The 144,179-nt window shown below is 41.7% G+C and overlaps 1 protein-coding gene across 2 annotated transcripts; it reads right to left on the bottom strand.

Annotated features, from left to right (window-relative positions):
- Positions 1-78,524: 78,524 nt before the first annotated feature.
- MKX (mohawk homeobox) lies at positions 78,525-142,215 on the bottom strand. Of its 2 annotated transcripts, none has more exons than XM_045812858.2 (7): positions 141,850-142,215; positions 139,405-139,668; positions 137,470-137,629; positions 129,052-129,205; positions 128,289-128,627; positions 81,156-81,189; positions 78,525-81,050 (listed from the first exon to the last, which is right to left on the bottom strand). In XM_045812858.2, the coding sequence occupies exons 2-7, from the start codon at positions 139,590-139,592 to the stop codon at positions 80,864-80,866; spliced, it is 1,062 nt and encodes a 353-aa protein (XP_045668814.1). In that variant the 5' UTR covers positions 139,593-139,668; positions 141,850-142,215; the 3' UTR covers positions 78,525-80,863. The 2 variants fall into 2 exon arrangements, with proteins under 2 accessions (XP_045668814.1, XP_045668815.1); XM_045812859.2 differs by lacking the exon at positions 141,850-142,215 and adding an exon at positions 140,635-140,753.
- Positions 142,216-144,179: the final 1,964 nt, after the last annotated feature.

Genomic DNA, 144,179 nt, shown 5'->3' with positions numbered 1-144,179 from the left:
CAGTCTTATAGCTCTACCCCTGGTGTATGTTTCCCATTTTTTGCACTTTCTTTTTAACCTATCAAGTGCTCTTATTTCTTATCCTGTCTTCTTTTTCCCTCTCCCCATCCCTTCATCCCTCTTATCCTTCCTTTTAAAATATTTCTGTGATTTGAAAGTTATATATCTTCTTTTCAAATTGGTAACCTTATATTTTTGTATCAACATTGTTGATCCATCTTTTTTACCTGAGTCTTTTATAGCCTGAATAGGCAGCGATCTTAGCATAGTTCAATACCCTTCTTTGCCTACCCACTGAATTTACTTTCCATGAAATTGAAGTTGAGAGTTTTATTATTTCAAACCATGATTCCTCTACTTTTAGGGAAATGGTTTCTTAAGCATATATAGTATGGGGTGCCTGGATGGCTTAGTTGGTTAAGCTTCTGCCTTCGGCTTAGATCATGATCCCGGGGTTCTGAGATTGAGCCCCATGTCGGGCTCCCTGCTCGGCGGGGAGTCTGCTTCTCCCTCTCCTCCCCGCTTGTGCTCTCTCTCATTATCTCTCTCTCTCTCTAATAAATAAATAAATAAAATCTTTGGGGGGGAAAGCGTATATAGTATAGAATAAAATGTCATGATTTTACCAGTTTCTTACTTTCCATTATTTCTTGAATTCCATGATGGCTTTTTTTCCAACTTTTTTTTTGTTGTTAATTTTTAGTGAAGTATAGCATCTAGTAATTCCTTAGAAATGTGTTCCATGAGAAGTAAACTTTCAGAATCTTTGCAATTTGAAAATGTCTTTTTCTTTTGCCTTTAAAATTCTATGATGGTTTGGTTTTGTATTTGAATTCTAAATTTAAAATTATTTTACTACACAGATAATATTGCTCTACTGATTTCTTGTAGATGTATGGTCATAGGCAGGCCTACTTATATATTTTAATAGGTAACCTGCTTTGTACTTTGTTTGCCCTTCTTCCCTCCCTCCTTCCCTGCTGCCCTCTCCTCCCCTCCCCTTCCCTCTCCCCTTCCCTTCTCTTCCTCCCTCCCTTCTTCCTTCCTTCTTTTTTCTTCCTTCACACCTAAATAACCTTATCCTCATCAAAATTTTCAATTAATTAGCTGTATCTGGTATGCTCTCCACCCCAACGCTCCTCCTAGACTTTCCTTGTTTATTTTCTTTGCTTCTTAACATTTTTCCCATAATTCATTACTTTTTATTTTGCACTCTATTCCAGAAGAATACCCCAGCTTGCATTTCCAGCCTACCAATTTAATTACTTATTTCCATTATTGGGGCACCTGGGTGGCTCAGTCGGTTGAGCGTCTGCCTTCAGCTCAGGCAATGATCCCAGGGTTCTGGGATCGAGCCCAGCATTGGCCTCCTGGCTCAGCGGGGAGCCTGCTTCTCCCTCAGCCTATCCCCACCCGCACTTGTGCTCTCTCTCGCTCACTCTCTCTCAATAAAATCTAAAAAAAATTACTTATTTCCACTATTTCCAACTCACATACTGAAACTTAGTTGTGGAGTTGGGGGATGACTGTTGTTTCAACCACTCTGATCACTTTTTTATACAAACTTGGCTTGTGATAGCCTCTCATCTCTATGAGGATACTAGTGATTATTTTGTAGTTTCCTCTGGTCGTCTTTGCAAATTCTGCTTCCTCATGTTAGTTCTCTTCATGTTGTTGATTTTCCTCAGGTATCTGGTTGTTCTTGGAAATGTGTTTAAATTTATGGAGAAAGATTTTTTTTCAGTGCTTTTAAATGAAAGGTGTTCCTTCAGCAAGTTGAGCATTCTTATTTTCCTGGAAGTGAATACAGATTCCCAAGGCTGTGTGGGAAAGACAAGGAGGATGCACATGCAGGAGGGTTTTTCTTACCGTAAGTGGTTACCTTGTCTTGTGGGTGTAGGGCTACCATCCTTCTTATCAGCTGACGTGTGTGGGATACTATTCCATTTCTGTGGTGCTCTGAGAGTCTTTCATATCAGAATGCATAATTTGTTTGGGGCAATGTACTCTCAGCATATTAAAAAACACACAAACTTTCCTCATAGTCACCTATGAAACCCGAGCCTTCCACACTAGAAGGGCTATCAAGATTGGAACGAACAGAGTTATCCATCAGTAAGTTTTCACTAGGGTACTGAGATGTACTGATTTTTTATTATTGCCATAATAAATTACCATGCATTTAGTGGCTTAAAACAATATATATTTGTTATTTTTACAGTTTTAGAGGCCAGAAGTCCTAAAATCAAGTTGTCAACAGGGCTGTGTTCCTTCTGGAGACTATAAGGGGAATCCATTTCCTCACTTTTTTCTGTCTTCTGGAGGCTGCCTGTATCCCTTGGCTCATGGCCCCTCTTCCATCTGTAGAGCCAACAATCCCATGTGTTCAAACCTCTCTCTGTCTGACCCTGCTTCTGTCATCACATCTCTTTCTGCGAGTCTGACCTTCCTGCCTCTCTCTTATGAAGATCCTTGTGATTACACTGGGCCCACTCAGATCATCTAAGATTATCTTTCTATCTCAAGATCCTTAAATGAATCAATATTGCAAAGTCCTCTTTGCCATGTAAGATGCCTGGAAATTAGGATGTGCACATCTTTGGGGGACCCTTATTCTGCCTCCCTTAGGAGGCTAAGAGGTTTGTGCCTCTCTTTAGGGAGGCATAGCTGCGGGTGGTCTCGGAGAAGATAAGGAGAAGGACTCTTTGGTTTGGGGTAGATTCCCAAACGGTCCTTCTGCCCTTTCCCTGTTAGTCCCCCACTCCCTACTGAGCCCACCTACTCTCTTTCCTACTCCTTCCCACTCCTCAACACGGATAGAAGTCATCCTACAGGGATGTGGAAGCCATGCCACCCAATTAACACAATTCAAAGGATAAATGTCAACATTTATACAAAATATTGTCGGAGAGGGCATAAAGTAAGGAAGGATTCTTTATGGATTCTGTAAGGGCCTGTAAAAATCCAATTTATGTTCCAGAAATGACTACATATGTTATATAGTCGAAATACCTCTACCGAATCCTGAAATGTATATGTGTTGGGCCTGCATTTAATATCAGGTCGTCTCTTTAGATTATGATATGAAATGCACTTTTGAGGTCTTTGATGAGAACCACATGGCGGAGTTTTCCCGCCGAGCTGTAGAATGGGGTAGGCCCTCTGCCTGCACAATGCATCCTGTGTAGCTTTCCCGTTTGATGGATGGTCCTCTCTTCTGTGCATGTAATGGACGCATCTCTCTCAAACAGTGAAATCTGGTAAGAGAGCCCATATTTAACGTACTGGACCTGGGCTGTTGATAGAATTAAGCACTTTTCAGCTGGAGATGCCGTTCTTTCTCTTCGTGTGAAAGAGGGTATTTGTTATTGTTGAACCCTGTGCTCCCAAGAAAGGGCGGACAAGCAAAAGAACAGCTAAAGCGCAGCGCAGTAGGCAGTGGTGTCAAGTCCGAGCAAACTCATTCATCACAACTACGGAGGACCCGGAGGCCATCTAAAGTTTAATTTGGTGATACTTAAGAACACAGTGTGTAATGAACAATTTAATAGAATAAACATTATTTCACATAAGCTCCTGGTTGAAACACAATTTTTTCTCTTAACAAATATTTTTTAAATTATGAAATACTTCAGACACACAGAAAACAGAGAACAAAACATCTATGCATTTAAGATCCAGATTTAACAAAGGTTAACATTTACTTCATTTACTTTAGATATTGAAACAAATAGAGGGACGCCTGGGTGGCTCAGTCGGGTAAGCATCTGCCTTCAGCTCAGGTCATGATCCTGGAGCCCCACATCAGCCTCCCTGCTCAGCGGGGAGTCTGCTTCTCCTCCCACCCCCTGCCCATGCTCTCTCTCTGTCTTGCTCTCTCTCTCAAATAAATAAATAAAATCTTAATGAATAAATATAAAAAATATATAGAACAGATATAGTCAAAACCCCATTGCAAGTCTTTCCCTGACCTCATCCTCCCTCTTTCCCTCCCGCCTCCATGGGGCTACCCACTCTCTTCAAGTTGGTAAATATCTTTCTCATCCAGCCTTTTGGTTCTTTTTTTTTTTTTTTAATTTTTTTTTTAAAGATTTTATTTATTTATTTGACAGAGATAGAGACAGCCAGCGAGAGAGGGAACACAAGCAGGGGGAGTGGGAGAGGAAGAAGCAGGCTCCCAGTGGAGGAGCCTGATGTGGGGCTCGATCCCAGAACGCCGGGATCACGCCCTGAGCCGAAGGCAGACGCTTAACGACTGCGCCACCCAGGCGCCCCCAGCCTTTTCTTACAAGGTTCTTACAAGGTTTCTGTGTAGTCATACAATCCACATTTTTGTTTGATGTGTTTGAAACTTCGCGTAAGTGGTATTAAAGCACACCTATCATTTTGCAACTTGATTTTGTCCTTCAAAAACATCGCTTTTGAGATTTATTCCTGAAGATACATGTGGCTCCAGTACCTGCATTTAAATGGCGTTGTTCTGTCCCACTGCATTACATGCCACATTTTATCTGCCTCTTCTCTTATCAACAGATACTGAAATTGTTTCCACTGTTTTGTTATTTCAAAAAAAGGGGGGGGGCTGCAACAACCATAGGTATTGCTTTTCTTATTTTTGTGTTTGTACGTTTGCTTTCTAGATTATTAATTTCTGCCATTTTTGCCTATTTTTAAAGTTTACTCTATTGATCTTGTCCTTGCCCTTCAAGTGGGGAAAACTCCCCTGTGTCTTCTCTAAAGTCTACTCTCGCTGAACACTTCCATGAGTAGATAGATACCAGCGTGATTTCCCTGCATCAAGCCCCTCTGTGATTCCAGTGGGGCGTCCTATCATCGAGTTCTGGCATTACCTACCTGGAGTTAGCAACAGAGCCCGCAGGTCTAAAATCTCTATTAAAATGATAAAGCGCCAGCCTGGCTCCCTGATTCCGGCTGCTATGCCATAGTAGGTGGGCTCTGCCTCCGGTCTCTCAAAAAGCAGAAAAGTGAGAAAAACCAGCATTCTGGGTCGAGAGGGAGAAAACACCCTGTGAGTATTTACTTGTCTTGTCTTTTGAAACTTTCCCCCAAGTTCCACTGAGCTTCTTGCACTTTTGGGAACTTCTCCTTCTGCACGATTTAGTGAGATTGGACTTTTTTGGAAAGACCTATTCCTAAGAGAGAACTACTGCTGGAGTGCAAAATTCAGAAGAGCAAGAAGTAAGAAGACGAGCTTTTCAGGGCAACTGCCACCATGTTTTTCAGCTCTGCAAACCCAGAAACACAAAATCGTCGTATGAGAAACACAAGTAAGGGATTTTCTCTGGAAACCAGTAACAATAACAACAAAAATCCCTTAAGCTGCAAAAAATTAAATAGATTATAATTAAGGAAATATTTTAAACAAAATCCAGCTGTTAATCTAAATGCTTTTATTGTTTTTATTCTGTTTCTAATAGCTTTGGATTGAGAAGACATGAAGAGAATGCCTTAGAGTAGAATTAAACTTAATGGTACGGTTTTCACCTAGATTCTCCCAAGCAGAGGTCCTGCTTGGCTCATATAATTGTCATCCTCATTGCAAAATGAGTGGAAGAGGCTCTATTTATTTTTATTTTTTATTTTTTTTTAAAGATTTTATTTATTTATTTGACAGAGAGACAGCCAGCAAGAGAGGGGGGAACACAAACAGGGGGAGTGGGAGAGGAAGAAGCAGGCTCCCAGCGGAGGAACCTGATGTGGGTCTTGATCCCAGAACCTGGGATCACGCCCTGAGCCGAAGGCAGACGCCTAACGACTGAGCCACCCAGGCACCTAGAAGAGGTTCTATTTAAACAGACAATTACAACTTAGCTCATCTTATCCTAGAACATTATATAAACTCAAGTGTTTGCTGCAAGAATTGATTGGCTGGAATATACTAGGATGAAATTTAGTGACATTTAAAATAGGTGAAATGTGTTTTTGAATTAACACAAAAAACATGAGGTCATTTTAGGAACATTAGAAAATTTCAATACGAAGGAAGGGGCGCCTGGGTGGCATAGCAGTTAAGTGTCTGCCTTCGGCTCAGGCCGTGATCCCGGCGTTATGGGATCAAGCCCCACATCAGGCTCCTCTGCTATGAGCCTGCTTCTTCCTCTCCCACTCCCCCTGCTTGTGTTCCCTCTCTCACTGGCTGTCTCTATCTCTGTCAAATAAATAAATAAAAATCTTTATAAAAAAAAATTTCAATACCAAGGAAGAACAAGCTTACATATTACTGATTCCCGTTCTTGACCCCAAAACCGCTCTCAAAAGAAAGTCTAAAGAAATAAAAGAAAAAATAGAGCAAGTCTTGAATTTAGGACAATGCCCACTACCTGTACACATGTCATGGAATTCCTGCCGCATACGTCACAGGTCAGACCCAGTGAAGGAAGACACGGAGTTATGGGTCTCTTCTTTTTCTGAGAGAGCCATGCAGCATTTTGGGAGGCAAGAAAAGGACATTCTGGTGGGGTGGGGACAACACTGGAAGGGCCAGGTCTGAAGGCACTGGGGGGTCAGGAGTGCCTGGCACGCCGTGGCCCCATCTCCCTGCTGCAGATTGTGGAGAAGTTAAGCGTCTATAAATGATGCTGATGGCAGGGAAGCAAGAGGCTGTCCCCTACTATTTCCTGTGACCTGGTGGCTTCTTCAAAGGATGCAGGCTCCTTACAACTTGGGGATGTCCCTAATCTTTAGGGGTCGAGTAGTTAAGATTAAAAAAAAAAAAATAGACCAGAGAAGAAACAGTCAAATTCACTTGAGGTTATTTCCGTAGCTTTAGAGCAACAGCAGTGAAGGGAAGAGAAGGAGGAAAGTTATGAATACCCTAAGGGTTTTTGTTTGTTTGTTTTTAATCTTAAAGTTCTTGGCAATATGGCTGGTTAGCACCCTTGCAGAGAGACAAGTTGGAGTCACAGCCCTCGGTAAGGCCACGGTACACCTCGGGGCGCTCTTCTGCCACCAGGAACGTGGTTACAGGACACCGAACAAATGAGAACAAACAATAACATCAACACCTGAAACTATCGTATGTCAACTATACTGAAGGAACAGGGGCACCTGGGTGGCTCAGTGGGTGAAGCGTCTGCCTTCGGCTCAGGTCAAGATCTCAGGGTCCTGGGATCGAGTCCTGCGTAGGGCTCTCTGCTCATCAGGGAGCCTGCTTCTCCCTCTCCCTTTGCCTGCCACTCCTTGCTTGTGCTGGCTCGCTCTCTCTCTCTCTCAAATAAATAAATACAATCTTAAGAAAAAAAAACTATACTGAAGTAACAAATAATAATGTCAAAAGCAGAAATAAAATTGCCAAAGCTCCTGGGCTGGTTTTGCCCACGACGCCCACGACAGCCACACTCCTTCCGAACACGGCAGAGGGCTGAGCCGTCTGTGGGTAACAACATAAATCCGTCAGAACAATCCATACTAACCAAAAGAAAGGCGGTGTTGCTGGGTTCATACCGGATACAAAACAATTGAAGGCAAGATGCATTACTAGTGATAAGGAGGGTTCTGCAGAATGCTACCAGAACAGTTAACTGGGAAAATAGATCACTCTGTATGCTCTTACGCACTTAGTACCATCGCCTCAGACATGTGAAGCACACACTGAGAAGTACAGTCGAATTAGCCCAACATGGTAGTGGAGGTTCGGGCACTCATTCCTCAATAATCGATTCATTCCTTCCACAAACATTTATCAAACACCCACTATGTACTCCATGTCATATGAGACTCCAACAGTGAATAAAAGAGGCAAAAAAAAAAAAAAAGATTTGAGCAGCACAATAAACAATATTCATCTAATGGACACGTACAGAACATTGTTTTCAATCACATGCAAAACATTTATAAAAAAAACTGACGATAGGGGGCGCCTGGGTGGCACAGCGGTTAAGCGTCTGCCTTCGGCTCAGGGCGTGATCCTGGTGTTATGGGATCGAGGCCCACATCAGGCTCCTCCACTATGAGCCTGCTTCTTCCTCTCCCACTCCCCCTGCTTGTGTTCCCCCTCTCGCTGGCTGTCTCTAACTCTGTCAAATAAATAAAATCTTAAAAAAAAAAAAAAAATTGACGATAGCCTGGGCTCTAAACACACACACACCTGAAATCTGAGGATTAATATCACATAAACCAATGTTTTCTGACCACAACGCTATGAAGTTAGAAATCAAAACTAAAACTGTAGGAAACATTTTTTCAGCCTTCAGTAAAGCTAAAGATGTGGCTCTCCCATAACTTTGTAATCACACTCTTGCATTTCTACCCTTGAAAAAAATCTGGCACGTGTGAACTAGCAGAATATGTACAAAAAGGTCATAGAAATTATGTCTGTTAAAAAAAAATGGTTGGGAACAGTTTGTCTAGAAACAGAAGTTCCCGCCTACAAAAATTAGGTTAAAAATGATCGTGACCTAGTCTTATAACCAGCAATAAATATTTATAATCTACATGTGTATGCACCAATATAGATGTAAATCTCAAAAGGTTAATTTTCATGTTTTTTCATTTCGACTAGCTTGAAATTATGCACTACAGAATAATACACTGCTTCCCATTACATGACAATGTGGGAAGGGGCCAAGAAAAGCAAGGGGGGCTAGACCCAGAATTTGGGATTGTAGGAAGGGGATGAAATCAGACGATTAATCATGTTTTCATCTTTTTTTGTTTTTTAAAGATTTTATTTATTTTTATTTGACAGAGCGAGAGAGCACAAGCCGGGGGAGCAGCAGGGGAAGAGGGAGAAGCAGGCTTCCCTCCGAGCAGGGAGCCTGATAGGGGCTCAATCAAAGGGAGATTGTCTGGGTGGGTCTAACCTGATCAGAGAAACTCTTTAAAAGCAGTCTGCCCCCCCCCCCCCCCAGCTAGTTGCAGAATAGGAAGCCAGAGATTCAAAGCGTGAGAAGGATGTGACCGGCATGCCATTGCTGGCTTGAAGATAGAGGGGCCATATGTCAAAAACTCAGGACTTAAATTCTTCAACTGGAAGGAGCTGAAATTTGCCAGCAAGACTAGCTTGGATGCTGATTCCTCCCTAGAACTTCCAATGAGAATTCAGGCAGGCCATCACCTTGTTTGTTTGTTTTTAAGATTTTATTAATTTTTTGAGAGAGAGAAAGAGAGAGAGAGAGCATGAGCAGGGGGTAAGGGCAGAGGGGGAGGGAGAAGCCGAATCCCTGCTGAGAAGGGAGCCTGATGCGGGACTCGATCCCAGGACTCTGGGAGCATGACCTGAGCTGAAGGCAGACGCTTAACCAACTGAGCCACCCAGGCGCCCCAAGCTGGGCATCATCTTGACCACGTTGTGATACAACCTCAGCAGAAAACCCTGTCCCACCACGCCGGACTGCTGTAAGCTAATGAGGGGGTGTTGTCTTAAGTAGCTAGGTTCGTGGTAATGTGTTACAGAGCGATAGGAAACTGATACATGTGGGTATTTATGTTGTTGTAGTTGTACCTTTTACATATGCTGTGAATATTCTTTAGTGGGATTTCATTACTTAATAAACTTTTCGGTTGTTTGCAGAATATTTTTTGAAATTTATTTTTAATGACATGCGATTGACGAATAACATCGTGTAACTTGAAGGTGTACAATGTGTTGACTTGATACATGTGTATATTAAGGAGAAAGCAGTGAATTCTCTCGACTTCAGTGCGCCTTCTCAACAGTGCAGATGTGACGAGGCGGGGGTGGGGGTTTGTGAAAAGAATGTAAAAATCTGACCCATGCGATAATGACGATATGGCGTTCGGATAAATCATGGGTCATGGGCCCTTTTTTATGATAAGTCTTTTAGTAGACCGCATAAAGTTACCAAGCAAAGATTACAACGCTGGGCCAAGAATGCAGACTACTATTTATGGAGGCCCAGAATTTGGGAAATGATTCAGGCCTGTTTATTCTATGTAATGATGTTATTGTTGCACTAAACATAGGGGTTGTAAAGTGATTCTGTATGTTGGTCTAAATGTGTAAATATTTCTGTTATGGCATCCGTATGTACACTGACCATGAATATTTTATTTTATGGTGTGCTTGAATTAAATCCATTACAATCAAAGAAGGCATTTGAACTTGGAGTGAAGCTGGCATGGCCGCCGGGATCCCGAACCCAGCAGGCATGAAATTGCTACTAATAATACAAGGAAATAGGGGCATAAAACCCTGGAGCCTTAAGAAGGCAACACTATTGACTCTAAAAAATGTTTTAACAGATTTTAACAGATGTGAAATGAATGGCACCAGATAAATGAAACCTAATGTAAATAATCAGCCACAAGATGGCATTTGAATACTGATGTATTTAAAGTTTGGGACCGTATTGTGACTTAAGCACATGCTTGTCTCAACCTCTTCCCTCCCCTGGTCACTTTTTCTCATATTACCATGTCATAAGACCATCAGGCTTATTTTCTCTATACCCTAATAGTCCTAAAATATGTATATTTCAGCTTGTTTTTTTCAATTTCTTGTGATGGTTAGTTTTATGTGTCAATCTGACTGAGCCAGGACGTGCCCAGATATTCAGTCAAACATGACTGTGGGTGTCTCTGTGAGATGAGATTAACTTTAAAATTGGTAGACTGAGTAAAAAAAGATTGCTCTCTAGAGTGTGGGTGGGCCCCATCTAATCAGCTGAAGGCCTGAAAAAGGCTGAACCTTCCCCAACCTTCTCCTGCCTGATAGCCTTCAAGCTGTAACACTGGCTCTCCCTGGTTCTGTGGCAGCCTACTGGTCTTCACATTCAACGTGGGACATGAGCTCTGCAGATTTTAGACTTCATTATGTAAATCAGTTCCTTATAACAAATCTATCATTTCTCTCTCTCTCTCATCAACTCTATCAATCTGTCATCTATCTATCCATTCTACTGGTTCCATTTCTCTGGAGAATGCTGACTACTATATTTCTCAATTTATTGTTGACAAATGCCCCACTATTACGAAAGTTCCATAAGGCAAGGGCTTTGTTTCATTTGCTGTTATATCCCCGGTAGCCAGACTGGCCCTTAAAACTCATACAAATGATATTTACTGAGGGAAAGTATCTCGCTGGGGGAGCTGTGATGCATTTAGATGTTCTGGGGTGGCACCGAAGGGGATAAATATGTCAGCTCAAGAAAACAGCGTCTACCTGGGTGAGTGGTGAAACCTGGCATGTTGTTGTGAAAAGTAAAATAAAAGAGAATTTTTAAGAGTCAAAGCATATTATTACTCAAAGGGGAAGTTTATATAAATTCTGCTAAAGGGCAGGGATAACCTATTCATGAGTTTTAAATCTTGTTTGTAGATACTTGGAAATTATATATGTTGATAAAGAAAAATGAGACTCTTATCCCAAAGTTTTGGCCAGGGCTGGAATCTCTAATCATATGGTTCTGTCGCCCCGGAGATGCTCAGTCTTGACCATGTCATTCAGTGGAAAGCCAACGGCAAAGAGATCAGTGTCAGTCATGATTACAAATCTCAGTTGCCTCTGTTAGGAAGCGATGGAAGCTATGGCAACCATTGCTGACGGCTGTGGGGACCAGGGTGGGAGCCCAGGGGCTCACGCCTCGTGTCTGGGACCAGCAGATTCTATGTCAAATCACCGTGTCTCACCGCATCCCATTGCTGTGATAAAGCAGGTGGTTCGCCCCTGTGAGCAGTCTTACAAAGTGTAAAAAAAAAACAAAAACAAACAAAAAAAAAACCAAAAACAGGTGAGAAATATATCCCGCGTGCCGAACAGAGTCAGGGTACCGTCGGGAAAGGCACTCTTTTTCTCTCGGCTGCCTTTAGGCAAGCTCGCTCTGGTGTCCCTTTCCCTGGTGCCCGCGGGCAGCTGGCGTCTCCGCTTTCAGCGGTGAGAGCCGCCGGGGTTTCAGATGTTCGAAGTCCAGTCCAGTGTAACCCAAAACTGCACCTCGGCTCCGATACCAGCCCTCCTCTCCTTCCCCTTCTGCCTGGAAGGTGTGCTTCAGGACTCTGCGGGGGTCGGGTTAGTGTGCCGTCTCGCTGCCACCTTCCCCAGCGTAACCTGAAACTGGCCCCGGACAGGGGAGGCCGGGAAGGCAGAGAAACGGAAGAAAGAGGGAAGCCACTCCATAGTGGTAAGCAAGGCAACTTACTTCGAAGGCTTGTCTTGGGGGCGGCAAGGGGAGTAGATCCCCGCACCTGCCCACCAGAATCTTGTTTATATGGCGCCGTCACTGAGATTTCTGTCTCAACATCACATTTTCACAGCGGTATCCTTGCAACAGCTCTGGGAACGGTCCAAGCGGACAGGGGAGGGGCTGGGGAGCCTCCGATTGCCTGGGTCCAGCTCCAGGGTCAACTGGCGTCACATCTTTTTGGGGGGGGGCATATTGCAGAATGTTTTATTCTTTTTTTAACGTCTTGAGATATAATTGATATATAACATTATATTAGTTTCAGGTGTACAACGTCGTGATTTGACATTTGCATACATTGCAAAATGGTCACCACAGTGTCTGTCACCTTACGAAGTTGACACGGTGTTATCGGCTCTGTTCCCCAGGACGTACACAGTCACGTCTTCCTGATGGCCTCCTCCAACAGCTCTGTGCTTTCACTAATGCTCCACCTTGACCTCACACTTCTCCATTCACCCCTGTCTTCCCAGGTGGACGTGGGACAAGGACTGGGAAGAAGGGGAGAGAGGGAAGGGGCAAAGTTCTCTTCACAGGGATGGCTGTTTATAGATCTGTCTGCAAAATCCAATCACCCTCTGTCATGCGGGCCTCCAACTGCTGGCTCTTTGGGGGCATATTGGCGGATCCTTCAGAGAAGTGCAATGGGGAGCTCCGCCCCCCACTCTCCCGACCCCTCCCACCTTCACCCGCCTTCCCTGCTTGCCTGTCCTAACACTCCCCACCTCTTTCTTCAAGGTCTCTTCGTCCTGACTGGGAGCCCCCTTGGTGGCGGGGGTGGTGGGGGGGTCCTTTGAACTCGCGCCTGCTCAGTCACCTGCCACAGAACCCTTAGCCCATGGAACCCACGCTTACGTGCCCCCTCCTCGAACGGTGCAAGTGCGGACGGCTGGACTACTGCCCCCAGCAGCCTCTGCCCTCTAGTGCCGTGTGTGCGGCCCCAGAGCACCTCCTGCCTCCAGAATCTTCCAGCTGGGAAGCCGGCGCCCCCATCTCTTTGAGTGTTGCTCCATGGAGCTGCCCTCACCTGGTTTGGTGACATCACCGCCTGTGCTGCTGGGCTGCAGAGCTGCCCTGGGAGGGTGCACCCCGAGACAGGCCTCCACCCCGTCCACCTTTCCCCTTCGCCGAAGCACCAGCCACACCCTGCTGAGCTCAGGGCCTCTCATGGCCTGGTTGTCCGTCCAGGCCCAGGGAGGAGCCCTAGCAGTCGGTTTGCCTGGTCATCTGATTTTCAACATTTGCACAGGTAATAGATTTTAATTTTTTTTTAATTAAAGGGAGCCTTCTAATTGTATATACTTAAGTCCCACAAAACCTGGTTATCCCATCTCCTGAGGGAAACTCTCAGACTGAGTGAATTGTCCTTTCTGACAATTCAAGGAACACCAAATTAGAATAAAATGTGATGGATAGCCCCTGACCCCACCCCCCGGAAGTTTGTCTTATTTTATTAAGAAATTGGCTTCTAGAGCTCCAATTGATTGGGACATATATTAAGTTAACATCTGGGAAAGTGTGTTTTGCCCTCATTATGCTAGGTAACTCCACGGCCAATGGGACGCATATCTCTGTCAATCTACCTAGCTTATCAACAGAGATACTTTAAAAAATGAAGTGGGAACATACATGTTAATTCTTCAATTTTTTTCTTATTTAACAAATTACAAGTATTTCCTGTCTTTCTGTATAAATCTATCTCATTCTGCTTACCATCAGAGTGTATGATAATTTTTGTGCCTGTTAATTGACATTTAGATTATTCTAATTTTTCTTTATTATAAACATACTTCTTTTATGTAATTTTACTGTCCAACAAGGTCATACAAATTTACACTCACTGAGACTGTATGACAATACCCATCCGCCCTTGATAAGAGCAAGTGTTATAAATCTTTTTAATTTTTGCCAAATACATAGGCTGCAAACTGTATCTCCTTCCTTTAGCTTGAAAAAATATGTTATAAATGAAATTGAACATTTTCACCTATGTGTATTCACTTTTTAACTCATTTAACGTTTATTTCTTCTATGGCGAATTGATACTTTATATTCTCCTATCTTTTAGTTTTGACTCTGGACGCCCATTCGATCAATGTTAGTACAGACTGCACAGGATGTTTAAAACTCAAGTTTTTCAAGAGCCTGTCGTGGCATTACCCCGTGGCAGGTCACTGTACTTAGCCTGGAGTTACCCACGGACAAGGGACACTTTTCTCTATGGATGAGCAATTGCACAATGTCTGTCGGGGCTGAGATTACTTAGTGCAGTTGGTGTGTGGCCAGGGGGCCTGACCCACAGGGCAGGTGGGTCCTCAGGAAAGATGGGGGTGGGATTAGACCTCTTCGGCCATTGGTGGTTGCAAGAGTATTTCCGGCTCTTGAACTCAAGGAAGCTGAGTTCTGCCTGCTCAGCAGAGCCCCGATAAGGCTCCAGGTTAATGTGGCTGCCGGGCCTAGATAGGCAGCACCAGATAGGTTGGCTCCTAATGTCATTTTCCGTTCAGGGCGAGGAAGGAAGTGTGCAGGGGTCAGTCTTGAATTTAAGCGGTTGCCCTCAGGCTGAAGAGTCACCCCCCTTCACGTGGCGTCCAGTTAGCTGCAGAGAAGGGTTGCCAGACTGAGCGGAAAAATATATAGGATGCCCAATTAAAATTGAATTTCAGATAAGCCAAACAAAATTAAAAAAAAAAGATTTTATGTATTTATTTGAAAGAGAGAGTGAGAGAGAGAGAGCGAGCATGAGCAAGCGGAGGGGCAGAGGGAGAGGGAGACTGACCGCTGAGCAGGGAGTCCAATGATGTGGGGCTCCGACTGGGGACCCCGGGATCATGACCTGAGCCGAAGGCAGATGCTCAACCGACTGAGCCACCCAGGCACCCCCACAAAACAAATTTTAGTACTGCAGTATGTTCTGTGCGATATCTGGGATACCAGATATAGAGTATTTGTTGTTTATCTGCGAATCGTATGTCACTGAGTGCGGAGCTGTGCCTGGCTACCGCTTGATGAATTACCTGAACACAGCTTCCGGTGCCGGATCCAAACTGCACGGCGCGCTGTGTTATGGAGCAGCCCCCTGGGAGAAGAGAGGTTTTCGCTAGGGCTCTCGCAGCCCAGACCCCACGATTAGCAAGAGCCGCTTCGATCTTGCCGCGGAAACAGACTAGGGGAGTGGACGAGAATGCGTCCCGGCAGGTGAGTTTCACAGGCTCCCGCAGAGAAGCTGCAGAACACAGCGCGGGAAAACGCCGGTTCCGCAAGAGAGCTGCGTGTTTCCCAGGGCAGAGCCACACTCGGCGCAGCATCTCGAGTTGCCCGAAACACGAGACCCAAAGGAAAACTTAGTAATTCAGCTGACTGAATATGGCGAATGGGAAATGAAGGCTTCTCAAATGAGACTTAGTGCCTGGAACTGTTATTACTGCGGAAATATTAGCAAGAACATAGCATCTTTAAGAATGCCGCTTTCTGAAGGGGGAGACGGTACGTATGGGTAGCTTTCTCCCCTGTGTATTAATGCGTGGCGCCAAATTGAACCTCTTGGTGGAAGATTTCTTCAGTAGAGTTTAAATTCCCAGGTTGTGGACTCCGGGCAGCTGACGTAAGCTAACCAGTATCTTGGTGAATTGAATCAAGATTTTCTCCACGCTCTCCTTCAGACTCCAGCGACCTTTTGCCTTGCACTTGGCAACTGTTTAAGCGCCGGGTTCTGAGAACATAATTTTATCTGGGATAACTGCACCTAGGGTCTGCAAATTGGCTTGCTTCCTAAATTTGGTAGCTGTAAAGCCAATATTATGATATTCTTACCTTTCTTTGAACACATTGGACTTGTTAAAGGGAGGGTGTATGAGAGGCTGGAAATTCAACTTCTCTGGTCCAGAATGATTTCCACCTTTCCAGAGATCAGCCCAGTCTACTGACTCCGCCCACGCCTGGAGGGATGTCTAGAGATGCTGAGCAAAATCAGACATGATGGAGGAGGAGGAATATTAAACCTCAATTTCTTTGAGTTTTTAGCTCACCAGGGTGGAAGCTTTTGGATATTGTATCTTTTGGACTGTAGCTTAAGAATTTTGGATTGTGATTGAGTGATTGATTGGTTTGTTGCATTGTTGGAATAGTTCTGTATCTTTTTGAAGTTTTAAATATTTATTTTTTTTAATTTAAATTTTAGTTAGTTAACATATTGGTGCAATACTGCTTTCTTGAGTAGAATTCAGTGATCACCACTTACACACAACACCCAGTGCTTATCACACAAGTGCCCTCTTTAATGCCCACCACCCATCTAGTGCATCCCCTACCCTCTTCCCTCCATCAAGCCCAGTGTATTCTCTATAATTAAGAGTCTCTTATGGGTTGTTCCCCTCTCTCTTTTCCCCCCCACTTCCCATATGTTCATCTGTTTTCTTTCTTAAATTCCACTTATGAGTGAGGTCATATGGTATTTGTCTTTCTCTGACTCACTTATTTCACTTAGCATAATACACGCTAGCTTTATCCACATCATTGCAAATGGCAAGATTTCATTCTTTTTGATGGCTAAGTAATATTCTATATATATATATATATATATATATATATATATATATATATATGCCACATCTTTATCCATTCATCAGTCAATGGACATTTGGGCTCTCTCCATAGTTTGGCTATCGTTGATAAGGCTGTTGATAAACATCAGGGCATATGTGCTCCTTTGAATCAGTATTTTTGTATCCTTTAGATAAATATCTATTAGTGCAATTGCTGGATTGTAGAATAGTTCTATTTTTAACTTTTTGAGGAATCAGATTTTGATCTAAGATTTAATCTTCAAATTTTAATTTCATAGGAGGAAATTCGTAATGGGAAGGGGTTTTCATTCAAATGTGAAGTAACTTTATATTATTGGAATTTTATTATTACTTTAAATAAAAAGGATTTGATATGAACAGTGATTGGATTAGCTCAATATCATGGAGAACTGCTGATAATACGGCTGGATATAATTAGGTTGGAAAATAGAATAAGGAGTGTTTAGACTTGATTACAGATTGGCCCAAAGAAAGAAATTAATGTATTTGCACTATTCCAGACCATATTAAAGGATGCATAGCTTGCTAATTTTATGAAGCTAGCATAATCTTAATATCAAAATCTGATATAAAGATAACAGATAAAAATATACAGTGGTCCTCCTTTATCCAGGGGGTTACGTTCTGAGACCCCCAGTGGATGCCTGAAACTGTGGATAGTACTTACCCCTATATATACTGTTTTTTTCCTATACATACATACCTATGATAAAGTTTAATTCATAAATTAGGCACAGTCAGAGATTAACAGCAATAATAATAAAATAGAGTAATTATAACAATGTACTGTAATAAAAGTTATGTGAATGTGGTCTTTCTCAAGATACCTTAATTCTACTGTATTTACCCCCCTTCTCCTTGTGATGATGTGAGATGATGAAATGTCTAGGTGATGAGAGGATGTGAGGTGAGTGACGTAGGCATGTGACGTAGTGTTAGGCAGCTGCCAATCTTCTGACGATACATCAGAATGAGGATCATCTGCTTCTGGCAACTGGAACTGTGGACAGTGAAACCATGAGTAAGGGGGGCTATTATACAGTTGGTTCATGTTATTCACGGGAATTACATTCCATACAATTGCCACAGACCCTGAATTAGTGAATACTGACCCATCGCTCCTAGGGGAGATATACAGTTAGATTCCTGCAAGCCTCTGGTCATAATATTTGCATCAATCTATTAATGCATAACCCTGTTTTACATGTGTTTTGTTTAGAGGCACCTTGTTTATTATATATTGTTCTTGATTAACATTGAACACATGGCCAACTCAAGCCCGTAAGTCATGCCTGAATGAAGCTTTCCTAAGACACTTATTTTCTCCCAAAGGCACATCACAGTCTTTTTACATATCAGCATGCTGGACAGTACTTCAGCACTATGGCTATGGGCCATTTTAAACATTGAAATCACCAACAAAAAGCACAAAAATGCAAAAAACATAGCCCTACGTATACCACAAACAGGACACTTGTTGAAGTATGAACACTGAAACGAAAAGGCAGAGAATTGCCTTGCTCCGCTTCAGCTGGGACCTGCACATCAGGTGACTCGGACGTGTTTGCCTCTCTGCCCAGGTGTGCTGCCGGCAGTGAAAGCACAGCGCGTATTGACGTGGGGCTACAAATGTGTTTCAGCCAGTAGGTGAATTTGCAAATACAGAATCTGCGAAGAGTGAGCATTGCCTGCATGGCAAAATTGCATTCATAGTAGCAACACAGTTCTAACTGTGGTCGAAGAACCCAAATGAAGACGATTATAAAATAGTATTAAAGGACATTAGAGAAGACCTGAATAGATGGATAGACCTACTATGTTTCTGGATGGGAAAACTTAATCATATAAAATGTAGTCAAAATTACATTGCATAGTTTTACTTATTTATTATTATTATTTAATTTTTTTTTGAAAGAGAGAGGGCACTTGAGTTGGGGGGTGAAGGGGCAGAGGGAGAGGGGAGAAGAGAATCTTAAGCAGACTCCATCTGCAGTGCGGAGCCTGACGCAGGGCTTGATCTCATGACCCTGAGATCATGACCTGAGCCAATACAGAGAGTTGGGTGCTTAACTCAATGAGCCACCCAGGCACCCATTTGTGTGTTTTTTTTTTAAACAAAGCATTTTAAAGTTTTCGTGTAAAAATAGATATGTAAGGGTTGCCCAAAAATTTTTAGAAAAAATAGAGAGGGGCGCCTGGGTGGCACAGCGGTTAAGCGTCTGCCTTCAGCTCAGGGCGTGATCCCGGTGCTGTGGGATCGAGCCCCACATCAGGCTCTTCCGCTATGAGCCTGCTTCTCCCACTCCCCCTGCTTGTGTTCCCTCTCTCGCTGGCTGTCTCTATCTCTGTCGAATAAATAATAAAAAAAAAATAGAGAATATAAAATTTACTATGAAAGTATTGTTAACAAAAGAGTGTAGCACAGGCATAGCGGTAAAAAAATAAAGAAAGAAAGAACTTAGAAATAGATCCAGGCGCTGTCCTATCTGACCACATGCCATCTCAGTTCATCAGAGGATAGGGTGATATTTTACAGATGGCATTGTCATGACCGTCTTTACATATCGAAGAAAAATCTGAGACCCGAAACTCGCATGATATACACAAAAACGCCTTTCAAATGGGTGAGCTGAAGTGCTTGATCTTTTTAACTGTAGAAAGTTTAAAGAAAATTTAAGACGCAGGTTTTATCACCTTGGGTGGCATCAGCCTTCAGGAAACCCAGAATCCATAAAGAACTGACTATGTAAAAATTAAAAATCTCCGTGTGTCGAAGGACAAGATTAAGAACAAAGTTAAAAGACAACCAAGTCTGGGAACAAGCATTATTAACACATGCGAAAGACCAAGTGTTAATGTAATTCAGCTTCCACAAATTCCTAAGAACGTCCTCTGACAAAGGGTGTGAACAGGCATTCTCAGGAGAGAAAGGCCCCTGAAATGACCAATAAACATACATACGTATGCTCAACGCGAAACACAGAAGTGCAAACAGAAATAGCAGTAAGATTATCTTATGCCCATAGAGTTTGGGGGGAAGGAGGGGAAGCAACAAAAGTGTGGGGAGACAGGCATTTGTATCTACTTCTATGGAAATAAGACTTGTTAGCATGATTTTTGAAAATAATAGGCCACTATTTATTCAATGTCCAATGTCTGTGTCTGTAGACACTCAATCCATCAACAGTATGTGTAGGAATCCATCCTCCAGAAATCAAAGCATCATTTTAATGTATATTCACATATATTCATCTACCGCAGGATTGTTTATAACAGAAAAAAACCGGCAACATTCTGAGTGTCTACCAGTAACGAGTGTAGCCGGATCGTGGAATAGTCTGCCTCTGTGAAAAAGAATGTCATAGAATTTTCTTTGCACATGGTGGCTTTTTCCCGAGATGATGTCTTTAAGACCCTGTGAGATCTTGCTCTAAGTTTCTCTAGAAATTCTCTAGGCTTTGCAGCGCTGGCTGAGCTTCAGGTAAGATAGTGTTACGGAAAAATTGTGTTTGTGATCTTGCATTTAGTAGCAAAACAGGTGTCCCTCTCTGGGGCCACCCACACGATCCTGCTTATGTGCTTAACAGGTTCACAGCTTTCTCCCCTCTCCCCCTGAGAGGCAGAGGAAATCGCATCATCCTTCTACCAAACCGTTTCGGGTTTCACTGGCCTGGTGTGCATTGCCCCAGACCCTTAGAAATATGACCCCTTGGGTGGAACCACAGTAAAAAGTTTTTTTAAAAATGATTTCAGAAAACCCAGGGGAAGGGAGTAGGTGGGGATAAAAAACACAATGTGGGTTTTTCAGTAACATCTTGAACTTATAACTCTGTGAAATATTGTCTTTGAGCCATTAATGAAACCCACATTGGGCCAGGGGCCTTGATGTTGCACACGGCGGGGGCAGGCCACTGCATTCACTGTCCTTCGGCTCTGCGCTCTTTACATTCTTGTTCCTTTTGTTCTCGAAGATAACTTCTGGGGTGCCCATGGCGTGACAGTTCTCCTGGTTTAGAACTTTAAGCCGTGCTTGACATTGCCACCTGCGTAGGCTGAATAAGTTTGGGGGCGCGGGGCTCTGGCCGGCTCTCCTCAGTTTGGGTTGATGAGAATTCCCCCCAGAGCCTAAATCTTTAAAATCTGCCCAGGAGAACAGCAGCCCTACAAATTAGTAGAGGTGCACAGGGCCCAAAGGCAATTGGAAATCTTAGAAATTACATTATTTCTAGGCTGGTAGAAACTTTAGAGGTAGGTGTGTGTGTGTGTGTGTGTGTGTGTGTGTGTGTGTGTGTTGAAATCTGCCCCCATTCACAGACTGAAAGGAAATATGATTTCAAGAAAGGCAGACTTTCAGCTTCAGATTAGCTCCTCTGGACCTGGCCGTCCCACAGCCAGTTCTTCTCGGAGTGTGGTCTGTGGACACGTTGCTCCAAATCACCCGGGAGCTTGTTAAAGATGCAGATTGTGCAGAGATTCGAAATCAGTGGGTCTGGCAGGGGACCCGGAAATCTGGATTTTCAAGTTTTCCCGGCGATTTGGACATTGTCTACGACAGAAGGACAAGAGAACTAGGCTCAGTCTACCTACGGGGGTGGGGGGGTGACTCCCTCTCTGCTGAGAAGGCAGGCTGGCAGGTGCACCCGAAATGGTGAGACAGCTATGATTTAGAAAGTGAGCCTGTAAGCCTCCCAAGACATTCTCACTGAGAGACACAGTTGTCCTTCCTGATCATTGAAAGGACGATGACTTCTAATACTACCAATACAGTAGGTTATAATTTTGTAACTTCCAATACTGCTAAGTAAAGCGACACTTTGTCTCGTTTCTGGGCTGACAAAAGCAAATCAGTATTTCTGGCCATCTGGAGCGTTAGTGGTGCTCCTTGGGCTGAGGTGATTTGATCCTTCATACGTATGTGCTTCCTTCGGCTTGTGGAAGGTGCCAGATGCTGGACTATGGCAGAGCTGGGAAAGAACAGGCAAGAATGGCCGATGTTCTTCAGGACAGGCTGTAGAGTTTCTCTGCTGAATCTAGTGGAAACTGTGCACCTCGTCGACAGAAACTCTTACCCGTGCAAACTTGTGTAGACATTTCTGAAAATACATGGACTCTGTGAACCCAAAAACCCCCGCTAGAGACAGAGAAAATCTTTTCTACTTTAATTGACTCCAAGAATTCCCCATAGGTAGATCCTGGGGGATCTGGATTTTAAAGTATCTGATTTTTCAAGAAAATAGTGGAGAACGGCAAATTTTGCAATATGCTGGTAATAGTTAAAGTTGGGTGATGGTTGTAAGAGGTGCATTAATACGCTTTCTTTCGGGTATGAAAATTCCTGTAGCAGAAAATGGAAACAAATTTAAATATCAAATGTTCTTCTCTTCATTGACATTTGGTGTCTCCATTATCGAGGGAATCTGGGACGCCACTGAATATCGATGAGGACCAATGAAGTCACATGATAAAAAAACAGCCCCCAAAATTTGCAGCTGTAAAAACATCCTGTATTATACACCAATTGTCAGGCTTCCTCTTGTAATTTATAATCTGTTCTACTTTGCATGGGGCATCATATCAGTCAGCTCTTGCCACAAGCTGCTGTATAACACACCATCCCAAAACATGGTAGCACAAAAAATAATAATAATAAACTTTTATTTGGGCTCACATGTCTGCTGGTCAGCTGGGGCAGGCTGGCTTCGAACTGCAGGCTGACCGGGGGAGCTCCAAAGATTCCAGCATGTTCAAGCATGTGCTAAGCGCTTCTCATTCTCCTGGGCTTGTTGAGCTCCCCAGGGCATGTTCTCACGAGAGGGGCTCAAACGGGCAAGACCCCGCTTGCATCATGTTGCAAATATCCTGTTGGACAGAGCAAGTCACCAGCGAAGCCCAAAGTCAAGGGGAGGAGAAGAACATTGCACCAGAGGGAGGAATTACGAAGTCCCACGGCATTGGGACTGGATAGGGAGTGGTCAATAATCTCTTTACCGGAAGGCTAGTCCATTGGTTTTTCTACCTCCAATAAAGAGAAAGGTTACTTCTCCTGGGTATGTGAAGCAGACCAGGCCTCTGTTACAAGCTCGTCTCCCCGCAGAGGGGCCCATGGGAAGCGTCTGCCCGATCCAGATTTCCCTTGGCTTTGGCGGGACTATTTCCAACCCTGGCTCTCCAGTCTTCTAAAATTATGATGTCAGGGACTAGATGGTTATACTATATACAATCCCAAAGGCTGTCAAATTGAATCCAGACATCTAAGGGATAAATAAGCAATATTAATAGGATGGATTTATATTTATATTTATATTTATATTTATATATGTGAAAGCCCACCAGGTCTGTCAGGAAGCTGTATGAAGTTGGAACAGACCAGCTTACATGTACCAAGAAGCTTGAAAGCTTACCTTCTGTTAGCGGACATTGTGAGCAGTCCACTCTCCTTCTGTAGGGCCAGATAGGAAAAGACCCCAAACTTTATCATTATTATTTTTTATTTTTTTAAAGATTTTATTTTTTTATTTGACAGAGAAAGAGAGACAGCCAGCAAGAGAGGGAACACAAGCAGGGGGAGTGGGAGAGGAAGAAGCGGGCTCCCAGCGGAGGAGCCTGACGTGGGGCTCGATCCCAGAACACCGGGATCACACCCTGAGCTGAAGGCAGATGCTTAATGACTGCGCCACCCAGGTGCCCCAAGACCCCAAACTTTAAACCTGAAATTAAGGTGAAAGATATCTATATCTATATCCTCTATCTCTATATCTATGTATTTCTGCTTCTACAATCTTTCCCAGTTAACGAAAAGATTCTTAGTCACCAGGAAGCTTACCCCCCCTCAGAAAACCCTCCTCCTCCTCCTCAAAAAAAAAAAAAAAAAAGAAAAAAGATAGTGATTTTCCTTAGGGGCCTTGCTGTTCGAGGATTCCTTACCTGATAAATTCTTACCTTTGAGTAAGGACAGGACAAGCCTCTGGGCTTAAAGTGTAGAAACAGCATTCTCTTCTAACGCGAAGCATAAGGCTTGTTTGTCCTGTCCATTTAGGGAAAAACTGTGAAAGGCTGATGGTAAAAATGGCCCCGATCCTCTACCTCCCGCTGGCTCCACACCCTTTGTCGTGCGACTTAGAATTCCCTCCCACCAAGAGGTGGAGCCTGTTTCTCCACCTTTGAAATCTGGGCCAACCATGTGATTTCTTTTGGCCAACGGAATGCTCTAGAAGAATGCTGTACCATTTCTGAATCGAAGCCTAAGGAGGCTTCGCCTGCTTCTGCTCTCGCTGGTTCGGAACCCTGCCCCGCAGCCACGTGAGTGAGCCAGGCCCTCCTGTTGGGGGGAGAGACCATGGGGGACAAAGGTGGCTCCTCTTTGCTGGCCCCCAGCTGCCCCACCAGCCGAGCCTGCCCAGGGGAACCCATAGAACTCAGGAGCAAAATTCTATGCCATTGTGGTTTCGTGTAATGATGAAGGGATATGGGGGAGGTGGGGGGGGGGCTCAATTAGAAATCAGCCTGCCGAACCCAGGGAATCATCTTCGCTTCCTGGTGGGACTGGGTGACAGTGGGGACGAGCCTACAAAGGAGGACAGCAGTGGAAAGGAAGTGAATTTGTCGACTGGATCCTGCCCCCGATCTGGCTAATAATGAGACAGGGCTGAAGTAACAGATTGGTTTCCCACGGTGTCTTACAAATACTGCAGCGTTGGGATTCTCAGATGAAAGAGAACTCAAGCAGATGGGAGCCAGTCTGCCGGTTTCCTGGCAGGCTGCGTGTGGGGAAGGCTGGTGACGCAGGGGGAGGACTGGTTAAACATAAGCCTGGGTGCAGATTCCCTGTTCTGTCTCCAGCAGGCGTGTCACGAGAGGCCAGGAGGGTTCTTCCACCCGACTCTCAGCACGTGGGAGACTCTTCGTGGGAGCCACCCCTGAGCACGTTGAGGAAGGCCGCAAGTGCCTCCTTTGTGGGCACCGGTCTCCGATAGGGTGGTGGGATCTGCTTCTGAAATGATGGAAAGTGGCCGAAAGATCAGGCATTTTCTTCCCCAAAGAATGATTCCGAAGGCAGGTCACCTTCTCTAGCTGTTCTTGACAATGGAAGATACGTGGGTCTGAAAACTGCGGTTGCCGTTCTAGCAAGTCAGGCTCTTCCCGAGCGTCCTCCGCGGAGAGGCAGGCTGCTCTGGGGCAGGCCCCGCGGCGCCCCCAGCTCCAGGCCGGCCGGAGCGGCTAGCTGCCTGCAAATGCAGAACAGGGTCGTGAGCCCCTTTCTTCACGAGCCCCCTCCCTCCCATCATGGCCTTCAAGAGAAACGGGAGAAGCCTACCATCCTGTCCGTCGGCCTCTGCCCTCCGCTTGGGCTGCCTGACATAGTTAGGGAGCTATTTCTTACATGCTTAAGACACTCCATGCCCCAAATGTGCTTTAATAGCTTAACTCGTTTTATCTTAACGTTCAAAAGGATTCACCAGGAAAAGAAAGTTCTTTTCATACTTTATAGACTCGGGAAACCGAGACGCAGAAGCTCAGGGGTGACCCCAGGGGTCTGGTGACTAACACTCAGCTGGATTCCTGTATGACCGACCGACAGATAGACAGCTTGTTGTGCGACGTTGACTCAGATCATAAACTTCTTCACTTGGCTCTACCGTCCGGAGATGGCAGCGGATGACTTCTTCCCAGAGCTCCAGAATCTTCCTGGAGCGGCTCTTTCACTTTGCTAATTGGAAGCTTTCTGTTCGGATGCCTTAAAGTGACTGACAGCAGAAAGAGAGGGGAAAAGTTTATTTTCATGCTGCCGAGTCTAATGACAAGTAATCATTTCCACAGGTACCTTTTTCATTGACCTTTTTCCACATGGTGCTCTCAGGAAATTCCATTAGTATCAATCCCCTCCAATTTTAATGCTATAACGGTGCTGTTTCCATTCACGAGGGAAATGATTATGAGTTGTGTGAATACATATGTACATATTTATAAACATCTCTCTGTTGCCCTAGCAAAGTTCTCAACGCAGTTACAATGGTTTGTGAACCTCTTTCCTAAACCCCCTCCAGATGGGTCGAGCAGCAGACCGTCAAGTCAGACTTTTCTTTTGTTTGTTTGCTGGCATTTGGTTGAACGTGCCAAGCAGTCTGTGTGATACAAGAGATGACTCTAGAAAAAGGTTTGGTCTCCTTTTCTCCCCCCACCTCCCCCTGCCGCCGCCGAGAACTCCTTTTCAATGTAAGAAGTCAAAAGCTTCCTGTGTTATTCTTTGGATTTCTCCCTACAACATTCAAACCTTTGTCTGGGTCAGAAGAAGAGTCGAGGAGGCTCCCTCCGGACTGGCAGCCAGCTTGCAGAGTCTCCCCTTTCCAAGCCGAGAAATAAATCCAAGCTGACACTTGGAGCGTGTGGACGCCCGCAGCCTTCAGATCTGTCCTCGCGAGAGCCTATTTATTTTTGCTCTGTTGCAAAAAAGATTTATGAGCCCTAATTATGAATTCTGACACTCTTGCGTTACATGGACGCACTCAGGGTGCTTTTCACTCTCTGATGCCTTTCGAAAGCCTTCCTTTTCAACTCTCAACCCTCAAGGGCAACAAGGGTCCCTTTTGAAAGAGAGGGTCTGGCCGGTGCTCGGCCTCCGAAGGCTCTGTTTGCATGGCTGGGGTTTCGTCGGGGCTCCGGGATTGATGGATGGGCCGTAACCTCGGGCCGCTGCTTTATTTACTCTTTCTTGGCCCTTGTCTCTTCTAGAGAATCGCAGTGAATGTATAAAAAATGTGTTTCCAAATAAAAACCGGCAAGCAGAGTGTCGGCCTGGAAATAACCTTTGCAAGGCATTTCAGAAAGCAAGAGTACTTCATTATTTGAAGTTTATTCTAAAAAGATAACAGCGGATGGCCGATTTGGCTGGGACTGTCGTGTTGGCCCAGCAAGTGAAAAACTGCATTGATGATGATGCAAAACAGAAAAACGGACATGAACTTTATGGACAATTCATCCAAATTGCCGTAGGATGATGTGGGAGGAGCCTTTGGTTTCTCGGGCTAATGCGCAGCTCACGGCCTTTCTTCAGAAGCGGGCAAGAGAAGAGGTTGATCTGGTGGCTGGAGCCGTAGTTATAAGACCTGGAATCAGCCCAGGCCCCGGGTGGTCTGCGGGAAGTGCAGGGATTCACCCGGAGAGAGGGGTGTAACGAAGGGCTTGAACAGCATCTGAAAAAGTGGCGTGTTCTGAAACCTGGGCGGGACTCTTAGCTCTTCCTTTCCTGGCTCCCTGCCTGCAGCCCAGGCTCTCCTTTTCTGGTGTGTGGACCTGATTCCTGGGGTGTGGGGTGGTAGTCGCGGTGGTGATGGACGGGAACCTCACCTCTCGTGCTGGAGAGCAGTCTCCCCAGGGGAGATGACAGCAATGTGTCAGGTCACCTGAGACCTCCCGAGGTCTTCTTTATTTTCCAGAAAATGGCGAGGGAGAAGCCCAAGAACTTAATTGATCCACTATTTTAAAACATTATCATCTCTAAATTTTAGAACAAACCCAGCTATATCATGGAACGGGAAGTTAAATTGACATAACCCTTGACATAGTCTTAGCCTCTGGCGAAGAAGCTGCTTTCCCCAGGGGTCTCCACTCACCCCTGAGTTAGAGGACTTTGGGGGTAACGTTGAGGAGCAATGGTCTATAACGCTTCCTATGGCTGTTCTCCAACCCTAAATTTGGTGGTAAATTCAGCCTTGCAGGAAGGGAGTATATTAAACAACCCCCTCTAAAGAAACCACCTTCTTCTCCCTCCCCCTCTCCTCACATTCTCTGTCCTAAGTTACTGTAAAGCCACAGTGGGGGTTCTCTCAACTGCCTGGGCCACTGTCATTCAGTCTGGGCTCCAATCCTTCCAGTAGGATTTCTGCCCAAGTGGCTCCAAAGATCCCCCCAAACGAAGCAGTCGTCATGAAGAGCTGTTGTGAAGACCCTCTGCTAACCACAGCAGGGAGCTTGCTCCTGCGATTTTTCAACCCACAAACTAGAATGTTCCTCATTTTTGTCACACAGGTCCCATAAAGCCTGATAGGCAGGAATCAGTCATTTTTTAAAAAGTGCCACTGAAATCATTGTGTGAAGTGTTCTAGCCCTGAGATCTTCACATAGCTTGTCACTTTCTGTCCCTTCTGTCTCTGCTCAGACATCGCCCCTCTGAAGCTTCTCCAACAACTCCATCAGATGACCTCCCTCCTTCCCCAACCAGGACTGCGTCCAGAAACATACCACCCTCTTTACTTTCTTCACGGAATTGAACAGTATCTGAAGCCATCTTGCTTGTTTAATTGTTTCCCTCTATATTGGCCTCCCTCGTCAGCCCCCCCAGCCCCCCAACCCTGAATTTAAACTCCATAAGAGCAAAGAAGCCTTCTTCTGCCCCATGCTACGTGGTATCCCCAGCGCCTGGTAGGGATCCTGTTGCATTGAAGGAGCGTGGTGAACGTTTGTTGAGTGAATGAATGAATGTGTCGGACACTGTGCTGGTGGCGGAGGGTCAACAGTGAGTGAGAATTGACCACGCCAACCTCCATGTGGCTTGCAGGCCAGTGGAGGAGACTAGAAATGGAATGATCATTCCACACCCTGCTCCATGGTAAGTACCCTAAAGGAAAGTCTCAGGGCCAAGGACAGACTTGAACAGACCGGTCTAATGGAGGGAGAGATCCAGGGGCTTCCCTGGGGAGGTGATAGAATCTGAAGTATGAGAAGAGTTTTCCACTTGATAATTTGGTGTTAATTTGGTAACTAGCCTGGCTCTCAGAAGATAACAGAGTGAGAGACGGGTGGTCACATGGAAGTGAGCGGCCACCCAGAAGAGCCTTTCCAAAGCCAGTGGACTTCAGTTCACAAGTCTTTTTACACCTGAATCCATGGACCTTCCCCCTTTTCTTCTTTCTCTCTCTCTCCTTTTTGTTTTTTGAAAAGTATTAAACTCTCTTCATGAAATACACTGATTTTTTTTCAACCTACATTTGCTTCCTTTCAACCCCCGCCTCCCAGTTGTTTATGTTTCCAACCCAGGTGCTTTAAAGATATCTTTTCTTACACATTTTGGTCTTTTCTGTTTGTCAGGCAGTGATGATTTCCTGCGTGTGTGATTGACATGGAGCTGTTCTTCCTTCATCCAAAGTTGGCTCAGGACCGCGTGTCCCAGCTGTCCCTTGTCCCACGCGAGCAGCCTGGCCACAGGCTTTTCAAAACGCTAACAAATCAGAACCCAGCCAGGCTCTGCCGGGCACCTTTTTGTTTCTCCTGAAATTCTGTGTGCTTGGAGCTCCAAAGGAAGTTTCTTCTGCAGCTTTCCCCTTTATTTAAATCAGCTCCTGAAAATGGTGGTGCTTAGAGCCATTGGAAGCTCCGTGAGTTTCTCTGCCCCTTTTACCTTCCCCAGAGGAGCCTAGAGACTTCAGAGCCGCACAAGGCTTCAAAAACAAACATGAACAAACAAACAGAAGAGCTGCGTGAGGGTTCAGATGCTCTCGCCCGGGAGAACGAGCTGTTCCTGACTTCCTTCTCAGGGAGCTGCTACGGGGGGTGAGTCTTCTTTTCAGGGGTCTCCACCTCAAAGTAAAGGAAGCAGGGAGGCGACCCAGGTCTGCCCTCCGTGCCCTGCTGGTCTGCACAAGTCAAGGAAGGGACTTCCCGGCCGCGATCAGAGACAGTTCCATTCTGGCCAGTTAGAAAATGCTGCTTCCCCAGACCAGTTCCAGCTGCCACCCTGCAGTTGGCTGGAGGACAGAGCACTGGAGCTCTGTCTGTGTCTGAGGAGGTGCCGTGAGCCACGTACCAGATGGTCCCAGGCTCTCAGGACACCGAGTTCCCCATGTGCCTCTTAATTACACAGAGCAAATGTCCCTTCTAGGGGCGCACGGGGAGGCACGCTGAGTGCTAACTCCTCCAGAGCCCGATGGATGGATGACGACTGTTTAAAAGCCTGGGAACTTTGAACGATGAATTGAATATAAAGTTGATGTTAATCTGAGAAACACACTTTTTCGTAAAAGGGTCAGATCTTTGCACGCAGTGATTATGACAAACAAAAAGATCCCGCTTTGTGGGTGATTGTGTTTGGAAATCAAGAAGAGAAAACATTCTGGGCTGAAAAATTTTCCTGAGATCTTCTTGTGAGTCAAGATTGGTCTTTGCTTTAGGTAAAAGTTGAGATGGAAGGAAAAACCTATCCAGGGAAACAAAGAGCGATTCCAAACGGGATTTTGGAAGTGAGGTCTTTTTAGACAGATGGATGTAGTTTTGGAATTGTGTTTTGGATGTTGTTTTCGAACTCTGTGCTCTGAAGTTGTGCTTGAATGCTGCGGGGTGCTTGGGGCGCCTGGGTGGCACAGCGGTTGGGTGTCTGCCTTCAGCTCACGGCGTGATCCCGGCGTTGTGGGATCGAGCCCCACGTCAGGCTCCTCCGCTGTGAGCCTGCTTCTTCCTCTCCCACTCCCCCTGCCTGTGTTCCCTCTCTCGCTGGCTGTCTCTCTCTCTGTCAAATAAATAAATAAAATCTTAAAAAAAAAAAAAAAAAGAAGTGCTGCGGGGTGCTGAATCCTTTGGGTGTTGGTTTTATCACGTCCTGTGAAGAATTTAGTCTTTATTTTATCAAGAAATCTATTTGATCTAAGAAGATAAGAATATCTTCTTTCTCTTCCAGTTTCTTTACACTGAGAGAACCTGAATTCAGGTGAAATGAAAGAAAGCTATGGCGTTCATCCTTTAGGGGAGAGCTGGCTTATTTAGCAATGCTAGTGGTTTCTCCCAATTCTGGGAAGTGCGCGGTGGGCCGCTTTGCTGTTAGGGAGGACCTACATTAGTATCTGTTTCTGCTCAACGACAGAAATCTGGAGAGGATTTTTGCCTTTAGGAAAAAAGAGGAAAAGTGAAAACAGCAGCAGCGCGGTCCCACCGATCTCCTTCCCCGGGAACTCCACTCCTCATCTCAGCGCCAAGCCACCACCGCTTTGACCTGTGTGTCTGTGCTTTACTTGATTTATTCTGTGCCTCCCTTAGCAAGACGTGTCCTAAGCTATCAGTAAAGCCCACAAGAGGTTATGTTTGAGGTCTGGCAATGCTCAAAAACTTTTCCCTGTAAATGAATGGTAGTTGCTTCTTCACTTTACGCCATTTCAACTTCTGAAGGGTTTCCTAGGAACACGCTCTATCTTCACATGGTGCGGAAAACCTGTATCCCAGATCAAGAACAGAGTACAGGTAAATAGGAAGAAGTGGATGACAGACGTTCTTTAAATGCTTGGTTCAAGACAAAGTTGTATTTCTGGCCTTAGGAATCAGTCCTCCATTCTTTGCTTCAGAAGTTTATCACCCTGAAAATCAGGTATCTCTGAGCAGTTCAGTTGCCATTTTTAATGGATTTAAAAAATTCTGCTGAAGTTCTCCCACACGCTAGATTCTTCACTATATGTTTCTTGTTAGATGGACTCAGTATGTTTTAGCTTTTGCTTGTTAAAGTTATTTACGTGGCCTAAGGTCAAATAGTGTTGTTCCACATTTTGCTTGACTGAAACGTCGCTGGACTCCATTGTTTTTATAGGAAAAGATCAGTTTCAATGAGGTGGTAGAGAACTTCACTTCTAATGTGTCTGTTTAGCAATACATTCACCAGGCGTTCAAATCTTCTGGAGAAGATATGAAACAATGAGGTCTGTGTCTGGAGTTTCAGTGTGGTGGTTCCTGATGTGAGCGGGGCTGGTTCGCACGTTGTCATGCTCACACACCAGCAAGGGAGAAGGTCAAGCGTAACATTCTTTCCAACAGAGGCAATGGAGCGGTGGCTTTGCTCGCTCGAGAATTATGTAAGAAATTGAGATGTCTGGAGGTCATCGATGGTAACCGGAGGAGAAAATTGAACTGAACAGGCTGCTTCCACTTAGCGAGGCTCCTCTAGGAGATTATTTACAAGTCTCGGAGTCCAGCTCTGGTAGAGCTCAGTTTCACAGAGTTAGAGAAAAGCTGTAAAATAAGCTTAAATCAGCCCATCCAACATTTGAAAGGGCAAGGGACGGGGGAAGGGGGAAGGAACAAAAGGGGGAGGGAAGAAAGAGGACTCATTCCAAAATCCGCTTAATTTATTCCTTCCCTCCTCATCTTTGTCTCCTTGGCTCTCATCTCTTTCACCATGAAGTCTGCAAGTAGAGCAAAGGGGGGTGAATAGCCAAAATGGTAGCCATCTCTGCTGTTCTGGTAGCAAAGCCTCTGGACTTAGGCGGCCATTTTCCCTTGGATCATGGATGTCCGAAGTCACATTCTATTAGCTCAGCGGCACATGCAAAATAATAACCATAAACCCAGAAATGTGCTGTGGAATTTTCTCCAGCTCTCTTAACGAGCTTTGCAAAGCTCCTCTGTCAAGGAGAGCGGGGAATGTGTAATTTCAAACACATTTTTAATAGTTTCTCTTGGCTCTCCCCGAAGAAGAGGGAGGCATGCTGACGCGGCTGTAGGAGAGGCAGCAACTTTACAAGAGTAATGTTAAACAAATCACCCAGGTGCTAGTAGCACTTGGAAAGCATGGGGAGCTGCCTGGGAAGCTGGGGCTCATCATGCAGAGAACAGCGCTGCAGTCTGATGGGAGGCTCTGGAAGTCAAGCCAGTGTGGCATACGGCAGGTTCAAATGCAGATAGGTGCCTTCTGAGCTCTCTGTCCAAATCATTCTCAGGTGCTTCTACTTCCCGAAGTCCATTTTCCTCTTACACCCAAGCGAGATTTTGTAAAAGAGACGAAAGTGGTAGAAAGAGTGGAAAATGGAAGCAGGTGCCAGACCACCAAGGAACATCAGTTAGGATGCCCGGAGCTCTACAGCCAAGGACGTAGCAGCAGATAGATTCATGGTGTAACTCAGTGTCTTAGACACATTGCTGAGGACTCGGAACTCCTGGAGATGGGGTGAAGGAGGTGTATGACTCTTGGGTTTCTCTTGCTCAAGAACCCCAAAAGGACTTATCAGAAAGACGTGAAGAACTGACAAAAAAAAAAAAAATCTTATGCTCAGGATAAAAACAGTCATAGGGAGAATTCTGTGCCCTCCAGCCTCTCTCCATTTTTGCACTGGTATTGTAAGTACCTGACCATAGTTTCCTAACTGAAAATCAGAACTCATGCTAAAATAGTAGGTCGGAATATTTGATATCAAGACAATTTTGAAAAAAATCTGTGACTACGGTTATTGTAATACAGATTTCATTCAATGAATCTATTGAAGTCATTATGTCTATCAAATTAGGAAATGCTAACTTGAAAAACTTTCCTATTTTTTATCCAATGATCGGTAATGGCAAAGTGATTTCCTCATGATCAGCGTCAATGTTTTTAAGGGAGAGAGGAAATGGAGATTCACTGAATCAGGGGGCTAAAAAAGATGCCGGGGATCATCCATTTCAAGCCCCTTGTTTTACAGATGGCGAGACTGGAGATGACAAAATCAGGGGCTGAGAAACTCAGGGCCCCCCATTTCCAAGCTCTGTGTAATTTCTACCACCTTCTGCAGCCCGCTGTGTATCTGCTTTATGGGGGCCAGTTCTGCTTGGAGGGGTTCCGCTGCCGGCCATCATCCTCTCCCATTTCTGTCTGCCATGGCAAGACAGTGAGCTTCTTCCTCGACTCCCAGACTTTTAGCGGCATTGCCGCTCAAGTGGGATCCCGAGGAAGGAAAATGCTGAGTGGGGTCTGGCCTTGGTACAAGTAGGCTAATCACAGTGAGTGGCTGGTAGGAGCTGTGAGAAAGACACGAGCTCCCTGCAGTACCATTTTCCTCCCAGCCCTGAGCTTACCCTCCCAGTCTCCTTTAGGTCATCTATTTCTTCCCTGACAAAAACATCTGGTTGTTTCCAAACTGAAATTTTTATGCATTTCAACTCATGTAGGAATGTCGAAAAGCTGCTCTGAAAAACACAGCTCCTCCCTGTGCCAAACCAGTTGGGCTGGAATGAACAACTGTTGTTATAAATCTCCACTCTGCCTCTTCAACAGCCCCAGAAGGTACAAAATAGAATGTTTCATGAGACTGGCCAGACGGATTGAATAAGACCTGCCCAGAGGAGCCGTGTGCGTGAGGAGTACGGAAACACCCCTTTCTCTCCCCTCTCCTCTGTCCTCTGACTCTCTCTCTCAGACAATTTCTGGAACCGTTGGCAAGAGGACAGCATGTCGGGGTTCTCTGTGTTCACAACAAATTCTTTTGTGTCCTTAAGTGGAAAAATATTTTATGACATGGCAGAGAAACTGCTCGTTCTATGAGTGATTCACAAAGAAAACTCAGCGACCTAATGATGTGTGTCCTCGCCAAGACCCAGACAGGGAAAGGGAAAAAAAAAAAATTAAAAAAAAAAAAAGTGGCTCAGAATCAAAAGGCCGAGAGGTACTTTAGAAGTCATTGAGGATGCGAGGCCACCTTTCCACTGAGAACTTCCCACCATGGGCTGTGGAGTCGCCTCATTGGCTGCCTGTTATTTCAAACCCGTTCCATAGGGATCCTTGTCCACGGGGTCACACACCTGCCCCCGAATTCCATGCACAAGACCTCCCGTCCCCTTGGGCCTTGTTTGTGTGATCTGCTCGCTGTTTCCTAGCGGGGTGTGCTCTCATCAAGACGGTCCGTAGCAGCTCTTGGCGCTCCATATAGTTAAGGGCTAGCAATAAAGGGTCCTCACGTTCCTAGAGTCGGAGGGCATGGATCGGATGGAGGACATCCGAGGAAACACCTAGCTCCATTCACCTCGCACCGCAGGATTTCTTTCTGCAAAGTATCTGTCCGCAGATGACTTTGACCGGGCCTTGCCCCCCTAGGGAGCTCACTACCTCACAAGACAGTCCGTGTCCTCAAAGGGCTGCAATTGCTAGGAAGTGCTTCGTTCTCTTGTTGAGCAAGTCTGTCTCCGTCACTCGGACTTCTTCTGCAACACGTCTTCCTTCTTTTTGACAAAGGGTCCTTTCAGTATTTGAAGAGAGCACTCACATTTCTCCAGCTCTTTTTCCTAAGCAACACATCCTATTTTTGCAGCCATTTCTCATACTCTTCAGAACACTGCTCTGTTTTCCACCTCTGCTTACCTTCTAGTTATTCTTAATTCTCGGATCTTTTTGATTTTCTGAAATCACGCCAACCCGGGTCTCCTCCATTCTATTCTTCTGTGATTTATTTTCGGAGACTAAATCTAAGACTACCTTTTTTTTTTTTTTCTTGTGTTAAGGTTCATGCCACCAAGTTCAGCCAATATTCGAGATGGTTGATGGTGTGTTGAATCCTGAATCTGTTGTCTATGGCACTGGCTATCTCTCTTGATTTGTTTTCCCTTGCAAACAGTGAAATTGTCTTTCTTCATAAAAGTCACTGATGAAAACAGTTAAAGCTCAGAAACAAGTCTCTAGACATTATCAGGCCATTACTCGCTCTTCAGATTCAATTGTTTGCCAGTTTCAGGTCCCACCAGACTTGCTCTCATTCAGCCTGCATTTCACTGTCTTTTCTTTTTTCTTTTTCTTTTTTTAAAGATTTTATTTATTTATTTGAAAGAGAGAGACCACAAACGGGAGAGGCAAAAGGAGAGGGAGAGAGAGAAACTCAAGCCGACTCTGCGCTGATCTCACAAGCCTGAGATCCTGACCTGAGCTGAAACCAAAGTCGGACGTTTAACGACTGTGCCACACAGGCGCCCCTTCACCATATTTTCTATACAAATCCTGCTGGGTGTTTTGTCACATGTTTTGCTGAAACCGTGTATCATGTCCACTGCAGTTTCCTCCTCTATCAACACAGAGACGCTGTCAAAAATGGAACTAAATCTAGCGCAGGAGTCGAACGCCGTAGAAGCTTTCCTTCCTATATGCTCTTCTTGTGAACCTGCTCGGTTAGCTACCTTTGCTGCTGCCCTCCTCCTTGAATTCCCTTTGGGGACCCCTTTCTTCTGCATTCAGAGCTCCAAGATGCCTTGGTGGACCATCAAAGAATTCATCTGACCCACCTCCTAAATCGCGGGAGCTTGCCTTCTAGGATCTGCATTTCAAGGGCAGCCCTCCGTGCCTCAACCCAAGAGTGCAAAAGGAAACTTTGTGGCAACACCAGGGACTGGTGTGATCACATCCGGTGTCTGCTGACTCTGGAAAGCTGGCATTCTCATCACCCTCTCCTTGTGCCTCTGGCAGCTCTCCCCATGCAACCGAACCTCGAGCCCCAACATGGCCTACAGGCATGCCTGTCACACAACGGGAATCTAGGAGGAGGCTCAGGACAGGCTTCGTTTAGCCAGGACTGAAAATGGCCTCAAGGGATTTTTCTTTTCCCTTCTCAGTTCTTTTCTAAACAATGCTAAGTTAGGCCAGTTGGGGTTTTAAAAACTTCCCCCTCTTGTTTTCCTTCTTTTCTTTCTTTCTTTCTTTCTTTCTTTCTTTCTTTCTTTCTTTCTTTCTTTCTTTCTTTCTTCTTTCTTTCTTTCTTTCTTCCTTTCTTTCTTTCTTTTTCTCTTTTTTAAAGATTTTATTTATTTATTTATTTGACAGAGAGAGAGACAGCCAGCGAGAGAGGGAACACAAGCAGGGGGAGTGGGAGACAAAGAAGCAGGCTCCTAGCAGAGGAGCCCAATGTGGGGCTCGATTCCAGGATCCCGGGGATCGCGCCCTGAGCCGAAGGCAGACGCTTAACCAAGCCACCCAGGCGCCCCTCCTTGTCTCTTTTTTCAACACTCTTCTTCACTCGCAGCAAGCAGAGGGCTCGTTTATTCATTCATTCAAAGAGTCATTAAGCACCTACTATGTGCCAGTCTGAGGTAGGCACTGGGGATTCAGAGGGGAGCCATGCGCAGCGAACCCTGCCCGCGGGAAGTCACCAGTCCAAGCAAGCATGTGAGATGGGGTCATGGGAAGGCTCGGGCCACACCTCAGTCTAGCGGTCAGGGTAATGATGTGGGTCGTAACAGGACGGTGACAGCTTGAGTGCACCTCAGAGCCTAAGAGAAGACAGCTGTCCCTGGGAACCATGCCCAGAGTTATGTCCCTCCAAACACCTCCGAGTCTCCCCAAAGGGTCCTGTGTGTATTTTGGGAAAGAGATCTAATCGGATCTCATTCCATAGCCCATCTCAGTTTAAACCCTGGGGCTGTCACAGCCTCTGTTTATCTACAGAATATTTACCTACCTGTGGGATGATTTATTTTTGTAGGGGAACTGTCTGGAAAGCGTCTTTCTCATTGCTGGAATTGCCAGGTTCCCCCCCTTCCCGCCCCCGCGTCTCCCCTTCCTCTTCAAAACACCAGCTATGCCTCCTAGGGCCCCAAAAGTTGCCTGTTGGAATTAGAATTTCTGGTTGTTCTATCCCAAGGGCTTTGGATTTGAGAAACTGGGGCCGGGAAACGTGTTTTTGACGACCGTAAGCAAGGCTCCCTTTCCGCGGCCCAGCGGGATCGCTGGGGGCCCGCCTTCCAGCCCCGTGTTCTGCCCTGGCTCGCCCCCCGGCACGTGGAGCCCTGGGACCTGCGGAGCCCGCGCAGCCAGAAGAAAGGAAGGGGAAAAGCAGTATTATGAGCAGCGCTTTCTCAGCCTTGTCTGTCTCGGGCAGGGGTGACTGCACCCCCCCAGGACCAGCCTCGGGCCTGTCCTGCCCCCGCCTCCCCCGGGACATGGGGCGTCCTGCTGGCTGTGGCGGCACAGCCCCTTCGTCCTCCTGCCAGGTGTCCCCTCGTTCCCCGTCCCAGGCCACGCCAGGGCTCCTTCCGTCCAGAAGCCCCTGGAACGCGAGTCCGAGGCTTTGCACGGCCGCTCGGAGCGCGAGCGCCGCCCGCATCTGCGAACGTGGAAAACTGCCCGTTGCGCTCTCCCCAAACGTTTGACGAGAACTCAAGCTTCCCCCTCCGGGGGGACCCAATTTCGCCTGTTGAAACCAAGCTTTTTTCCTTCTTCGAGTCTCTCTCTCAGCCCCGGATTCACAAGGGCTGATGTCGCCGCTGCTCGCGGGCCGTGGTCACCAGCGCCCGCCCGCGAGGCCGGGCTGACGTTAGGGCGCCGGGCCCGCGTTCCCGCTCGCCGTTCTGAACGTGTTTCAGGCCTGTCACAACCCATATCCTCCCGGCGCAAAACCTGTTTTCCCTGGAAAACTCATAAAATGCGGAGCCGGTTTCTTTCAAAATGGCTTCTGTTTCACAATTCAAGTGGAGTTTTCTGTCAGGAAGTGATTAGCCATTAGGCCTTTAAGGTGGAGGGAGGGGGAGGGGAGGCGGAGGGGGGAGGGGGAGAAGGCAGAATTGGGGGGGTCTGCGCTGTCCCGGGGTCCGCAGGCCCTCGACCCGTTCCTCTGAGTCTGACAGCCTGGAATAATCGAGGCAGAACCTCCGCTCTCCACCAGGCAGTCGCTCTTCTGTTACTCTTCTGTCTGTGGTAGGGTCCTTTCTGCAGCTCTGGGCAGGGCTCCTTCCAGAAGGGACAGGGGCCAGCCTAACTAGACGGGATATACATCTGTAATGAGGCCAAGCAGCCACTGGATGTCAGCAGCCGGTGTCATTTTAGGACCACGGGGATGGGCCCGGGAACATCCCAGGCCGCCCTAGACCAGTTGGCTGCCAGGAAACCAGAAATGGAAATAGGGGGCATGGGGCTGCGGAGAGGGGGGCCCGGGTAGCCTGGAGAGGGGGCACTGCCATAAATATGCATGTCTGGGCAGTGGGGAGCGCAGATCGAACAGTAACCTCCCTACACAGGGCGCACTGGAGCATGTTTGCGAACACCCCCAAAAGGGCGGGGAGCTCCAATACACATTTGGAATTTTCATTGGAAACACATGCACAATTAACAAAAACGAAAGCCTATCTTAGAAAAAGGGAACTTGCACCTAGGCAATTAGCAAGTTGGTTCGTTTGGATTCGCTCCGTTGTGGGGCTCAAATCACCAACTCCTAATGCTGTGGCAGGGGTGCAAGTCTAGAAAGGATTTCAGATGCGTTTAGGCCCATGGAAGGCCTTCCAGATTCAGGCTGCGGGGGAGGGAGGGCAGGATGGAGGCTGGGCTTCTTAGATGTAACACCTTGTGAGTCCCAAGTTATTCCGTTTGGAAAGGGATATAGAAAGGACTCATCGTATTTTTAAACTTCTTATGATGCATATACAGAGAAGCGTGTCTCCCAGCTCAGTGAGTTTTCTCAAACTGAACACATCTGTGTAGCCAGCACCTAGCTTGCAGGAAAGCCCCCCAGCAGCCCCCCAGGAGCCCCACTCAGCTCCCTTCCAGGCCCTGCCATCTCCCTCTTAGTCGTTATAGTTTAAATTACACGTTTCTTGGCAGCCCCTAAGACGATGATCACTTATCTTGTGCCCAAACTTCAGGTCAGAGCACACGTAGGCCGGGATCCGGCTGTGTACCCTGGAGCCCTCCTCAGGCTCCCCAGGCTGTGCCTCCACTTCACTCCAACTCCCCAGAGTCTGGCTCAAATATCGTCTCCCTCAACTCTCTCCAGATTTCTCTCCCCTCAATTCCAGTGGCCCTGGGAGTTTGTAAACTCACTCAGCTTAGATGTTGTCGAAGTCCATTGGGGCTTCAGTATGGATGCCACAGACTGGGTGGCTTGTAAGCAACAGAAGCTTATTTCTCACAGTGCTGGAGGCTGGGAAGTCCGGGATCAAAGTGCCAGCAATCTGGTGTCCGGTGAGGACCTGAGTCCTGGTTCATACATGGTTGTCTTCGCCCTGTTTCCTCAAGTGGAGGAAGGAATGAAAGAGGTCTCTATGACAAGGGCATGGATCCCATTCACCAGGGTCCCACTCTCCGGATCTAATCACTTCCCGAAAGCCCCATCTCCTAACACCACCACCTTGGGGGTTAGGATTTTAACATACAAGCTCTGGGAGGATACAAACATTCAGTCCCATCCAAATATATTGAGAGCCAACCAGTACCAGGATCTCTGCTCTTGGAGAACTTAGGAACCTGTGGGGGAAAGAAAGACCAGTAAACAATAGGGTGTGGTCACTGCACAGGCCATAGTCAGCACAGGGGGGAAGAGGACCCGAAGGGGAGCATTTAGCTTGGTCTTAAGAGGTCAAGGAAGGCTTCCTAGAAGAAGAGGAGCCTAAGCAGGGACCTGGTGGACCAGCTCAGAGCCATCCACGAGAAGGAGCAGGTGGTAAGGAGACTGGGACTCAAAGCAGTGAGAACAGCACGTGCAAAAATGGGAGAAAGGTGAGAGGTGAGGTGGGAGGGATGAGCTGGGATTGGTGACTTTGTGTCCCAGTTTGCCCTGGGATAATTTCTACCTACACGTGTTGCCCCAGTTCAAAGACCACCCCCACCCCTCCTTACTTCTCAGTAGTGATTGGCTTGGACAAAAAAATGATATGGTCACTCATTCAGGCCACATCAAAGAATCCAAATTCCATCCTGAAGACCCAAGGAGCCAGCAAAGGCCTTTGAGGAGGGCAGAAACATGATCACATCTGCAGTTTAGAAATATTACTTTGGTGGCAGTAGAAAAATGTTTTGAGGAAAAGAGTACCGGAAGCAAGAGATGTTTTAGACTACTGCTTTCATCCAAGGTAGAGATGATGGTGGCCAGGGTTAAAAGATTGATGGTGATGGTGGATGATTCCGTGATATATGAGAAGTACAGAGAGGGAGGAATCACAAGGGCTTGGTAGTTTTATTTACTCCATGTTCATTAGTCATTTATATGCTGCCTTCTGAGATTTAAAACTGGATTCTGCTGGGGCCTGGCGCTTGGGTTCCAGGAACACAGAACCCTTTGGAAGAGCTGGAAGAAGAGAATGACCAGCCCAGCCTGGTGTTTTCCCTCTCTGGAATGCAGAGCTTTCTTTTGCTGAGCCGGGTCCCAGCAGTGGCCTGGGGTGAAGCCAAGGTCAGGGCTGGGGCAGGGCGGTGCTGGTTCGGGGTGGTACAGACAGCTTGGTAGCAGTGGGTTCTCTGCAAAGGCTTCGCCCTTTGACTGGGAGGCGGGTTCACATCCTGTAGTGTTGAGGAATGTTACAGGCTTGTGAATTACATTTTAAAAAATATTTTATCAACACTTCTAGCATAGAACAAACCCCAGTCAGTGCCACATGTGTTTTCCATGTGTGTTGCGACTGTAGGAAGTAACCAAACAACTCTGTATTGAACTTGTCAGAATATAATCAAAAATTCCGCTAATTACTTCAGCATGAAGCCTACCGAACGCTCTCCCTTAATCATCAGAAGCAGGTCCTATTAGCGAGCACCGCGGCTCAATAACACCACTTTATTGTGTTTCTTGGACAACTGCAAAAGCTTATCTTTCATTGCAAGGTTTTCTCATTTTTGGAACCTCCGTCCCCATAACAGTCATCATTACTAACTACATCAATAGTGTAGTTCTGGGAAAAGTACTGTGCAAAGAAATTCCTGAAATGGGAATGGACATTCATGTTGAAGTGGTGGTTTTGCCAGAAAGTTAAACTCTAGCAAATGAATTGATTTTTCTAGGCGGCTGGCTTCATTGCCCGAGAGAGCAGCAAACAAAACTCTGCCGTGAGTACACGCTAGTAAGCACGTTTGTTTTATCTCTGAGAAGCCAATAATAACCACAGAACAAAGTTAAAGGAGCTCTGAGCCCAGGCAGAAGAATTAATAGGTTTGTAACATTTACAAAGAAAAACATTACTTCCTTTTTAATCTTTCTTGTCGTTCATTTCAGATCCCTTTAAGCATCCGCGCGGTCTGAGGCTAGAAAGAAAAAGAAGCAAGTGAAAGCAGGCAAAAAGAAAGAGTAAGTTCTCAAATAGGGAGAATGCACAATTATGTCTACGGATAGGAGAGCCTTAGTGCCGAGTCTGTAAATGTTTATATTTGGTTTTTAAATGAAATATGGTAAGCCCCATTTACTATTCAGAAATCCAAATTTCTAAAACAGATTTTTTTGTTATTGTTGTTAGCGGGAAGAGGAGGTGGAAATGGGCTGGGAGAAGAGTTGGTTCACATTGCATAAAAATTCTTTACTTTGCAAAATGATTCACTGAAAGCTTCCTTTAAATAACAACTCTGCTGGTGCATTTAATTTACCAAAAAAAATCAATTTTAAACAGAACTTTAGGAATAAAGTCTGTGTTATGCGGTGGAAATGTAGTAGGCATTTAAAAATAAAAACAGACTGGGGTGAATATTAAAATAAATTTGCATTCTTTGAATAAACTCTTACTAGGCAAGTATCAGGATGTGGTTTAAGAGCATGATGGGAGGGTCAAGGGGAGGCGCAGAAGGTTGAGGGAGTAAATTGGGTAGGATTAGGAGAGGGAAGATGGATTTATATTTTAAAAGGGACATGAAATCATATAAGGAATGGGTTTTAATAGGAAACCTTGCTCCAGTAAATGTAAACAAGTGGATTTCTAGTTCAAGATGCAGATAAGTTCCCCTGCATTTAAGCAAGCAGGTGATTTCCCCTCCTCCACCAAATTTCCATCGAAATAAGCAAATAAATACACAATGAAGAAATTTGCATCAGTGTTTACCTGGTTTCTACAAAAGCAGGAATGACAGAAAAGAGCAGTGATGGGAGGGTCAGTGGACCTTAATATTTCCAGGCTGCTACTCCTGGGAAGATTGATAGAAGTGACTTGAAAGGTCATATACATAACGTAAAAAAAAAAACAAAACACCTAATTAATATTAGTAATTTCGGGGCACCTGGGTGGCTCAGTCAGTTAAGCCTCTGACTTCCGCTCAGGTCATGATCTCAGGGTCCTGGGATTGAGTCCCGCATTGGGCTCCATGCTCAGCAGGGAGTCTGCTTCTCCCTCTCCTTCTGCCACTTCCCCCACTCATGCTTTCTCTCTCGTTTTCTCGAATAAATAAATAAAGTCTTTTAAAAAATTAGTAATTTGAGTCTAAAAGTTTGCATTATTTCAACAGTAATGTGGAGCTGGGGAATATGAAATAATAGGCTGTTTCAAGTCTTGTTTTACATGAAGGACAGCAAAGACTTCTTGCCTGTTTGTGATCAAGAATTTAGGTTCAAAATCACATGCAAATACTTTGATGCTCGTAAGCATAGGATCCAGAAAACATATGTCACTTTTCTAGCATGCTCTGTTAATGGGTTTTGGGGACCTACAAAGGCAGGCAGACTTGGAATAGGGGTGAGTAGCTAACATGATACCTGGGCAGAAGTAAAGGTCCAGTGAGAGAGAGAAGTGAACTTTACATGTTGGGAGCATAGTCACCTGTGGAGTCGTAAGTGGTGTTGACTGTCATGGTGATCAAAGAACTTTTACGAAGGGGTTTGCCGCATCTGATATTATGTTTCTTAGGCTGCTGTAATTCACTAGCCCTTCACCACCTCGAGTGTTCAGTAACCTTTGCAGAAGGATTGGAAGCAATTAAAAGCTTGTGTAAGGTCTGGAGGAATGAGGATGTTGAGGGGATTAAAGGCAGAGCGACTTGAGAATGCATCTGGGTCAGAATGAAGCCTTGCGTGTCACTCGGCTCTGGGAAGTGTTGCAAAAGGTATTGAGGGTGGAAGACAGATGATGGAGCAAAATTCACCATGAGAATTTAAGTTCCTAGAAATTTGCCAAGATCTGGGAGAGGATTTTAGACTTCTCATTGAATGTGGTAGAGAGGGTCCATGGTTTTGTTTTTAGATATCAAGGAGCCATGTGACAGCTGGGGTACACAGTGTGTACATTATTAGAGTTAAAAAGATACAGCTATGAAAAAGTAAAATGAGAAACAGCCACAACGCATTAAATAAGATACACAAGGTTGGATCAGTTATCACATTAACTAACTTGCTATTAAATGACAAAGACTCAGAGACTTGGCATCACGGCAGGATATAGTAGGTCACAGAAGCCCAATGTTCTCCCTGCAAGAACTAGAAAGATCCAGAAAATTTCCAGGATTTTATGTTTATTTTAAAAAGATTTATGTATTTTTATTTAGAGGCAGAGCGTGGGGGGAAGGGCAGAGGGCGAGAATCTCAAGCAGACTCCCTGCTGAGCACAGAGCCCAAAGCGGGGCGAGATCTCACCACTCAGGAGATCATGACCTGAGCTGAAATCAAGAGTCGGACGTTTAACCGACTGAACCACCCAGATGCCCCTCCAGAATTATAGTTTAAAGACATAGCAGAGTTATGGAAACAGAACTAGATGGGTTGGAATTCCAGGTCTGAGGTGAACTGGCAATGACCAGCTATTCTCTTTGCTGAACCCATTTGCCAATTTGGTTAAAAATAAGAAACAGTGTACCGTTTACAAGAGACATACTTTAAACAAAATACCATTTGGAAGAGACTTTATTTATAAGAATACAAGAGGATGGAAAAACAGGAAGAAAAAACATGTGCCTTACGAACACTAACCAAAACCTAGCTGATGTTGATGCGTTAATAGCAAACAATAGGATGTAAGACAAGAAATGTTAATAGAGACAGAGCGAGGTCCACAATGACGCGAAAGGCGATTCATCAAGGAGACATAATAATTTTAACTCTGTATATACCTGATGGTTATAAAAGATATAAAGCAAATGTTAATAGAACTAAAAGTAGTAACTAATAATCCACAATTTTAGTTGGAGATTTTAATACATCATTCTCAGTAACTGAACATAATTGGTAGTAATATGTAGAGAAAAAAATTAATGGAAACACAGAAGATCTGAACGTAACTGACACATATAGAACATCACACTCAACTACCGCAAAACAAGCATTATTTTCAAGGTTATATGAAACATTTACCAAAATAGACCATATGCGGGATCATAGAGTAAGTCCCAAAAAATTTCAAGGGACTAAGGATATACAGAAAATATTTTTTGACCACAGAAGAATTAAACTTGAAATGAATAATGGAAAGATAAGAAGAAAATCTCCAACTTTGAATAACACAGGTATTGAAAAAGAAATCACGGTAGTAGTTATGAGATATTTTGAACTCAATAATAATAAAAATGCAGCATATCAAAACTTGAGAAATGCCATTTCTGACCAAAGAGAAATGTATAGTTTAAGTGAATGTATTAGAAGAGGAAAAATCAATGATTTAAGCCTCCTTTTTAGGAAATAAAGAGCAACTTAAACTCTCAGAGTATGGAAGGAAAATAAAGCTAAAGCAGAAATCACTGATGGGAAGGAAAGATACAGTGGAAAGGAAATCAACAAATTGCAAGTACAAACTGCTTAAAAAAACTACTTAGCAATATCTATTAAAGCTAAATACGTGTATATCCCATGATCCAGTGATTCCACTGCTGGGATACATACTAAGAAAAATGAGTTTTTGTGTCCTCCCAAATAGGATGTATACAAGGTATGGACTAGGCAGGCATGCCTAAGAATGGATCCCTTCCCTGACCTCACAGGTCATGTCTCTACTTCTCCCTATTTTCTGCAGAAGATTGAAGGTTTTCTCTTTGGAGAGGGCGAATCTGACAGGTTCCGGATTCGGGCATACCCAGCACAGCAGGAAACTGAGAGTGAGGTACCATATTGAAAATAGAAGGTCAATGGAAATTTGACAGTGGTGGTGAGCCCTCTGGTCCTCTTTCTTCGTTTGTGTCTCAGAAAACTAACAGCTGGCGTCAACTCTCTAACAGAAAATTAATTGAATCCTTCCTGAGAAATCCTAGCTCAAATGAAAAGACTACTCTCCGCACATCACCTGGGGAGCTCATAACCGATATCTCAACCTGCCTTCAAGGGCTCACCTAATCTGGGGTTCCCACTGCATTTGGGGAAGGAATCAAGACAATTTAATTTGAAAGGTAAAAAAATGAGCAGAGTGCAATCTGGATTATACCCATATGAAGAAAAAACAAACAAAAAAATGAATATTTTAAAAAATAAATAAAATTGCAATGATGTTAAGAGCACCCTAATTTAATAAATAAGTCCTAATACAGGTGTTTAACAAAATCAGTCCAATGGTTCTAAATTTTACCTAGAATAATAAATATAAAGACAATGATTTTTAAAGGGTAAGGGAAGTATACTTATTATATAAGATAGTAAAATTAATCATAAATTTACAGGAAGTGGCATTTTATAATAGGGAAAGAACTGTTTGTCCAATGAATTGTGTTAATGACCACTAAAAAAAGGAGAGAGTAATGACTTTATGTCTTTTTCAATGGTTAATTAATGAAGAGTTTATGAGGATGCTGGGCATCCCCGGTCGAAGTTGGTAACCACGACTGCTCCTAGTTTGCTTGTCCATGAAGAACCGGGGATTGAAATGTATGCCTGCTAAGATCCCTCTCAGCTCAAATCTAAACTAAGATGGCCTGCATTGGTCTGTCTTTTTCAAAGCTCAATTGAGTAGTGGCATTTGGTAAATCAAAATAGAAAGACAAAAGTAAAAATAAACTTGTCTGGCTTTCTCTCTTGAAAGAAGAGGAAAGATGTCTGAGATGGCCCATTCTGGCCTTGGGGCCTGAGGGACTCCTGGAGCTTTCTGACATGCACTGTTTGTTTTCAATGGGAAATTACTCAAAATGTAATAAGGAAATATTTTGCTGAGTAAATAGATTCGTTTACATCTTGTGGCGTGGACGGTTAAAAAGAATCCTGGCCTTTTAGCTCCCTTGGCTGAAATCCCTCGTGGAAGACAGGGATTTCTCCTTTCACTAGTATTTCTGTCTTTCCAAGGGGTTCTTCCTCCTCCTTCTTTTGAAATCAGATATTTTAAGGCACTTGAAATCCAGGGAGGGAAAAGAGACTTTATTCTACTGTAATGGGGAGGAAAATTATTAATGTTTTGTGGTCACAGCCTTTCCCGGACCTCCTATTCCTCTCTCAAGAGAATTCTAGCTTTGTCAGCTCAGAGCCTGGGTTTGGGATACAGAATGGAGGCAGAGACAGGCAACTGGACAGGGGAGGACAGAGGTTGAGGCTGGAAAGGACAAGATTATTCGTGAGAAAGAAAGCAGAGATGGAAGGGAGGAGGGGTGGACGGGCAAGATGAGGAGTAGCGGGACTGGGCCACAGAGAGGAGCTGAGAAGGAGGGAGACCGGGTGGGGGTCAGCTGCCACGGTGGTGGGGTCGGGGGTGAGCAGAGAGTGGGCAGCCAGCGAGAAGGGGCTCCAGGGCTCCGCATGACCGGCCGCACTGACAGTGTAAGCTCTCGCCACGTTTCTTGGCAATTTTTCTGTAAGTGAAAGTTGGAGCTGATTTCATTTCTATTTTTCAGTAGAGTGTGGTTCTTTGAATCAAAACGTATGTGCCGAAGCTGGGCCAAGTGGGTTCCAGTTATATTTGGGTTACACCACAAAAGCCAAAGGTTGGATCACTCTTGGCCCCTGTCGCTCACTTTTCTCTTGGCCTTACCCCATCTTTTTGCCTCATATAAGGGTTCTCCTGTTCCTTGCTTATGGGCCTTCTCTCTGCTGCAGGCTGCCCTTCCCAGATTCCTTTAATCCCAGTACAGGGGAAAATACATTAAAAAAAAATCAATCTCAAATACTACCAATGTCACCTCATCTTTGTCCTCATTTGCAGTCTCTGAAGAAAACTTCAGTTTGGAAATGATTAGTCATTTCAAAATGACTGCAGGATGCTCCCGAAATGACAACTGGCTATCTACAGACATAACGATATTATTTTTGCTTTGCAAAACCCTAGTCTCCAGTGGAAATGTGCGATGTGGGGTCCTTGCTTCATCACGTATCCTCCCTCTGCCTCCAAGCTCCCAAGCACTCACTTAAAGGTAGTTGCCAAGTCCGGCGTGTTTTTGCACACATGCATTCAACAGCTGGTTACTGGACAACAACAGGCACCTGGGTGCCTGCCGCTCTCCCAGTGTGAGGACACAGCCGTACAAAAAGACGTAACAAAACAGGCTGAAGGAATTCTGCTTTCCTGTGTTTACAGTCTGGTGGGTATCAATGAGACACATTGTGGTGAGAGCTAAGACTTATGACTAAAGCAGGGGTAAGGCTAGTAGCTATCAGGATGGATGGCAGTGGTGGGAAAGTTCGATGCGGTGGCCAGGGGCATTCTCACTGAGGAGGTGATATTTGAATAAAGACCTGAGGGACACAAGAAGGAGAGCATTTCAGTAGGAGGAGCTGCTAGGGAAAGGCTGTGAGGGAGGAAGGTGCCTACCAGAGTGGCTGGAAGAGGCTGAGTGACTGGGGGAGGCTCAGTGGGGAGCAGCCTAAGATGATTTCTGAGAGGTTGTGGGGGGCAAGGAAGATCACCCAGAGCCTTGAAGGTCATAGTGAGGACTCGGGCTTTTAATTTCTGTGAGATGGGAACCTGCTGGAGGAATTTGAGAAGGGACGTGATGTGGCAAATTGTAACAGGATCATTTTGGCTTCTGTTTTGAACACAGAGTGAAGACGAGGGAGGAAGCGAGGAGACCAGCTCTGATTTAGATGAGACAGGATGGAGGCTTGCATCAGGGCAGTAGTAGTGGAAATGGGGAGAAACTAGATTCTGATGTATTTTTAAGGAAAAGCTGATCAGATCTGCTGACCAGCTGGATTCAAGAGTGATTCTAGATTTTTGGTAGGCTAGGGTTCCCCTTCACCAAGAAGAGGGAAAATGGTGCCTGGAGCACACCTGGATGGGAATATCAGGAACTTGGTTTTGGACATGTTAAGTTTAAGATATCTAGAAGACATCGCATAGAGGTATCAGGCAGCGAACTGTGCAGATGAGTTCAAGGTAATGGCTTGGACTGTAGGTACAGATCAGGGCCTCGCCATTACACGGTTGCTATTTAAAGACCATAAGACAGTTTATGATCAATAGGGGAGTGTCTGTAGATAGACAAGAGAAGACACCCAAGGATGGGAAACTGGAGTACATCAATGTCTAGAAGTCAGTGAGATGAGGAAGAGCCAGAAAAGGAGACTGAAAAAAAGTATGGCCCCAAAGAGGTTGTCTCGGAAGCACAGTGAAGAAAGCATGTCAGGAAGGCCAGCATGGTCAGATGTCAAATGCCTCTGGTGGCTCAAGAAAACTGAAGATGAGAAGTTTGACCATTGGATTTAGCAAAGTGGAGGTTGTCAGTGGCACAAAAGCAAATTTGGTGGTATGGTATGGGTGAACGTCTTATGAGGTGCTGCACAGAGAGAGGAAATTTAATAGAAAGAGAGAAGAATTGCCAGAGCAATGTGCTTTCATACTCAAGGGAAGGCAATATCGAATGGACCAGTGAATGGGTTGGCTTCAGTTAGGTGTATGATTCTAACAGGAGAGAAAGTGGAGAATATGGGAACAAAAGAAGTTTTGAGGTGGTTGGAACTAGTGGAAGACCTTTTTGATTGCTTTCTTTCTTTCTTTTTTTTTTTTTTGGTGAAATAAGAAGTAAGATTATAAGCTGGAAGGGAAGATGGAGAACGCGCGAGGTGATTTTCTAGGTTTTCTGGTATGATGGGAGAGTGAACAGACTGAAAATAAAATCTGTTTAGCCAACAGATAGCATGAAGCATCCATTAGAAGTTAGTGCTCACGAATTAAAACAGGACCAGCGAACATGGTGGTGCTTTTTAAAAAAATCTACCCCTGGACAGCTGTTCCAACTAGCTAGAGTTGGATTTAACCACGGGTGGGATTTTGCCACGGGAGTACCCTGAAGCAAGAGAAAAGCCAAGGCATCGTGGACATATATGAGGGCGTGAGGGACATTTTAGCTGACCGAAGAGCAAAGTGAGAACATGAAGGGACAGTTGGTGGTGGAATTAATGGATAGAAAAGTCTACTATCTAAGACCTTGCTGGCGTTGGGGTAGCTGAGAGAAGGCAGTGGAAGGAGGGGAGTTGTTGGATAGAGGGCAAGAGCTTCGAACTCGAGAAAGAGGGTTTGAAATTTCAGTTAATGACAGGGTAAAGCATGGATGGTGACAAGACCACTGGAAAGGAGGTGCTGAGGGAACTGGATTACGGGGCTTTTGGAATGATCCTAGGAGAGGATGAGGGTTAGAGGACAGGAGGAGAGGATGGCTGCAGCAATGAGGGGTAGGAGGAAGGGCTGTGGGAAAGAAAGCAGCCACCCCTTGGGAGGGCTGCAGGGAGAGCAGGGTCCTTAGGGGAGAGCCAACTTTTAGAAAGAGGAAGAAGGTGAAGAAAAGTCCATAGAAAAGGCATTGGGCTGAAGGAGCTTTGCTGACGATTGACCTTGAGTTCTAGAGGATGTGGGAGATGGGAGATGGGCTCAGAAGGGGCAGTTTGCAGAGCCATCTGGAGATTCATATCCAGAGGAAGAGGGAATACTTGGGGGTCTTTTGGCGACTGACATAAACAAGGATGAGGGGTAAAGGAGGATGAATCCTGCTGGTGCCAAGGCAGCTGTGAGTACTAACAGGAGCAAGATGTGGGGTCCAGGTTTCTAGAAGCTCACAGAATTGTGGGTAATGGTGTGCTGGAGATCTCTAACAACTGGCTCTCTAAAAAAAGTATGCATGCATGTATATACCTACAAATGTTTATTATAGGTTTTACTCATATAAAGGATATGTAGTAGCATACAATTCATAAATAGTAATAAAATATAAATACATATAATAATATAAAACCATTCTTTATTCTAAATTGCATTCACCTGTCACTTCAGTGTGACCTTTTTAGCATGCAAAATCTTCTATGAGTTTTTTTATTGTAGTAAAATATACGTAACATAAAATTTACCATTTTAAGCATTTTTAAAAGATTTATTTATTCATTTGAGAAAGAGAGAGAGTGAGCAGGGGGAGGGGCAGAGGGAGAGGGGGAGAGAGAATCTCAAGCAGATTCCATGCTGAATGCAGAGCCTGACACAGGGGGGAGGGGGGGGCTGGATCCCACGACCCTGAAGTCACAACCTGAGCTGAAACCAAGAGTCGGATGCCCAACCGACCGTGCCACCCAGGTGCCCCTATTTTATTATGCGGTTCAGTGACATTAAGTACGTTCGCATGGTGCAACCACCACCACAATCCATCTCCAGAATTTTTCACCATCCTATACTGAACTCTATGCCCATTAAATAGTAACTCCCTGTTCTGTCCTCCCTCTAGCCCCTGGGACTGTTATCCTACTTTCAGTGTCTATGAATTTGACGCTTACAGGTCCTCATATTAGTGCAATCATACAATATTAATCCTTTTGTATCTGGTTTATTTCACTTAGCATAATGTGTTCAAGTTTCATCTATTTTGCAGCAGGGTCAGAATTCTATTCCTTTTGTAAGGCTGAACAATATTCCATTGTATGTATATATCACATTTTGTTTATTCACCCCTCAATGGACATTTCAGTTGTCTCATCTTTTGGCTATTGTGAATAACGCTGCTATGTACATGGGTGTACTAACATCTGCTTGAGTCTTTGAATATGATTCTTTTGGGTATATACACAGAAATGGAATTGCTGGATCATACGGTAATTCTGTGTTTAATTATTTGAGGAACCACCTTACCATTCACCACAGCAACTGTACCATTTTACAACCCCACCAGCAGTGCACAAAGGTTCCAGCTTTTCTACATGCTTGCCAACACTTGTTTTATTTATTTATTTTTTTGGTAATAGACAACCTAGTGGGTATGAAGTGGTATCTCATGGATTTGACTTGTGCTTCCCTAACGATCGGTGACCTTTAGCATCTTTTCATGTGTTTATAGGCCATCTGTATATGTTCTTGGGGGGAATGTCTATTCAATTCCTTTGCCCAGTTTTAAATTATGTTTAGGTCTTATTTTGTTTTGTTGTAGGAATTCTTGATATATTCTGGTTATTAATCCTTTTCAGATACATGATTGGCAAATATTTTCTCCCATTCCGTGGGTTGCTTTTTTTCTCTGCAGACATGTCTTTTGAGTCACAAATTCTGATGAAGCTCTATTTGTCTATTTTTTAATTTGTTGCCTATGTTTTTAGTGTTATATTCAATAAATAATTGCCAAATCCAATGTTCTGAAGCTTTCCTTATATTTTCTTCTTAGAATTTTATAGTTTTAGCTCTCATATTTAGGTCTTTGATTCATTTTGAGTTAATTTTTATATATGGTGTTAGGTAAGGGACCAACTTCATTCTTTTGCATTTGGATATCCAGTTTTTTCCAGGACACTTGTTGAAAATTTCGCCGTTAACTGATCTTGGCATCTTTGTTGAAAATCATTTGACAATGCATGTAAGGGTGATTTCTGTGTTTCCTGTTCTGTTCTTTTGGTCTGTATGACTGTCTTTATGCCAGTATCACACTCTTTTGAAGACTGTAGCTGTAAAATAAGTTTTGAAGAGGAAATATGAGTCCTCCAATTTGTTCTTTTTCAAATTGTTTTGGCTATTGAGGGTCCCTTGAGAATTTTAAGATGGATTTTTCTCTTTCTGCACAAAATGAGAGAATTTTGGCAGGGATTGTACTGAATTCATAGATTACTTTGAGCCATATTGATATCTCAACAATATTAAATCTTCTATCCATGAACATGGGATGTCTTTCCATTTATTGATGTCCTATTTAATCTGTCAGCAATATTTTGTAGCTTTCAGTTTATAAATCTTTCACCGCCTTGGTTAAATTAATTCATAAGTATTTTGTTCTTTTTGATGCAATAGCTAATAGAATTGTTTTCTTAATTTCCTTTTGATATTGTTGATTGTTAGTGTTTAGGGATGCAACTTTGTCTGTTGATTTTGTAACCTGCTGAATTTGTTTATTAATTCCAGCAGTTTCTTATGGAATCTTTAGGGTTTTATAAACCCATGATTACATTTTCTGCAGAGATAATTTTATTTCTTCCCTTCCAGTTTGAATGCCGTCCCCCCTCCTTTTTTGCCTAATTGCTCTAGCCAGGAGTTCCAATACTAAGTTGGACAGAAGTGCCAAAAGCAAGCATTCTTGTCCTTGTCTTAGAGGAAAAGACTTCAGTCTTTCACCATTTAGCATGATGTTAGCTCTTTTTCATATATGGCCTTTATTATGTTGAAGTAGTGTCCTTCCGTTTCTAGTTTGTTGAGCATTTTTATCATTAAAGGGTTGAAATTTTTCAAAAATTTTTTTTCTGCAACAATGGAGATGATCATGTGGATTTTGTCTTTCGTTCTCTTAATGTGGTGTTTTACACTGATTGATTTTTGTATATGTAACATCCTTATAACCAGGAATAAATCCCACTTGGTCATGCTGTATAATTGTTTTAATATATTACTGGATTTGGTTGCTAGTACATTTTTGAGGATTTTTGCATAGTATTCATCAGGGAAAAAAGTCTGTGGTTTGTTTGTTTCTCATGTAGTGCCTTTGGCTTTGGTATCACAGTAATGCTGGCCTCTTAGAATGAATAAAGAAGTGTTTTTCCCTCCTCAATTTTTTAGAAGCATTTGAGAAAAATTGGCATTAGTTCTTCTTTATACGTTTGTTGTACTTCATTAGTGAAGACATCTGGTGTGGGGAATTTTTGATTACTGATTTGATTTCCATTCGGATTTTCTATTTCTCATGAGTTAGTCTTCGTTGGTTTTATGTCTCTAAGAATTTGTCATTTCATCTAGGTTACCCAATTTGTTGATATATAATTGCTCATGGCCTCTCTTATAATCCTTTTTATTTCCATTGACTCAGCAGTAATGTCTTTGCTATCATTTTGGATTTTAGAATTTCAGCCTTACCTCTTGTTGCTTTGTTGTCTAGTTAAAGTTTTGTCAATTTTATTGATCTTTTCAAAGAAACAACTTGGTTTTGTTGATTTTCTCTATTGTTTTTCTAGTCTCTCTTATTTTTCCCTTTTTATGGTACAAAGAATTTTTTTTCTTTCCACAATTTTATTTAAATTCTAGTTAGTTTACATTAGTGTAATATTGGTTTGGGGAGTAGAATTTAGTGATTCATCACTTACATGTAACACCTGGTGCTCATCATAACAAGTGCCCTCCTTAATACCCATCACCCCTTTACCCTATCCCACCCACTTCCCTCCATCAACCTTCAGTTTGCTTTCTATTGTTAAGAGTCTCTTAGGGTTTTTTCTCTATCTCTCTTTTTTTCCCTCTTCCCATATATTCATCTGTTTAGCTTCCTAAATTCCACATAGGAGTGAAATCATAATGGTATTTGTCTTTTCCTGATTGACTTATTTCACTTAGCAAATACACTCTAGCTCTATCCACATTGTTGCAAATGGCAAGATTTCATTCTTTTTGATGGCTGAGTAATATTCCATTGTATATGTACACCACATCTTCTTTATCCATTCATCAGTTGATAGACATTTGGGCTCTTTCCATGGTTTGGTTATTGTTGAAAATCCTGCTATAAACAATGGGGTGCATGTACCCCTTTGGATCTGTATTTCTGTATCCTTTGTGTAAGTACCTAGTAATACAATTGCTGGGGCATAGGATAGTTCTATTTTTAACTTTTTGAGGAAACTCCATACTATTTTCCAGAGTGGCCACAGCAGTTTGCATTCTCAGCAGTGTAAGAGGGTTCCTCATTTTCTCCACATTCTCACCAACATCTGTTGTTTCCTGTGTTGTTAATTTCAGCCATTTTGACAGATGTGAGGTGGTATCTCATCGTGGTTTTGATTTGTATTTCCCTGATGATCAGTGATGGTGAGCATCTTTTCATGTGTCTGTTGGCCATCTGGATGTCTTCTTTGGAAAAATGTCTGTTCATGTCTTCTGCCCATTTCTTAACTGGATTATTTGTTTTTTGGGTGTTGAGTTTGAGAAGTTCTTTATAGATTTTGGATACTAACCCTTTATTAGATATGTCATTTGCAAATATCTTCTCCCATTTCCATAGGCTGCCTTTTAGTTTTGTTGATTGTTTCCTTCACTGTACAGAAGCTTTTTGTCTTAGGAAGTCACGATAGTTCATTTTTGCTTTTGTTTCCCTTGCCCATGGTGATGTTTCTAGTAAGAAGTTGCTCTGGCCTAGGTCAAAGAGGTTACAGCCTGTGTGTCTCCTCTAGGTTTTTGATGGTTTTCTGTCTCACATTAGGTCTTTCATCTATTTTGAATTTATTTTTGTGTATGGTGTAAGGAAATGGTCCAGTTTCATTCTTCCGCACGTTGTTGTCCAGTTTCCCAACACCATGCGTTAAACAGACTATCTTTTTCCCATTGGATATTCTTTCCTGCTTTGTTGAAGATTAGTTGACCATAGAGTTGTGGGTCCATTTCTGAGTTTTCTATTCTGTTCCATTGACGTATGTGTCTGTTTTTGTGCCAGTACCATACTGTCTTGATGACTACAGCTTTGTGATATAGCTTGAAATCCAGAATTCTGATGCCTCTAGCTTTTTTTCTTTTTCAAGTTTGCTTTGGCTTTTGGGGGTCTTTTGTGGTTTTGTACAAATTTTAGGATTGTTTTTCTAGCTTTGTGAAAAATGCTGGTGGTATTTTGATTGGATTTACATTAAATGTGTACATTGCTTTGGGTAGTATAGACATTTTAACAACGTTTGTTCTTCCATCCATGAGCATGGAATGTTTTCCCATTTCTTTGTTTCCTCTTCAATTTCTTAATAAATGTTCTATAGTTTTAGGGTTCAGGTCTTGGTTACCTCTTTGGGTAGGTTTATTCCTAGGTATCTCATTGTTTTTGGTGTAATTGTAAATGAGATCAATTCCTTGATTTCTTTTTCTGCTGCTTCATTATTTGTGTATAGAAATGCAACAGGGGCACCTGGGTAGCGCAGTCATTAAGCGTCTGCCTTCGGCTCAGGGCGTGATCCCGGTGTTCTGGGATCCAGTCCCACATTGGGCTCCTCTGCTGGGAGCCTGCTTCTTCCTCTCCCACTCCCCCTGCTTCTTCCTCTCCCACTCCCCCTGCTTGTGTTCCCTCTCTTGCTGGCTGTCTCTCTGTCAAAAAAAAAAAAAAAAAAAGAAAAAAGAAAAAAGAAAAAAGAAAAGAAGGAAAGAAAGAAAGAAAAAGAAATGCAACAGATTTCCATACACTGATTTTATATCCTGCGACTGCTGAATTCATGTATTAGTTCTAGCAATTTTTTGGTGGAGTCGTTCAGGTTTCCTACATAGAGTATCACATCATCTGTAAATGGTGAAAGATTGACTTTTTCCTTTCCTAGTTGGATGCTTATTATTTCTTTTTGTTGTCTGATTGCTGAGGCTAAGACTTCCAGAACTATGTTAAATAGTAACGATGAGAGTGGACATCCCTGCACCGTAGAGGAAAAGCTCCCAGTTTTTCTCCATTGAGGATAATATTAGCCATGGGTCTTTCATGTATGGCTTTTATGATGTCGAGGTATGTTCCATCTATGCCTACTTTGTTGAGGGTTTTTTTTTTTTTTAATCAGGAATGGCTTCTGTATTTTGTCCAATGCTTTTTCTGCATCTATTGAGAGGATCATATGGTCCTTATTCTTTCTTTTATTAATGTGGTGTTTCACTTTGATTGATTTGCAAATACTGAAGCACCCCTGCATCCCAGGAATAAATTCTACTTGATTGTGGTGAATAATTCTTTCAATGTACTGTTGGATATGATTTGCTAGTATCTTTTTTTTTTTAAGATTTTATTTATTTATTTGATGGAGAGAGAGAGACAGCCAGTGAGAGAGGGAACACAAGCAGGGGGAGTGGGAGAAGAAGAAGCAGGCTCCCAGGGGAGGAAGGAGCCCAATGCAGGACTTGATCCCAGGACCCTGGGATCATGACCTGAGGTGAAGGCAGACGCTTAATGACTGAGCCACCCAGGCACCCCATGATTTGCTAGTATCTTGTTGAGAATTTTTGCATCCATGTTCATCAGGGATATTGGCTTGTAATTCTCTTCTCCTTTTTAGTGGGGTCTTTATCTGGTTTTGCAATTAAGGTAATACTTGCCTCGTCTAAGGAGTTTGGAAGTTTTCCTTCTGTTTCTATTTTTTGGAACAGTTTGAGAAGAACTCTTTTTTAAACTCTTTTTTAAATGTCTGGCAAAATTCCCCTGGGAAGCCATATGGCCCTGGACTTTTGTTCGTTGGGAGATTTTGATTACTGATCCAATTTCTTTGCTGGTATGGGTCTGTTCAGGTTTTCCACTTCTTTCTGTTTCAGTTTTGGTAGTTTGTATGTTTCTAGGAATTTGTCCATTTCTTCCAGATTGCCCAGTTTGTTGGCATATAATTTTTCATAATAGTCTCATAGAACTGTATTTCTGTGGTGTTGGTTGGTTGATCTCTCCTCTTTCATTTGTGATTTTATTTATTTGGGTCCTTTCTCTTTTCTGGCTAAGGGTTTATCAATAAATCTGGCTAAGGGTTTATCAATTTTATTAATTCTTTCAAGAAACCAGCTCTTAGTTCCATTGATCTGTCCTACTGTTTTCTTTTGGTTTCTATGTTGTTTATTTCTGCTCTAATCTTTATTATTTCCCTTCTTCTGCTGGCTTTAGGCTTAGTTTGCTATTCCTTTTCTAGCTCTTTTAGGTGTAAGGTTAGGTTGTACATCTGAGACATTTCTTGGTCTTGAGGTAGGCCTGTATTATAGTATACTTCCCTCTTAGAACTGCCTTTGCTGCATCCCAAAGGTTTTGGACTGTCATGTTTTCATTTCCATTTGTTTTTTTATTTCTTCTCTAATTTCCTGGTTAACCCATTCATTCTTTAGCAGGATATTCTTTAACTTCCATGTATTTGTGACCTTTCCAGTTTTTTTCTGTGGTTGACTTCAAGTTTCATCGTGTTGTGGTCTGAAAATATGCATGGTATGATCTCAATATTTTGTACTTGTTGAGGGCTGATTTGTGACACAGTGTGTGATCTATTCTGGAGAATATTCCAGATGCACTTGAAAATGTGTATTCCACTGCTTTAGGATGAAATGTTCTGAATATATCTGTTAAGCCCATCTGGTCAAGTGTGTCATTCAAAGCAATTGTTTCCTTGTTGGTTTTGTGCTTAGATGATCTGTCCATTGCTGTTAGTGGGGTGTTAAATTCCCCTTCTATTATTGTATTATTATCAATGAGTTTCTTTATGTTTGTTATTAATTGATTTGTATATTTGGGTGCTCCCAAGTTGGGAGCATAAATATTTATAATTGTTAGATCTTCTTGATGTATATAGACCTCTTAGTTATGATATGTTACAGTCTTTCATTTAAAGTCTAGTTTGTCTGTTAAAAGCATGGCTCCTCCAGCTTTCTTTTGATGTTCATTGGGATGATAGATATTCTCTATCCCCTTACTTCAATCTGCAGATGTCTTTAGGTCTAAAATGAGTCTCTTATAGGCAGCATACAGATGGTCTTGTTTTTTAAAATCCATTCTGATACTCTATGTCTTCTGATTGGAACATCACATATAATAATTGTATAGTTTTTAAAGAAACTATCTAAATTTTCCAGGCTGGCTGTACCATTTAGTTCCCACCAGAGACTTATGGGAAACTGAGTTTCTCTTCATCCTCACCAGCATTTGGTGTTGCCTTTTTTTTTTTTTTTTTGGTTTTGGTTTTGCTTTTTAGCTGTTCTACAAGATGTGTAGTATTATCTGGTCATGGTCTTAGCATTTCCCTGATGGCTAGTGCTGTTGAACATCTTTTCATGAGCTTATTGCCATCCATATATGTTCTCCAGTGAAACGTCTCTTCGTCTTTTGTTCATTATGTTCTAATCAGATCACTTTTTTAATGTTAAGTTTTGAGAGTTCTTTATTCTGGATATCCTTGATTGAACATGTAGTATGCAAGTATTTCCCCCTCTCTGTAAGTTGTTTCTTCATCCTTTTAGTAGGGTCTGTCATAGAAGAAGGTTTTAATTTTGATGAGGTCCACTTTATCACTATTTTCTTTTATGGGTTTTTTTTTTAAGATTTATTTGTGTATTTTAGAGAAAGAGTGCATAGGGAAGGGGGGGGCAAGGGAAAGGGAGAGAGTCTCAAGCAAACTCTGTGCTGAGTGTGGAGCCCACTGTGGGGCTTGATCCCATGACCCTGAGATCATGACTTGGGCCGAAACCAAGAGTCGGATGCTTTATTGACTGAGCCACCCAGGCACCCTTTTATTTACTAGAGGTGGATTTCTGGAGATTCCTATTCTACTCTCTTCCCTGACATCATTCCTCCTCTATCAGGTTTTGTACTATTTCCAGCAATATCATCACAAAATCAGGCTAGAAATGATGTACCGTATGATTTGGCAAAGAAATCACTCACATCATTAATGTTGGTTGATATTTTTGTTTATTTTGCTTAAGAAGAAAGTGAAGCAACATAGAAGTATAATAGAACTTCACTTGTTTGGTAACAATGTGAAAGATTTCTTTGTCGAATTGGATAATAGTTTCCAAATACTACAAAAAATTTCCTCATTTTTTTGTACTATTCATAATGTAACACTAAGAGACACAACACTCTTAATTTTAATGTTTAAGAATCTGCATTCTTAAAATTTCCTTCTCATTTTCCTAAATCTTCACCAGATCAGAAAACTACTTCTGTAAAGAACCACATAGTAAATATTTCTGCTTTGCAAGCCATACTTTCTCTGTTGCAATGACTCAACTTTAACAACATAACACAAATTAGTGATAGACAATACATAAACATGGCTATGTTCCAATACAACTTCATTTATGGGTGCTAAAATTTGAATTTTTTTGTAATTTTCACATGTCATGAAATATCAGTCTCTTCCATGAAACGTATGAACTAATGTTCCTGACTACTCTTCTAATTGCACACCCTCCTCACATTCTTCCCTAAACCCTCCATTCATAGTTCTTCATACCGCTCAGCACAAGCTGAAATTATTTTGTTCATTTATAGGTTTGCTGGTTTGTTCTCTTTCTCTCCACATTAGAATGTGAGCTTGAGAACAGGGAGACCTTATCATTTAGCTTCTTATCTCTAGCACCTATAAAGGTGCCTGGCATCTAGGACGTGCTGATCATTCTTTTGTTTTTTTTTTTTTTTAAAGAAAGAATGAAATTCAATAGTAAATTCCTATTCACCTTACCATCACTTTTATTCTGGTATGTGTTTTTATGTAACAGAGCCAAAGAATATTTCACATTACAAACGATGTGGAGAATTCCCACTCCATTTTACTTCTAGAAAAGCTGCAAGAGCCATGCCCTGAGAGCATGCTCATGTCTGCAGGAGGCCCCATAGCTCCTCATAGAACGAAAGCAGTGTTTTCGCCAGGGCAGCCGCAGAAGGCAACGCTCTGTTGGAAGTTGGTTAAAAAATATTTGTGAGAAATGTTTTCCTTAGTATTCACAGCTTAATGGAAAGTTGTTATTTTAAAGGTGCTGTACGAAGCCAGTCCTGTTCCTCGAACGGGTTCTCTATGAAACAGCTCGAAATGAGTTTCAAGCTCTCTGGGGACTTTTTTGATAGACACCAAATTTCACAGGTCCTGACTTGGCCATGTTTGCTCAGGGAGACAGTCTTGTTTGTCCCGCTCAGGAATTGTGAGGCAGAGCTTCCTGAGAAACCAGCCAGTTTCACGGACTACTGTGCGTGGGGCCGATGCTTCTGCCCTCCTCTCAATGCGTTTTAAATCTGTCTTCTGACTCCAGGTGGATCTGCTGACCTGTGGAAGTTTGAATAGGTGTCACTACAAGACACACTCTAATAAAAAGTGTCATCTTTCAAACTGACCTGAGTCGCTGTCATGATCGTGGTGGAAACATCTGGAACCAAATCCAAATAGAGCATTTTCAGCATTCTTTGCCATTTGTATCATACGTTGTGGAGTTTATAGGGTAACACAGTCTTGTTAGTTGGAATGTCAATATTACCTCGATGAACAAGCATTCTTAAAAGTTGTAGGTAGCAGCTGCACTCCAGAGCCGTTCTAGCTTAAGCAGATTTTCCACAAGTGTTTCAGACTCAACAAGTTAGAAAGGAGGAGGAGGAGGAGGGGGAGGAGGAGAACGGGATGGGGAGGCGAAATCAACTCTTCCCTCCCAGTCCTGCAGACCTGGTTTCCATTCAATGTTTGCTTCCTCTGTCTTTCTTTTATTCTTCCAGTCACCCAAGTCAGCAGGACCTCAGTGCTGTTCCAGTGGCTGCTGCCCCTGACATCCCACATCCAAGAAGCGCTGAGTGCTGTCATTTCTCTGGAACTATCCATCAGAAGGCGCCCCACCTGCTCAACTCTCCGCCCGTCCCCCTGCCCCACAGGTCCGCCCTCGGTCTGGCCTTTCTTCCACTTTCAGGCCTCGGTTCATGCTCTGCCCTCTACCTTCCAGGCCCTCCTTCCCCGGTGCCTCCCTTGCCCGGCAGTACCCGACACACCTCTGCCATTTCCCTCAGGTGTCCCCTCCAGAGTCCCCACCCGGGAACCTGTCCTGACCACCGCCACCCCAAGCCGGGCGAGGTGCCTCTCCTACCTGCACCCTCTGCAGCGCGGCCCAACCCTGTTTAGCTCTTCCTCTTCCTCCTTGTTTCCCTGCTCCCCAGTGGGGCAGGGGCTTTGTTCTGTCCATTTTGTGTCCTTGGCGCTTCATGGAGTCCCTGGGTGTGGTGGCCTTGCAGAAAGTAAATAGGCTCTCCAACTCCACGAATGGCCTCTGAGTCCAAGGGCGAGGAGAGGGGGCCAGAGAAGGGGTACCCTTGTCACGGTACTTTTGGGCCAGCCCCGGACAAAGGCAGCCACAGTAAGGGCCTGGGAACCCGGACAGCAGCGGAGGGGAGGGGGCCGCTGCAGAAGCGCCAGGGTCTTCCGTCCACATGGTATCTTTTAGGAGCTGGGTCAAGGGGAAGCGTGTGGCTCGGGAGCCCCGCCAGGCCGTGGTCTGTGGTGGGCATTAGAAGGTCTCTGAGGCAGCAGCAGCAGCAGGCAGGGGCCAAGCAATGAGTTTGGCTGGGCTGGGGGGCCGCTCCGGGGGAGGCCGACCCGGGAGGAAGCTCAGACCCCGGGGCGCCGGGGAGCCGGCAGCCGGAGCCTGGAAGCAGACGGGCGGTCCACGGCCAGGAGAGCCCCAAAGCCTGTCCACCGCCCCCCGGGAGTGTGACACGCCTTCCGAGAGGAATCCTTTTGGTGCAAATACTGGGCCTGTACAGAACCCTCCTTGTTCAAAACACGGTGGGAAGGAAACAAAAGCAGCCAACCCCGTGGAGGTCGGTTTTTCCCTGCTGGCTCTCAGATCCTCGTCCCGGGACACTGCGCGGTGTCTGAGGCGCTCCTGCTCGTGGAGGCTCCGGCCGGACACCGGAGGGGAGCAAGGGAGAGGCCAGGATGTCCCTCACGGCTTCAGAAGGCCCCGTGGCGGTGGCCCCTGGGGCGTCAGCTCCCCGCCCTCCCCCCCGACAGGTCGTCCTCTCCTTCTGTGGTCCCAGCCCCCCGTGCGGCCGCTGCCCAGGAGCCTGGCTGCCGGGCTCCACGAGCGCCTCGGCTCTCAGCTCGTCCCTCACCCCTGCAGCCGGTTCCCGGTCTATAATGCCCCTGTTTAATATCCAGGGTGTTTATGCTTTCCTGCTTGACCCCTGACTCATACAGGCCTCGGAAGAAATTCTCCGACACAAGAAGGAAAACATAGCACTCAAAAGGCAGAGGAACATCATTTTGTAAACGGGTTTATTGCAGAAAAAGGAAGTCGTGTTTAGGTAGCATCTGCTATGGACTCTATCAAATTTAAGAAAACACGGGCTTTATGAAATGGGACTGAAATCAGTCATCCAGCTAAGATTTCCTTTTTCTTTTTAAAGTTTTTATTTATTTATTTGAAAGAGAGAATGAGTGAGTGAGAGAGCAGCAGCGGGAAGGAGGAGTAGAGGCGAGGGAGAGGGAGAGGGAGAAGCAGGCTCCCCCCAGAGCAAGGAGCACCGTGTCAGACTCCACCGCAGGACCCCAGGACTCTGGGATCATGACCTGAGCCAAAGGCCAATGCTTAACGGACTGAGCCACCCAGGCGCCCCAAGATTTTCTTGAAAAGCTAAATGCGATAAGGAAAGAATGCTGTGAAATACAAAATGAAATAAAAGGTCTGAATTGCTATCTTGGAATACCAGCTTCATAATACGGAAGACAGGCTTTACAAAACACCCTCAGAAACTCAAGAGGAAAGGAGGAAAAAATATTCTGAGAGAAGAAAATAGTTTTAGAAGCCATCTTTGTAAACTTAGGAAAGGGTTTTATATTTTGGTAAATACAAGATGGAACATTTATTATAAAGCCGAGGGACCTTTAGTTAAACTTTTTTAAAGCTGGATTTTGAACAAAATATAAATGTGTGTCATAGTTTGTATCAGAGTTCTAAAAACTTGTGAACCAAATTCACCTGAGAACTGTTAAACAAACAAAAATTTATGAACCCTGTCCTCAGACCTTTATTGAGTAGGCCTGGGACAGAGCCTGAGAATCTGCAATTTAAAAAATTATCTCAGTTCATTCTGACACAGCTGGTCCTGACCAAAAAGTTAAATTACTGCACCACTTGGTGGGGGGCAGACAGTATACCCTAATTGCAAATTCTATGTGTGGGGGATTTTGGGGGTGGTTGCTGGCTAGAATAGGACCTGATTTCTTTTTTTTTTTTTAAAGATTTTATTTATTTATTCGACAGAGATAGAGATAGCCAGCGAGAGAGGGAACACAAGCAGGGGGAGTGGGAGAGGAAGAAGCAGGCTCATAGCGGAAGAGCCTGATGTGGGGCTCGATTCCAGAACGCCGGGATCACGTCCTGAGCCGAAGGCAGACGCTTAACCGCTGTGCCACCCAGGCGCCCCAGGACTTGATTTCTTATTATTCCTCTTCTTCTTCTTCTTTTTAAAGTTTATTTATTTATTTATTTATTTATTTATTTATTTATTTATTTTTAGTAACCTTTGCACCCAACATGGTGCTGGAACCCATGACCCGGAGACTAAGTGTCCCACCCTCATCGCACTTAGCCAGCCTGGTGCGCGGGACCTGATTTTTAACTGAATTAAATCTACAGAGCAAAAATTAGTAACTGGCTGCAAATGTGGGAAGGAAGAAGGAGATTATTAAGTGAATTGGGCATGAAAAGGCAAAAGAAGTACCAACTGCCATAATGAATTAAGGCCCAAATACTCTTCAGTTGGTGTTAGGATGGGAATCTCTTTTTTGAGGGAAGTCCGAAGCCTGTCCCTGCCACAGACCCTCCTCCGTAGGGGCATGCTGGCCTCAGGGACTCATTGGATTTTTAAGACACTCAGACCTAAACAACGTCAAAGAGGTGTTTTCTTGACTCCCTGAGAATAATTCTTTAATCACGGACGGGGAGAGCCTGAGGCCCAAAAGTCACAGCCGCTGGTGGGATATCTATCGAATCCAGCCTTGTTTTGAGACTTTCTTTTCTAGGTGTCAGTTGGGAAATGCCATATTTAACAGCCACCATTCAGGAGTGGGTTCCCCTTCCCCCGCAGACGTTAGACCCTGTGATGTCCAGACCAAGAAAAGCTGAACCCTATTTCACACCTACCTAGGTCCATGCTCTTGGTTCCAACTTCCTTTTTGAAGCCCAAGCTTTTCCCCCAAAAAAGCTGGCCGAGGAATCGCTCCATCTTTCCAGTGAGACTCCACCTACCAACGTGGGTGCCGTCCAGCCCTTGTAGATTCAACAGTAAAACCGTGTTAAAACGCAACACGATCGTGTCATTTTCATTCTACAATATACCCAAATACCATAAAGAGCTGTTTCCAGAAAGCAGTTTTCACATCGGGGCTGTTGGTGCGTGCGTGTGTGTGTGTGTGTGTGTGTGTGTTAAGTTTGTTTTTAGTATCAGAACGCTGACTTCAACTCAGAGACAAATTACCAAGCAGCTACATAGAGGGAAAAAAGGAGAGAGAAAGAAAGGGAAAAGAATGAATTAGAGAGTGGTTAGACAGTAAAACAAAAGTGTGGGATCCGGTTAGAGAAATTGCGTGCTTGTCTAGGGTAATTCTGAGGACAACAATGGCAGAGGAGCGAAATGCGATTCCAGTCTACGCTTTGAGCTGAGAGTGCAGTGCAGGAAGCAGTCAGCTCCGTTCTGGTTTAACGTGATCAGGAGCTTTCCCTCTGGGATGAGATGCTAAATCCACTGGCTCCTTTCTGAAAGGTCTTAATGAGCCAGCTTGAAGCTGAGGCTGTTTCTCCATTGGTCAATAGCAAAAGCATGGAAAATTCCAGACAGTGGATAAACAAAAACCTTCCAATGTATTTGGCTTTGGGGGTGCATGATATACGCTGGTAGAGTTTTCAGTAGCAGATTTCCTTCCTAATGATGTTTTTCTTAGGCTAATAAGGCAGTCCCCCTCTATGTGCCAGCACACTCGTGGCTGCACCAGCCTGCACTGCCTCAAAAGCTCTGCCACTCTGGTTTTTGCCACTGTCACCTGCTCACGTGCAAGTTCCTCTGATGATTCTTAACACATGTAAGCAGATAAATGCAGTTAAGCTCTGCTTCTCATGTTCCTGGGGACCTGGGATTGTCTGTGGGGACTAGGTGAAATAACTTAAATATTTGTTCTATATATTGGCATGTCATCTTTCTCTCCTGCTTGTGTCTGTGTGTCAAGTACTATTGTCTGAGAAATCTGAAAATACGCCTTTTTTTAAAAAAGATTTTATTTATTTATTTGAGAGACAGAGATAGTGACAGCATAAGTAAGGAAGAGAGGGAGAAGCAGTTTCCCCACTGAACGGCAGCCGGATGCGGGACTTGATCCCAGGACCCCAGGATCATGACCTGAGCTGAAGACAGATCCTCAACTGACTGAGCCACCCAGGTGCCCCTGAAAATAAGCTTTATATGAACCAGCATTGGCTCTAACTGGAAATCACTGGGTAGAGACTCCCATGACCTGAAAGCAAATTCACTAAATATCAATTCACTTAATGACAATTTCCTCAATTAGTGAGGCTTTCTCTCCAAGTTCAGTTTTGCTTTGGCTTCTCCACAGGTCTCTGACCCTGCACACCTCTGTCCTTGTCCCTGCCATTTTGTATACGGATAGGTGACTTTTGGGTAACTACATAAGACGCTTACTGTCTTCTAGGCCGACAGATTTTGCCCCTGGCCTGGTTTTTGCTTTTTTAGCAGGATCTGTCCCTGCCTCTACAGCATTTTAGAAAGAGGAGCCATCCTTCCTTAAACACTGTTAAGGGCCTTCTCATTTTTGCTGATTCAGCCATGCAACCCCTCCTGAGGCCCTGCTCTTGCCAGGTGCCTGTCCCTGTCCCCTGCCTCCGGCAGTGAACCCGCCACCTGTTGTCAGCAGCCCACTAGGTTATTCGGAACACTGGTTCCATGCTTCCTAGCCCACCGCCTGCCTAGGCTGCTGCTCTTTCTGGTCACGGTCTCTCTGTGAGCCTATTCCAAAGGGGCTGCAGACGGACAGGAGCCCCTGTGGTGCCTGCCCATGTCTTGGTTCTCGCACAGACCTGGGAGTGTGCTTTTGTTAAATCTCAGCTGGTGTTGGTGGGAATTGTCACACCCACCTTCCACCACAGGGAGGACTGCTGAAGGGAGTGTCACAGCCTGCACGTTGTGCCGTGGCGAGGGACCTGGGGTCGGACTGTTCCGAGGAGGGGAGGGCGGGAGAGAAAGCAAGGTAGGCCCTCCAGGAGGGACGCCCAAGAATGGGGAAACGGGGAGTTGGGGGGCGGGGGATCCATCTGGACATAGTCAAAGGGCCTCCCATTCTGAGTGAGGAGAAATGATCCCGGGGCAGGACCCTAACCGCAGGCATTTATTTACTCAGGTTGGCTCAGAAGAGGTAAATGTGGAGGAAGTAGAAGTCCTGAAGTTCCTTTCTGATCTCTTCTTTAAAAAGTAATACATATCTTTTTTTAAAAGCCACGTAAATACCATTTTTAAGGGTGCAATTAAGTGGCATTAAGTACATTCACAGTGTTGGACAACCATCACCCCCCTCCATCTCCAGCATTTCATTACTCCCAAAAAGAAACTCTGTATCCACTAAGCAATAACTGTCCCCTGCCCCTTCCCCACCCCTGCTAACCTTTAATCTACTGTCTGTCTCTACGAATTCATCTCTTCTAGGTACCTCAGTTAGGTGGAATCATACACTATTTATTCCTTGGGCGCTTGGCTTATGTCACTTAGCATAACTTCTTCAAGGTTCGTCTCTGTAGTAGCATGTGTCAGAATTTCATTCTGCTTTATGGCTGAATAATATTTGATGTCTCTTTTTCAACCACTGGATTTCTCCCACTTTGCAAAAACACAGAGTGTTCCGTGGCATATGTGAAGCCATGCGTCTCATCGAAGTCTTTGTCTTCAAAAAGACACCAGGGCAGGTAGAGAAGGGGCCCCTGGCAGCTTCGGCTGGGGAAGAAAAGAGTTGCCATCTTAATGAATCCGCTCTTTCTTTCCACGGATGGTTCCTCCCCTCAAGAACCGACCACACTTGACCTTTTTGAGTTGGGCAAAATTGGAAGAATGACCCGGCAAGGAGTTAAATATATGGAGAAAGATGATTCAGAATCCATTTTAATCTCTGCCTACACCTTAAAGGAAAAGAAATGTTCCTAATTTGTGGTTATTTACAGCACTGTAAATCAAGCAAATGCCATGAAGTGCCAATAAAAATTTTTAAAAATCAGCCTTAAATAGCTAAACTCTCAACAGCAGCTCATAAAGTGAAGCTTGGCAGTTGTTAGGTAGTTATGGTTAAATTGACAGTCCTTTGGGGAGTTAAGATATCCAAAAAGCAGAGGTAGTTAAGACTATAGTGATAAATGGTTGGGCTTGTTGGTTGAAGAGATTTTATAGCACACATTTAAGCTTAACCGCCTGTGAGAAGGTGAACAGGAAATCGAGGTTATCACTTCTTCATAGCCACTCCGTTCATTATGGACCTCAGGGGGTCTTGCAGCACACTGGGAAAGGCAAGACGGAGGCTACTTAAAGGAGGAAATCATTTCTAGGTATTATGATATTGTCAGGCAGACAGAGATAGGGAGGGAGGGAGGGAGAGAGAGGGGGGTGCAAATCTAGTAAAGGTACCAAAAAAAAAAAAAAAAAAGGAATATCACAAAAGGAATTTGTAAGACCACAATAAAGAAAAATAACAGGAATGTAATTTCCTCTGAGACTTCTGACAGAAGATGGTGGTGCAGAGTTATACTCACTCCACTCCCTTTGCCAGAGCCTCCGCCAAGTACCAACAAGAAGAAAAGCAGAGGGCAAAGTTCCATATTTGATGAAACTTGGCTTGGGCTCAACCACAGAATATGATGAATATCTATTGTCGGCAGTGACATTTTGACCAAATGAGTTCTGCATCTCAGGCAGGGTATAGATTGCTTTAAAAGTAGGTGAAACAAAATCCTAAAATAGCCAACCGACAAACCCCTACTTAGAAAGACAAGGATTGGGTCAGGAGCAGACCACAGGAAAAGGGGTAAATCCTGACGGGCATTTATTTTCTTAACATAGAGTTAGAAAGGGGAGGGGGACTGTAGGACTTATTTTCTCCTATCCAGAAATGGATTAGAAGCGAGACAGACCTGAAAAAAAGACAGAAAACGTGATCTGGTTTGCAATTGCTGACCTGAGCCAGTTGAACGAAGAAGTAATCAGTGAGAGCTGCCGTATTTCACTCCGAGCTTTTTCAAGTCCCGCCTGGGAGACAAGCTCATCCTGGAGAGGGGAGTTATGCCCTCACGCAGACACAGCAGATTTGTTGAGAAATATGAGCATGCTGTTGCTTTGAAGCACGTACCTGGACTGAAGCTGCCAGGGACCCTGTGCCCTCCCTGGTCCCGCAACCATTTCTGAGCAAAGAGTAGCAGTAACTATAAAGGACAAAAGGTGGGACCCGAATGTTATTTTCAAAAAGGACAAAACCAAACATAACAAGCAAAAAGCAAATGAAGAACCTATATGAATAGAAGTTTTCCAGGAAAAGAAGAATACTTATGACAAATATTACTCTATGTACTCTATCTAGAAGCTAAAAAGGAAATCGATTTTGAAAAGCAATCTCTAAGAGGACATATATGATTTAACTATCACAGCAGAGACAGTAATAAAAACATAAAAAGTGAGCCTTCTAAGGGCGAGAAAGAAATACAAGATAATTTAAAAAAACAAAACAAAACAAAAAGATGTGAAAACAACAAAACCCGATGCCACTAAACTTAGGTATGAAAGACTGATATAGGAGATTTACCTGGAACTCTGCTCTAGTCTGATAGTACTCATTACAGATACCCAACACCTAGTGGAGTGTCGGTGTAGTACGGGGGTATACCTGAACAAGCGAATAAGGGAAATGGCAATTTTGAAGAAGCAAACTGAAAAGGGAACGAAGAAATAATTTAGATATAAGAATTTTTTTTTTCCTGAAATAAATTCGATTTCAGTCTGTAGATCCAGAAGACATGGAATGCTCCACAATGCTTCAAATACATTCTGGATAAGTTAGTGGACATTAAGTATAAACAGAGAGTGTATGGGCATTCAGGCAAAAAAAACCAAAAACAAAGACAAGTAGTGTATTGGAGGGAATATAAGGCGGCATCAGAGTTTCCCACAACAATATCTAATGAGTCAGTTAGTAGTGGAGGAGTAACAAGAGTTCTAGGCGTGAAAGTAAGACTCAGACTTGTATGCTTTTCTAGGTATTTTGAATGTATGAAGGACAGCTTCGATCTCACGGAATATAACATTCATGAGCTCATCTTAAAAAAACAATAATAACAAAGTCTATCCAATCAGAAAGTAACCAAGAATAGAGAACTCAGGAAGGGGAAGTAGCATATGAAAGGACTCACAGTAAGCATTAAACCCATTTCTGTGACAGTGGGAGTTATGATTTCAGAGAATAATTTAAGTAACACAAATATTGACAATGCAAAATTAATAAGAAAATTGTTTAAAAGGCATGTGAGAATGAAAGGATGTATAAGAATTTTAGGGACTTTATCTTTCATATTCAGGATTCAGCAGATAGTACTTAGAGTTTGTTTGTAGCTCGAAAAATAGAGATGGGGCAATGGCAGTCCACATGTGAGTCTCAGCTGCCCTGTCCCTCCCTGCCGGTTCCCATTCAATGTCTCAAGAAGCTGCTCTGAAGTCATTAGGCAGAACCTATGGAGTTAAGAGGAAATAGAGAGGAGAAGGGGGAGTGCAAGGAGGAGAGGAAGAGAAGAAAACCAAGAAAGAGTAGGAAAGGGAGTAGAGAAGGAAGGGTGGAGGGAAATTATTTATTTCCTTTTGTCCAGACTAGAACCTGGAGAGCTGCAGAGAAGAGCCCAAGGCGAGCATGGAGCTCTAAGTTTTTAGAGAAAGTAACTTGTGAAAATAGATCTCTGAGAAGAAGGCAGTTCAGCCAGGGTGAGGTCCTGACCCTCAAAGCACTGTGGGATTGCTAAGCAATTAGCCAAGGTCTTCCTACTTTTTGCAGTTCTGCAGGTCTGGAGAGCAGAAGGGATGACTCTAGGTGCCTTAACAGGGGATTATAGCTTGCCAGCTGGTCTATCTCCTGATCACAGGGGCTGAAAGTGTCTGCCCCATCCGCTCCCGACTCATAAGCTTTCCACTGCCTAAGATGAACTTGGGCTTCATGTTGAAGAAAATCTTGAGCACACAATGAAAATGGTGATTGAACAGCCAGAGAAAGAATAAAAAACAGAATAAAAGGAACAGGCAGTTTCTACTAAAATGATGGATGAAGAACTTTTACAACTGGATAATAAACAGACAAACAAATGCATTTAAAGAGATTTAAGCATGGTATTTTACAACCTATTTTCTGGAAGATACCTGCTGCATACACACACACATACGCCTGAGCACAAACATGTATACATCTGATAAAGGATTCATATCCAGAATGTATTAAGAAATACTTTGAAATCAAGAAGAAAAGAACAGACAACCCAATACAACAATGGGCAAAAAAGTTGAATAGGCACTCCACTATATCCAAAAAGTCCATACATATCAAAACCACAAATTACATATTAATTAAATATTAAATAGTATTAATACTAAATAATATAAATATATTTAATATATTTTGTTTTAATGTTAAAAACACAAATTAAAAGCACAGTGAGATGCCTCTGCAAATCTACCATAATGGCTAAAACATTAAAAACTGCCAAGTCTGCTTTGTGATTGAAAAGGAGCACCTGCACCCTAAGGTCCACAATAGCCAAACTATGGAAGGAGCCCAGATGTCCATCGACAGATGAATGGATAACGAAGATGTGGTATATATAATGGAATATTACTCAATAATCAAAAGAACGAAATCTTGCCATTTGCAACATGACGTGGATGGAACTAGAGGGTATTATGCTAAGTGAAATAAGTCAATCAGAGAAAGACAATTATCATATGATTCCACTCATATGTGGAATTTAAGAAACAAAGAAGATGATCATAGGGAAAGAGAGGGAAAAATAAGACAAAATTAGAGAGGGAGACAAACCATAAGAGACTCTTAACCAAAGGGAACAAACTGAGGGTTGCTGGAGGGGAGGTGGGTGGGGGAATGGAGTAACTGGGTGATGGGGATTAAGGAGAGCACTTAATATAACACTGGGTGTTATATGCAACTGATGAATCAGTAAACTCTACCTCAGAAATTAATAATACATTATATGTTAATTAACTGAATTTAAATAAAATCAAAATAATACATAAATTTTTTAAAAAAACTGGCAAGTTTGTAGAGCAAGTAAGTATCTCATATCCTGCTTTTGGAGATGTAAACTGGTATCACTATGATGGAAAATTGTTTGATAATATTCACTAAAACCAAAATATAACTCAATAAGTCCACTTCTACCTAGCAGAAATACATACATAAATTTATCAAAAGAAATGTATGAGAATGTGTTTACAGTAGCATTATTTGTCATAGCTCCCCAAATGGAAAACAATCCAAATGTCCACCAAGAGTAGATGTATTGGGGCGCCTGGGTGGCACAGCGGTTAAGCATCTGCCTTCGGCTCAGAGCGTGATCCCAGCATTCTGGGTTCGAGCCCCACATCAGGCTCCTCCGCTATGAGCCTGCTTCTTCCTCTCCCACTCCCTCTACTTGTGTTCCCTCTCTCGCTGGCTGTCTCTCTCTCTGTCAAATAAATAAATAAATAATATCTTTAAAAAAAAAGAGTAGATGTATTAATAATTTGTGGTCTATTCTATAATGATGTAGTAGTATACAGCAATAAAAAAGAATGAATTGCTGCTATATGCAATAAGATGGATGAATCTCACCAATCCAATAGTGAGGAAAAGAAGACAAGAGCATAACTCTTTGACTCCATTTATTTAAATTTCAAAGGTAGGCAGAAGTCAGAAAAACGTTTACCTTTAGGGGGATTTCTGGAATACTTTTAATGCTTTTTATCTTTATTTCTGTGTTGGTTATACAATTATATTCTCATTGTAAAAGTTTGTTGAATTATACATCTATGATTTGTGAAGTATTGTTACAATTTAATTAAAAAATTTAGAAAAAATCATCATCTGTTTATAATAAAATCTTTTAGTAAATCAAGAACGAAAGAATATTGTTGTAAAATATAAAAACAGGTAACACCTCAAATCAGCATCTTTTATTACATATAATATTTAAAGACTAGAGGTGAGACCATTAATGTAAGAAAAAAATACAAGAAAGCTCACTAGCGCCTCTGTCATTAAAAAATTATTCTGGAAATGTTAGTCAATGCCACAGGGCAAGAGAAATAGAGTACAAATATCGGAAAGGGGTCAGTAAATTTCATTATTTAGAAATAATATGATTGTATCCTTGGAAATCCAAATGATAGATCTGGAAAATTAATTTAAAGAACAGAATCCTAATTGAGGTAGCTGGCTAAGAAAAACAACATTTAAATATCAATAGTTTGCTTATAAAAATGATAATTAAGATTATAAAAGTGGAAAAATCCCATTCACAATGTAATTCAAGAATAAATACCAACAAATAAAAATTAAGATATATGAAGGAAAATAAAACTGTTGAGGATCAAATGAAAGAAGAAAATTGGACAATACTACTCAATATTGCAATATGTCAATTGACTATATATTCATGCAATCCACAAATGCCCACACAATTTTGGGGGGAGTGGGGATCTAGTAAAATAATTTATCATGTATATCTTTAAAAGTTAAGATGGAGAAAGAGCCAGGAAAATTATGAGAAGGAATAATAGAAATGAAGGATTTTATACTCATTACCATAATAAGAAATTGAATAAAGAATTCAAAAGCAACTATTTAGATCAGTGGATTATTTAGCAAATAATTTTGAGACCCCACTATGTTTCCTTTTGCAGGATGGGGGCGGAGGTGTTCAATGAAGAACCAGATAACTAGTTCGTTTTTTAAGATTAAAATTTTTATTTAGACTTTATCTTTTTATTTTTATTTTTTTAAATGATTTTATTTGTTTATTTGACAGAGAGAGAGCACAAGCAGGGGGAGTGGCAGGCATAGGGAGAGGGAGAAGCGGTTCCCTGCTGAGCAGGGAGCCCTAGATGCAGGCCTCTATCCCAGGATCTGAGCCTAAGCAGACGTTTAACCGACTGAACCATTCAGGCACCCCATAAACTTTATCTTTTTAGAGCAGTTTTAAGTTCACAGCAAAATTGGGGGGAAGATACAGAAGTTTCCCATATGCCCCATGTCCCTACACACGCATACCCTCCTTTATGTTCAAAATCCTCCACCAGAGTGGTATATTTGTTACAATTGATGAACTGGCATTGAGACATCATTACACCGAAGTCCATAGTTCACATTACAGTTCACTCTTGGTGGTGTGCATTCCGTGGGTTGGACAAATGTGCAATGACACGTGTCCATCATTATGGTATCGCACAGAATGTATTAACTGCCCTAAAACTCTCTGTGCACTGCCTATTCATCCCTCTTCCACCCCAGCTCCTGAAAACCACTCATCTTTTTGCTGTCTCTGTAGTTTTGCCTTTCCTAGAATATCATATTGCTGGAATCATACAGTAGGTAGCCTTTTCAGATTGGCTTCTTTCACTTAGTAATATGCATTGAAGTTTCCTCCATGTCTTTTCCTGTCTCGAAAGCTCATTTCTTTTTAGCACTGAATCATTCCACTGTCTCGTTGTCCCACAGCTTATCAATCCATTCACCTACTGAAGAATATTTTGGTTGCTTCCAAGTTTGGACAATTATGAATAAAGCTTCACCTTTGCGTATAAGTTTTTTGAGGACATAAGTTTTCAATTCCTCTAGGTAAATAACAAGGAGCATGATTACTGGTTCACATGGTATGCTTAGTTTTATAAGAAACTGTCAAACTGTCTTCCAAAGTGGCTATTATCATTTTGCATTTCCACTAGCAATGAATGAGACTTCCTGTTGCTCCACAGTCTTGCCAGCATTTGGTGTGGTCAGCATTCTGGACTCCAGCCATTCTAACAGCTATATAGTGGTATCCATTGCTGTTTTAATCTGAATTTCCTGATGACGTATGATGTGGAGCATCTTTCCCCATGTTTATTTGCCATGTGGGTATCTTCTTTGATGGGTTTTCTCTGAAGGTCTTTGTCCCATTGAAAAACAGATCAGGTTTTCCTATTGTGAAGTTTTAAGAGTTCATTGTATACTTTGGATAACATTTTTCAGATGTGTCTTTTGCAAATATTTTCTTCCAGTCTGTGGTTTGTCTTCTCGTTTTCTTGGCATTGTCTTTCAAAAGTTTTTAATTTTGATGAAGTACAGTTTACCTTTTGTTTCATGTATTATGCCTTTGGCGTTGTATTTAAAATGCCACTGTCATCCCCAAGGTCATCTTGATTTTCTTCTATGTTATCTTCTAGGAGTTTTACAGGTTTGCATTTTACATTTAGGTCTCTGGTCCATTTTGAATTAATTTTTGTGAATGATGTAGAGTTTGGGTCTAGATTCTTTTTTTTTTTGCATGTGGATGTCCAGTTGATCCAGTAATTCCAATTTTTGAATTTTATCTTTCTTTCAAAAATTCTTTTTGAATTTTACCATTTTATCTTTTCTCCATTGTATTGCCTTTGCTACTTTGTTAAATATCAGTTGTCTATATTTGTGTGGGCCCATTTCTGGGCTCTGTATTCTGCTTCATTGTTGAATTTGTATATTCTTTCACCAATACTATGCTGCCTTGATTACTGTAGCCTTATAGTAGGTCTTAAAATTGGGTAATGTTGGTCCTCCAACTTTGTTGTTCTTCTTCAACGTTGTATTGGCTATTTTGGGTCTTTTGTCTCTCCATATAAACTTTAGAATCAGATTGTTGATATCCACAAACTAACCTGCTGGGATTTTGAGTGGGATTGCACTGGATCTATAGACCAAGTCGGGAAGAACTGACATCTGAGCAGTATTAAGTCTTTCCATCCGTGAACATGGACTCTCTCTCCATTTACATAGTTCTTTAATTTCATTAATCAGAATTTTGTCGTTTTTCTCATATGGATCTTGTACATATTCTATTAGGTTTATACATAAAGATTTCATTTTTGGGGGGGTGCCTAGGTCATCTTTTATGGCAAAATAAATTACCAACGGATATAAGGTTTACACATACAAAAATAAACCACAATACTAACAGTAGAAAAGATGGATGGGATTTTTTTTATAATCTTGGCACTAAGTAAGAGGTACTATGATTACAAGTGCTTTATATATAATAACTAATTTAATCATCACAACCCTACCATTTATTATAATCCATATTTTACAGATAAGGAAACTGAGGCTAGATAGGTTGAATGTCTTGTCCAAGACTGTAGAACTAGTAAGCAAGAGAGATAAGATTTGAATCTCAGAAGTCTAGCTCTAGAGTTTGTGTTCTGAACTACTATACTACAAATACATGCAGTACCCTCCTAGACATTCTATGTATATGTACAGATGACATTTAACCTTCTGAATTTAAAAATATCATAAGTAAAAAATATATATAAAAACAGCTGTTGAAAATATTTACAGCATATATTATAGACAGAATAGAATAGATTTTAAAATATGCAAATAATGTACAAATCACTAACAAATGGATGAAAGGAAGGAAAGAAGGAAAAAGAAAGAAATAAAGAAACAACAAAAAAAAGAGAAAGACATGAACGAGTTCATTGAAAACAAATACCAATGGCCAATAAGCTTATGTGTGCCACTCATCCTGAAAAAGTACCAGTTAAAACAATGCCAAAATATCACTTTCCCCTACCACATTGTCTAGTATTGAAAACTTTATTAATACTCAATGTTTTGAACAATTTGAAGAAAAACAGACACTCACATCCCGTTGAAAGTGTTAATTGGTAGAGATTTTACTTGGTAATTTGGCAGTATCCACCAAAAAATTTAATTTACCTATCACTTGACCCATTAATTCCACTTTTAGGTACTTGTTCCATAGATGTATAAGTGGCTGAAGACACATATACACAAGAATGTTCACCGTATCAGCATTTATATCAGTGATGTTGAAATACGGTCATTATGATGATGACGATTCACCATTTGTTTATTACTAGTCTGTGAGGAGATAAGGAGTCAGAATATAAATCAACTAAGAGCACTGTGAGTTCAGGTGATAATTTTTTTTCATAGAAGTTTTTCTTGCAGTATGCTAATTTATATTCTGGTGTAAGCTCCTTATCTCAATGTAAAACAGCACTTTGAATAGCACTAGTTTATAATAACTAAAAATTGGAAATAATCCAAAAGTCCACCAAGGAGGTATTTGCTAAGTAAATTACAAAAGATCCAAAATAAAATCCTATGCGTTCATTTAAATAATGAAATCTAGATATATAGATACAGATATGATACATATACATTCATACACATAGTAGAATGGAAAAAAATATTGCAGAATAGTATGACTATAGTAAGAAGTGCAAGATGAAAAAGTACAAGTTTGTATATGCATCGAGTTTCTGGAAATAGACACAAGATATTGTTAACCATGGTTATCTTTGGGATGTGGGCTGGGGATTGTGGAGAGATAGGGTACGGGGTTTTTATCTTATGCCCTCCTACACTGCTTAAATGTTTCTACAGCTAGCATACGTTATGTTTATACTTTTTCAAAACATGAATTAAAATTTTAAATTTTGTTTAAAAGTCATGAATACAAGTCAGATTAGACTCACTGCAGATCAAATTTCCAGAAACTGGCTTTGGGCTGAAATTTATTTCAGAAGACTTACTGAGACAAACTTTACATGACTTTCCATGGAGTCATCCGTGTAAAGATGTAAAAAGCACATCAGCTTGTTTGTCCAAACTCAGAAATTGGTTTTTCTCACCTTAAAAAAAAAGAGTTTATTATGGGCAATGCATAAACTTCTCAAACCAAATTTTTAGTCCATCTCTAAGAGGTGCCTCAAACCTAGGAAGTGATGAAGTTAGAATTCTCTCCTTGCAGTGCGACAATCAGTCACCTAATTCTGACCACAACTGTTAAAAAAAGTAGAAGACCGGAAGACTCTGCTCAACAAGGCTCAAAGATGGTAGATCACAATATGAACTTGACAAAATCTGGGGGTCTTATATGCTTCATGGAAACCACAGTTTATATTGCCAAAAATTATGGGATATTAGGTCTTTCAGAGTCATCTGGAACACATTAATAATCATTAACATTTGTACAGTGCAAGCAGTTTGCAAAGTACTTTTATATTCACTGCCCTATTTAATCCTCACAATAGATCTTTGGAGTAGGTAAATTTCATAGATCAAATTTTATAGATGCAAACACTGGGTACACAAGGCTTATGCTTATTCCCCAAAGTCACTAAGCAGTGAAGAGGCAAAACCAGGTTATGCCAGTCCAAGGCCTTACCACCACCCCACACTGCTTTCCAAGGCATGGCCGACCTAAGCCGCCCCAGGGAGAAGAGTCTGGGCGGCTTGCTTACTCCCTCTGTTTATTTGCATGATGTTATGCTGTTGAGCTGGATGAGTTTAAAAGCAGACCATGGCTGTTGCCACTGTTTGTTAAACATTGCTACTTGGAGCAGGCATGAATACAGACAGCAGCTTGAGTTCTTAGTCATCTTGAACAGGATCAAGCAGGATGAATAGAGGGAAAAGCAATTCTAGGTGATATGGATGAAGGAAGCTCTCCCACATGCTATGTTTTCTGTTGGCATGTCTGTTCTTTCCTACCTTTGTTATACTTTATTCTTTTATCTGGGACATTCAAGGTAATAATAGTAAAATGATCTTTCTTGAAGTTCTCTCCAACTCTGATCCCAACTATTACTACTCCACAACAATCTTTCAGGTCAGACATCTTTCCTTTCCCAAGGCTCTTCACTAAACATTCCGTATCTCATACGCTATGTGTATTTCTGCTTTCTTGCACACAAACTCTATATAGAGAATTATAATTATGTGATAATACCTTCCATTTATTAAGCACCTGTTAAATGCCAAGCACTGTGGTAGGCACATATATATTGTATGTGGTCTCTAAACCTTGTAGCAAATCTACAAGGTATGACTCATTCCTCTCACTTTGCAGATGAAGAAAGCCAAGCCCAGAGTGACTGAGTCTGGATCTTATGTAGTGAATGGCAGAGCGGAGATTCAAACATAGATCTGTCTAACTGCAAGGCCAAGATTCTCTCCAGTACATAACACACAGGAATAATGCTTGTTGTGTTAGCTACTGAAAGAAGGTATTTAGTGAAAATGTTCATTTTAAAGTTACGCATTTTAACAGTTAGCATCATACTCTCTTTTCCTCGGCTCTTAAAAGGTAGGTTGGTGGTCTAAGGTGATGAAAATCAAACCTAATACAAATGCAGTGCTCCCATATCATATCCCTTACCAACCTAAAGAGACTTGCAGCATATAATGGACCCTTCTGTTCTACTTCTTTCTCCACCTGGTCAACTCTCAAAGGAAAACAAAATTCATATGATCATTGAGGTCTAGAAATTAACTTTTATTTTCAATCTGTCAAGAACTCCTGGCAGTTATTAATTTTATTAAAATGATTACATATGGCAAAACAAAGAATAGAGGTAATTCTATTTCTCTACAACATAAATTATGAGTTAGATTCTTAGCTGCTGGCTCAGCATTGTTCAAGATTCTTTAAAAGGATTGGGGGGACTTTAATTTCCAGAAAATGTTAAAGCAGCAAAAGAAAAAATAAATTAAAAGTAATTGCAATTGGAGATATTGCCAAGGATGTGCTAATTATAAAATCTTCTTGATGTGTTTATAGGCCAGATTCCAAGCTTTGGTATTTAAAAAAAAAAATCATGTGAAAGCTCTGCTATATTGGCTTTTCATCCATAGTTTATAACATAGAACAAATTTGCTGATTATTTTTAAAAAGATGGCAAAAATGAATTATGACTAACTCAAATAAAAAACAACCAGCATCTATTCATCTAACTGAAATACGTCAAACAAAATCAATTTTATTAAAATATTTAATACCAGAATAACTTATAATAGTATGAAAAAGAGTGAAGTACTTGTCCTTAGTTTTCTCTGACATGATCACATTTTGACAAAATTAATTTATAAAGATTCCGAAGTTTTTAGAATGGATCTGTGTCTATTTAAGGATGTAAACCAAAAGAACTCATACTTCATCTGATCATACAGTCATAACTTAACATATCTTGCTTTGCACTTACTGTTACTGCAAACAGCAATTTAGAAAACAAAGTAAAAATATATATATACAAAATATTTTTATATCAAATTATTTTCATTACACTAAATAAACCCAATCCCCAAATGCTATGTTACATGAAAAAAGTGTCCTACAATTCATATCAAGATTGATACTGTCCGCATATCAACTAGAGCAGCCTTTGGTTTTAAAAGCGTTTTGCAAAATAAAGAAAAATATCACCACATGGCTGCACTACTGGCTCTCATTCACACTCACAAAAAAGCTTTCCAGTTTAAAAAAAAAATTACAAAATAGATTACATACCCAGAAAAAACATCCCACCATAAGAGAGTCAAATCCTTTTTACTTCTCTGTAGCACATATACTCTGTTATATTTGGCATCTCCACTGTTTATTCAAGTTTCAAGTCTCCCCAAGCTGATTAGAATATTATTGTTTGATTGAAAACTATACTCTTCTTTCTTGATATTGATTATTCTCACTCAATGATAGTCTAATTTAGAAACAAAGTGTTCTTTCTTTTAATGCACAATTTCACTTAATTCTTACTTTAAATGTCCTACTTGGCAAAATTCAAAGACTGTCCATGTTTTGTTTTCCATATGTTTTAAATTTAAAAACCAATTTTAAGTGTGTATATGTATATTCACATAGAGATACATTTCTTTCATTGTCTTGTTCTCGTTGCAATGCAAATTGTCCATCAGCAATTAGATTTTGAAATGAACCAACTAAAAGGTTTTTTAACCATTCCATATGAAAAAGTTTCCATCACAAAAAGCACTGAACTCTAATGCAAACAGGATTACGTGTGAAAACTAAACTATAGGTTTAGTTCTACACGGGAACATTTTGAGTCATTTACATAATAAAATTTTTAAAAACTTCAGCGAAACTTAAGAAAAAGAAAATCCAAATTAATTCTAAAAGGGCATTGTGGTATTTTCCAGCAATGCTTGGAAAAAGTTTTTCAGATCACCACGTGTGCACTGGGATTCTTCTTACGTGTACATATTACGTGATCGCCGCTCCTTTCATTTTGGAACTTTGTAGTGTGTCAGATAGGCAGGCAAGATGCATGCATGAAATTCTCACTGTCACTCTGAAAAGCATGCTGAACAACTTTAAAGGCTGCAGAAGTTTTTTTTAGAGGAATGTTTCATTTGGGCTGAATAGATTTCCAAGTTTCAACATGTGAATTACTGAATACATTGTGAGGGCTTTCAGCGATCGTGGTTTTAGTCCTGGAATGGTTACGGGCCCATCTGGAGGGACACACACAGACTAACAAGCGTTGTGGTGCTGTCGTTTGAGGCATAGCAGCTCCTCTATGCCCACGTTGTTGCTGAGTTTGGGGAAGCAAGGCACTTACTGTAATGGCAATGCAGACACTTGATGCATAGTTTGAGTAACATAAAATAAGTTACTATTTTTGATTAAAGTGAGGTTTTTATAATTTATATGTCTTTTATAGAAGCAACTAAATGATATATTTAGGATAATTAAAAACAAGAAGAGGTTCGAAAGGGAGTCATTTTCACTTCTGCTTCGGCTCTTAGGAGGAGGATTTATGGGAAAACACTGACGTGAAGAACAGCCGTTGGTCTGAAAAGCAACAAACCCTTAAAACTGCTGGGCCAGTGGCACTTTGACGGTCTTTACTTCTGCTATATGGGACGACTTCTGGATGATGCAGCTGGTAGTTCCCTGCAGTGTGTCTTTGCCCTGTGCAAGATTCGTTAAGGCCATAGCTGCATTAATCTCCTTCCAGTACGTGTCATCCTTGCTTGGTCCCTTCCTGTTGGCTGCACTGGATTTAAGCAAAAAAAGAAAGAAAACGATCAAAGGCACTGCAATGTACACAGAAAATGGCATCAGTGGAAAGCACAACGGCGGATAAAAACATATTTCTCACCTGTCGCCCTTATTGGATCCATTTTCCAGAGCGTCTGTAAAAACAAGCAAATATTCAATTATTTTTCTTTTCTTCTTTGTTTTTTTGTTTTAAAAAATTTTTTTTAATTTAAATTTTTTTAAAAAGCTTTTATTTATTCATTCGACAGAGAGAGACAGTGAGAGAGGGAACACAAGCACGGGGGAGCTAGAGAGGGAGAAGCAGGCTCCCTGCCAAACAGGGAGCCCGATGCAGGGCTGGGCTCCATCCTAGGACGCTGGGATCACGACCTGAGCTGAAGGCAGAAGCTTAACCGACTGAGCCACCCAGGCGCCCCTTTTCTTTATTTTTTGATCTCCGGAGTTGCATCATTAATGACCAGGAATAGAAGCTCATCAGGAAATCTGGTTGAAAATCAGTTAATTTTTTTTCTTTTTACCAAGATAAAGTAGTTTAAATTAAGACACAAAAGAAATCTCTTTGCAAAGAAGCAGGAATAAGATGAGAACAGGAAATAAAAAATACAAAATAGCTTCCATAAATAAACAAAACTCTGACGTTGATTTATTCTGAGAAATTGGGCCTTTTCATGAGGAGGCAAACAGAAGGTTAACTCTTCCAGAGGGACAAGAACACTAACTCTTCCTGAGGCCAGGTTCTGGTCTCACCCCTCCACTCACCTCCTGTGCATCTCTGGACAGGCTATGATGCTCCCACAGTCTGGGATGCAGTTTCCTCAACTGTAAAATAAGGGAGTTCCTAGAATTTCAGAATGCCTCTGATTCAATATTCTATGACTTCATGGGAATCGAACCTTCATCTCGGAAAAAGGACTGACAAATAGCTCCCTCTGGCTAGCTAGCAAATGAGTGACCGATTCAATGCAGCAGCACAGGACTTTGGCCATATTGGAATAAGCAGGCACCAGTTTTCTAGCTGCAAAGGAACCCCTCATGCTGCAGGAAATGAGCATTACGGTGTGAGCTTTGCTTATGCACTCTCTCTTTTGGTGTAGATTTCCTCCCTCTCTCGGGTACTGATGTCTACCAATGCAAATATCAATATCAAGAAAGATGAAATGAACTATTGATCTTGATTAAATCTCCCTAGGTAGCTTTGAGGCTAAAAGAATATGGTATTGAGAACACAAAAATAGACGTGCTGGACAGAAAATGTACAGAGGGTAAAGAGGATCTGCTAGCATGGCATGGGAAGTGGGGACAAAGGAACGGGATTGGGACTCCCCATCAGCCTATGAGACTCCAAAACTAGGCTAAGTCACATCCACCACCACCACCACCACCATCATCAACAACAATAAATATTACCAAGTAGTTACAAAATGAGGCACTTTGCCCTACACAGGAAACATGAAAAGTACAATATTTACTCAAGGCCTTCTGGCTCTATGGCTTTTGGAAAGCTGTCTTTTCCTGCCCTCCATCCTCTCCCTTTGTTTTACCTCCCCCAACCCAATATTTTTGAGGGCATTTTTTTTTCCCCCTCTGCAATGCTCAAGGCTAGTAAGGCCAGGCAGCATAATTTTCCAGTTCTGGGCTCTAGGACAGTAATGGGACTTGAGAATAGGACTCAACATGATCATAATACGGTAAATTTTCCAGGGTAAAATTTTCCAAGGAAGATATGGTCAAGAGAAAATGATTATATGTCCATGGAGATGAGGCAGCTAAACTCCTGTGTCCTCTAGGAAGGAAAAGAATTAGGAAAACCTGTTAGTGTCTCCCGAGTCAGGCCTCCTGGTGTGGACCTGGGGACAATAATGGGTCACTATGGGCTCCTTGTACAACCCTTCCCAGGGACCCCGGGAGCTTAAAAAAAAAAAAAAAAGAAAAGAAAAGAAAAGAAAGAAGGCAAGCAAACGAAACAAAAACACTTAATGCATAAATGACAAGGTTGTTATGAGGAATAAATGAGATGCTATGTGTCTGGCCCAAAACAGAACAACAAACATTAGTCCCTTTCTTTGATCTTCTTTCATTTAGGGATCCTTTGGGGAAACAGCTCCATCTGTTAGCAGCTAGATGGTCACCTTCTAGATCTTCTGGTCCCTTCTAAGTTGGCCTGGATGCTCAGCTATATTTCTGCTGCTTTTGGTATTTTTGGAACTATACAATTACTTATGTAATTGAAGGAAGAGGATGACAATTTTTAATTCACAGAACTCCAATAATCCTAGTTTACAGATCACTTCCTATGGGCCTGGAACTATTCTAAGCACTTTGTGTCTTAGCTTATTCCATATTAGTGACTCTGTACGTGGACAGCATGTCTCTGTTATGTCTGTTAAGTCATTCTTTGTTTCGTACTACTATCTGTAAATCTCTACTCAGGAATGACAGAGACAAGGCACTACCAAAACAGAGACCAAGTCAAGGCCTTTGTTTAGGAGGAGGAAAGCCAGCAACATTGGATATTTTACAGAGAAAAAAAAAAAAAGAGTTAAGCCTTTGCTCAATTTTGCCCACAAATTGCAACAATTCTGTTGCCAAAGTGAAGCAATAGGTTATGGAGATATTTATTCAATGGAAAGACTTGGCAAAAGCAGAATAAGTTCCATGAAGCTTAAATAACATTAGGGAAATAACAAAACATAATTTAGAAAAGACCATGTAACTGATGCCCTGGCTTACAAACAAAGCAGCCTCACATATTCAAAGGGGACCCGAGTCGGATTCCCTACCTGAACGGTCAACCCGAGAGTGATTACCGCACAGAAGGAAGCCTGTGGCTATCAAATATGTAATGGGTTACAGAACCCAGAAATGCCATAAATGAGCGGAGCCTGCATGCAAAAGGAGAACATGTAATTCACTCTTAAGGTCCACGGAGAGCTTCTCTTTAAGAGGAAGAATGAACTTGGATGTCCTGCAGCCAGTCAATGGCTAGAGGCTGCTAGCACTCGCTGTGGCTGCCTCCCTGAACTTGTTCCACTGAGAAACCAGCTTACTACAGCCAGCTGTGCAATTATAAAATTCTGCCTACTCTCTGGGTGTACGTGTGTTACAGTTTGGTGCCTATGAAAATAACTTTTAAGTGTAAAACATAGATTCCAATCCCCGTTGGGTATTCTTAATTAGTTTCACGAATTCCAACAATGTCCCCAGCAGCATTCAAAAGACTGCATCCTGCATTTTATTTCTAAAGCTGATGGGTACGTTCAGTGTCCTTAGGTATGGATTCAGGTTCTTCTCCCAGCAACAGAAAAAGGTCTTCATAAAAAGTAATGAATAGAAGAGACCTTCTGCTTCTCTATCAATGGCAATGCGAAAACAGTGTGTAACAAAGCTCAATGTCAAACATTTCAAACCAACAAGAAGGAGGTGACTTACTACTACTTGGGGCGGGGGGGGCGGGGGAGGGGAGAGTCTCTGTGTCCAGGGTGCTTTTGGTTCAAAACATAAATTGGTGTTAGAAGGGCATGTTTTTTCTATTGCTGTTATTGGTGGGTTGCCCGGTGTCACTAGGATATTATGCGTCCAAGAGCCATCTCCTGCAGGGCAGTGTGTTCTAGTTCCCAGAAGAACTCACAGAAGGAAGATAGCAAACAGGGGTCCTTTTACTCTGAAACATTTGTGCTTTTGTAGGAAAGCAAATGACAATACAGTTCTGGTGGCTTGGGAAGATTGTTTTTCTAGTCCTTTTGCTGAGATGAAATCTGGGGAAATACCCCAGCTATTTTAGGGAACTGATATCATTTGAGGGGAACTCAGAAAATGTACAATCTACTCATTATATGAAGTGACTCTATTAAATGTGAAGATGTTTTTTTCTTCTGCTTTTTTCTTTTGAAGTGTAAACTTGCTGGCTCTTATCTGATTCAAGTATTTTGTGTCTTTTCAGCCAATAGATAGGTGTGGTGGGTCTACTGACCCAATACCAGTGCTCAGGGGGCTCACACCACTTCTGCCCACTGCAGACAGGTCGTCTCACGGGCTCCTGTCCAAGAGTGGCATCCTGTCACAATCGGACAGGGGAAGTAAGGATTCTGAATGCTGCTGAAAAGACAGAAATCTTAAGTGAGCCAGAGTAGACGTTTCACTGCTGGTAATTAACATGCACAGACTTAGGGTCTGACTGCCCTACATTCAGCTCAGCTGTATCTCTCACTCTGCAAGTAGCTTGGCTCGGCCTCTCCGAAGTCTGGGCTAAAATGCCTTTTTAGATTCTAAGGTTCCAAAAATCAGCTACGCTGTCAATTACCATAAAAGCAACTGGTTGGCAGGAACAACCTACTGAACCAGCCAAAAGAGCGTGTTTTAAGACCAAAAAAGAAAAGGAAAGGAAAAAAAAGAGGTGCGTAGTTAGGAAAATCTTGGATGCCGTAAAACCCAAACCATGTTGAAACTTAAAGTGGGGCTATCCTCAGTTTGGACATGTGTTTCCTTATAAAGTTACGTAGAGAAACAATTATACTGAAAACCACTTCTATTGCAATCCGAGATGTGTAAGCACCAAGCTCTGTGGGCAAAGTGTCCACTCGACTTTGATAAATGCAATTTAGAAACGTATTAGTTCTGATATATATTCCTGAAGTAAGAGTTACGGTCATAAAAAGAGACGAAAATATGGCCAAATCTGTTTCTCTGAGATTTTTTTTCAAATTTAATCAATAAGCCCTAAAGTTAGGAATGTTTAAAAATATTCCACAAATGTGGAGCAGTAAATCACATCACTGAAATGTAAATAAAGAATATGAGGATTTAAAAAAATTAAATAATCTGAAAATCATGGACTACATATTTCCCTAAATTGAAATGGAGTGAGTCAGAGTTCCAGATGCTTGACAACTGTGCCCCCTCCCACTGTGTCCGTTTGGGGCCATCACTGGGGACAGCTGATGTGGACAGCCAGGGGTTGGTGTGCTTCTGATCTCAGAGGTCCCAAGAGCCCCCAGGATACCAGATCAGTTTCTGGAGTTATTTACATACTTGGAAGAGTTGAGATAAAGAACAAGACTCTGGCAAACCGGGCAGATGGAAAACCTCTCTGACGATTATGAAACGCCGACGGCTCTAAATCTACAGGACCTTATCCCAAATGGACGGAGCGATCCCTGGGTCTCCCTGCTCCCCGCTCCACAGTCTCTATCTTTACTTCCCTACATACTGGGTCCAGGCGGGGGTCACACACACCTACAGATTGGTTCCACTGTGACTCAACACTTTCCTTTTAAAAATAGCATATGGTGTGTTTCTCTAAGAAAGTCATACAGGTTCACTGTAGAAAATCTGGGGAAAAGTATAAAAGAGAAAATAAAGGAAGTTTAGGGATAACTAGTATATTCTTTGAATATATGGCTTTCCAAACAAGTTTATACATGTTTTCAAAAATGGGGTCATTCTATACATGTTTGCTTTTTCCACTGAACCTCTACTTTTGCCTTATTAATAAATAAGATAGTAATCTTGTTAATAAATAAGAGAGTAATCTACCATGTGGCAGTGGTTTTTGCCTGTGAAATATAAACAGATTGGAAGAATTCAAAATCCAGCTTCATCCAGTTTAAACTTGAATATTGAGAGACTCAAATGTTAGGAGAAGGGGTTATCTTTAAAATAACAATTACTAACATTGATTGGATGCTTATTCTTATGCCAGGCACTCTAAAATGTTATCTAGTTAAATGCTTACAATAACCCTGTGAAATAGCACCATGGGCCTTATTTCCAAATGACACTGCAGCTTAGAGGGGTCCAGAAACTCGCAAAGGACTCAGTTTGGCAATGGGGGTGGTGAGTCTCAGCTCCACGTCAGCCGACTCCGAAGGTCATGTTTTTAACTATGGCATTCAATTATTCGAGTGGTCTCTGTCGATAAAGCCACCTTTGAAGACCATGACAAGGCTTAATGTACTGTTGACACAGAAAGACTGTCGAACGACAACCTATTAAAAATCTATTAAGCACCTTTTCTGTTCTTTCTGTTAGTATTTTAGACCACAGAGATGCAAAAAGAGGCTTTTTTTCCTGCTGATTTGATCTATAATATATATATTAAAAAATCTGTCCAAATCACAGAATAGGGACTCTAAGCTCTCTTGAGCTGTCTCCCATGCTTTAATTGGATTGACATTTTAACAGACGTGATATCCTTATAATCACTCTTCCATTGCACAAAGTGAATTACCGCTCAATAACTCCTAGACAGCTGTGGCTGCATCACTTTTAGAGGAAATTTTTGTGGTTAGCCTCTCTTTGGGGTAGTCAGAGCTTCTGAATGAGTAACGATAAATCATTCTAAGTGATGTTTGCCCCAGCACGAAGGAAAAAAGTACCCAACAACCTGCAACACATATTTGTTGATGACGGAACTGCTTCTTCAAGTTCCACTACAACCAAAAGTGAGTTCTACTTTAAAACTTCAGCATGGCAGGAAGACTGCATGTGAGCCTGGTGAGTACCAAGGACACTGCTTGCGAAGTGTTACTGGAGCCCGAGGTTTGACAGCCTGGAGACGGTGGTTGGGGGTAGAGTTTTCAGGCTTTCTGAATAGTGAGAATTATAAATGAAACCCACCTCATATTCATGGACAGAGTTAGTATTTTTTTTTTCTTTTTGCAATACACTAGCTCAATTATTTATCCCGAGGCCTTAAAGAATGAGTGGCTTCCAAAATCATTTCAGAGTTTGAAGAAAAATCTTTTCCAAAAATTAAGCCAGTGTTTCCTCCAGCCATGACTTCGACCATCTGGCCAAAGATTCTTTTCCTTCCTGCTACCTCTCATGTGGGCTGGCCCCTCACTATGGCTAATGATGCCCAGATGTCCTGGATCCACAGGATCCCCACCTTCGGCTGCCTCTCTGTCAATGCATCATCTCCTCTAACTCCTGCCAGGAAATAAAAATTAGAAACCACACCCCTCTCTTCTGGACCAATAGCGAAGAGCTCCTTGGTCAGGGTGGGGGTAAGCTGACATCTCAAAGCTTTCGGGATAGGTTATATTTCCATTAACAACGATAGAACATCTTTATTGTTCCAGCAGTACCCATGTGTGTGTGCAAACCTGTGAAAGTGTTGCTTGGCTCCCTAACAGTTAGGAAGTAGTGGGCTTGATGGCTTTCCTTATTAGGCAGAGCATAAGACCTTGAGACTAATGGCTCCTTGTGAATTCCAGGTGGTACCTTTGTTACTGTAAAATGCACAGGTACTCCGACCTCATCAATCTAGGCTGGAGGACTAAAGACGTAGGAAGCGGGATTTATTACTTGAAAGTAACTTTTCAAACAAGCAGAGTACCACCCAGTTGTAATGGCTCTACTTCACTTTCAATCTTTTTCACTAAATACATTAAATATTCTTGATGCTAAGTTGTTCTGCATGATCCCATCTACCAAGATTGCTCCTCTGTGATCTCAAAGGCTCCACCTTCCCAAAGTCTAAAACTTTCAGTCTGAAACTTCACTTTGAAAATTAGAACGCAGTCTGTGGGGAGGAAATTGTTGGTGAGTGACCAGAAAGGGGGTCTGGAAATGTTAAATATTCTCATTTCTGTTCTTAGCTCATCGTTATTAACTACGAGGGTGGTCTGGTATGAGACACAGAGGCAGCCTAGTGCAATGGTTGGAGCCCAGACCCTGGAACCAGACAGCAGGAGTTGGACCCCTGCTCCACCAATTACTATCTGTTTGACAGCTGACAAGCTGCTTGACTTTAACTTTCTCACCTACATAATGGGGCTAATGGTACTATAATAATACGCTTCTTCTGAGGACCACCACGTGATTAAATATTTTCTAAAACAGAAGAGAACTTGAGCATGTATACCAAGCACTATATGAACCGTCGTAAAATTAAAAAAAAAATTAACCTCCTCTCTCACTTTACTTTTTACATCTAGACTATGGGGTTGAATATAGTCACCAGAAAAATTAGTATTGTTCAGAGATTTAATAAGAAAACCATTATGTAAGAACAAAATATTTCAACTCTGGGCAAAGCCCATCATCTCAGATTAATGGATTAAGTGTGCAGAATCTATCATCCTCAAGGACAAAATGGCTTTTCTGATGCTCTTCTGTGCCAAACTATCACAACAGGCCAAGACAAAGAATACTGGAGCCACATGAAAGAAGAGCTGCAAACTTTAAGTGTCTAATGGATTTCGTTACTTCATTTTTCTCAAGGGGAATATTGGAGATGTTACCCAGAATGTTTCATCCATGAAAGCTAGGTTTCCAGCCAAAGTCTCAGAAAATGACTTCCTAACTATGCATGAATAACTTCTGTGTGTGTCTGTGTGTTGCAAGGAGCATTAATTGTTTATAAAAGCGCTCCTTTTGCATGTCAGTTGGGCTACTAGTTTTGAAAACTGGATGGACTTACCAATTCTTAGCTAAACCTTAATTTTGGCCCAAAGTTGATATCGATAGTCATCCCCTAAGTTCTTCAATAGCACCAGAACTCATTCTCCTGAGATCGGTTTTATAGTCGCTACCCTACCTTTCTAGAAGGTTGACTTGTTTAATGAATATATATCTGTATAGTGTTAGGTTATGAAGTATTAATATGTCCTTCTTCAGCAACAAGAAATGGAAAAATATGCATTTGTAATAACCTAGAAACTGGCTGGAGAGTCTGGCTCCATCTATGTATTTTCAAGCTCTTCAGTATCTCTGAAAAACCATCAAAAAGTATTTTTCCTTTGATATATGAACCGTAGTGTATCTTTGAGTTGGCTCACATTTTTGCCATGCTTTTCAAATTCCTCAAATTACCATCTCCAGAAATGGCACTTGAGACGAGGAGACCTTGCTGTTAAACCTGTCTGACTGCATTAACACCAGAAATGACACAATAAAAGAGATGACGCTCACAAACTTCTTGGATCTTTCCGAGGAGTAGGAAATGACAGCTTCTCTACTCACAGTTCATCTGCTGTATTTATTAATAGAAAAGAAACATATTTTAGACATAAGATGAACAGGATTTCCAGTCCTTCTACTTTTCAAATACATTTCAATGTTCTTAATACACTTAAAGTGTTAAAACTGTACTTGGCATGTCAGCATTCTATGTTCACACATTTCTACATTTAAAGGTTCTGTGATTTTCTGCTTTTCATCTCAGAAACAGTCATTTAAAGTCTAAAGTAGGTTGGGGAGGGGCTTTGAAATGAAGACTGGGAAGATTTTTGCTGATGATATTGAAGGGCATGCAAATTTTAAAAAGGAACTAGGTGTAAAGGGGAGATAAAATGCCTTCTGGGGACTTGGTTGTTGCTGGAGGTCTCAGAGTACTCCTAGTCCAAAGGTCTTCTGATGACCCTTTGGGTCAAGGGCATACTAAATCTCCCCTCCCCCCTCATTTAAATCTTGTCAGAGGTATCCACTTTAAATTTTGTCCAGGAATCTACATCCCAAAGCATTTATTAAATTCCAATAGTGTAGAGATTCTAATCCACTGTTATCGCCTAAATTTAGAATACAAGAGACATCCAGGAAAAAAAAGATGCAGGACAAATGGCTGAATAGTAACAAGCTGATCTGTTTGGAGGCAAAACAAAAACATTTTATAAATCAACAACCATCTTCTTGTACCATAATTTGTAGAAGCACAGGATGTATCCAAATAGCCAATTCACTTGGGCAGGATATTTATGCACTCTGCATCTACGTGTCTTCCCTACAGAATGGGACAACAGTAACACCTACTTCCCTGGGTTGCTGTGAGGGCTAAACGAGGTGGTGAGTGTTGAACTCTTGGAACGGTGCCTGGCCCATAGTAAAGGCTATGGCGTTGCGATTCTTGAAGTAAAGAAGCAACGTTGTCAGTCATCCTTCACCAGTCACAGGGGCTGCTCCAAGTGCCACAGAGATGCTGGCCTCATGTGAGGTTCCCGCTATCACACCCTAGCCTCTAACCCATCTTCTTGAAATGCTGTAGAGAGGAGAATAACGTACACAGGGGAACTTCTCAAAAGGGCAGGCTCCTGGATCCCATCTCAGACTGTGATTCTGTAGGTCACAGAGTTGCTAAGGAATGTGCCTTTGAATGAGCTCCCCAGGTGCTCTAATGTAGATGGGGAAAGGGCTGCCCCCACGGAAAAACTGCTGTGGAACATTCAGAAGTGGTTGTGTTTAGTGCTGGAATTCCTGGGGGTTCACTCCAGCGTTGCAGCATAAGGCAGAATTTCTTCTGTATGTTTCAAAAATCATTACGGATTCTTAGTATTCCAACAAGGGTCAAATAACAAGGCTGTATTAACAAACCAAGTTCTTGAGTCTACCTTCATGTGAATAGGAGATATAACATTATTGTTGGAAAATATTGTTCAGAAATGGGCTTCAGAGATACTTTCCATTGTCTTTTTGCTGAAACATGAATATAATACCACTAAAAATGTCTTTTTTGGGGAGGATAAAACATTTCACTTTACTTGCATTGCTTTTCCCCAGTTATTATAATTTTTAATATATTATATAATTCAGGGACAGTCATTATAAATACAAACTGGAGAATAAAGAAACCCAAGATTTTCACTGTAATATATTACAGAATACTTCAGAATAATCAAATCATCCTCCTTCTAATTGGAACAGTGATGGTAACAATATACTGTTATAAGATCTGTGTTTTTTGTTTTGAAAATAAACATATTGGCCCAGCTCTATATTGCTGTGATGGTGGGCCTTTTATTTTTGAAACTCTTGTATTTTTTTAATCTTTCCTTTGGGAAAATAGGGTGACAGATAGTAATCCACATGGGGTCATCAAAAACTAATTATTCAACCTAAGATAGAATTTCTTCTTTCTAGGGTAGGATAACAAGCTTTTTTAAACTAAAGTAAACTTAGTTTCTGCTGCCCTTAGTAGAATGTTTTATTCAGGCCTGCCCCAAAAAGAACAGAGCATTGTTTTATTATACAGCAACATGGTGATGAGGTTTTACAGTTTTTGGCTATTTTTAATGTTATTTTTACAGCAGCCCTGAGACATAGCTGGAGCTATATGATCTCTAAAGAGGAACAAGGAATAAGGGGTACAGAACCACCATGCAAAAAGTAGGTCACCACCAAGGCCAAAATCACTAAAATTGAATGCAGTGGTCATGATGTTGAATACAGTTGTGAAGAAGGATTGAGAGGGTTCTGTCCAGGCCTGCCAATGGCTCTTAAACAGTGGCAGAATGTCAGAGCATCTTGGACCAAAGGATTGAAGAGAACCAAAGTCCTAACTGTGATCACCTCAAAGCCACCTAATGGTCGATGGGCAGGCTGAGAACTGAGAACAACTCTTGGCTGGGTGTCTGCAGGAGGGTGGGCTGATAATGTTCTTTTCCCAGAGCACACAGACTCATTCTATGCTGAGACCACCACTGCCAACGGCCTACCAAATTAGATGTAAACATTCTAAAATAATAAGATCCCACACCAGGGCTTAAGAAATGTAATATTAAAAAAAAATGTAATATTCAGGAAGGGTACTTCTGTGAGCATCAAAAGATATTAAAAATATAGTACTTAAGCGCAGAAACAAAGAAATGATAAAGAGAAAGCAAGCACCCTTATTCATGCAACTAATCATGCGTCAAACAAAACAAAACAAAACAAAACAAAACAAAACAAAACAAAACAAAACACCAGAGCTCAATGACTACCAGGAAAGAAGGAGAGAACAAGTATAATATACAGAAAAATTCTTGCAAAGCCATTTCATGAAAATGTAAACACAAAAGAATGGCATGTTTTCATGATTTAAATATATTTAAATGCAAGCAGCTGCCATACATATTGTCTTATAAGTGTCATATGCTGTTATAAGTAAATAAGGCACCTTAAAAATAAAAAAGAAAACATTTATTTTAGTCATTAAAAAATTATTGATTTAGAGAAAGGAACAATGAACCTAATACTTTCTCCAGGCTAAAAGTAATCCTCTGCTCTTCTATTTTCTACCATTTCCCATACTTTTTGAGACACTGGAAAGAAATGTACTATTTTAACAATCAGTAATATAAGCCAATTTTAAACAAAAGAGAGAAAGGGAGGGAAAGGCAGAAGGCTGTGCAAAAAGGAAAAGAGAGCAAAAGTTACATTTCCAGAACAAACTAGATGCACTTATTCACATTTTTGTTTCTGGCGATGGAATACACTATACATTCTCAAAAATAATTTAAAAATTAAATTCTCTAATTCTAAATTCTCTCCAGACATCCAGAGATAGATTGTGAATCAGCAATGAGAAAAAGATAGTAATTATTGCCTTGAATCAAAGTATTATATAAAAGAGCCTGGCTCTCATAATAAGCTATACATTTTCATCATGAAAGCAAAAAAAAAAAAAATCATCCTTTTCGGGGGTGGGAGTAAGGAAGGCTAATAACTGCCAGGAAAACCATACATTCCTTATAAGAGTCCCAAGCTCTTGTAGGTAAGTAGCTCTCTCCCCTTCCTAACAGGATGTGGTAGTTCTAGTCGCTTTTCCACACTCAGGAGGTGGAAGCAAGAGGGGTCGGCATTCAGGGGCAGACTAGTTTTTCACAAGAAACCAAGAGCTGTGAAGGGCCCTGACCCTAGAAAAGTGCCACAGCACCGCTGTTCATGACATCTTCTATTATTTCAGATGTCTGTCTACTTAGACGCACACCCAGTTAATGCCCAGCATGAGCGCACCACTCTCTGTTATGCATACAGTTCACATATGGGAGCTGAGGGCATCTACTGAGCATAGGAGGAGTAACCATCCTTCCCAGGCCACCCACAAAGGGAGCTGAACACAAGACATTACAAAACACACATGAAGAAGTGAGCCATTGTTTCAGGCTTCGGGGCAGCAGTAAGACGAGAATAGGAGGGGAAAAGGTGGAGTTGGCCAGCAAGGCTTTTTAGAAAAAGTATTTCTCTTATTTTCCAAACTTGAAGTAGCTGGATACATTATCCAGTTGATTTTCAGCCTACGTTAGGAGGTTTATAAAAGCCATTCTATAAGATAGGTTATTAGACAACATAATATATTGATTCTCACTTGGACAAGAAGATGGCCAATACTCTCAAAGTGAAAGAAGCAAGAAATCTGTATTTCAGTTGACTTATAGGAGCTCCTAGGAGAAGAATAAAGAAATGAAAGTGAGCAGTGATAATGAGCCCTAGGTGAAAATGCATTTAATTAATTATTCACACAACTAATCCTTATAATAATAAAAATTGGCATGGCTAGGAAAAGCAGAAAGTGGGCCCAGAAATAGAAAAGAGATTGTTTTTACACTGAAGAAAAGAGGAAGTAATGGGCGTTTCATGGGGCAAGTGTTGGAAACATCTATCAAAAGTTGCTTTAGAAACGGGAGTCAGAGTTTATGATTAATTAAAGAATTTTTCAAGTGGAATTCCAAGCTAATTTTAGCAGTCTTTGAGGCACAGAGAGAATAAACAATTAGTTACTCAATTCCTCCAGCTGCTTTTAATGGGCTTCGTGTCTTTGTTTTGGTTTATCATGAATTGAGTACACCTGTTCTCTGCTAATCAGTGCAAACTGTGAAGGGTACATTCACTTAACCACACTCGATTCCCCCAAGAGTAAGGTACACTGGAAAGAGAGTAGATTTGGAAGCAGAGAGCTTGGGGTCTGAATCCCAGCTCTGCTACACATTAGCATGTGGCAAGTTACCTAATCTCTCTGAGCCTCATTTTTTTCATCTGTAAAATAGATACCAAAAATATTGAACAATGAGGACTATTCTAGAAATTAGAAATAATCACTATAAGACACAAGGCACCCAGTAATCCTCAATACACAGCAGCTACAATTATTCCACAATTGGAAATACTGTGTAGTGGCAGCAACCTTTAACGAATGTGGAAGATTTACCCTGAAGTGGAGCAGATAACAAATAACACAACAATCCCAAATAGCTTTTGTATTTGAATTATCTAAGCTGGGTCAAGGGCAGCCATGTTATGTCTATGATGCACGACTGTGGAGAATTCTCACAGGAGCAAGACTGCATGTTATGAAGGCTTCGGTTTTGCAATGGCTTGGAGAATATCACTTCTGTTGCTTGGTAGCCATAATATGCAAAATAATGAGGACCGAATCTTTGGTGAGACTGAGAATGAGCATACCAAGGCGAATTCTAGGATTATGTCAGCAACTGGTCTTTTGCTGCTCATTTTGGGGCTGGCACATGTCATAGCTATTGGACATGTCATAGCTATTGGCACATGTCATAGCTATTGGCTTACATGTGTCACCCACGCAATCATATAGGTATGTTGGACTGTTTACTCTTAAATGCTTGGAGAAAGTTTTACATGTGAAGGCCCTTACTCGAGATAGACTATAGCGCTTGAATTTGGGGAAACAGCTTCGGAAATTCCCAATTCTTATAAGCTACTTCTCTAATATTTGTTATTAAGAATTTTCTATGAAGATCTAACTAACTGGTATACCTGTCCTTTTCACAAGGAATAAAATAACGACTTAAATCATATTTAAAAGACCTTAACTGTATCACGGCTTCATCTTAAACAACTGTATGTGATTTCCTTAAATTCTTGATTGACTGGAGCAAGAATGTATAGATTATTTTAAATACTCCTGATATTTTACAAAGAGACTGATAATTTTTAAAAAGTTCTTCCCACTGCATGGCAGAATGGGAGAAATACTTATTTTCTCTTGAAAGATTTTTTTGCCATCTTTGGATGGCTGGCACTTAGATTGAGAATGTACAACTACATTACAGTGAGTCCGAACTTATCCGGGTGAAAACCGAATTATCTTTTTGTGTTAAATGGAAAAGTATCTTTACATATATCATTTCATCCCCCCAAACCCTCCCTGCCTGTTTTGGGGCATAATTAAGGGCTAGGTCAAGTTAACACAATTCAGATGATGATAATATTTATTGAACATTTGCAAGTCATAAGTGTGTAATTTACCTCATTTCCTTTTTGTATACACCTATCATTTCCCCCATTTTACAATATGGAAATTGAGACTCAGAAAAAAAGACTGACAGGTCCAAGGCCAAATTGTTAGTAAACAACAGGACTAGTACTAGAAGCCAGATCTTTGAATTTTAAGTGCAACAGAATTTGTTCTTCTCCAAGTTGTCTTTATTTACTTATTCACAAGTCCATGGGTCACACAGCAAACATATACTGACCGCATCTTATATGACAGGCAAATGTGGTAGGCCCTAGAAATACAAATCACAAATGCATCTCGTCCCTAAGCAACTCACACTTTGATAGAGAAATGACAACAGCTCCTTATGGGAAGTACTGTGGGAGGGAGCAAAGGCAAGGGCAGGGGGTGGGGGTCCTGAAAGGAGAAGACATCCCTGAGCAGCAGGCAGAGGCTCTGGGCAGTTGCTTCCAGCTGCAAGCAGCCTCCCCCACTCATGCCAGCATGCCCAGCCAATGTTATCATTATCTGAGTGCCAAGTCCTGGAAAAGATGGGAAAGCACAGGCCTGGGGTAAAGATAAGCAGGAGTTACTCAGGTGAAGAAGGTGCGGAGAAGCATCCCAAGGAAAGGGAACGGCTGACTGTGTGAAAGCACAATGTCATGACATGGTACAGCTCCTTTGGGAAACTTTTTGGCGTAGCCGAAATGAATGAGGTGTGTGACAGGGCAGTTGCGAAATAAACCAAGAGAGATTAGCAGAGGCCAGGCACCGAGGGGTTTATGGTTTCGTGTGCAAGGTAAGGAGTGGGAACTCGGTCCTGCAAGGTATGGGAAGCAAGCAGAAGATATTTAGCAGTGGTATGATCAGATGTGGATCTTAGAAAGCTCCCTCTTGCCCTAGTGGAAGACTAGGAGGAGCCAGGTGGGATCATGGCAGGGACCTAAGGCAGAAACGAGGAGTCCTGGGATTAAGGAGGGAATAGTGGAGATGGCGAGCCAAGATTTGAGAGATAAGGGGGCAGTCTTGTTGAATGACTAGATGGGTGCAGGGATGGGAGGCAGGAGACTAAGTTGCCCCTTAAATTTCTGCCTAGGATGACGGGTGGGCAGTGGTGACATTCTCTGAGTGAGGGAAGAAAGGAAGAAAAACAAATTTCCCTTTGGTGGAGGCAGGCCATAATGAGTGATTCTGACATGTACAGAGTCTGAGGTGTTTGAGGACCTTCAAGTGTGGACGTTGATGTACTCTTAGAGATGTATGACACCACCCTTAACATAAAGAGCAGACTGTTTCTGAATTACTTTTAGAAATTTTTTGATATTTGCTCCTCAAAGCATTTATTTTAACACGGAAATTCATCAGCATATAGGAAAAGCAGGTATACAAATAAATACAGATGGGTCTTATATGAATCTCACTACGGAGTAATATTTTAGTGATAGATCTAAATATTTTCCCATATGCTCCGTTAATATTATTCAACGTGATTTAAAAAAGTGTAAAATACCAAAGTCTTGAAAGATGAATTATTTAAAGATCTTTATTAGTCACACACCCTTAATACATACTGCATTGCTCTGAGAAGGAAATGTACACCCAAGGGTGAAGGGGAAAAAATAGTTTCCTTAAGTGAAGGAACGGGAAGAGCAGAGGACCTATCTGGCCGCTCGCCAGTCTGAGAATATTGAAAAGCTAGACGTTTCAAGACAAATCTCCAGTAATCCATCTTTTACCAAAGTTCTCACTTAAAGTCCACTTTTTGACATGAAATATTTAATAGGAACTTATTTTAGCCACAAAGTGCCCTTAAAAAAAATGTAATATTGGACCCCATACTAGGCTAAAAGAGGAAGGTATTAGGTGACTGAAACGAAACTTGCTAAAAAAAAAAAAAGGGTAAAAAGGGACTTGTAGAAAGCTTAAAGCAGTTAATGAGAGTTTCTCCTGAAAACTGAAAGTAATGACAACACAAAGTTTCTTTGCTAATGAGGACAGGTGCTTCTTAAAGAACGGATAAATCAATAAAGTTCGTTTTCTAGTGGCATCTGGAACCACAATTTTAATCTGTTGAAATGGCAGAAGGACAAAGAACAAAATACAAATAAACACAAAAAGATTTCCTTTTAGAAAGAAGCCCCATTTAATTGGCTTCCACCCTCGCAGTTTATATTCAGCTCCCTGGCGAGGAATAATTCCCTCACGAAGGTAGCTTTTTGTTGGGTGACTGATGATGTTCATTCGTCTGGCATCTAAAAATTAGAACATAACAAGCTTCTAATCACCACTTGTTAATTCAAAACGAAAAGAATTCTTTTTTTTTTTCCATTGAAAGCAGATTGTAGTAAAAAAGCAGCATTCTCCAAGGTCATATGCTGTTGGCAAAGCTCAAAAAAACCTTGTAGTCCAACTTGCTCATGTTCAGCTGTGTTTACTTAGACTTAACATGACAAAGTCTGCCTCTGATTATGCTGTGCAGTCATCTGCCCACAGATAAATAGATATTACACAAACTTTTGGAGAGAATGACATTTGGCCTCCATAATTTTGGAATAATTTACTTTGTACCTTCAACTTAAAACACCAAAATGATCCACAATATGTTTTGGGAATGAAACATAAATATTTCATTTTACAAAGGGAGCAGTCTCCATGACCTTTATGGATTTTAGGTGATTTACTAACAAAGCATGGTACTGGTTTGGAAGGTGTGGGGTAGTTCTGCAACAGGCAGTTTGAGGCAACATTTATTTCAGCCTTTTCAATAACCATCAAGATTTCAAGGAATTTCTGTAAACAAACTGTCACTTAAAGAAAATAACTTTCCATCAATTTTTGCAACAAGTCTCCAGAACAGAACATGCATATAAAAATAAGAGTTAACTAAATTATTTCCAGAGACTGCATCTTGGAGTAATGTTTACACTATCGGTAGAAAGCAAAAGCTCAATGTTTTACCACCATATCTTACACTAAATGCAAAATTTTGCTTTTGGAGTAATGTAAACCATTTCCACAGCATACAGTCTGTTCCTGATTACCAAAAAATTGATTCTGGCCCATCTTATTTACTTTGCTTGTTGTTGTATTTACATAATAAGAGATACACATACTTTCCTCTCCAAACTGAGATTGTTTCAAAGGTGGAAGTACTTATTATATTCCCCAGCTATCAATCAATAAACCAATCAATCAACAGATCTTTACTGCATTTTGCTAACAGCTGGTAACACAGTAGTGAATGAGGGGGAGGTGGTTCTGTCTTCTGAAGTTTATCTAATGAGAAAAATGATAAATGGAACACATGCTGTCACTTTCTGGGTTACTCAGCTTAATGTGAAGAATTATGAGTTTTCCTCCATGGAAATGAATATATTTTCAACCCTGAGTCTTGTCTTATTATTGAATTAACTTAGCGACGGAGCCCTTCATTAGGAGTGGTGGTGCTCTGTGAAGGGAGCCATGACTATTCTGCTGTGCCAGGTCACTTTACCAGTTCAGACCACATCTGTAAAAGGGTTAGTTTTTGACTGATTCCTTTAATGCTTTCCAGGGTGGCCTTTATTCTAATTTACTGAATTTGCTTTGATAAGCGCTCTGTAAAGTGAACTAACGTAAAGGATGGCACTGTTGCTGTTCTAGCAACTGTCACTTATATTTAATAAGCAAAGATTTCCAAAAGCCTTTCCCTCTAAACAACTGAACTGATCCATGTACCTTATGCCACATTCCCCCATTGTTTTCTCTTACTGACATTGAGATCTATAAAAGATGGTTTTAGGTGTATATATATATATATATATATATATATATATATAGGAATATGTTTTCAAATGTACGTGCCTTTAAGGTCAGCAAACAAATCCATGACATATGCCGGAGACTAGTGTCCTGCTCATACCAGTCTCTGCAAGAGCATACATGTAGGCCTCATTAGCTTTTAATGTAAAACTGCATCCGCAGTCATTCTAGAAAGGGCAGATTCCTCAGATTCGACATGTAGTCAGAGAACTGAATCCAGGAAAATGAAAGAGTATGAAATTTTCTGCTGAAGCCCAGCCACATGCCCAAGTCACTGGTGAGACAGCAAGCCCAGTGAGGAAGGCTGTTGCTGCTCGAAAGAAATTACTTTCACAGCTTGATTCCGCGGTCCTGTGACGGCTGCCTCAAAGAGGAAGGTAAGTGGTGTTAGAAAACATGGGGGACAAACAGATGACCACACAGTCTACTTTCTGAGCATGGGGCTGTGGGACCGGTTGATATATTAAAGTAATGAAAACCCTTTAAGGTATGGAGCCAGTTGCTGGGGGATTTCTTACAAAGGAAAAGTAAATTTACCAATCTTATTAGATTGGATCAAGACATAACCCTGCACAAAAACTAGTACAGAAGCTCATTTTAAAAAAGGAATACAAAAACCCTATATGCACAAATTATCTGAAGTTCAGTCAGGGCTATCAGGCAGCAATGTTATGTCTAAGAAAGGAATGGCATCTCCAGACACACAGTTCACGCTCTAAAACACAGAATTTAACACGGAAGAAAATGTTATTTAGCGGATCACTTGATGGGAATTAGCTCGCAGAAGATATGTAGTTGAATCAAGTTTATATGGCTCTCTCAGTGTTAACCAAAGTTGGAAGAAGAAAAAAAAAGGAAAGCTTTCACAACCAAAAATCTTGAAAAATTTCCTATATTTTTTGGTTTCATTTTTCCCAGAACTGAAACACCACAAAATAACACCACCTCAGTGCACTCACTTCCAGCTCAGTCAGGAAGTGCTGAGGTACATAAACATTTTTTATTTCACTTTTTTACAAGAAGGTGACCAACATTTTCTTAGCCTTCCAAAAAGCTTCAGGTTTGGAATACATTTTGGTTAAATGTCAGCAAAGGAATTTGCTCATCGTTCAAAAAGCACATTTTCTTTCCAACCTTGGAATATATGTAGAAACTGTGTTGTGAATGGAATTACAAAAAGGGCTCGGAGCCACAAAGGGAAATCCAGTTTTACAATTCTGAAAAGAGTTGTGTAGGGAAGTATTCTCTACAGGAGGAAACAGGAATAGCAAGGGACATTCATATCGCACAGCCTGTCAAGGGCTTTCAAGACTGTTATCAACAGCTCTGAGAGGTGGGTAATTTTCTTTCCCTCATTTTACATATATGGAAATAAGTCAGAGAAGTTAGATGACTTATCTAATGTTTTTCAGTTAGTTAGTGGGTAGAGAGAAAAATATCTGAACCCAGATCTTCAAAATCTAAAGCCATAATTTGAAGTCATGGATTGAAAAGCAAAAGCCAGCATCGTGCATGATGGGAGAAAACTAGAAGTGTTGCCATGAAGGTCAGAAGCAAGATAAGAATGTGCTCTGTCATCACTATTATTTAACACTGTACGTGGAGGTACAAGTCAATGCAATAAGCCAGGGAAAGAACTCATGGCAAAAATTTCACCAGGAGGTAAAGCCATCACTGTTTGCACGTCCTGTTACTAGAAAACACAAGGAAGTCAACTAAAAAACTGCCAAAAATAATTAAGCAAATTTATGGTGGTAGCAGCGTATAATATTAACATATAGAAATCAATGGCATTCTCATATAAAAAACAACTAGTTAGAAAAATGTGATGGAAGAAAGGATTCTACTTACAACAATAAAACAGCAAAAAGATAAAATACCTTCAACTAAGTTTAACAAGAAATATGCAAGACCTATTTAGAACATTTTAGAACCCTACTAATGGCCTCAAAAGAAGACGTGGACAGACATACCAAGCTTTTGGATAAGATGATTCTACATCCTAAAGATATCAATTTTCTGTAATTAATTTGTAAATATAACACAATTCCAAGAAAACTAACAAAATGATTTTTTTAGTAGGCAAGTTGATCCTAAAATTAATACGGAAAAATAATCAAGCAACAATAGCTAGAAAAACTATGAAAAAAAATGAATGAGAATAAACACAGCCAGCTATTAAACATATTCTAAAGTCTCAATAATTAAAACAGTGTGGGACTGGGACATGAGTAAAAACAGAAGTCAGTAGTGGAGAATAGAATGAAAAGATAGGCTCAGTTTAAAATGTGGTTTATTAAAACTAATGATGTACTATACAGTGGCTATATGAACATAATAAAAAAATAAAATAAAATGTGGTTTCTTTCCACCAGGGAAGAAGGAGAAGGATCGATCACTAAGCGGTATTAGGATAACTGAGTAGCTACGTGGGAAAAAAAAGTTGAATATATTTTTCACATCATCGTTTGACACCATATGTCAAACGAAGATGCATTCCAAATAGATTAAAGATTGAAGGTAAAAATTGAGACCCATAGAAATATCAGAAGAAAACTTGTGACGCCCCCTTTAAAGTTGTGAAGTAAGGGAGTTCTAGCACTTAAAATCTAGAAGCCATACAGAGAAAGATTATTAAATATAATTACATTTTTAAAAAGGCTACATGGGGAAAAATCAAAAGGAAAATCAGAACATACATAGTTAATCGAGACAAAATATTTGTTATTCACAAGTATCTCCCTTCTCCATAAAGTGTTCTTCAAATTAATAAAACGTTATCTACAAGAGAGTCCCGTAGCAAAAAGAATATGAATATATATACACACAGGGAGAATGAAATTTTGTGACTGTCTTATTTTACTTAAAATAATGTCTTTAAGGTTCATCCATTTTGTAGCATGTGTCAGAATTTCCTTCCTTCTTAAGGCTGAGTACTATTCCATTGTATGTATATACCACATTTTCTTTATCCACTCATCTGTCAGCAGACACTGCGTGGCTTCCCCCTCTTGGCTATTGTAAACAAGGCTACTATGAATGTGGGTGTTACACACAGCTGTTCGAGTCCGTTTTCTGTTCTTTTGCATATATCCAGGAGCGAAATTGCTGGATCATATGGTAATTCTATTTTTGCTTTTCTGAGGAACTAGCATACTGTTTTCTATAGCGGCTGCACTATTTTATATTCCTACCAGCAGTGTACAAAGGTTCCAATTTTTCCACATCCTTGACAACACTTGTTAATTTGTTTTTGTTTTGTTTTGTTTTTTTAATAGTAGCCATCCGAATGGATGTGAAGCAGTATCTCATTCTGGTTTTGATTTGCAATTCTCTAATAATTAGTAATGTTGAGTATCTTTTCATGTGTTTATTGTCCATTTGTGTATCTTCTATGGGGAAATGTCTGTTTAAGTCCTTTGCCCAATTTTTTTTAAAAGATTTTATTTATTTATGTGACAGAGAGACAGCCAGCGAGAGAGGGAACACAGCAGGGGGAGTGGGAGAGGAAGAAGCAGGCTCCCAGCGGAGGAGCCCAATGTGGGACTCGATCCCGGAACGCTGGGATCACACCCTGAGCCAAAGGCAGATGCTTAACGACTGCGCCACCCAGGCGCCCCCCTTTGCCCAATTTTTAATTGAGTTGGTTTTTGTTGTTGAGTTGAATAGTCTAACTTTTATATAAAATAGGGAAAATAATAATTTACATTCGCATTTGCTTTTTAATATTAAGGAATCTCTGTAAGGGTACATTGAAAGTTAAATATTTAAAAAATGTACTTAGATGACATTCCTCCGTTCCATATTTATAGTATCCTGTATTTCTTTGTAGTATTTGGCATACTTCTTTGTTCAGTGCTTGTCTCCCACAATATGCTGTCTGTCATGTTCATTCTTTTAGCTCCAATGCATAGCAGAAAGGATTCTCAATGATTATTTGTTACCAGACTCACTAACCGATGAAGAGAGAATAATTTATCAAGTTAGAATGTATTATGTTATTAGGATGCTAGACTGTCAGATTACAAAACAGTAGTCATTCTTGAAAGCATAAAGAACTACCTGAGGGAATTAAGCAGTAGGCTCAGGGCTGCATTATGATTTTTGCATGCTCTAGGTACTTCTGTCTTTGCATGCTCTTTCCTACATTAAAAAATATTAAAATTATATTTTATGACTACATCAATGTATAGATGTATATAATCCATGTTTGCTACATATTCATTGCTATTATGTTCATTTTTCTTTTGATTTTAAAAGAAATTAAGATGGAAGTATTTCCATGTGTCCTGGGAATTGTGCTACTGAGGGAAGTTGGCCCTCAGGGAGGTAACCAAGGAAAAAGCAGTGGATGTGAGGTATTTCTTAAAGAAAGCAGGCCTAAGATGCCAAAGACTCGGTCCCAGCATGCATGAAGAGAAGTAAAAGGAACATACAAATTCAACCATTTTGAGGCTCACCTTCTCTGCTTCCACACCACTGTTCCTCTGCCCTCTCTGACAATTACTTGCCACAGTAGTTGGCATCCATTGGCACTAAATAGGGGTTAATTCTGCAAAACTAAGTTTTGAATTTCAAAGACAATGAAAAATAGAACTTTCTTCCCACCCTACTCTAAAATCTTCCTCTAGTTAATTCACTTGAAATTTCAAGAGAAATTTATTAAGAAAAAACCAACTTTGCTTTTCTAAATGGAAGCTTATAGTCTATAAGAAAAATTCTATTTGAAAGCCCAGTGACTCATGTCGTACATGTGCAGATTAAGTTAAACTGGCCTGTGTGTTATTCTGTCAGAAATAAGCAGCAACAAACCAAGGTCAACTTTGTACCCTTAAAAAACTGGAAAAGTGGATAATGTTAGCTTTTGTAAATTTTCTAAATAATTTTCTCCTACAATCTATCCATGAAGAGGGAAACTAACCCCCTTCATTGATTTAAAGAATTTTTTAAGCCTAATTCTTCCAACCAGAGAGTATTAAAGTATTTAACAGCTGGTATGGCATGTATGCCAACCACTTAGAAGACAGGTTGGCTATAAAGACAGGGACCACTGGTGTGCCCTACTGAGTGTTTTGCACTTCGTTGTAGAAAAAACTTTGCTTCCAACTTCACATGCTTTCCTCTGATTTGGTCCACTCACCATCGTAAAGTCTTTGATCCTTTACCTGAACCTATATTTTTCTTGTGCACCATTCATTTATTTAGTCATTCATTCATCTATGCATTTTCTTTATACCTTAACACACACAAAAATAAACTACAGACCAGCTTGTTGCGTGCGGGGATGAAAGACTGCACCTTCAGAATCTGTATTTTAGGGAAGTCATAGTCTAATGAGGGCAACAAACTAGTTCTTTTCTTCACACTGATTTCTGGCATTTCTGGTGACAATAACAAAACAAAGGTGAGCTGATACAGATGTGGCTCTATGCCATAAGCAGGAGTGACCATGAAGATGGCAGGGTTTCCTTAAGAGTAGGATTTGCCGCTCTTCTGGAGTGGGACTGGAGGTGTATCAGCCAGTTTTCAGCCAAACAGAACTTTGACTTCCTTCTCCCTGATGCTTCTTCCTTGACATTGGCAAGTTGTAATAAGAAGCTCTTTCCCTAACTTGCCTCTTACCACAACCACTAAGGAACTCTTGTCCAAAAGAATCACAATGTGAGCCACACATGCAAACCATATAAGCAATTTTAAATTTTCTAGTAGACACACTTAAAAAATTAAAAGATAAAATTATATAATAATATATATATAATTTTATCTTTTAATTTTTTAAATTAATATATAATATATATAATTTTTTAGAGAGAGAGTGTGTGTGCATGCAAGTGGGGTAGGATGGGATTGGGGGAGGGGCAGAAGGAAAGGGAGAGAGAGAATACCAAGCAAGGCTCGATGTCCATCGCGGAGCCTGACATGGGGCTCGATCTCATGACTCTGAGATCATGACCTGAGCTGAAATCAAGAGTCGGACGCTTAACTGACTGAGCCATCCAGGCATCCCAAAGATGAAATTATTTTAATATTTTCTTTATCTCAATATAGCCAAAATATTACCATTTCAACATCTAATCAATAAAAAAATTAATGAAATATTTTCCATGCTTTTTTCCCCCCATACATTTAAACACATCTCAATTCGGACTAGTCACATTTTAAGTGTTCAGTGGCCTCAGGTGACTAGAGGCTACCATATTGGATGGCACAGTTCTAAGTGACTCTAGATAAAATAAACCCATGAACCACTCTATGAGCTATTCCTCAACTCTCATAGTGATATAGTGAATTCTTAGGAATCTTCTAAAGTACTGAAAATGTCCATAGTTTCCTACAACATTCCTAGAGATTTCTAGAATTGCCCTACAATGAAAAAGTTGAAGATAAGACAGGGCTTGACTGTGGCCATGTATTTTGCTTTCTATTCTTAGTCCCTGGTTTAAAGAAACCTCTTATTCCAGATTCATTGCTAATTGGTCACGATGACCAGTTCCCCGGTCTACCAGCTCGTCTTCAGTTTCCGCATTAGCACAAGAAAGAAAGAATCCTTGATGTTGCTGACTCCGTGCACACTTTAACACAGTCTTTCCCCCTTAACAGTATCTTTTTATCTTATTTATGAGACAGTGGGAGAAGACTGAACGAGGCTTATAAAAAGCTTACACGTAAGTCCCACAGTACTCAATAAAGAAAGAATACCAGTTTAAAGACTCACCCCACACTACTCAACATGGAATCCACGAATTCCTTCAAGACCCCATTCAGGCCTAACTTGTCAATAATTCCTGCTTTTTAAAAATTCTCTGATCCTTTGGCATGTGGACCCTGATCTGAAAAATCTGGAAATAAGAGTCATTCCTCTGTTCCATTCTGATTTTCCTTTCTTCCTCTAGCTCTCTCCTTTCTCAGTCCAACTAACTTCAATGTTCTTTCTCCCACGTCACTATGAAGTGGTTTTTTTGATGTTTCTCCTCTAGATTTTCTTTCCTATTACACATTTCTTCTATTTCTGATATCATTATTTCTTACACCTGGCATGTAATCATATTTATACTTTCTATCTTTCTAGATGATTCTCTCTCAAAATCAGATTCTCCAGCTCTTTATCAAGATAGTTATCTGATCCATAGTCAAATATTAAAACAGTTCTTCCTTCCGAGGAAAGAAATTTATATATAATTTACCGCAAGTGCCCGAGTTTAAATGATTGGTGGTTAAAACAGAGGTGAGTGAAGTGACTTTTGACCCCGGCTGAGTCTTTTTATGATGGCAGAAAGCACTTGAAGAGCACGGTCTAATTGGGATGAGCTGGTTAAAGAAGGTAAATAAAATGTATCTAAAGTTGCTCCTTTGATTTAACATCCTCCCAGCTTTCCTCTGGTTGATAAATCAGAGAGTAAGCTAAGGGTTGGGGATCACAGAAGGTACTCCAGTGCTGGAGGGAAGCATGGACAGGGTCTAATTTTCACTTTGAGGATTTCTACCTCTTCAACACAACTTCAGAACTCTAGGGGTTATAATGACATTTCTGGTCGATCCCTAACTCCATACCTCTGCCAGCTTCTCAACATGTGTTTACCAGTGATATTTCTAAGTCATATCATGGAACTGAATGGAAAGCTTCCCTGAGAAATATGAGAAACTGTAGCCCAAACATATCACTGCTTTCAAGTAAGATGAAAATCTTTTTGTCCTGCTCAATCGCAGGTAAGAACAAAACTATACATGTTAGAATACCCTAGAAATGGAAATAGAATGAAAGCAGCAGTGCTTTGAAATCACAGACCATCACCAAGGAGGGAAACTCCATCACCGGGGAAAAGAATGTACCTCTTAGAATAAGGTAGTTGCAAATTTAAATCAAATGGAAGAAATTACCTAATCGATTCTTTTCCTGAAATCATTATCCACTTTTTCTTACCAATTTCTATTCCTATTTCATGTTCCTCACTTTTTATGATAATACATGTATCATTTTCTTAATAGAACATAAACATGAATGAAAGTGTTTTCTGTTGGATTCATTGATTTGTTTTCTTTTTTCCCAGAAACTTTAATGCCACCCTCAGTTTCCAGACTGGCCAGGAAGACGGAATGGGCAAATCCATTAGTATGGGCTCCTGAGTCCAGAAGTGACCTCCACGCCAGCTGTCCTGACCTGGATTCAACCCTGCAGAGGTTATGAGAGCACTCTGTGCCTAACCACCAACTCTGCTCCAAAGAAGAACCCCAAGAAAGTTCTAAACTCACAGTCCCAAGAAGACTAGAAACTCCAGAACTATTTCCAAACCTAGGGGGAATGATGGTTGGGTTTTAGGGAATCCTTGAAACTCCTAAAATTATAAACACATATAACTGAAGCAAATAAGTTTTCACTTAATATCATAAATACCTTATAAGGAAAGTGAAGGTAATGAACCACAAGGCCCCATAGGTTTGCTTGGCATCTTGGTGGGTGGGTTTGAGCATGCAAAGGTAGGCTTGGAGCAGAGTTTGGGAGCTGATGCTGGAAAGAGCTGGATTCTACTACACTGAATGAAAAGAACTTGGAGATTTTGAGACAACTGGGGAAATAGGGAGTGAGCAAGAAAGGGAGGAAGGCGGAAACATGGAACTAGTGACATGCTGTGAGGCTGGGGGCCACATCAGGCATAGCAGGAAGAGTCCCATGTGGGATGTCTAAAGGACATGTAAGAACAGGGAAAAATAGCGTTCCATATGAAGCTATGTGAACTGCTATGATATAAGGTCCTCTTTTGTTCCTTCCAAATTTTCCATAATCTACTACATGTCTGCATTTTCGGAGTGGAAGGACACACTGGCATTTGAGAAAGGGAGTACGTTTCATATATGAATCAATGTGATGCAGAACGGGGACCACATATGTGAGATGGCAATGCAACCCATAAGCTGAACGCAGTTTGGAAAGTGCACAGTGGCATATGCTTTGAAGACAGAACCCTCAGGCATAGTCAGGAATCCTCAGAAGGGCCCAACCTTCCACAGCATGAATAAAGTGTCCAAGAGAATCCTTTTTAGATCTGAAGAACCAAAGATACCCCTTCTACCATCTGGGTTACACTAAAGTGTGGGGTGGGGAGAATGGATGTGCGTTCCTCTGCACAAGGATCCAAAGCTTTTTATCCAGTTTTCAAAGCAGCCCATGTACAAAAGGAGGAAGAGCTCCAAGAGTTAAGAGTCACTGTTCTGGAGAGTTCTACTCCATACATGATTTTTTTATTTTGAGTATACTTAACCAGGATGGAAAACACCGTAAAATCGAGTGGAAAAAGCCTGAACGAGTTGCTGAGAGACTCAACTTCTCTTTCTGGCTCTGTCATTAAGTAGTTGTGCCTCAGTGGGTCACTCCCTCCCACCCTGCGAGAAAGCAGGAATAATTATCCTTATTTTTACCTCACAGAGTTGTAATGACGATCAAATAAAGTAACAGATGTTCATGTACTTTCTAAAGTACATAGAGCAACACAATATATTATTAGATCTAATCTGGCGTTAGATTTGCTAACCTAATACCAGAATAGTAAGTACAAAAATGACCTTAGCAAAAATATTTTTACAATTCAATCATGGATATTATCCCCTTTTCTTGCCATCATAAACAACAGCATTCTGCTTTAAGGGATATTTTTATCGGTCATCCAACTTTTGGAGTCTCACTGTGTTCTAGCCTCACTTCACAACTTCTATTTTGTGACTCTTGCTACCTACTGCCTCGCTCCTTTGCAGGCGAGCACGGCAAACCTGTGCACGGTGGGGGGGAAAAGAGCCTTTGCTTGCTTCTTCTATGCACGGCCACGGGCATGACATTTGATCTTAACACGGGGACTAAGTCATTCATGAGTAGAGCCCAAAGGGAGGAACAATTCCAAAAAAACAACCAGCCTCGCTGGTACTACAACATCCAGAAATTCACAGTCGCTTCTGCTACAGTTATAATTTGTAGTCTGTCTGGCACTGAGAAATCCAACTGCAGTCTCTGTGGTTTAAATAAAATGTATCTACGGCAGCTTGGAGCCATGTTTTAAAATGTTCCATGTTATTTTAGTTCAAGGACAAACTTTTAAAATTAAAAGAAAACTTTGGCTTTAATTATAGATTAAAAGTGAGGGGTTTGTTTTGTTTTGTTTTGTTTTAAGGAATGCTATTGAGTCCAGCTTTTGGAGAAAGCATCTAAAATAAAAAAAATTAATTCTTCCCCTAAAGTAATGATCTTCGTTAATATAGGAAGATCAAAAAGCTGAGAGCATATACTCACACATAAAGACAACATTCTTGTGGTTTTAAAACTATGATAGTCACAGTTCATCTACTCAGTATGATATTTTCCAGTAATTTCAGTTACATTTTATGACCAGGATGCAATACTTTAATAGGCATTACTGCTGACACAATGACAGGCCTAATAAAAGGCAGTTAATATTGTTGTTTAACCATAAATGTAAGAAAAACCCAGTATCTTAGAATATAAACTTATGAAACACAGAAGTTGAGTTATATTGTTCATGTAACCAAAGGATTCAATGCAGGAGTATTTGAAGACACCAAGGGTTTACACTGTTCTTAAAACTCGATTCAATTTAAATCTAAGTTTGTGGAATGTATCTATTCTGCAATTCAAGGCACAACTGTATTTCCTGTGGATTTCTACAGAGTGGCTTGAAGTAGAAGCCTGAAGTCAAATACACTAGCAGGGGCTGTAAGTGAAGCCTTAGACCCCAGGCCCCAGGCAAGTGCCGGCTCCTTGCCTGCCCTCAGTGCTCTGGGGTGCTCAGGATGCTACAGGAAGGAATCTGACTGTAGTCCTGCTTTTTTTCTCAACAGATTTGTTGCCCCTTTCAAGGGAACAGCTCCCCCTGATAAAGGGCCCCATCACCCTGGTTCAGCGTGATTGCTTTATTTACTTTCTCCACGTTTGGACTCCATAGCTCTCAGGAAGATTGCTTCAGGCAGGTGCTTGCTTCCCTCTGGCTGCTGTTGCGTCCCTGGATTCTTTCTCCTCTCTACAGAGATGCTCTATGCTTCCTCTTGGAAGGCTATGGCTTGTGTGCCATTGAACTAATGGCATCATCTCAAGCCTTACATGCCCATACTGGATTATGACAAAGGAAGTGATGAAATAAATTCTGGACTGAAGGTTGTAATCAAAGATGAAGGACCCACAAGACTGATAATAATCTTCCGGAATGGGGAAATGATTAGGATGGCCCAGAGTAGCCAAGTGGGCTCCTCTGATACTCTCACACATTCAATCTTAGAGACTTGCAAGTCCTGCTTTCAAAATACTGTTTGGGAAATGGGGATGATAATGGTACCTACTTCATGGGGTTGTTATGAGGATTAAGTAAGAAAATGCATGTCAAGTACTTGGCACAGTGCCCAGCACTTGATAAATGCTCAATAATTACCAGCTACTATTATCGTCATTATTATGCCCTAAACTATTTTGACCATGCTGTTTTCATCACCTCACAGATACCAGCTGTCCTGAGATAAAGGCCTGCAGTTTTTGATGGAGAACTGTTAACTCTGGAGGACTGAAGGGCTAGACAGAGTACTTATAATGATAGGTGGGGGACTGAGCACAGCACAAGGACATAGACTCCTTAGGAGCCAGGAGGTAGAAGAAAGCTTAGAAAAGGAGGTGGGAGGGGACACCTGGTGGCTCGGTCAGTTAAGTGTCTGCTTTCAGCTCAGGTCCCACATTGGGCTCCGTGCTCAGCAGGGAGCCTGCTTCTCCCTCTGCCTGCTGCTCCCCTTGCTTGTGCTCTTTCCCTCTCATTCTCTGACAAAGAAAGAAATAAAATCTTTAAAACAAAAAAGAAAAGAAAAGGAGGTGGGAGGATCTCTCAAAGATAAACTACCATCTTTGTAACTTTTCCCAGGTTTGGGAAAAAGTAAAAGATAGTGGTCCAGAGCAAGATTTTAGAGTCAAACAGATCTGAGCTTGAATCCTGGCTCTGCAACATCACAGGTTTATGTGGGAAAATTCTATATAACTCTGTTCTCTCATCCTCCAAAGAAGGACAGTAAGACATACATCATAGAGTTATTGTGGAGGCTAAACAAAATAGCACATAGTAAGTGCTCAGTAAATGGCAGCTCTTGTTACTACGTGTAGTAAACATTCATCAACCCACGGGGAACCATCTAGGAATCTACCTTGGAAATACACTTGTCAATTCTCTGATGATTGTCTGCATGTTAAGATGCCAGCTTCAGGGCACCTGGATGACTCAGATGGTTGAATGTCCAACGTGCGGTTTCTGCTCATGATTTCAGGGAGGCTGCTTAGGATTCTCTCTCTCTCTCTGACCTCCCCCTGCTTGCATTCTCTCTTTCTTTCTCTCTCTCTCTTTCAAAATAAATAAACAAAATCTTTAAAAGAAAAATGCCAGCCTCATGTTATCAGATAGAATGTATACTCTTAAGGAAAGTAAGACTAACGCATGTACAAAGAGAATACCTAACGTGTGATTTTTGTGCTCATATGTAACTAATCATGTAAATGTCAACGATTTTGTTTAGACAAGATTTGATTTCCCAGTTTAAAGGCTATCCATAACAAAGCAGTATATTTTTTATACTCTATAATGAAAAGATCACACTAATGATACTGATTATTTTCTTTTTTTTTTTTTAAAGATTTTATTTATTTATTTGACAGAGAGACAGACAGCCAGCGAGAGAGGGAACACAAGCAGGGGGAGTGGGAGAGGAAGAAGCAGGCTCATAGCAGAGGAGCCTGATGTGGGGCTTGATCCCAGAACGCCGGGATCACGCCCTGAACCGAAGGCAGACGCTTAACCGCTGTGCCACCCAGGCACCCCTGATACTGCTTATTTTCTAAACTTTTGAGACTGAATGGGCAAAACCTTATCTAAATCCCCCTAAGGGATCTCTGCTGGGATAGGCAGAATTTTGCCCTCCTGACCTTTTCCCCACTGTCACATCTGTGAATATGTTATGTTACATGTTTAAAGTGGCACTGCAGAGATAATTAAGATTACCAATCAGCTGACCTTAAAATATGGAGTTTATCCTGGGTTATCTGAGTGGGTGCAATTTAATCATATGCACCTTTAAACTCGGAGCTTTCTCCTGTGGGGGTGCAGGACAGAGAGATTCAAGTGTTAGAGGGAATCCATGTGCTGTTGCCGGTTTGAAAAGGCAGGGAAGGAATGGGGTAGCTTCTAGAAGCTGAGAGGCAAGGAAGCGGGGACCTCAGTCCCAAAATCACGAGGAAATGAATTATGCAATAGCTTAAATGAGCTTGTGAGTGGGTTCTTCCCCAGAGCCCCCAGATAAGAGCCCAGTGTGACTGACACCTTGATGTCAGCCTAGTGAGACTCGGAGCAGAGAATCCAGTCACGAGCGCCAGACTTCTGGCTTCCAAAGCTCAGAGATAATAAATGGTGTTACTGTTTGTGGGAATTCCTTATGCACCAATATAAAACCAATACATAGGCATATGAACTGTTCTTCCCTTTATAGCCACAGTTGTCCCTTTCAAATCTGTCATGGTTCAGTAACTAAAACAGACTCCTTTCTGGACTGTGGCATATAAGCAACGTATGTGCCATGATCTCAAGCTGGCTTTCTGCTATTTCTCTTCTCCTTCTTAGTTTCAAGGCCTTCACTGAATATTTTCTTCGAGTAAGTGCTTGGATATACTGCTGCCCGTGAGCATCTCCAACAGAGGGTATGCAGGCTCACTGGAAAAGAAAGCCCTTCAAATGCCTATATTCCAGGAAAACCCTTGTGAAGGGATCTGCTGCAATGTCTGGCTAAGAATGCGTTCTGATATTTACTGTTAATTCGTATCAACCAGTGACAATACGTAAAGCCCTTGGCCTCATCGGAATGATTCTAGTGCTTCAAAGCATTTGCTCTATAATCCAGGGAAAGACCCACCCAGTATAACAGATACTGCCTAATGCAATGACAATAAAGTCACCACGAGCAAAAGACTCTGGAAATGTTGGGTGCTCCAAAGAAGAGAAGGTGCTGCTCTAGAAAAGACATTAGAAACAGTGGCCTATTTTAAATTAATTACTCTATAAATAGCACAGTTTCCACATGTTGACAGCTGGACAATCAAGCATATCCCTGAGGGAAGAAAGAAAATTCCTAGAAAAGTACTCTGTGGTCAGTCCACTATTGCCCAGAGACATGGGAATGTGGCAAAATACGCAGCTCAGCCACAGTCAAAGAATCTGGATAGCAGGGCCCTGAACAAAGACCATGCACTTTACTGTTTAAAAAAAGAGAGAGGGAGAGGAGAGACAGAGGGAAGAAGGAAGGGGAGGGAAGGAAGAAGGAAGGGAAGAAAAGAAGGAAGGAAGAGAGGAAGGAAAAGAGAGATATTAGAGAAAGCCAAGATATTCTGACATGTTCAAAATAAATCAAATATGCAAATTCTAATATGCAATTCATTAATATGATATTTTTGAAATATAACCCTCTTCCTCCCATGGTATCTATTTTGATGTATAACTTTAGTCAGTTACATTTATAGCACTAGCTAAAAATTATTAAAGTAATCCAAGTACAAAAGGGTAAAAAAAAACCCCAAAACCCAAACAACCTGAAGCATATGATTATTTAATGCTCCATTAGTTAAAAATTTTGCTTGAAGGAAAGATTGGAAAAAAGGAATGGAATTCTTAGCTCCTCGTTTTTACTTAAAAATTCCCAATAGTACTTACTCAAACAAAGAACTTAAGTTTTCCACTGGAAGGGTGAAAAGAAAAGTTAGTTCTAGCATGCGCTGCCCCATGCTTAACTACAGGGTAAAATGTATCCATTCAGATTCTAATCACTTTGCAAAAGTGTAGTATTTATTAGGCCTATGACTGCCAAGTACTACTATATCATATTATAATTACAGGCATTTTTTAATTTAAATTATATTTAGCTCTTTATTTCGAGCACTGTCGTTTGGAAAGAGTTACCATCATAATGTGTCATGTTTACATACGAAATCTAGCAAAATTTTCCAGGAGTTCCCATGTTCCATTCTGTATATACTCTTCATTTATTATTCCTTTGATATTCAGAATCTGTGCCTAATTCTGAATGTGTGCAAATTCCCACTAAGAACTAACAGCAACAAACATCTTCTCTGATAAAATCATTTACTGACAACAGTTTATATTACAGAGTTCCCTTCAAGATGGTACACTGAATAAGCTTTATTTACTTCTCTCTCAAAAGCCCATTAAAATTACAGATTGTAAATTTTAAAACAAATAAGTGCCTAGCAATGCTTGAAAACAATAAAGGGCACCATAGTCAAATCAAAAAAGTCGGGAAATTCATGAAAGATGAAATGCATGTGGCATTAAATTGACGAGGAAATCTAAACAGAGAACCACAACTCAAAACAGGTGGAGGCCCAGACTGTGACAGAGTGTGAGCTGCTTTCCCACCAGGGAAGACACTGCAAATTAGCAGTTCACAGAGAATAAAGTAGGCCATGGGGAGAATCATGAAGGTTACCAGTTAAAACACAGGCACCAAATGAGCTAGGCCATGCTCTTCCTTCCTGAGCCTACAGAGCACCTCTAGGTCACCTGAACCCAGGACACAGTTTCTACAAATGTTCTTTAAACAAGTTAGGGGGCCTATACAAAGACAACTAGCAAAGGCATTAGGCCATAAAGAGATGCAGAGTAGACATTCAGGTAACTTCTGATCTCCACAGGGGTCATGACTGCTATGAAAAAGGAGCCGTAAGAAAAAAAATGATGTTCTTGGAAAATAATAACAAGACACCAAAATTAAAAGAAAGACTACAGTAGAAAGGTTGGTCAATAGAATGGACAGGGCAGAGGTGAAGACCAAATGAGTGATCTGGAAAGGAAAGTTGAGATGACTATTCATGACATGAGAGGGAAAGATGAAGAGTGTGAGAGGGAGAGTAGAAAACCAAGGGATCCCAGGCCAAGATGATTTCACAGGTGAACTCTTTCCAACCCTCAAGATATGCAGGAAAGCTAATCCTTACATTGTTTAAACTTTTCCAGAGTAGAAAAAGATGAAGTCATTTCTTGCTCATTCCCTAAGACTGGCATACCTCTAATATCAAAATTGTGCAAGGAGAGCATTAGAAAAAAAGAAAATTATAGACAAATCTCACTTGAGAATTTTGATATAAAATGATTAAATAAAATGTTAATAAATCAAATCCAGAAATATATTAAAATAATGATATATTGTGATGGAGTAGAATTTTTCCCAAGAATTCAAGGAAAGTTAAACATTAGGAAATTTACTTTATGTGAGTAAATTAAAAGAGGACAATCAAATGGTCTTAAAAATTGTGGAATTAGCATCTGATAATTATAATAACCTATTTGTTATGTGTGCATTTTGGGAGGAGGGAGAATCTCTTACTAAATAATCTACGAATGGAAAGAGAATCCCTTACACCTTGATAAAGTCATTATATCAGAAATTTTCTGCAAACATTATACTCATAGTAAAATATAAGAAAAATTCCCTTTAATGCCTGCCATCACTACTATTATTCAACATTGTTTTGGAAAATTTGGTCAATGGAATGTAATAACTGGAGGGAGGGAGAGAAAGAGAGAAAAGAGGAGAATAAATACATAAAACTATTACTATTTGAAGGTTGTATGTTTGTGCATACTCTGACAATCCAATAAAAGAAAATATAAGACAATATAAGAAAAATACACAAAACCCAATAGATTTCCTATTTATCAGTGATAACTATGATAAAATGTAATAGATAGGAACTCATCCACAATGGAAACAATAAGAATGACAAAATAAAACATCTAAAAATTTAATGAGAAGTATGCAAACCTTATGTAAAGAAAACGGTAAAAATTTGCTGAATGTCCTGAAAAATAATCAGAATAAGTGGAAAAATATGCTATGCTCCTGAGGGGAAACACTTGACATAAGAAGGATAAAAATATTCCCCAAATTAATACATAAATTCAGTGCAATCCCAGATGAATTTTCAATGAAATTTTTAAAATGGAACTTGTCAATCTTACCCAAAGTTCAACTGGAAAAGCAAATTCAAGAGCCTTGATGAGAATATTTTGAAAAAATTGAGAGCAGACATACCCTGCTATATGTCAAAATGCACAATAAGGCTACAGTCATGAAAACAGTGTGCTACTGATGTAGGAGTATTTTAAAAGTTTGGGGGAATACATTAGAGTCTAGAAATAGACACATAGGAAGGTAGCGTATAAGGGTAGCATTTCAAATCAGTAAGGAAATGTGGAACTACTCAATAAATAAATTGTGTTGGGACAAATTGTGTTGGGGAAAAAACAGAAGTCAGATCATTACTTCATATAATTTACAAAAAAAATTTAGGTCCATTTTAAGTATATAAATGTACAATTAAAATAAGGACAGTAGTAGAAGAAAATGTAAAAGCAAACTTTTCTAATCTTGGGATAGGTCTTCCCAAAAATGACACAAGACATAAAGAACAGATCGACATATTTAATTACAAGCCCTCGCCCCTCTTGGGCTCCTAACCTACTCTCAGGGCCCGACATCCTCCCTGGGCAAAGTCCTTTACCTGCTACCATGGGGACTTACTGTTGCCATGCTCCCTGAAGCTTTTTGGAAATGTTCCTGAGCTCAGAGCCCAAGCTGGGAGTGATAAAATGATAGGCACTTAACTATGACTTTCTGTCAACCTTAGGCTTCCTTTTCTCCCTATACTTTTTCACAGAATCTCAGATTATCAAAGGTAGAAGGTACTTAATGCACCCCTATTTTACAGATGAAGGAACCAAGGCGCTGGCTAATAAAGGGACTTGCCTTGGAACGCATACCTAACTGCTAACAGTTCCAGCTGAATATGGTGCTCCTGGTTTCAAAGGCAATGCTCTCTGCTCTTTCTACATTATAACTTCCTGTGGCCTAATCTACAGGTGGGTAATTTCAGGTCAAGTAAGGAGGCTCACTACAGAGAAAATTTAAACCCAGCAAAGTCATTTTCCAAACCATATATGAAACAGCAGGAATTTAACTACAGTCAAAATACAGATTAAACTTGTATTGCTTCCACAGAGCCCTACTCAGACCTTTACACTATCATTTTAGTTAGAGCACTTGAGAGACAGGATGAGGTCGAATAGGACATAGATAGATGATTTGCCTTTATCTTTCTGTTCTGAGCTTCCTATTAGCGTTTCACTGAGTGTGTATGTCGGGGGTGGGGACTAGGAACGGTATTTGGGGGTTGGTAATATGTCACGAAATCATAAAGTTGAGCTTTTTTATATTTTCCTAATGAGAGGAAAGTTATTGTAACTATAAACTAAATTTTACTGCTTCAATCATAGTAACCATGAAATAGTCCTCAAACACCTTTCAAGATAGTTGAAAATTACTATTCCAGATGATTTGTGTTTATACTTTTTAAAGCACATTTTAAGAAAAAAATATAAACAAAAAAATCTTCCAAAGGAAAAAAGTACCCAGGTTAGATAAACCGGAGGCCCCATGGGTTATGAGTAAATCTGAATTGGTGTCATATTTCTGAAAAGGTCTGAAGTAAAGGAACCCAGGAGACACAAAACAAACTAAGACAAGACCAGTTGCACTACTGACAAGGTTGTGAAAAAACTCCTTGATCCAGCTGGATAGATTTAGCAGCTCAGAAAGCATTAAAGGAGAGGGGGAAGGGGGGTGGGGTACAAACAAAAAACAAAAAGCAAAAAAACACCAAGAGAGAAAAAATGCGGTCAAGACAACGATAAAAGAAAATGCAAAACAACAATGGCACTCAACCTCAGTTGCAAACTAGCAAAAGCTATGTGGGTTCTCAAGCAGCCACAATATTGCAACCATCTAGCTTTGTGCTCTGCGAAGACATCACACCAAAGGCACTTGGCACCAAATAACTTCTGGCCAGGGATTTTACATTTAGAAATGTAAGACCCAGTAACATTTAAGGAATTCTCCCTCTTGCCAGATAGCCATCCTCTTGCCCTGAAGCCATGTGACAAATGACCCCGAATACCACGTTGCCTTTTATGCATCTGTTGTCTAAATCAGTGTAGAAACTGGAAGGAGAGACTGAATTCTGGCCCTTAGCAAAAGGGTACATTTTAGTGTCATAATGACAGTCTTGGCAGAACAGGGCATTCTTACTTGAAATGTCTCTGCCATACTGAGAGCTTTGTCCACCATAACCTGAGTCTGGCTCAGTCAAAGGGACTATCAGTTCTAAGTTTTGAATACACAAGCAACGATGTGAAAATTTAAAGAGCAAACTCTTTCTTGGAAATCCCACTTCATGAATGATTGTCTCTGACCACCTTTTCGGCACTTGAAAAGGTTTCATTTTCATTTGTGTTGTTTTCTGTTTTAATTTTATATTAACAAAATATATCTCCCAAAATCACCATTTAAAACTTTCTTGTTCTCTTTTTATTTCATGACACTGATCAAAGGCAAAATTGCTTGTGTGTACTACGTGGTGTGTGTGTGTGTGTGTGGGCAGTGTATATAATGGCACCAAAAAGGGAACGCATTCTTTTTGTCAAAGATGTTCACCTTGGTCACTGTATCAAAGATGCACTGGAGCAGGTGGGCAAGAGATTGTTTTTAACCTTTTCTGCAGTTCAGGGACAGTGGGAGACACAACATGTGCTGGAGAGCATCCTGGCCACAGTGACATCACTATGGGGCTGCCCAAATCTGAGAGACAGAGAAGTCCAAACTTTAGTTTTGTTTTTTTTTTTTAGGTTCATCTAGCGATGTGCCTGGCCCGAGGAAATGCTGGAGGTGAATTCGACTCTGTAGTAACTCAGCCTATCTTGCACCACAGTGTCCTACTTGCCTGAGAAAAAGAGTTCATGGCTCACTTTTCAGACGGGGAAGACCTCAAATTGTTGGAAGTGGATGAGCAATGTGGCTGCTTCAGCCTGAGACTAAACCATTTCCCCCCCAAACCATTTTCCATTTGGGTTGTTATTATCACTCAAGTTTTTTCTGACCATTATCAGGTAAGGACTCAATGTCTCCAGTGTTCATACAAGGCAGAGGGAAGATACCACCGGTCAGTTTCAAAAGACACTTTATTTTCCTAACTACACTCAGTTTCTATTACACACACATGCAGAGACACACACAAACCAGCCATATTAACTTTTAAGCATTTTCTGGAAACTACTCATGCTTCCCTTAGCAACCAAAGGATGACCCCTAGGTAACGATGTCTATTACCATCTGCAGTCCATAAACCTATGTAAGGATCTTTCCACTGCAGCCATTAAAATAGAGAAAATTTTTAAAAAGCACACATACCTAGCCTAAGTTCTCAAAAGTTCAACACCAATGACTTAGGTATTTACTTTTATTTAAAAGTAGAAGTCAATTAAGTACCTGAAATTGCCCAAAGCAATTAGACTTATTGTGCCAAGATCTGGATCATATCTCCAAGCAACCAAGCAACTCACTTCCAAAAAACTAACAATTTCAACGCCTAGGATAGTGCCTAAAGCAATTTTCTAATCTGCAAATTCAAGAATTGAACTAGAGGATCCTTTAAATTTCACTGTTAGATTTATAAAAATCCTTGACTATTTCCTTCTTTAGTATAATGAAAATGAGAGAAATTGGGTAATAACGTTGTTAAAGCAGAAGAGGAGAAAAGGAACACTATGCAGCTGTACCTTAAACGTGCCATCCTTCACCCAAACTGAAAACTAAGAGAAAATTCATAATTTGTGAAAGAACGATTTCTTTTGTGTGTGAACAAAATTGTTACTTTTTTGCTTCCCCAAAACTCACAATTATAAATGATATAATTTCTAATAGAAAACAAGAACAGAAGCTTCCAAAATTTAAAAGTACCAAAATTCTAGTCTGGAAGAAAACACATATTTATTCTGAGTACAAATTCTGTTACATCAACAAGACACATTTTGACATAGAAAAATACCTGTTTAATTTTAGAAACAAAGTAGGGAGGCAGAAGGGAAAAACTCACTGCAGCTAACCAAAAAAGAAAGAAAGAAAAGAAACCACTTCCATATTCATTAAATAGAATGTCTTGTTATTTTCACAGACAGTACAAACTTTTTGACATCCTTTTTAGTCCCAGACTGGAGAGGTGTCAATGGACCTTATTCGGTCTCTCCAGTGTGTAAAGAGTTTACAAACCTACCAAATTTAGAATTAGTGGGAGTTACGTACTTATGTTCCTTATACATAAGAGAAGAAAAAAAGGCCCTTTTATGCCAGCTTTGAGTTGGGCTTGAATTTTTATGACTTATTTAGAAGCCCTAGGGAATGAAAAAAAAAAGTTTCTTAATGGAAATACTGACACAGGCTTAAATATAGTGACATGAGCAAGCACTCTATGGAACAGCACCAGGAGGTGACTGACCACTCCAGCAAGTTTGAAATGCAGACAGTTTCAGACAGTCGATGACAACTGACCGAATGCCAGTAGAAAGGTAACGGCAAGTTAGAGAATCAAAATTTCAGGTTGATAAACTTGTTTTTAACAGGAAAAGTTGTAAAATGTACAGGATCTTTACTCCAATATACGGAAGAAAAAGGAAACGTAAAATGTAAAATTTCTGCCTAGACTTTCTCCAATTCTGTTACTGGATTAAAAACAGTCATTCTTAAAAAGTCAAAGCTGTCCTATCGATCCTGAGAGACGTGGCAGAAGAGTTGAAGTCAGTGGGATCTAAATCTGTGCTTTGATTCTCAGATCTGACTTACAAGGCTATGTGCTAGATAGAGACAGACAACAAATATTTGCTTTTATTTGTCTATCTGCTACACTTTTTATTCTTTGGCGGATTTTTAAAAACTAGCTCATCTTTTCCACTTATCATCATCCTTGCATTTTCCTGAAAGTCGCTTTTTTTGTTTGTTTGCAAAGCGGGTTAGTTTCATTTTACCCTTTCTAAATTATTGTTTTGAATCTCTTAAACATCTCATAGTTTTCAGCTACATTTTGTTTAATATTTACCTCTGGCTTTCACTTTTTCGCAATTGCCTTTTTTGTAAAGCTGTTTAAACTGATTTGAGATCATTTTCTTTCTCTTGTCATGTTCACGGACACAGATCAACATATATCTGTGTATATTAAAATGTCTTTTATGGTTTGGAAGGCAAACAGACCAAATCATTAAAACACTAACTCATTTACGGAACAGTTATGGGGCAAATATGGGCAAGACACTGTACTAAGTGCTAAGGGGGCTATAAAATGAATAAAACGCCACTTCAGGGCCTCAAGGAACTTTTAATACACATAAGGCAGTGAGTAGCAGCACAAAAGAGAGACAGAATGCAGCTGTATTTCAGAAAAACAGCATGTCTAACCTTCACACACATGTGATATTAGTGTTGCCATCATTCTTGGTACTGCATGGAAGAAAGACAATGTGAAAGGACAGAAAGCATCGGGACCAACCCTAGTCCTAAAAAATGTGTACATTTTCTAAACTAAGCTGCCATATACTTTCGATTTGTTTGTAAGCCATGCTGTTTGTAGGGGCTGTAAGTCTCAATATTTACATTCAGGTTTTTCAGACTCTCATATGATACCAAATAACAAAGAAAAGTGAAGGAAAATCTACCCCTGAACAGTTGTTCTTTTTTTCTATTTTTGTTTGCCATTACTCTCTCAATTTTTAACAGTAGGTGGAACACTTATGCAATTTCATTTAAATTTTGCAAGTGAATCCGTTAGGGAAATTTAATTTTAAAAATCAAGCTACTTTTAAATAGTCCATATAAATGTGTTTGGTCTTCATTATCACTGATAAATATTTAAAAATCTATGGTGTTTAGAATATCATGCTTAAGTTTTAATAATTCTAGAGAAACCCCACACCTACCCAAAAGTCAGAACTTCTGTAGATCTCATTTATAAGATTACTGCTTTGGAATCAGTAATTAGGAAAGAACCCCTTTCAACAGGCTATCAGAAAGACATCATTCTTTATTCAAAGGTGTTAGGGGTCAGTTTAGGATTGTGGCTAATCCTAAAATTACTGATTTGAAAGGGTAGAATATCATATAAAAAGCAATAGGAGGAGGTAGTTGAGAGAAGAGAGGATATTGAAGTACACCCCACATGCTGTGTTTAATATTATAAGCTTAAGAGAGCAGAAAATGCTATATTTTTAAAATCAGTACTTAAGTTTCTATCTGGAAATTTCACTTATGTGGAATACCTCATTCCCAGATGGTGTTTGATAGGTGAGGTATTATTGTAGTAAGGATACAAGACAAGAAATTGGATAACCTTTCAAGTATCCTTTAAATGTCACTAACTGGGCTGGTGATAGAGGGTTTTATTATTCTCTGTTGGAGTACATCAGCAATCATTTGCATGCCAGGAAAAGAATGTCTGGAATAATCCAAAAGGGCAAAGCTTAGTTCTTTCACTAAAAACAAGGAAGTGACAGGCACAAAAAGGGAAATAAAAGAAGATAAAAGTATCCAAAGCAGACTTACTGGTCAACAAAATCCCACAGAGAAACTAGCATGTACACAGAAACACATACTATTTTAACAGCTGGCTCTTGACAAAGCCTTCTTTTGACCATGAAGCTTTCTTTAAGCTACCCACAAACACAAAACCTAAAATTGATGAAACATATAAATTAGTAGTGATTATTCACTGTTCAAAAAGATCTGCCAAGACAGCCGTTTAAATCTTTCTTCTGCTTCATTTAACTATGGTTTCTTTGATGAGCAGCCTAACACAAAACACAGGGCTCCAGTGAGCCTAGCACAGGGCCTGTGTAGAGTGGCTCTTAATAAACATTTCTGTATGTGGAATGAATGCATGAAAGAGTATGTCGTGTATGAGTGGATTGTATCTCAGAAATGCACCTGTGAAGTCAGCTTTTAGAACTGAGAGTGCACTTCTCCAAAGAAGTCTTGCTATAAATTAAGGTTAAATCCCAGGGTAATCCAATGCTTTATTGAACTCATGTGCATACCTGGGTTTTACCACTGATAATGCCAGCTTAGATTCTAAAGTACATGCATATGCAGGAAGAGAGAGAAAAAAGAACAGCTCTCTCCTCTTGGGGGGCATCCTTAGCCGAGAAAAAATGTTTGGAAATGGCATTTACCCTCTACCATCTTCCCAAATTTACTTTCTACTTCCTAGCTCCTCTTTCCTTAGTCACCAAAATCCCTAGTTCTGTCATTTTGCTCCAACTGTGGCAGGCCATCCAAATGGACTCTACCTTCCAAAGAATTCCATGCACCAAATAAGTGACTTCTTTCTTCTCTCAGTCAAAATCTCCATTTCTTCAGGGATATTCACCTCAGTCAAGTAGAGGGGAAGCTAATCTAATTAATTCACACTAACATAGAAAAGAGTTCTATCCGCCTATATGTTTTTGCCACACCAGATGTGTCTAATTAAGAGGGATTTTAGACAGTTTAACAAGATGAAGTTTAAACATTCTGCCTGTGGGAGCCGGTTAAATTTATGAATTATATACTAGCAGAGCAGTGGGGCTCAGAGAATAACCATTCAAATGTACTAGCCATTTATAAGTTGATCATTTGTGAGCTGCAAAAAGAAAGAACATAACAGGGACTTGTCCTCAAGCCAAGCAAAAGAAGGAGGGGAAGTCCACACGTTTTATTTCAAGACTTGCCTGACTTTCCCCTCGTCAGTACACTTCTTAGAAACCTCCCCTCTCCCCTTCAGTAAAGAAAATTTGATAGGCTTTTGAGGGTAAATCAAACTTGAATGCAAGTTAGGAAAGGTTCCAGTGAGGACTCACTCTGTAAGGTGGCCCAGATGGCAGATGGCTCCTTCACGGATGGTCCCATCTGGAGAATATCAGTACTGATTCAGTAGAAATGGAGGTGGATATTAAAGCTAGAGTCCTCATCCTGATACCTCAGAGAGCAGACCCACCTAAGGACTAGAGGACTTGAGGTTGGTTTATAATGGGAATTCGCTCCATCAAACATCTGAAAATTGTCATCCATTAACCTAACATAATGAAAAGTATTGTAATTTTAATTTAGACAGCTTAATTGAACAGACAACACTGAGTGACGAACTTTTCTCGAGTTTTTTCAAATTGTATTTAGAAGCAATAACCTTAAAAATTCTAATCAATTCTATTATTATAATTTCTGCTGTCAGAAATGCTTTAGCCAATATTTATTGAAAGCCTCGTATGCCCCCTGAAAAGAGAGCTTTTTTTCTTTCTGCATGATTGGGAGACTGCAGATTACAGAGAAATATTTAATGTCTACATAAAATCAATAAAAACAGGTTTGTATCTACTTTGATGTTGTCAGTCAAGTGGAGAGGAAGCTAATGTGATTAATTCACACTAACATAGAAAAGAGTTCTATCGCCTGTATGGTTCAATTAGGATTACTACTTTATAATCTAGCAGGTTTCGCCCTCCTAGAATTTAACAAGAACAAGTGAAATGAAATTCAGTGATATATTATCTTTCCACACACCAACTCTTTCATTTGGCTTTTTGATTCCATATCATTAATGAAATGCATCGTAAGATAGCAAAAATGGGTGGAAAAATGGATACAGTTGTTTTTAGCATAGATAAACTAATAAAGTGTGTTTAAAGGCGATCTATTCTTGAAAAAGAATTTAAAAGATGAAATTCTTGCACTACAATAAAACTGGATTGGGGGAGGGGAGTAGCGTTTAATACCAGATTTAGAGGATTTCTATTTAGGTGAAAAAAGAAAGATATAACCAGAAGGAATTGAAGGAATTCAGAATAAGCCTGTATGCCAGAGGAAACCATAGCAGTTGCTTAGAAAGTATTTATTGAAATCCCCTGTTCTACTATTTATGCATGAGTGGTAACCCAGCTACAACTGCAACAACGTTGTTGCTTGGTTTTCCCAGAAGACAGCCATTTATTGTTTCAGGCTGAGATTTAGCAGAACCAGTCTTAGACCACCAGTCTTTCTCAATTCTCTATCCACAAAACCAAAAAAATTTATTCTGTTCTTTTTAAAGTTTATACACATGCATGCAAAACCAGAAGTTTACGTGTCTAGGCTGCTTTCTCATTGCTTGCATAACTAAAAAATAGGTTTTTATTTAAAAATAGAACTTGGCAAATGAATAGGCCATTGGATACTTTAATAAAAATAAATGGCCAAGATACTTAACTTCAAGAAGCACCAACTATATAGGCATGCTATTCCCTCCTCGGTTTTCTATTTTATCACCTTTGAAAAAAGCATGCATTTTCAGAAGACTCATCACAACTGGGTAAATTTCAAAGTTGTTTTTACTGGGCAGAATAAAGAAATGTGTAAAAAAATGAAAAAAAAATAACAGACCTTCAATTATTCCACCTATTCAAAATTAATTTCCATTGTTTCCAAAAGTCTTCCTTGTTTTTGTCTACACATACTTGTACTGTCATAACTGCATTCAATGTTTCCACAATTTTAAATTGTTTTTTACTTAACCTTATGTTACCAATATTTCTCATGCTGCTTCAAAGTCAGTATCAGTATCATAAATAAAAATGTTGATTTTTATGCTATTCTAATCTGGTTTTGGATTAGGAGAACATTTACATTTTTAAAAACTGACATACTTTCCACATTTTTGCATGTTCCAGAAAAATGCATAAAGCATGAGAATTAATTATTTCTTCAAAGTTTGGAAAAAAATCCAATGACTCTATCAAATCATGTGTTTTCGGAATGGACTTTACTAAAAACTGTGACTTTTCCTGAATTAGTGGTCATTTACAACATTTCTCATTATAATTTCCTAATTTAATTTGTGTGAATAATACCAATTCAAGTACACATTCGCATATAGCATATTGTCAAACAACTGTGCATAGTACACCATAATCTAAAAAAATATTTTTAATGACTATGTATTGATTGCTGTATCTCCTTTCTCACTTCCAACTTTAATCTGTGCCAATTTTTACTTGTTTCTTTCAGTATTGCTTTCAAAGAATCAACTCTTTATTTATTTTTCAGCTTTCCATTTTAACTTGTTTTATTTTTGTTCTTTTTCAATTACCTGTACTTGAATGACTTGATTTCCTATCTTTTCCTATCTCCGTAAATAAAACTCATGAAGCTCTGAATTATCTCCAAGTTCTGCTCTGGTCACATTAGCTAGACATTACGTATGCAGTTTTAAAATTTTTGTTATAGCTTAATAGTCTTTTATTTCATCTTTTACTTCTTCCTAGACCCAATTATTATTTACAAGACTAATTTTGTATCTCAGAGCGTTTGGAGTTGTTTTTATTCTCGAAGTTGGAGATGCAAACAGATATGAGGTTCAGTCTTTAAAACTGTATTGAGATTTTCTCTCAATCCTCACAGATAATATACCCTGCACACATTTGTAGACCCTTGAAAAGAAGATTTCTAGTTAAATAATCTGAAAGGTATATTAAATAGACCAAATTTAAATTCTTTTATAAAGCCCCCCTGTTCACATATCAAGCTCCTTACAAGGACTACATGCAGGATCATTTGTGTAGTATTTAGTAGAGGGCCTAGCATATCCTAACTACTGAATAAGTGAGTGGTGTCGGTATATGTAATAATTAAGAGTTATCATAGTCTGGTAGTAGGTACATTCCCCCTGCCCCTTATGCAGGCTAAGCTGCACTACTGATCCAGGAAGAGTAACTAGCTATGCGTTCTTGGTCTGGGTTTTCTTATCTATGATACAACATGGCTGGACTAGATGCTTTCTGAAGTTATTTCCAACTCTAACATTTCTAAATCTCATTTGTTGGCATTTTCAGGACCTGGACTCTATCTACACCAGATGTAGGTCACACATATCCTTTGTTCTGAAGCAACTTGCTCAAACACTCTTTACGAGAAAAACTCTCTGGAAACTGAAGTGCAGATAGAAATTTTACCAAACTCACTACTCCATCAGAAAGTTTTGGACAGGCAGAAATCGATTCATTATTTTTGGAATAAAAGTAAAAATTTCAAAGCTATTTACCAGCCCTACTTGTGCTTTCCAGGAATAAAAGTAAAATTTCCAAAGCAACTTAAGCCAGACCTACACTTTTCCTTCATAAGAGTCTCGGCACCCACGCTAATTCGTGCTCATTTTCTGTCACTATTAGCAATCAAAGAATTTAAGAGAAAAGATGAAATACAAAGTGTTCGTATGGTTGGCTATAATTCAGGGCATTCCTCCTCCAAGAATGTATATCATTGAGATTAAAAATGAGTATTAAGGATGAAAATTCTCATCTTTATTATTAAGGGTGAAAGTCCCTAGTAGACATCATCTACTAACAAGCACGTTTGGTAATTAAAAACAAAAGCTTTCAAATTAAATCATGGGCTATATGTGAATAATCTCATACAAAAGCAATAAAAATTATGCCTTTATACCTGTTGAAATAGACCCCTTGCTGCAGTTTTAGTTCTGTTTTAAACAAGGTATCATGAAAAGCGCAGACTTACCTGTACGATAGACGAAGTTGCCTTCGGTTTCTGATGATGAGGGAGACACCAATTCTTCCTCAAATTCGTTGGAACTAAAAGATCCCGAATGGTTTCTTTGCCTTGTCTTTCCCATCATGGCAGCGTTTGTGGCCATGACATGTCTCAAAGAGTCGTTAAGGTAACGATTCAATAGGCTGCTCTTGTATTTGGGGGGTGATACGTAGTCCTCACTGGCCCGTGACTCTGGCCTGATCACTCCAGCTTTTATGACCGAGCTTTCACTTTTAATCACAGGATGGTGAACTGGATTATTATAGCCCCCTTCATTTATGTGGTTTCTTGGAGGATTTTCTCCGTCTAAGGGAGAAAAATATCAGTAGGTAGTACTTACATATAACTTTTCCCCAGCCACCAAACTGTTATAGTTAATCATTAAATATATACATAAAGACAGAATATTTAAAGTGTATAAAATTATCTTTGATACTCAAGATTAATTTTTAGGCAAGGGAAGCAGGAATCTATGTAATCTCTCCCTATGGTATTTTAATATTAATGAATTTCACAGAAAATGTTATTCTGACACATGATAAATCTATAAACAAGAGGAAATAGCCATAATTCTGTTGGTCATTTATGGTATTGTAAAAGTGAAGTTACCTCATGCAGTAAAAAAGAACCATTATGGCACCATCATGTTTTGTGGAATCAACCTTAAAAATAGCAAATGGGGTGAACTTTTTATTAACAGAGGTAAAGCAAAATAAAAATATTAACCAACCTTCAGAACATGAATCATCGCTGCTTACACTAAGCCGCTCAGCATTTCCTTGAACATACTTGTTGTACAATTTTATTCTTAAAGCCCAGCTTAAATCTGGCTGTCGAACAGTATTCTTAAGCCGACGTCTTGCATTAGCAAACCAATTTGACACCTAAAAAAGTTGTATTTTTCAATTAACAAAACATAAAATATTACCCATCACATAATTACTTTCCCACAAAGGACCTAAGCCTCTCTCAGTATCTCTGATCATTAAATATTTTCAGAAGGTAATAGTACTAGACAGTCATTCCATTCATTCACTCATTCATTCAACAAACATGCTGAGCACTTACTACAGAGACCGAGCACATACTGAATTCTGGGAATTAAAAAAAAAAAAAAGAACAGCCCTTGCCATCAAATGCTCAGTCTAGTAAGAAAGGTAGAGAGTGTACAAATAACTTTAATACAAGAAACAATGTGATGAATGGTTTAAGAGGCATTAAAATAAAACGATGCAGGAGTCCAAAGGAAGAAGGGGTTACTTCCAAGACCTCATGAGGAATCAAGCGAAGCGTTGAAGGAGTGTGTCAGGTAAAAGGGATAGGGAAGTGTGTTCCCTATAAAGAGGACATGGGAACAAATGTAAGTCCAATTCCAGAGACACCGTGGTGAGTGAGGAAGAGGGAAAAGTTAAAGATGACCCTGAGTCATCCCTGTGTAACCAAGAGAAGGATAGTGCCATTTTTTTTTAAAGATTTTTATTTATTTATTTATTTGACAGAGATAGAGATAGCCAGCGAGAGAGGGAACACAAGCAGGGGGAGTGGGAGAGGAAGAAGCAGGCTCATAGCGGAGGAGCCTGATGTGGGGCTCGATCCCAGAACGCCGGGATCACGCCCTGAGCCGAAGGCAGACGCTTAACCGCTGTGCCACCCAGGCGCCCCAAGGATAGTGCCATTTTGAGAAAGAAAGTAGAACTGTTCAAGGGTGAAATAATGTGCTTGGTTGGGGAATGACTGGTTTGAGATACTAGAAAAGCATACAGGTGATATGTGCAGCAAGAAAATAAAATTGATAACTGAGACTCAAGGGAGAGGAAGAGCAGATGTGGGTTAGAGACAGAGGTGACAGCAGCAGCTGTGAGTAGGTAGAAAGAGAGATGGTTGAAGCCCAAACTCTGGAAACCTCCAGACATCAAGGAGGAGGACTGTAAAAGAGGAGCTAGCAGAACAATCAGACATAGAGCAATCAGACAAGGAGAGGGAGAAAAATGCCAATAACACCCAGCTTTAAGTTGAAAGTCAAGTGCTTCCAAAGCAAATAGGTGAAGGCAAAGAAACAAACACTGCAAAACAAAGGGCACTTACTTCCATTGTTTTTAAAATATGCTATTGGATTTTCAGAAGTTAAAATGGTGCTTGAGATTTCCTTTAAAATATCAGGCCATCATCAGAAAAAAAAATATGTAAATAACCCGAGGGGTCAATATTTGCTTTTAAAAAGATGAAATGTGGAAAGAGAATTACATCTTTCTGCCAATTTAGTCTAGAACATGACTCCATGTTACTATAATGGTTTGTGTGGCAATGCTTGCATTGGAAGTTTGTTTTTTCTTTTTTTATATTTATAATATAAATATACAATTTTTACACATTGCTCAAGACTTAATTATTGAATGGACCTATGGTGAATCCTACTTTTTAAAAAAACAAAACCACAATTCTTTTCCTCTTTGCCTCCACGGGTTTTTAAAACATGGTAATTTTCCCCAATTTATACACACACACACACACACACACACACACACATAGACAATATATCATACGTTATATATATATTCAGTATTCATTACCTCCTTTGTGTCTTAAGTAATAACTATTTCTTAAATTTATGTGCATTGATGCAATAACTCACCATGGCATTCCAGAAGTCTTAGTCTTTATCAATCCCTCTTCCTATTCTGCTATTATAACAATGATTTAATCTGGCTTCAAATTCTAAGTCTTCTCCAACCTCTATAGACAGACAACTTCTGAGACTATTCATTCAATAAATACACATTGAGCAGCTCTTGTGCTCTAGCCATGGTAGTTAGTGCTAGAAGTTTTTGTTAGGATAAACTTTGTCCCTGCACACACGGAAGGATTAGCATAGAACTATGTATTAACTGTGGTACACAGGTGAACATTCACTATGGAAGCATGAAATGCCTGGTCCAGTCCCCAAACCTCCCTCTATTCTCCAAGTCATGGCCAAAGTATTCATTCATGTCGTTGATAGTAGTAATCGGGAATTTTAGAACATTCTTTTTCTGAAGCTCCCTATCTTTCATTCTATGCACTTGAATGAATCTGAACCATCACCATCAAATTCAAGTGTTGATGCACCATTACAATTTAATTGCTTAACTTCTTCAAATCCTCATTAATGTCCTGTTATCCTGTAACGGGTATAATGGAAAGAGACCTAGTTTCCTGTTCTCAATTTGCCAAAAACGTGTGTGAATTTAGAGAAGTCACTCAACTTTTCTGAACTTTAAGCCCTTCATCTATAAAATGCATGAGATGGTCCCTAACAACCTTGCCAATTCTAAAAATGAAGATCTGCGAATATAGTCTATGCTCTCCTACAAAATTGTTAATTTATTCCCTTTATAGCTGGTGCTAACCTACCTTCTGCCCTTGACCACCACCCTTTTGAGCAACCAGACATGTGTGTTTATGTCCCCTGACTGGCAACTTCTCCTAACCTATGTCACTTATATTTATTAGAATTCAACTTCAAAATGTTTTTATTATTTTCTTTACTAAATATTATATAATTGAGAGTACCCTTAAATCATAACTAACCTTAAACTTCAGCACAAGCATCACATAGTACAGTGTAAAATCCAATTCTTATACAATTCTTCGTATTTTTATTAAAATGCAATAGCCTCTAATTTCCAAAAACATTAACACACTGTAATTCTAACATACAAAAATGGGGATGTTTAAATGTCATTGTGGGATTACAGTTTTTCATATATAGGGGTCATATCCTTTTTTATGTTTTATATACTCAGTTCTTACCATAGTACATCAACTACAAATTAGAAAATTTTCCAGAAAGGTTTGCTGATATTTAACATGGGCTGTCTCTAACCTGATTTCGTAAGTTTGACTGGCAAGCAATCTGCAAATATATTTACTCTGCCAGTATTTTATCACCAGAAATTTACTGTACAATTTAAGGGCTAGATATAGTCCAAGGTAGTTTAATATCTGCTTGCATTAAGCCATGTAAACAGCAAACAATTGGTTAACAAATTTGCATAAATACTGTTTTGCAATTTTTTTGTCCTGATGAACTAATAATGCAAACTCCATCTGTTTCACAGAAGGTAAAAATACCAGTTCAGATTTTCTACCTTCAACTTACTATGGATTTCTTCAGGTTGTCATGCAAATCTCATTAAATTCTATTTTACATGAAACAGGCCTCCTTACCATGGATAGGCTCTGCAACAGTATGTTGATGTCAAACTCAGAGCTTAAGAAGCACTATATTTTACAGTGAAAACTTGGAGAAGCAAATATCTAGAAGTTGGAAAAGAAAACTAAGTAATTTTCATCCCTACTCTAACCGAGGTGTTTACATTCATCGTATTGACAGAGCAATCGTTATAGTAAACCCAAAGGGATAAGCTGGCATCTGTCCATCTTTGAACATACAGAATTAACAAACTTATTCTGAGTTACTCAACTGAAATATTGAGAACCTCATTTCTACACCATGTAGTATAACACTTGGAATAATGTACAAAGACCAATCTGAGATTTTGTTGAATATTTAACAGTTGCTATAATCCTTGCAGTTGATAACTGCACATATATCTCAGCAGAATCACTCACCCAACAAAAATGGAGCTATGTTAACAGAGGGGGCAAAATCTTAGAACAAGTAGTTTTAACCAATGGTACATAGACATTATCATAGGAATGTGAAACTTCTATAAGTAAGGGAAGCATTAACATCCAATCATTAAATGTAATCTCAAACTCCATGTGAATTGCACTCTGCATTGTGATCATGAAAGAAATCATCCCAAGGAGACATTGCACTCTTTTAATCCAGGAAAAATATAAATATACTAAAAAAGACATACACATGAACAATGGGGACCACTGAAACCAGATACAGCACCCATCTGCCCTTCTTTGAAAAACTTCTTCCAAGGCAATTACTCTGCAGTAAGCTGTATATCCTACAATAATACAAACCCCCAACTGCATACCACTTTATGTTATTCCACAATAAAGCTGTTCAAAAAATATACAGAGTATATTTTTTATAATGTTTAAGCAATGGTCAGCCATAGAAATTAAGCACAATGGAATATTTTGGTTGGTTAAAGTACACACACACACACACACACACACACACACACACACACACACACAAGTCATTACCTGTTAATTTTATGAAAAGTCTGTATCTCTTTAGGACATAAGATGCCAGGTTAACAATAAATAACTCTTTCTGCTTCATTTTTTAGGGATAAATAAAATGCACGTGTGGATTAACGTCCTTAGGGCTTCTAATTATCAGAAAAAGTACCTTTTGTGGTCCTAAAAATATTTCTTTCACTAAAGTTTCAGTTCCTTCCTTCTAGGTTTAGTGGAGATTGCTGACCAGGTTTTAGGTCATTCCTTATCAATTTAAGAGTAACAAAACAAGGCAAACGTACATTTTACGAAAAGTTTAACAGTTTGACACACAGCCAAAAGGAAAATGTTACGTGTAAAAGAAATTCTCAAAATACAAGATACTCTCACAGTTAAGGAATAAAAGTTATGTTAACCGCTTATTAACATCAGTCATGAGAAACAGAGATAGGAGGGACTGCAATAAATAGGAAATAGGACTTTAGAACTAGAAATAAGGGGAACACTCCATAGTTGTCCACAGACATAAAAATATGACATATTTCCAGCTGTACTGAAGATAGTAAAATGAGTTATATTCATGCTGTTCTATAGAACCATCACAGAGCATTAAGGATACATTGAACACACCTCTGTGTGTTCAATGGAATGGATTTTAAAACTAGAATATCTTAGCCAGATTTCAAGACATTCTCTAGTTTTCAGAACAGTGTTTTGGAAAGCCACATGGTTATTATAATGGTATTCCCCAATTAGAACCTATTCACTTTGCAAAATGTACACATAGTTTACGGAAAGTACGGTGCTGGGATGATATGGGGCTATGAAGATGAAAAAGACATGATCGCTCTTCTCAAGAAGCCTGACTCCACAGGAGAAATTTATTTACTGGGAGAACTTGACTCATTAAATAGGGGTCTACTTTGCAGGGATCAAAAGTTTTATTTAGCTCATAGCTTTATATTTTTTCCTCCAGAAGTGTAAAGTTTATTTGGTTTCCCATAGAGTCAGAATTTGCTTAGATGTTTAATGTATGTCTGACTTTCACAAACTCTCCCACATATATCAACATAAGTGCAGTTGAACCTTGAACAACACAGGTTTAAACTGCATGGGACCACTTATATGTGGATTTTTTTCACCAAATACAGTACAATAAATGTATTTTCTCTTCCTTATAATTTTCTTTTTTTTTTTTAAGATTTTATTTATTTATTTGAGAGAGAGAAAGAGCACAAGCAAGGGGAGCAGCAGGCAGAGGGAGAAGGAGAAGCTGACTCCCTGCTGAGCAGGGAGCCCAATGCAGGACTAGCTCCCAGGACCCTGGGATCATGACCTAAGCCGAAGGCAGACGCTTAATCCACCAAGACACCCAGGAGCCCTCTTCCTTATAATTTTCTTAATAACATTTTCATTTCTCTAGCTTACTTTATTGTAAAAGTACAGTATTGGCTTCCAATCAACAATAGGCTATTAGTAGTTAAGTTTTGGGGAAGTCAAAGTTATATGTAGAATTTTGACTTGCAGGGAGGGTTGGCCCCTCTAACTCTGTGTTGTTCAAGGGTCAGCTGCAGATATGTGTATATATATATATATATATATATATATATATATGCATACATGTACATACACACATATATATATGTACATATATATATGTATATTCTTACATAGATATCCTAATATGCCTAATTGGATGATTATATTTAAAGTCCCTTGGCTATTCTATACATTTTGATTTTTTGCATTTATCACTATAATGTTCCAGAAACCAACTTCATTTACTATAAAGATTTGGAAATCATTAAGCAGGTATTTAATTATTATAAATAATTATGTTTACTCCATTTAAAAATTAAATAATTCTGTGCATTTTTTTAAAGATTTTATTTACTTATTTGACAGAGAAAGACAGCCAGCGAGAGAGAGAACACAAGCAGGGGAAGTGGGAGAGAAAGAAGCAGACTCCCAGCGGAGGAGCCTGATGCGGGGCTCGATCCCAGAATGCCGGGGTCACACCCTGAGCCAAAGGCAGACGCTTAACGACTGAGCCACCCGGGCACCCCTAAATAATTCTGTGCATTTTTATTTGCTAATGACTGGTGTAAGAGAAAATATAATGAGAATATAAAATATAATTAGAAAATCGTAATAGCATTACAAAGATCTTAATGCAGAGAGAATGGTTATTTGTATTTGAACTATTACAGGTAGGAAATAATTTGGTTCTGTATTAAAATTACAACTACTTGTATTGCATTTCAACAAAACTACTGTACACAAAAATTTAAATGTCTCTAATGACAATGTTACTTTTTATAATTAAAAAAATGTTCTAAATATGTCATTTTTTTGCTTTCTGAATGAAAGAATTGCAAGCATTAAGTATGGAACTGTATGATATACCAAAATTAATCTAATGTTTTATTGCTGACATCACTGTGAAACATTCAAATAGCTCTATAAACTAGTGTATTTTCAAAATAAATAGCATACCTGTTTAAACTGAAATTTGAACATATGCATTTATTTTCACAAGTCAAGTTTTTCTGACTGGAATCACTGAAAATTCATAGTTTTATGTTAAACAGATATTAAGCCAAGAACACTAAATAAATTTTCCCCTCCAGTGCTGCAGCAAATCACTATTAATACTATTGCCTGTTAACATGAAGCAAAACAGATGTTTTTCTCTACAATTGTATTCTGAATATAAGCAGACAAATGCATATTATAGTTTTAATAAGCTTGAATACAAGTCAACTTTTAGGCTTTGTCAAACTTTCCGGCAATTCCTAAAATGTCAACCTTAAATACTCTGGAAAGCAAGTTTTATTTTATCTAGGAGTTAAATACTATCTTTTATTTGGGGCCTCCCTCACTATAAATTTAATGGAATGACCAAAACTTCACAAACGCAGTAATGTAGTGCTACCATAATATATGAAACTTCTCAAATTATTTAGCTCCTCCTCCGCTTTCTGAATAAATTTGTTGTTTGCATGTATAAAAGTTCATGTCACCAAATTTATTAAAGAAGTCTGTGGTGGCATTTGATCTGGAATTACATTATTTCCAGGCCTACCTCTACCCCGTACTAATACTTAACTGCCACAGTGCCTTGGTCACATCATCTATAAAATGCTCACGGCTGCTCTACCTCACCACGTTTTTGTGAATACCAAATAAGACCATGCAGGGAAAAAGCTAGTCAGATATGGAGTTGGTTCACTAGAGAAGAAACAAACTTGCACTCTTTCTCTGCACTTGACGAAATAAAACAATCACTTGAAATTGGCCTCTTCAACTAGCAGCAAAACTGTGTGGATTCTAGCTAATGCTGAGGATGCCTCTTACTTAAAAAGAAATTAGAAAAAAAAAATCAAAACTACTTCTTGCCCTTCCACCCTAAGTCCTAGCTCTGTCAGTAAAGGTAATTTTTACGTTACCCTGTACTTGATCTTTAATATGGATACCTAATGTAGAGTGCCTTTCTGCATGGTTCTCCACGTTTCATCCAGGGCCAGCCGCTTTACTATGATCCTGAGAACTTGTTAGAAATGCAAAGTATTGACCCCACCCCAAACCTACGACTGAATCAGAAACTCCGTGTGCGGCCCGGCAACGTGAGTTTGAACAACCTCCAGGCGATTTTGATGCACACTCAAGTTTGAAAATCACTGCGGGGAGTCCCATCTGTACCCACCAACATAGGGCACAGGAGTCCAGATTCCCAGACACCTTTTCACAACTCGCAGTTGACTTTTCACTGCCTGCCCCCCAACAAAACACCATGCAACCCCTCCTGAACCGAGCGCGAGCGCTGAATTGATAGGTAAGATGGAGAGGAAAGCCAGACGCTTCCTGCAAGCCCTCAGCATCCTCTGAGGCGGGAGCGGGAGCACCAGGACCGGCCTGCACCCGCCCCATCCTTCCCCAGCCGAAGGCGCCAGGTGTAGATCCGCGCGCACACGACGCGGGCCGGCGCGTCCGCCGCGGTTACCTGCACCAGTGTCATCTGCGAGCCGAGCGCCAAGAGGATCTTCTCGGTCTTGGTGGGGTACGGGTTGTCGCGGTGCTTGTAAAGCCACTGCTTGAGGGGCCGCGCCATGTCTTGCAGAGCCTGCCGCTTGTGCCTCACCTTCCCGCCATTCTGCCTGGCCCTGGACACGGGGAGAGGGGGAGGCCGGGGTGAGCGGTGCCGCCGGGCCCCTGCCCCCGGGATTCCCCGCGGCCGGACACCTTCTCGCCGCAGCCCCGCGCTCCCCCGCCCCCCGGGAACGGCCGCCGCGCCCGCGTCCCGCTCTGCAGGGCACCGGCTCCACAGACACGTCCGCCCCGCGCCCCCGGACTGAGGTGAGGCGGGGACGGGGGCCACACGACTTCCGGGCGCGAATACCCTTCCCTGGGCGTCTTTGAAATGGCCTGGTTGTCGCAGGTGTCATGTGGCGGTGACGGACACTAAGTTTATCTGGAAAGGGGGGTAGCCTGAAGCCAGTAGCCGGGTGAGAGGTTTAGGGGACGATGGGGACGCGATCTGAGGGAAAATGTTACTCAGGCTATGGATCTGCGCAGCAGGGCTGTCGCCCTCTCCCAGCCCGTCTGCACCCGCGCCTTTGAGAGGCTCTGGCTTCGTGGGCCGGGTCAGGCTGCTGCCGGGTCAGGCTGCTGCCAGCTCTCGAACGTTCTGTCAGGGGCACTCATGTCTGCCACTGGGGGCTTCCCGTCGCCGGTGGTCAAAGCAAAGGTCGCCCACTGGTCGGCGGGAATAAAGCAAGGGATGATGGCCCTCCCGCCGCCCTGGTTCTTTCTCTGCGAGCTGTTTCCTTTGATCCTCTGGAAAAAGGGGAAACTTTCCCAGCAAGTGTTTGTGGAGGAAGGACGCAGAACCTAAAAAAAAAACACTCTAGGGGCCTTTTCCCGACTGAAGGGAGAGTTTTAAAAGTATGGAAAACTCCGTGCGTGAAGAAAAGCACATTCAAAGGGGGAAGGGGCCGAAGCAGCCCGCAGCCGGATGCTGGGCGCTGCGCTCCCCGGCGCCTCCGGGAGGTGTCGCCGCGCCGCCGCCCACGCGCCCCGCCACTCAGGGAAGCTCGCGCGCCTGCGCCGCAGCTTCCAGGACTTTCGCCTCTTTAAACACTTTGAAATGCAACTCCATCCGAAAGGGCTGGTAGTAACATTTTGAAGAAACCTAATCTCTATTTTACTAACCAACAACGCCGCAGAACAAGCAGCTGATGCAATCTTTCAGGTGGAGACGGCCAGGACGGCCGCCCCTCCCCCCGCGGGGCGCTCAGGGAGCCGCAGCGACGCATCTGCAGCCGGAGCTGCTGGCCCACCCGCGAATTCTCGCTCCCCAGCAGCCCCTCGCCCGGCTAAACCGAAACCCGGCCCGGCAGGCCCCCGGGCTCGCAGCGGGCCCTGCCGAGCCGCGCGCGCGTCCGGGGCGCCCTGCGGAGAGCCGACCTTGCCAACACCTTGGCGGCGGCGGGGCGAGCTTCGAGGCCGTGGCTAGGCCCTGTCGTGACCTAAGAGGGGAAGCCCACGGGGCTGGCTTGACCTGGGAAGCCCCGACTGTTTAGCCCTGCCCTGTTCCTGGGCATCCCGCTCTCAGCCGCGCGTCCGCAGCCGTGGTCCGGATAGGGGCAGGTAGCCCCCTACCCTGAGGTCCGGGTATCAGGGGACTGGGGGGCCGTTCCAGGTGTCCTCAGCTTCCAACAAGCCTCTTTGGGGCTATCCTGATGAACCGATTCCCCTATATTTTGAGAAACTAATGCCTTCAAAGGACAATCCGCGAGACCGGGGTGGAGACCCGCCCTCCCGGGAACTCTGGGCCCCTAACCCACGCGCCCCGGCTGCCACTTGCACTCCCGCGCCGCTCACCGCTCCCACCCGACCGGGCTGCAGGCGGGCAGGGGTCCCGGGAGGGTGAGCGTACCCGGTCCTCCGGTGTCTCAGGCCGAGGTTGTCCTTGAGGGGCGGGCCGTCCGGAATGCCCACCTCAGGGCGGGCGTGGGTACTGTCCAGGACGCCACCGTAGGGTCGGCTGCCCCGTTCCCGTTCCGGAGCGCCGCGGTCCTCAAAAAGAACGGTGCCGCTGAGCTTGTTGAAGACGATGGTGTTCATGGTGCCGGCTGGCTGGGGCTCGCTGGGCGGCCGCAGCTCGAGGCCTGGCCGCCGGGAGCTCCGCAGGGCTCGGGTTCTAGGAGAAGATGCATCACATTACTCGCTCAGTGCTCGCATCCCTGTGCCTCCCGAGCCCCGGACTCGGCCGAGGCTCTGGGCTGGGGAGCCGAGGGGAGGAGCGGCGCCGCGGCACCTGGACAAGGGAACCCTTGCCTCTCCGCACCTGGTTACACCGCTTCCCCCCTCCCCCAACTCCCCGCACGCTCCCGGGACAGGTCCCTACCCTCCTCCTTGCCCTGGCGATTTAGTTCGCAAGGAACCTCAACCAGGAATAATTTACCTGCGTAGGCAAAGGAAAGTAATTCTTAAACGAGTTCTTCTCTTGGTTTTAATCTGGAAGAACTGCACTCGGGTTAGCGGAGCGGGATAGGCGCGGGGGAGGGGGAGTTGTTCTTCAGTCACAACGGAAGTCTAAAGCATCTCGGAGCTCCCACTGGGGTTTTAAGGAGGGGTTGGAAGGAAGGGAAATTTTTGGGTAATATGAACAACTGCATCTGCAAGTCCCGGTTAATGAGTCCCAGGCCACACCGGGATTCCGGGGATTTTCATGTTTTCTCGATTCTGGATGGTTTGGCTGAAACCCCTGCATTCTAATTCCGGTTAAGGTCCCTGGGGGTAGGGGGTGAGGGCAGGGAAAGTTAGCTGACTCCAGAGCTAGAAAGTTAAGTGGCGTCAGGGACAAATGCACCACGTTGTCTCCCTCCCCCGGAGTCTTCCTACTATCCCCCAGCCCGCTCCAGGATGCGCAGGGTCCCGACAGGTCAAAGGCGCCGGAGTCCCGGGCCTCCCGGAGCCCGCTGTCAGTGCTGCCCTCTTCCGCACCACGGCGGTGAGCCTCGAGCTCGGAGCCCTTCCTCACCCGCCCCTTTCTGGGGTCTGGGGGAACCATTTGAGGTTGCACAGGTGTTAGCCAAAAGAGGCATCGCGGTCCGCGCACCACCGAGCCTGAGGCTGCCGTGGTTGAAGAAAGCTTTCAGCTCACCTCCCGGGTCGCGGCGGCCGGGAGCCTCTGGCCGCAGAGCGCGGGCCTCAGGTTCAAGTCCGCGCCGCCGAACAGTCGAGTTACCGCCCCCATCACCCCGCCTTGCGCCTCGGGGTAGCTCCTGTTTCTTCCCAGCCGCCTCCGCACTGCTGCCAGCGCCCCCTCACCCCGCCCCGCCCCGGCGCAGGCTGCCACACCAACACAGACAGATCTTCTGCCTCGCAGAGCGCCCACATTTGCCAACGCCCCCTGCCCCGCCCTCCAGCCACCACAGCAGCGGCCACGCGTGACATTCAGGGCCGTGACCATAGCGATTAAGCGACAGCTACCGTGAGTATTCGTGGGGAGGTGAAGTCAGACTTCTGGCTGCCGCGTGTACCGTAAGCCTGAGTCCTCCCACGCAGACAGGTACGTGTCTGGAGTGTGCACACAGCCTCGGCAAAAAGTGTCAAAGCAAATTTCCGTGCTCGGAGCCCCTGTTCTAAGGTCAGGACTAGCCTTGTTTTTGTTTTTTGTTTTTCTTTTTAAATCAGTGCACTTAGTGCTTTGCGTTCACTCTGCGTTATTTGTAAAACACCCTTTTCCAGTCCCACAGTGTTTCCCCACCCCAGTCCTGTCCTCCCATATTCAACGGCGAGTTTTTCTTAGCGACTCCGCTGAAAGGTTTGCCATACCGGACCCTTCCCGGCTGTCCCAAGCCCACACAAGAGATTGCAACCACAGACACCCGGCGCGGTCTGGGTCTGCAGGCAGCAGGCGAGGTGGGAGGGGGCTGCAAAGGTCCGAGAGCTGGGTCCCGACGGGCGGGGTTGGGGGGGGCGTGCGAAGCGTGGTTCCTGGCCTTCACCCGGGGCCCAAGCGCAGCCCCCAGTGCCTCTTCTCTGCTCCTGTATTCCCCACTTACCCTTACCCTGACTCACTCCAAACTATCTTGGGGAGCGAGCTCCCTGAGGAACTACCCCGCGCAACGCCCGCGAACAATTTTAAAGCCAAGGAGGAACCGCCAGGTGGGCTCCCAGGCTCCTCGCAGACCCTCGGGCCAGCCTCGGCCACCACCAGGGCGCGTGACCACTGGACCTAGGAGAGGGGTGGGGGAAGGGCGGGGAGAGCGGAGGCGCCCGGGGCAAAAGGAACGAGCAGCTCCGGAGGAAGAGCGAGCCTCGCGGCCCGCGGCCCGCGGCCCGGGGTAGGGACGCCGAGACCCGAGGGCTGTACCTGTGGCGGTGGGGCCGGCGGCCGGCGGCAGGGCGGCTGGCTCTCCCGCGTCGAGGCTAGGCGCACTCCCATCCCCGCCGCATGTTCTCGGCGCGGGCTCCAGCGCGCTCACCGCAGCCACCGCCGTCGTCTCGGCTTTATTTACCCAGACGGGCGCGCGCGGCCCGGGAACAGGAATACCAAGGCCTTCTCATGTTTCTTGACTGCCCGGCCCAGCCGGCGAACATCCTGCGGGCGCGGTATCCACGTTCCCGGGCCGGCGAGAGGAAGCCTCAGCACCCTCCCGGCCTCGGGGACTGCTGTTAACCCTCGCAGACGAGCCGCCGCTGCAGGCGCCGCCGGGGAGCCCCCCGGCCCGCCGAGTCCTCGCCAGCGGGGCCCGGCTTGCAGATCCGCCGGCCTCGCAGGCGTAGAGCAAAAGGGGCTATTTCCTTCGCACTTAGGGGAGAAATGGGAGAAGCCGCAAGTAGCTCCTGGCTCCGGCTCTGGGACTTGAGAGGCTGCGGCGCAAATCCCGCGTCTTAGCTGGCCCGAGAGCCGGAAATTTAACCACGCGGCTAGGCAGGAGAGAGCATTGAGACGCGCCCTTTATTTTCTTTGCGATTAGCGGGAGTGAAGTTAGAGCTCGGGTTTGTGCCTATAACGCGTGAGCATATTACAGGATGTGCTTGCGCCCCTGGAGCTTCTTTTCTGGTATCACTGGGCTTCTGGGGTCCGGGCTGTCTCAAATCCAGGCACACGTTCACCGTCCGAGGCCAGCGCTGGAGAGGCTGCGCTCGCAGCGGGACATAGGGGTGGAGGGAGGCAAGGCTGAGGCGAGGCGAGCCCAGGTGCCCAACCCACTGTGACCCAGGTAGGGAAGAGAAGGCGAGCTCTGGGCCAGAGAGCTGCGTGGAGGAAGGGGGATGGAACTTGGAAGAATCCCGAGCTGGGACACAGTGCAAGGAGAGAGAATGCCTCTCAGATTCTCTTATTGATGATAGTTCCCTTTCCTCCATCACCCCAAAAATGAGAGTAGCGAAAGCTGTGATTTAGGTGCAGCTGTAACCTCAGAGCTTCTGCTGCCTTCAAGATCCTCAGGGCGCCGAGCACCCAGCCGCCCGCGTTCTCGCCGCGGGCCTTGCCGCCGCAGCTACACCTTTATCATTTAGTAAGAGCGAAAGTAGATTTTCCCAAACCTGAACGTTGTGGCATCATTTGTTCTTTTCTTCTTCAAGGTGGCAGGCCAGCTCTGGGGCAAGGGCCCACCTCAGCATCTTCCTTTTATGTGGCCTGGAAGTGGTTAAATATTTATGTATATTAAAGCTATTATGTCCAAGACTAATCACATCTTCGAATTTTCCATTATGTTATCTCCCAAAATACGCGAAGGCAAGCTGGGCAGTGGCACAATCTAAAGTAGAAAAGGACGAAGGTTTAAGTTTTTGCGCATTAGGCAGGTAAATATTGTCATTTGATCACATTGCCCAATGTCCTTGTGTTCCTTTATGTATAATTTGCGGTTGGAGCGTTTGCATTTTGTCTTTGGCGCTGCACTTGACTTGCAGTAGTGTGAATTCAATATCCACATCAGTCTGCAGTCCTCGCTGTGGGATTTAAAGTCAGGGATACATCATAAAATTTCAGCCACAGACTTGCAGTCACTAAATTTCACAAGAATTGATAATTGGTAATTCAGAGGACGAAAGAGACAGATTCTCTCCTATGGTCTCTGTGACTGATGGTGGTCACCAGACATTATAATGAAATCAGCTGTAAAACGCCCCTCTGACATGTATTTTGGTCAGCTGTGCTGGGTAAAGCAATAGGCATGTGTGTAGTTGCTTGCGATTTCATAGTACAATACTGACTCATGGAGCAGTATGCTGTAATAGAAGCTAGGATAGGACAAATGCTGTTTTAGTCTTAACTGCATTTACAATTGTAAAATGCATTTACAGGACTTTGACTTGAGATATATTTTCACGTAAGATTTGTTTTCTTAAAATCTGATATAAAATACACAGCAAAAAATCTTTCTGCAAAACGTTTTTTATTTGGTATAGGAATAACATACACCTTAGTTTTAAGTCAATGGAAAAGTAATGCAGAATTACTTTAGATTGTAGTTTAATAATTAGAATCCATTTTAAAATAAAAAAAAGCAGTGAAGGGTGGATTTTAAAATGAAATAGTATGGAGAATCCCTCTGTACTATACAAATGGACATGTATTTTATGATAGACCAAAATTTTATTTTTGCAAGTTTCATCCTCTCTGCAAGAGTAAAGTTTCTTCTTTATTTTAACCCACAGTTCAGACACAGTTATCATTATCTTAAATTTCACCTT

Source organism: Ursus americanus, chromosome 31 (assembly GCF_024610735.1).
Source record: "Ursus americanus isolate L20-20 chromosome 31, mUrsAme1.1.p, whole genome shotgun sequence".
Taxonomy (NCBI): domain Eukaryota; kingdom Metazoa; phylum Chordata; class Mammalia; order Carnivora; family Ursidae; genus Ursus; species Ursus americanus.
This window is presented reverse-complemented; position numbering and strand designations above follow the sequence as displayed.

Excerpts from the sequence above, each read along its gene's own strand:
- MKX (XM_045812858.2), bottom strand. The coding sequence starts at position 139,592 with ATGAACACCATCGTCTTCAACAAGCTCAGCGGCACCGTTCTTTTTGAG. Across the intron at positions 128,628-129,051 it reads CGATGATTCATGTTCTGAAG|ACGGAGAAAATCCTCCAAGA; the intron begins GTTGGTTAATAT and ends TTTCTCCCTTAG. Across the intron at positions 81,051-81,155 it reads GGATCCAATAAGGGCGACAG|TGCAGCCAACAGGAAGGGAC; the intron begins GTGAGAAATATG and ends GCTTAAATCCAG.